Source organism: Rhinolophus sinicus, chromosome 17 (assembly GCF_057876585.1).
Source record: "Rhinolophus sinicus isolate RSI-liver-muscle chromosome 17, RSI-T2T, whole genome shotgun sequence".
NCBI classification, from domain to species: Eukaryota; Metazoa; Chordata; class Mammalia; order Chiroptera; family Rhinolophidae; genus Rhinolophus; species Rhinolophus sinicus.
In genome coordinates, this window is record NC_142517.1 from 83,440,388 (window position 1) to 83,584,566 (window position 144,179).

Consider the following 144,179-nt stretch of genomic DNA (forward strand, 5'->3'; position numbering starts at 1 on the left):
ATTTTATGAATTTGACTATTTTAAATACTCTATCTAAATCATGCAGTACTTGTCTTTCTGTGTCTGCCTTATTTTACTTAGCATAATGTCCTCAAAATCCACCCATGCGGTCACATATTGCAGAGCTGCTTTCTTTTTTAAGGCTGAATAGTATTCCATGTATAGTATTGCATGCATATACCACATTTTCTTTATCCATTTCATTTGTTGATGGACTTTTAGGTTGTTGCCACATTTAGCTATTGTCAAATCTTTTTAAAACAGATCACGTTCAGTGGTATATTGGAACTTGCTGAGACTGGTTCTGAAGAGCAGATTGTCAAAGATTCAGGAACTTTGTAACCTGCTTGTTAAATCATCTTAAAACCCCCATGATGGGAGTATTTACACTAAAGAAATTGGCAAATGCTGTCATGCAGGGCTTTTTCCCACCCCCTTAGAGATCCAGCTTACCAACACCATTGGTACATTACTATATCTATGAATTAGGTATAACTTAAATATTTTAATACAATCAATTATCTGACTAAAACTTGGTCATTAGTTCAGGTCAATTGCATTTTAAATTTTCCTAAATTTCCTCAGGCACAAATTTATATTACTTATGATGTGTTGAATCTTTGTGTGTCACAGGCCTCAATCATAACATGGCATGATGATTGATTATAATTTAATACTGACAGTGTAAACTTATCAAATTTTGAGGGTATATTATTACATTGCACTTACTACAAAAACAAGCTATAAAAAAGTGCAAGAGTCCATCTGTCTTTGTGTAAAGGTTATAAATTACCTCGTTTGAACTATTGCAATAATTTTCTATTTAGCCTCCCAATTTCTCCTCTTCTATTTAGCTTTTTATTATTGTTGTTGTTGTTGTTGTCAGGTCTCCCAAAGTAGGATTCTGACCATGTTACTTCCTTCCCTTCCTGTTGATCACAGAATAAATAACCAAGCCCACAGCATGGTATTCAAGATTCATGTGGTTTGCCCCAAACCTGTACATTTCCAATTTCAATTTTTCTTATTCTCTTTCAATAACTGACTTACTATTTATTTACTAATTAAGTAAAAAAGTAAACAAGTCTAAGTTTGAGGATTATATCAAACATAATATTTTTACAGATACTCAATATTCTCAACAATGCTTTGTTGTCCCATATTATCTTAGTCTCCTACAGAGATGGCTGAATCCCTAGAAGCCCTTTGATTCAGAACTGTGATACACATCCATAATTTCTTGAAAAGGCCCTTGTTATGACTGAACACTCTGACTTTTTAAAAAAAATCTTTTTGAGGTCATAACAAAAGGCTGTGGTCACACACTCAGCTTTTTCTCTTTGCGTTTGGTATCCATTTCTGATTTTTAGCATCTTTTGCCATTTGAGGGGCTAAGAATATTGCAAATCTTCCAGTTCTGATTCCGTTTTAAACAGATGTTTCCCTTACCTTATCTCTCCCTACATTTTACTGTAAGCTGCAAGTAACATACAGATAGAACCTTCAACACTGCTTGGAAATCTCTGTAGCGATAAATCTAAGTGGCTAGTTTTCAACTTTTCCCACACAAGTGCCGGGCACACTTTGCTAAGTTCTCTGCCATTACTCACGTCTCCATCCTTTCAGTTCACAATAACATATTTCTCATTTCCCTCTGAGCCCTCACCAGCAGTGTCCCTAAAGTCCACACTTCTAACAGTCTGCCCAAGGTTTTCTATAATGTGATTTTGGCTCTCACTGTCAAGCTCCTCAACTTTCTTCCAGCCTCCCCCCACTCTCCAATTCCAAATCTATTCCTAAATTTTTAGGTGTTTGGTAAGGCAGTATCCTCTCACCCTGATCCTATCACCTCAATACTAAAATGTGTATGTACTTTTTACTGCTCCATAATAAATTATCACTTTGTAGCTTAAGACAATGCACATTTATTATCTCAGTTTCTTTGGTTTAGAACTCCAAACATGGGTTAGCTGGGTGCACTGCCCAAGGCCTCCCCAGGCTGAAATTATCAATCAGCCATGTCCTTATCTGGAGACTGGATTATGAAAAGATCTGCAAGCCTGCTGAAGTTAGCAGATTCCATTTCCCTATGGTTTTATATGGCCGCTGTTTTTTTGTTTGTTTGTTTTTGTTTTTGATTTTTTAAATTTATTGGGGTGACAATTGTTAGTAAAATTACATAGATTTCAGGTGTACAATTCTGTGTTACATCATCTATAAGTCCCATTGTGTGTTCACCACTCAGAGTCAGTTCTCCTTCCATCACCATATATTTGATCCCCCTTACTCTCATTTCCCACCCCCCCACCCCCCTTACCCTCTGGTAACCACTAAACTATTGTCTGTGTCTATGAGTTTCTGTTTCTCATTTGTTTGTCTTGTTCTTTTGTTGTTTTTGGTTTATATACCACATATCAGTGAAATCACATGGTTCTCTGCTTTTTCTGTCTGACTTATTTTGCTCAGCATTGCTGTTTCTTGGTAGCTGTTTGTTAGGGACCACTCTGGCTTTTTGCACGTGGCCCTCTCCATAATGTGGAAGATTGCTCCTTCCAGGCTTATAGAGGACTATGTGCTGCTGCTTCAGAATACCTCTTTTTTTTTTCCAACTTTGATCTCTAGACTTACTTTTAAAAGACTTAACTAATTAGATTATTCTCACCCAGGGTAATGTCCCTTTTGATTTACTCAGTCAACTGATTTGAGACTTCAGTTACATCTGCAAAACCCTCTTGCCACATAATATAACATCACTTAAAATCACAGGACTGATATCCCATCGTATTTAGAGGTTCAGTCCCCACTCACAGGGACAGAATTATATAAGGCGTGCACACCAAGGGGTGGGAAACCCAAGGCCTGTCTTAGGGTTCTGCCTATCACACAGAATTATGCACCTTTCTCAGAAAAGCAAACAGAGACATGCATAGTAGCGTTAACTAAGGTCACCTCAGTATTAATTGCCTGAAGCTAGAATTCAAATCTAGAATGTCTGGCTCCAAATACCCTGATCTTAACAACCATATAGTATTGTCACTCAAATGGAAAACAAAAACAAACAAAATTACCCCCAAAAATATACTGTCTTCTCTGGCTTCCCTACATATCTGTATCGCCATGTTTTTTTTTCTTGCTCATATTACAATACTGAATGTTCTTTCTATCTATTCCAAATGTAAAAATGGCATTACCTCACCATCTTTCTATCCTGACTCAAATGCCTTTTTTTTTTTCCACTTACTGTGGTTCTTTCTTGCCCGTATGGGATAAAGTCTAACTTTTGTGCACTCTTCTCTATTCTAATATGTTTCAATTTCTATCTACTGTTGCAAGTGTTTGTGTTTGGATCCTATTTATTCTACTAGACAGAAAAAAAAAAAAAACTATATGTATATGTATATATATACATATATATATCTAGAAAGATATATACATACATATATATACATATATATATAGAAAAATATATGGGAAGTAGCATTTGTAACACTAGTGATTGTGCTAAACACAATGGGTATAGTAAGTAAATATTCAATGATTTGATAAATGAATAAATAGTTATAATTTGATGAGTAATGTCACATACATACCATTCTGTCAATATTCTCTGTTTCACTTTAACAATAAACTAAGCTAATTGTCTTTATTTGATATGGAATACTGATTTTATTCACTGTGTGACCACATACACACAAACATACCATGTATATTCTTCATCTTTGATTATATACGAGTATTTGTATTTAACTACTTGGGTGGCACTTTCATAATCTGTAGTATAAATAGGCTGAAATAAGTTGGATTGACAAACTATGTAAAGGCTATTGCTTCCACTTTTGGTCATTCTGGGTATAGATCATTATTAAAACACATGGCTTTCTTGGTCTAGTGGATATAGCTAACCATCGTTCAAAAGACTTTTGATCTTGATATTTGTGCATGTCCCAAAAAGGGTTGTTGAAAAAGACTGAAAACATTCATAAAATGAGAAATTATATTTTATATATAAGGAATTATAAATATATGTTGAGTTCTGATATGAATCTCTGTTTACCTCAGTAGAGACCTAGTGATAATCCTTATTCATTCTTGTCATGATAATCGGAACTCTGGCATTCATTTATTATTTGAGGCTCTTAACCTAAATACGTAGAACAGTATTAAGTTACAGAATATTTAGCAACTGATTTGTACAGAATTCATTTTCCTAATATACTATGTTATTTTTAAATTTTATTCCCTACATGATTAAAATGACTCTGTGATTTTATAGCTCTATTGCATTAACTGTAGACTTTCTTTCTATATGTTCTTTATTCCCTGTCCTCTTCTATACCTGTATTTTCCTGTATATTGTAGGGGCTGGGAGTGATTTTCAAAATATTCTTTGACTGGAAGAGTCATATTATATGTTGATTACAGGTGAAAATCGATCTTGTTATACCATGTCAATGGTCAGGTGACACCAAGCAGGTAACAAATTAATGGTGTTATTAATTAATTATATCACTAATAGTATGCAAACGATCTACATAAATTATAATGTCATATGTTGATTACAAATTTTTATAATAATTCTACCTGCAACAATTAAACATTTAATTATTATCTTAGCCGAGGCTACTATAACACAATACCATAGACAGGGTGGCTTAAACAGTAAACATTTATTTCTCACAGTTCTGGAGTCTGGGAAGTCCAGAATCAAGATGTCAGCTGATTTGCTGTCTAGTGAGAAGCCTCTTCCCAGCTTGTAGATGGCTGCCTTCTTGCTGTATCATCACATGGTGAACAGAGAGGAAGGATTCTAGTTTCTCTTCCTCTTCCTATAAGGGCACTAATCCTATTAAGGGGACACCACCCTCCTGACCTCATGTAAGCCTAATTACCACCCTAAGGTCCTACCTTCTTATACCACCACACATTGGGATTTAGGGCTTCAATATATGGGTTTGGAGGGACATAAATATTCAGTCCATTACAATTATCATAGTAACATACATATAGGAAAGTGAAAAGCAATCAACTCTGATGGCTGTCAGGTGTTCTGGCTCTAACACCTAGGCCATACTGTTCCACTGATGAGCAGAAAAACTTACAGAGCTTCAAATGAGAACACAAGATTGGTCTATAAGCATGTCTGTTCACAGACAAAAACAAAAACCGTTTGCAAACCACAGATATGACCAAAGAACTTCTTTTCCCATCTAATTTGATTATTGCTTCTTTACCAATTACAGTTTTCAGCTAGCTCCATTTCTCCCAGTCACTGAATGAAATTAAGATACTTGATTATAGAATTATTCTTACTTTGTGAAAGCATTCAGTTCAGAAAAAAAGCACTGCTTTCTTGAATCACTTTTCAAATCACCTACTACAGGCTTAATTCCTTTAAAAACAGCATAGAAGACCCTCTCACTGAGATTCTTCATTGTTTCAAAGTGTGAAATCCCTCTTGTTGCAGAAAGTACTAAACCTAACTGTGTTTTGCTAAATGTGTGGTCCCAGTGGTCTGTAGCTGAGGGGCACACCACTGATAAATAAATAATTTATTATACATTATACTATGTTATGTTACATTTAGTTTACTATAGAAACAATTAAGCCAATTTTTCATACTCTCCTGAAATTAATGTTATATGATGAGACAATTAACCACTTGGGAGAAGATCATGTAATGTAAAACTAGCTGCATAGAATAATCTTTTTTTTTCTTTTTTCAGTTTACCCTAAAAAATACAAAAATATACCAGTTGATTTTAAAACAATGAATGATCACTTTTATTATGACATAAGGCCATAAAAAATAATGGAGCAGATACATAATCCCCCTTTTAAGAAACTATAAAACAAAATGGAATAATTCAAAAATATATTGCATTAAAGGTTATTTGAAATTACTTGTCCTGCGAAAAATATTTCCTTTTAAAATTCTAGTAGCTAAGACATAAACTGACACAAGTAAATAGCTTATTTGTCTCAAGTGTCCAAATGAACTATATGGAAAATCAATTTTGGCTAAACAAAGAACAGATGGTAAATAATGTAATTACATTAAAATGACTATGCTAGTTGTCACCACATAAAAATAAGCACTGGGTTTCATTTTCTTTAGTCTAAACATTGCAGACTAGAAAAAAAGAATTATCACAAGGGAATGAGAGTAAGTCTTGTATAATTTCCTTTTATTATCCTTAGAGAAACCAGCATCATCATTATCATAAGCAGATGAGTGAAATAGAATGCTACAATAAGTCATAACAGAAGATCATTTAGAGAAAGCATTAACATTGTCATTTTCACGGAAATCCATGAATGTAAATAAAAACAAAGGAAGTCTAACAAATATTTTAAAAGATTAGCTTATTTACTTACCTGAACATAAAAATCTATTATTCAATGGCTTGATTGACTGTGTATGAGTGTGTGTGTTTTAAGGACCCAGCATCTGCAGAGTTTAAATTATATTTCCTCCTAGTCTTCTGAGCTGAACCAAGCTCACCAATGTCTCACAACTTCAAGCAGAAAAAAATAACTGTTTCTCAGTGGAGCAAAATGAATACAAGACAAAACACTGTCACAGTATTTATAATAATGTTCTTTTTTATATGCTCATGGTTGCTTAGAGGATTATTTGGGCTGAGAATTTAATGAAATTTTTAATTATTTGAGTAGTCAAAATTTTAATGCTTTTGTCATACTTTATATCAAATTGGTAATATACTACATTTTTGAACTTCTTGTTACCTTGCATTATACCTTTTTTCTTTTTCACTTTTCACTATTTCTGCTACCAAAAAAGGGAAAGAAAAGAAAAGGAAGAAAAAGAAGAGGAGGAAGAGAAAGAAGGAAGAGGAAGAAATGTAAAGAAACAAATATGAAGACTAGAGAATAATGAAGCAATTGTCTTTACAAAAATTTAAAAATAAACTAAATAGTAGGACTTACATGCAAAAAAACATTTATGTATTATAAAACTTTCTCAAGTATACAAAGCTACCACCAACAAGAGAAATAAAATAAAATCTTGGTTTGCAATAGAGAATATTTGCAGTTAAAGAACTCAAAATATCAATAGCAATAGTAAATTTATCATAACATTCCAAGGTTTTACATAGTAGGAACACCAAAAATGCATTATATATTTGATTATAATGGTGAAGAAAATGGAAAAGGAAAAGTTGGAGATCAAAATCTCAATAAGACACAACTTAAAAACAGAAGAAATTTATATCTGAAATTATTTCCCTTTTTTTAAATAAGAAACTGTTTGCTTATTTGTCTTTGTTTTCTCTTTTGTAGAATATCTTCTCAAATTACTCTTTCTAAATATGTGATTTTTTCTTTCGCTACTTTTTAAGAAGAAACTACTTCAAATACATTACCACATCAGCTTCTTTTCATATATACTTTTTTTTTTTTTTTTTTATCTCCCCAAATTAAGTTCTGGAAACTCTTTTATTTCCTTTCTTTGTTTCATACTACATATTTCCAGTTACTACTATAAAATTCTTTCCTGTTCGATTTATTCTAAATGTCTATTTCCCTGAATCTTTTTTTAATAGAAGAGCAAAAATAACTATCAATTTAACTAAACTTTGAAGGCAAAAATTCTGTTTATTAATGTTCACTCCAAACCAAACACTCTTTGAGTCTAAATATTCCAACTTTGAAATTAACCTATGGGCAGTTCTTTAAAGTTGAATATAGAAGTTATTTTCGAGTAACATCCTATAATCCATAACAAAATGACTTATTGAGTCACTGATATTGAGTAGAAATATCATTTTGCCTTGATATGTAAATCTCTTTAGGGAGAATATATTTATATTTGATGGGAGCATGTTCACCACCCAAAGTCAATTCTCTTTTTTTTATGATTTTTATTTTAAAAATATAGCTAACATTTGTTATTTAAAATGTTGTTCAACATTTATGTAACTAAAAAAGTGATCACCATAAGTCCAGCAACCATCTGACACCGTACTATGCTACCACAATATCACTGACTATATTTCCCATGACTTATTTTATACCTGGACATTTGAATCTCTTATTCCCCTTTCTCTTTCTCCTCTTTTTTAAATTTTGGAATTATAGTTAACATTCAATGTTATTTTATATTAATTTCAGGTGTTATTAATACCTGAATATATCTTATCCATTCTTCCACTAAGACACCCAGACTATCTCCACATCTTGCCCATTGTAAACAATGCTGCAATGAACATATGGATGCACACATTTCCTTGAAGTAGCATTTTGGGTTTCTTCGGATAAATAACCAGAAGTAGGATTACTGGGTCCTTCTTTGTCTCTTGTTATAGCCTTTATTTTAAAGTCTATTTTGTTTGGTATAAGTATTGTTACACCACCTTTTTGTTATTGTTTTCATTTTATGAAATATCTTTTCCAGCACTTTACTTCCCTCTGTGTGTGTCTTTCAATCTGAAATAAGTCTCTTATAGGCAGTATATGTAAGGGTCTTGATTTCTTATCTGTTTAGCTCTCCTATGTGTTTTGAAAAAGGAACCCTCATACACTGCTAGAGGGAATATAACCTGGTACACTCACTGTGGAGAACAGTGTGGAGGTTTCTAAAAAAATTAAAAATAGAACTACCATCCAACCCAGCAATCTGTCTTCTGAGTATCTATCTATCTATCTATCTATCTATCTATCTATCTATCTATCTATCTATCTATCTATCTGTCTATACATGTAAAGATAGATGTACCTCTATGTTCACTACAGCATTATTCACAGAGACCAAGACATGGAAAAAACAGAATTGTCCTTTGGTAGATGTTTGGATAAACAAGATATGGCACATATATATAATGGAATATTACTTAGCCATAAGAAAAGATGAAACACTGCCATTTGCGACAACTTGGATGAAGCTCGTGAGACAGAAAAAGTCAAGCACCATGATTTCACTCGTATGTGGGATATAAAACTGAAAGCACCAAACCAACAAGACAAATAAACAAAAATTCATAGACACTGACATTTTATTACCTAAAGCAAGGCATGGGTCTAACTACAATGGGCCAGGAAAATATAATGTTACCATTACCAAAAAGGCAATTTTGAAATAGGTTGTCTGTAGCACAGACTTATAGCTTTATATAGTACCTTTCATGATTAAAAATTCCTTGACATGAAGCAGTTTATGTCTAAAAATTTATGCAAATCTATATTATATGTTTAGGACATTTAATATGAAAATATCTGCTAAGAAAGCCCCCTTTTTATGTTTAAGGTGTAATACATGGTCATTTAACGAAAAACTTCAGAAATAAACTTTTTATTTCTAAAAACTGAAACATAAAAAAAATCACACAATGTCATATCTAAAAACATGATTGATGTTAACATTTTGGTACATATTCTAGAACTTTATTAACACATACTTTTTTTTATTAGTTTCAGGTATACAAAACAATGTAATAGACATTTCACCCCTCACAAAGTGGTAACCCCCGTCCCTAATCTGTTGCCCCTCTGACATCGTATGTATCTATTACAATTCCATTGACTCTATTCCCTACGCTATACTCCATATTCGCTCACTATATATATTAAATTACACTTGACAAACAATATTGCTCAGCTTCAGCTTCAGGTGTACAGTGCAGTGGAGCATCTACACCATCCCTGAAGTGGTCTCCCTAATAAGACACGTGCCTATCTGACACCTTAAAAAATCTTTACAACATTATTGATTGTATTCCTTAAACTGTCTTTCATATCCCTGTGGCAAAATATTGTAGTTACCAATTTATGCTGTCTAATCCCTTCCCCTTCTCCCAACACAAACATTTTAATATATATATTTTTTTCATTAATGGGTTCAGACTCTCCATACTATTTTTTTAGCTGTTTTATTCATAAGATATCTTTCCATGCTGCATGGAATTCTCTTAATAACTATACATTTGCTAAGCCTTGTCATGTAGGTGGTTTCTAATAACAATAAACTATACAATAATAAAAAAATCTGCCTTCCCATGTGATGGGATCAAGAGGTGAGGCCTTGGTAGGTGATTAAGTCACGAGAGTAGAGCCCTCATGAATGGGATTAGTGCCCTTAGAAAAGAGACCCTAGAGAGCTGCCTTGCTCCTTCCACCATGAAGACACAGTGTATCTGTGCACCAAGAAATGTGTTTTCACTAAACCCTGAATCTGCTGGCAGCTTGATTTTGGATTTTCCATACACTATGACTGTGAGAAATAAATTTATCTTGTTTATAAGCCATCTACTCTATGGTACCCTATTACAGCAACTGAAATAGAAAGACAAGTTCTATGTCTAGACTTTCTAATATGTTCCTTTGATCTATTTGTCTAGCTTTACAGTTTCACTTTTTTTTTAAAATTGAAGTTTATTGGGGTGACAATTGTTAGTAAAGTAGCATAGGTTTCAAGTGTACGATTCTGTAATACATTATCTATATCTCACATTATGTGTTTACTACCCAGAGCCAGTTCTCTTTCCATCACTGTATATTTGATTCCTTTTACCCTAATCTGTACCCTCCCTCGTTACCCTCTGGTAAGCACTAAACTACTTTCTGTGTCTATGAGGTTTTTTTGTTGTTTGCCTTGTTCCTTTGTTGTTTTCAGTTTTATATCCCACATATCAGTGAAATCATATGGTTCTCGACTTTTTCTATGTGACTTATTTCACTTAGCATAATAATCTCAAGATCCATCCATGTTTTTATTTGACCCAAAGAAGCGCTAATAGGTCTTGAATATTGCCTGTGTGTTTCAGAAGCCTGAAGTCACTCAGATGAAACCCAACATCAAGAATTAGAAGCAAATAACTTGTGTGGAAGGAATGTAAAAAAGAAAACATTGGGTAGTTTGGCTAAAGCATGATTAAAGGAGAGTGTATTAACTAGATTCTCTGGTTTTCAAAATTTTGAATTGCAGCAAATTATTTTTGATGGGCTATCCAATTTTTAGTAGCAAATACATGTGTGTATAGGGAATCTTATTAAAATTTGAGGCATATTTAAAAAATAACACTTTGTTGTTACTGTAACTTTATAAGTCTCAAAATCAGCTGAGTTCTCCAATTTAGCTCTTCTTTTTATTTTTGGTTTGTCTATTGTAATTCATTTGCCTTTTCATATAATTTTAGAAGCAGCTTGTTGAAAAGAAAATCCTTCTGAGATTTTGATTGGGATTGTGTTTAATCTTCAGGTTATGTGTTGCAAGAGTCAAGGAGAGCAGTAACTTGTCTGGCAGAGGTAAATAATTGGTCATCAGGACAAGTAGGGCTAATGTTACATAAGGGAACCAAGAAGCATTTGTTTGGCAATTATGTGGCCCATGGAATACCTCTTGGTATTTCACTGCCTAATTTTGATGGTTAATGAGCAAGTGCAGCAGCCAAAGCCTGAGAAAGTCAGGGTGACCGGAGGCTCAAATCTCTAAGGAATAAGGATCTGGGTCATCTCATCACATAACCCACCTAAACCATTCAAAGGTTAGTTGATGTTGAGGGGACTATAGAATGGGTAATAAAGGAGAAGGATGGTGAATATCACTGACATTGTACTGCCAGCTGCTGGGACTGTGGTTTGTTTCACTATCTTCCCCTTGTAAATTTCCCTAGGTCTTTAATCCTGAATCTTGGAGGACCTGCTGCTAAGGTCAACTTACTGTATAAGCAGAGCTATACAAAGGGTAGGCTGCGGTAGTTGCTATGGTTATGGTATACCATACAGGTTCCCATTCAGGATCACGAAGGAGCCCACTTGCTAGGAGTGTTGTCAGCTAAAGTTTCACAACTGTGTTACTCCCCAGGAGCTGCTCTCAGCCAAAGAGTACTGCCTACTCCAAAGTAACCCCCCATTTGAAAACTGATTTGTGTGGGAATGAAAAGGCCTGGCACCCTTGCTTCAACTTTGAACATATCTGAGTGATAGCTCCTGCTTCACAATTACCTGTCAGAAGTCTTGGTTTCAACTGCATCACACTTCAACCTGTCTCTCGATTGGCGTTCAATTCCCTTACACGCTTTGGCCCTGGGAGTGCTTTGAAAGAATCTCCCTCCACACATATTTTAACTTCAAGATACTATTTTCCAGGGAATTAGGCCTGATATAGTCTTAACAGTTATTTTGAGGATGAATCAAAGAAGCACTGGAAGTAACATAATTAGAACACTGCTGGCATATGGTAGCTAATTATGTGTGTGTGTGTGTGTGTGTGTGTGTGTGTGTGTACGTGTACGTGCAAGTGTGTGTAGATATACATACAATATATACACACACATAAACTTAATTTACTTTCATTAATTTTATTTATACTTTTACCCTAATATGTTGTTTAAGCTTGTCATCAATATCTGAAAAGCTACTATTTCTATAAAATCAGAAAATTGTTATTGCTCTCATTGAGGCTCAGATATCTTATTTTATAGATTGTATTGCTACCAAACATTATCAATAGCCAACATTCATCAGTTTCATCTACATTTGGGGAAATTTAAAAATGCAAATCCATATGTCTTCATAATGACCTTACAACGTAGGAACTATTACTGCCTACATTTTATAGATGATGAAACTGGCACACAAAAAGTTCTAAGTAACTCATCCAAGGACAAACATAGTGATGAGTCTGTCCTTGAACCAATACACTGGATCTGGAGTCAGCAAATTTCTTCTGTAAAGAGACACAGAGTAAATATTTTAGGTTTTGCAGACCACATACCATCTGTCACATAGTCTTAAAAAAAATTTTTTTACTACACTTTAAAAATGTCAAAACCTTTCTAAGTTCTCAGGTCACACAAAAACAGGGAGCAGGCTGAATTTGTATTGCAGGCCATACTTTGTAAACCCTATGCTAGGAAAAGAAGCTACTTTCCTTGCCCCGGGTTATTTATGATAGATCCCAGAAGAGAACACTCTAACCCCCACCCCCATTAAAAGTTCTTTGTACTGAATTATTTGTTGTCCCTGTAAACTTGAGAAAATAGTACTATTGAATTGTCTTCTATTATAATATATGTAAAATATTCAAGTAGGCAATACTACAATGTAACTTGAAGTTCTTAGGAGTTAAAGATCAAATGTTTGAAAATAATTTTCTCAAAATAAAGATGGAAATATGAGTCTTTGTATCAACCTACTATGGTTATATAGGTGCTCTCATTTAACTAAGGGATAACTTGATATTGAAAATAAAATATTTTATAATATGATCTTATGTCTACACAAAGACTTTAATCAGAAAAATCAGCAGTCCTTCAAATTAAATATTTCAAATACCATTTTCAATTAGCAATAATACTCTATAGGTGTCCAATTAAATATCAGTTAAATCTTTATTTGAAACACTAAGTGTGCAGGAATGTCCAGTAGGTAAGATCTCACACACAGTTTGAAGATTCTTGTTGGAGAAAAGGAGCTTTCTGATCAGGAAAGCAAATTTTGTTTTATGAATCTAATCAGTGGTAGGCATATAAGTTGTGTTTATTGCTAATAATACAGGGTAAACCAAAAATACAATTAAATTGATATCTATATTTATATTATGTATTTAGATACACACATATGCACATATAGTTATATATAAAATATGTACAATTATATATAGTTATAGAGAGAGTTATGTAGTTAGGTATTTATACATTTTCAATATATATTAATAGAAAGACAAACACAAAGATAAGAAAGTCTATAGTTAATTATTTGCCACAGTGTGAACTATTTCAAGTAAACAACAACAATTATTTTGCAGTAATGAATGCGGTAAAGTGGTGAGTTGGTTACACTAGCTTGTATTAAAAGAAATATCTTTATTAATATATCAGTGTTAAAAAAAAATACTGTTTTGGGAAGAAGTTTAGAAGCCATCTAGTCTAACACATATCTAAGTGAGTCCTTACAATCACCTTACAATCCTTCACAAATTCTGTCCTTTACAGCCCAAAGCAAAATAATTAACTGAAAAATATATTCTGTAATCCTTAAGGAGGTTATGAAATGCCAAAAGACAGTAGAATAAGCCTCCTGCCTTCGTGTCAGTATCTCCTCTAGCTTCAGAATTGCTAATATCTGGTAATGTTAAAAAAATAAAAAAAGAATAAAATGTATCTATTTACATCTTTATTAATCAGAATCTCAGGAGGTGATGTAAAATCCATGCAATATTAAAATTTTGATCAATATTGTGTCATGCCAAGATTCATATACAGGGAATAGTGAAATCCAGATTCTGGGAGTTCTTTGTGGCTTCATTAGACACACAAATCCCATCACACCTACTTGATGAATCATCATGCATAAATTTTGACAAGTCCTAAACCTCCCTAAATATTAATTTTTCATCTGTAAAAAGATGACATGTGATTAGAGGATTTTTATGAAACTTTCCAGCTCTAAATTCCCATGGACATAGATCTGACTTAAAATGCATGGGAAATTTTCTAATGAAGAAAACTCACATTGTTTAAATGGAGGTTATCTTATGATTCTGTATGAGCTCCTAAACAAAAGCTGAACAAAGGTAGCTGCACTTTCTGCATCACGCTGGTTAGCTCTACAGTCTTTTCGAAATAGGCAAATAGGTGTGACTTTGTTCCTGGCTATGACTCATCTAAAGGTTTACATATGACACTCTCATGTCTGAAGAGCTTATTAACAATTTAGGTAATGAAAGTTCCGTGTGGTAACATCTAGATATATCATTTTATTGTAATTATATTTCTATTAGCATAACTATGACATGACACTATCATACAAAATTATTATTCAAATCTAGAATTCTTTACTTCTGTAGCCCAGAAACAATTATAGTCCCTAATGCTTCATTGGTGGAGTTTTAAAAAACACTGGCTTCTTTATCCCTGATACTTTTTTTTTTAATGTGTGAGTCTAATTTTCTTTTTTTTTAATGGCAACATAGTGTGTTTAGGAATACGGTTTTGAAATTACAATTATATTCTCAAATAACACATTTAATCAACTCAATCACGTGATGATTAATGGGAAAAGCATAAAGTCAAGATTTATGTAAGAAAACCATGAAAGTCTTGATATTCCCATATTAAAGAGTTAAATGACAGCTACATGGTGAATTAGAATAACTTTTCATAGTATTCATTCTCTGAATATAGGCATTTGAAAGGAGCCTAATACATATAATTTTATCATAAAATAAAATATTACGTCTCAATTCACATTTTGCAAATATCTTAAAATATGGATTTTATTTCCCATTTCTAAATAAAGAATACTTCATTGATAAGAAAAAAAAATTATATTAAAATAAGTTCTTTTTCCAAAAGATTTAAAGTAATCAAAAGCATTCCAAAAATTTTACCTAGATTTTCATGTGACCATGTGATTTTACTTTAAATATTTTCAAGTTTTCAATCTTTTGCCTAGAGTATGCTGAACATTATACCTATAAGATCACAATTTTCTAGATTGAAATAATGTCATTCGTGATATTTAAAAGGGGATATATTTTATTCAGGAGGATATGACTTGCTTCTTCTTATCTTTTGGTGCCCATTATAATCAGACTCACTGGTGCCGCCATTTATAAAATATTTATAAATCTAAAAAGCAAATTCTGAATGACTACCACAAGAAATTGTCATTCAAAAAAAAAAAAAAAAAATCTTCAACTAGTTATTAACCCCATAAGTCGGGTTTGAAATAAGATAATGGTCAAGGAAAAAATATATTATTATTCTTCCAAGCTACTTTTCATTAATAATTTTTACCAGTGAAATATTTATTGAATGATAACAAATGATACACTACACTGAGGAACGTGTTTTCCTAAAACTTCTTAATAAAGACAGAAATTTATGGTTAAATATTTTAACAGAAAATTTTATATTTTAGGTGCTTCATGATTTTAGAGATTATATAGAAATTATGTAAAGAACATGAATAAATTGAGCTTTATTAAAATATATGTTAATCAATTAATGTTATATAATTATATATATATATATATATATATATATATATATATATATATATATATATATACATACACACACACACACATATATAGTATTGCTAACATAATACTGGCACAGATTCTAACACATTTAACCCAGTTACTTGTATCAAATAGCTTAAAATAAGACTTCATTTGATGTTTTAGAGTTAGTTATTTGTGAACTATTTTTTGTTGTTGTTCTTTCTATGTGGTAAAATAAAGCTAACAAACTTCATTGATTTATATGTTTAAAATAAATTAGTTTTACCAAAAATGATTCAAATATATGACACTTATGTAATATATTTCTCTCTGCAATACACTTTGATTAAACAGACTTTTATGGCCAATGTTTCTTTGGTTCTTCACGAGAATTTTAGAATCTTGTAAATGTTGTTGTGTTACTGTATTTAAACTGTTTATAAATTAAGCTACCCATCTGTTCTATTTCTCATGTTGTAAACAAAAAAACAAAAACAAAACAAAAACCACACACAGACATAAAATCATGATTGAACCACTAGATTAGATATTCACAAGTAATTGAGTATATCCTTTCTTGCTGGATGTTGCTCCTCATATTGTAACAGAATTTGTACATAAAGTCAATTTTAAAACTAGATATTTTAAGTCACTTTTTCAATCATTCTTAGCTAAATGGTATGAGAACACACACACACACAAAAAGGGACAAAGAAATAGCTGAATGGAGAAAAGGAAAAATTGAAAAGATCAATAAAAATATGCCCTTATTTTCTTTTTTTTTTCAGGAGTTTGCTGAAAAAAGAAAGAGGAAAAAAACTGGTGAACCATGGCATTCATTGCACCTATCAAAAGTTAAATGGGGGGGGGGGCGGCTGGTTAGCTCAGTTAGCTAGAGTGCAATGCTCTTAGCAACAAGGTTGCCAGTTAGATCTCCACATGGGCCACTGCGAGCCACCGCGAGCTGCACTCTCCACAACTAGATTGAAACAACTACTTGACTTGGAGCTGATGGGTTCTGGAAAAACACACTTACAATAAATAAAAGTTAAAAAAAAAACAACACTAAAATATAAAGCATTTTAAAAAATTAAATGGAATGTTTAATTTAACAAATATGTTTTCCCTGTAGTAAAATTAAAGGAAATGAATAGGCACTTGGGAGGAAAAAAAACAAAACACTATTTACCTTTATTTCTAGTGCTCACCAAAAGTCTGATGGCAGAATGAAAGAATAATGCATGAATTATAGGATGAACTAATATTAATTCCATTTAAGTAATTTTAAAAATGTAATTACTGAAATCTTTAATATAATCATAAAGTGTCCTAGGGAATTTCTTTCCTGCCTTCCTCTACATCCTGGTCTTTTATAATCTCCTACTTGGTTACTGTGTTCCAGTCACAACAGCCATCCTCAAATCTGCTATGCAGCCCTTAAGCAAATCTGGAGTTCACATACTATTTGCTCCTGCAGTTGCTCTCTGGGTCATATATACAAAAGAATTTTCACCTGGAATCAATGGTAGGCAGAATTCTAAAATGGTCCCAAGATTTCTCACCCCACCCAGTGTACAAGGCTGCATAATCCCCAGAACTATGAATTAAATGATATTATTACCTTGGTTACATTGTTATTTGGTGGAAAGGGAAAGTGTGCACTCTGAGCCAGAGTGGAGCTGACTTATAGAGAGTTCCTGACCCTGGTCCCTCATTGGCCCATCCTCATGTCTCCAAATCCTCATTGTTACATTGGTCCAAAAAGCACTGTCGTGATTGGTCAAAATGGAGTTGCTCTAATTGGTCAGTGAAGATGCTGATGGGGATATAGTTACACAGCTCTCATTGGACTAAGAAAGCCTCAGTCCTACTGGTTGAAATACAATTCCAGGAACTCCTTTATAGGGGCTCCTTCAGATGGCAGAAACATAGTGCAGGCAGGGCAGTTTAGTGTGTGCTTCTCCCTGCTCCCTGAAATGTGGTTTACATGAGAGGCTCTGCTGTTAAATTTGAGCCTAGTTAGCCATTAGGAAGGTATCTTCTTCCTCAGGGTCTAGACATTGCACATTTCTTCCTTCCTTCCTTCCTTCCTTCCTTCCTTCCTTCCTTCCTTCCTTCCTTCCTTCCTTCCTTCCTTCCTTCCTTTTTAAATTTTACTGGGAAATATTTGGGAACAGTGTGTTTCTCCAGGTCCCATCAGCTCCAAGTTGTCCTTCAATCTAGTTGTGGAGGGCGCAGCCCACCAGCCCATGTGGGAATCGAACCGGCAACCCTATTGCTCAGGGCTTATGCTCTAACCAACTGAGCCATCTGGCCGCCCTACGCATTTATTTTTAAAACACACTTCTAATAACTTTTGTTAAATGTGACTGTTTTATACCTCTACTCTAAATTCCATGAGGGAGTGGCTGTATTTCTTTTCCTTAGTACTAAACTTCCTCTGCTTATCAATCATGGTGCTTGAAAAATATATTTTGAAGAAATTAATGATTTAAGGAATGAAGTACTATAGGCTGGAATGAATCAAAGCAGTTTTTTAAAATGAGGCTGAAATCATTTTATTTGTTTAAGTTAAATGGAGCTAACAGTTTCAAGACCACCATTTGACCAAGAAGTACGTGCTTCCCTCTTCTCTGTTGTTCATATCTTAGTCTTCCCTACAGTCACAGGTTCAGTCAACAGATGTTTATTAAGTAGGTACTTTGTATAATGTACTGTTCTGGTCACCAGAGAGTCAGACGTAGTAAGGGATTCAATTCATAAGCCATTTTCTCTCTCTTGAAATTGCGGAGAGTTAGGTAATTCTCCTTTATTAATTATCAGGCTCCCTCAAATTTGATTTCCCTCTCCTGGACAAATATGTCTTCCCTGTAGTAAGAAATGCATAAACAGGTACATAATGTTAGTTTTTCTTTTACTATATACATTTTATTCACTCTTTTAAAATAAATGAGATGATTGTTATTAAAACAGCTAACTCTCCCACACTTGTGGGGCAGACCAGATGTGGATCATTAAACACCTCTCTAATTTATTTCTGTGGATAGCAAGTCACAATTATATAACAAGCACTCTCTATTGCTGGAGAGGTTAAAATACAGCTCAGAAGGCAGCTGGGTAAGAGCTTTTAGACTACAAATTGATGTGGCTTTTCCGCTGTTGTTCAAATTGTTTTGAAGTTTTAAATGAAATAGAAAAATAAGAACAGCCAACTCACCTTTAATAGCATAACAGGTAAAAGCCTACTATATCCGCCAGACACTATTGCCAAAAAAGCCTTGTGCCTTCCGTTTTTCTATAAATCATTCAAGTGATGCATCTTTGTTCAGTATACAGCACTGTAGCCCAATTATCTGATTTTAAAAATGGGCATTGGTCAATTATATGACGTTTTTGTTTAAATTGTGATTCTCATTCACACATGAAAAATAAATTAACCACCTGAAAATTTGATAGAAAATCTTTGTGCTATAAACTGAAAACCAGGTTTATGTAAAGTATATATTTTGTTTGGATTCTAGCTAACCATGACTTAAATAAGAAGCAAATCCAGACAAATTTCTTTACTTCCCAATTTGTTTTGAACCATTTGCTTATTTAATTTTCAGTCAGTTAATTATAAGGATCCATATTGTAACTGAAGACATGTAACTAATTTTCTAGATATAAAATAATTACATATTTTTGCATACAACCATGATGTTTGTTTTTTTGTATCATAATTTTGAGACTATCTTTTAACACGTTACAGTCCACAACCAGATAAACCTATAGTGACATAACAGAACAATATAACAATGCCAAAATATTTCAAAAGCAAAAAACAACATAAATTTTATATTTGTTATGACAACCACTTTCATAACATTAAAATGTTCAGCCACATGTAGAAAACCAAGCTTTTAAGACTCCCCTGACATCTTTCTTTCTACTGGAATTTATAAGAATGCATGTGAAATTTTTCAGATGAGCTAATTATAAAAGGCAAAAGAAGAATTTATAAATGCAGATGTGACTTGATCTTAAGTAACCAACTAAACCCATAGCAATTAAACTTAATATTTGAGTAGCTATTCCCTCAGTTACAACTAGGCAAAAGCTTCAAACTACCAGTGCATTTACTCATATTCTAAAAGCCAGTGTCTTTGACTTTATATTGATTGATTTCTTGCTATTTTTTGTGATTATTTATTTATTATTTTATTTTTCAGAGTATTTGAGCCATTGCCTCAATGTGGACATGTGTATATAATTATTACATCTGTACTACAATTAGGTTGAGCTATGCCTAAGACAAACTGCCTCAATCTCTCTGAATGTTCCAGATCTCTTAGACTCGATTAATATTAACAAACATATTTTTAAAGGTGACTTCACCCACATTCCCCTTATGCTTCTCTCCCTTTCTATCAACCCCCAAATTTGGTATCATAGGTATATAAGTACATATCCACATCCATAATAATTATATCATATCTCTTAGTATTTTTTTAGAAATGAATAATAATCACTGTTGATGAACTATATTCTAAGAATGGAAACACAAAGTGAAGTATAGTGAACAATATTTGTTAAAAATACCTAATAATTCTTCATTAAGTGTTAAATTAATTTTATTTAATGATTATGGTGGTGGCAGAAAGGACTTAAAATGAACATATATGAAAGCTCAAATTAATTTAATTTCTTTTGTTAATATTGGTTTGGGTGTTTTGAAGCTGAGTGTGTTTGTATGTTTCAATAGGAAATTGTTAGTTTTCATTATTATAAACTACAAGTCCTGAAAATTATAGAAACATATATTTTATTATAGAAATTATGCTTGGAATTTGAAGGTAATGAAAAAGTTGGTGGTAGTTATAGTATATGGCATTAATAAGTTTTAATTATTAATATACCAAGATAAAATAAATGACTTTAAAGGTATATGTATAACATATATGTATATATAATGGAAATGACTAGATCTGTGTTCATACTATTACATGTGCCATAATATTTACATAAAACTTTACGACACTTATTTCGATAACTAAAAAAAATGAAAGAAAACTTTCCTGTATATGGAGATATAAGCATTGAAAACTTCTGTTTCCTCAATTTCTAATTTCAAAGTTTTTATAATTTTTTTAGCAAATACCAGACATGCCAAAAAAATGTATACACATGACTTGTATTCATCTTCTGTTATCAGTATATATTGAGTATTACAATTTTAATACAGTTTTTCCCTTCTTAAAATGTGTATACATTTTTTTCACACCCTCTGTATATTCAAATAACATTATTCATGTTTGCATTGGGCACAGTCTATAAAAACAATTATTTGGACATACATAGTTCTGTATTCTTTATTAAGAAACTTGGTGTGATATGTTCACAGAGACTAGGTTTTGGCCAAGAATGGCAAGGGATAGGGTTTTAATTCTTACTAGAATTTTATAAAGTGAGAACAGAAAATTACTTACCCTATTTAATAAGGAAGTCCAGTTGTAAAGCTGGATCTGAAACTCAACATATATTAACAGGACAGTATATCTTTACACTTAGTTCTGCTTCCCTGACCATGTTTCCCACTTTTACCTAATTCTCAAGTAGGCTATTTCTATTCAGTAGTTAAAATTGGTGAAGGGAAGCACCAAACTTATATTCTATTGGGTAAGCAATTCTGTAGAATGAATATGCCTTTTTCCTACAAGCTCAATATAAACCCATGTATGATTTTATTGACTCAGAAGGTCACATAGAGATCTAATCGTTGTATTGAAGAGGATGTATGTATCTAACTTAACTTGAACCACATACATTAAGAGATTGAGAAGCTCTATAAACAGAAGGAGAAATTGATATCACATAGATAAAAGCAAAAGATATCCTTGATAGATTCAGACCTAGGATGCCACCTGGTTAAAGTCTTATCTTAAAATTACCACATAATAGAGTATTCTCACATACCCAAGAAATTGATTGGAAACCAAACAGAAATCACAATGGAGAAATCCAGGAAATGGAAGAAAATGGGTCAATGTAAATTGACTCTCCAAGTTGATGTATTCAGTCTTATCAAGAAAATGTGCAGCTGAGTGAACCTGACAAGACTGAAGCAATTTTTTTCTTTTTTTTTAAACTTCTAAAATGACATCCTTTATTTATCAGCTCTCTTAATCTTTAACTTCACATTTATCTTTATGTACATCAATGTTGATTGTAACTTACCTGTTTTGAAATTTATAGCATTTATAATAGATTGTGGGATTATTTATTTTATAATATAAATGATCGTTTATAATAGATTATTCACATAAATTCATTATTTTACTAATCCTTTTATCTATCTAGCCCTTACATATTTATTAGTTGATTGAGAGGTGTTGGAAACTATAGTGTTCTTAATATTCTTTGCAGTTTATTTTTCCATAAAACTTTTCTTCAAAAATAAAAAAAAAAACTGAAAACTTTGAATCAGGACACAGAATAACATTGTGAGATAATGGGAAATATATATTGGTCTCTGCCCTCAGTTCCTGGCACAAAACTCCTAAATCCCTGGTAATTTCCTAAGTGAAAAGAGCACAAGGAGCAGCATCTTTTGTTCTAATCCTTGTTCTTGGACCCCAGTTCCTAACACAGAGCTTCTAAAAGTCTTGTAATTTCCGGGCGATAGGAGACTCTTTTGTTCTAATAAATTGACTCTGGGTGGGTTCCTGGATGGCTCCCAGGTGAGAGCTGGTCACGAGAAAGACCAAGCCATAATTAGAAACTTGGAATTTTCAGCCCCATTTCTCCCCAGCCCCCACCCCACTCCCTCAATTCTCTTAAGAGAGAACGACTGAAAATGGAGTTAGTAATCTATCATCCTATGTGATGAAGCCTCTATGAAAATACCAAGAGTACAGGGTCAGGGATCTTCCTGGTTAATAAGCATGTGGAGAGAATGGAAACTCCCATACCCCTTCCCACACACCTTGCCCTATTCATTTATTTCATTTGGATGTTCAACTGGATCCCTTTTCATAGCGTTTTATAATAAACCGGTAAAAGTGAGTAAAATGTTTCTCTGAGCTCTGTGAGCTGCTCTAGCAAATTAATCAAACCTGAGGACAGGGTTGTTGGAACCTCTGATAATGCACCTTGTATATCCAGTTGGTCAGAAGCCCAGGTGACCACCTGGGCTTGCAACTGGCATCTGAAGTGGGCAGGGGTAGAGGGCAATCTTGTAGGACTGAGCCCTTAACCTATGAGATCTGACATTATCTCCCCGGAGATAGTGTTAGACTTGAGTTAAATTATAGGACACCCACCTGGTGTCCTAGAGAATTGGGTGGGGGAAAACCTCCACATATTTGGTGACCTGAAGTAAAGTGGTTTGTGTGGGTAGAAAAGAGGCTCATCGGGAAGAAACACACAGTAGGAAAGAAGTGAATCTTTCCCTACATAGAAAGGAAAAAAAAACAACCAAAAAACAAAAAAAAGCAAACCTGAGTTTTTCCTTTTTATCCTTTTTACTCAGTTTTTATACAAGTTTAGAATTTCTCTATCTTCTTGGAAAACAAAGGAGGTGTCTTTGGATGTTGCATATTATACTTGAACTGCAAATCAATAAACACAGTTTTTACCATTAGGTTTTATAGCTTGGAAAATTCATTCAATTTCTCAGCCTTCTCAATTAAACAAATGAGCTGGATATACAAGGTGCATTATCTCTTTATTCTTTAGTTCTGAAAAAGACTCATGTATTTATCTCAGCTCTTGTATTTTTACTGTTTTCTGCCTTGTTCTGTTTCTCAAAATTGCATGTTCCAAAGATAATTTCTCATGGGTTCAAGTTAGCCCTAATTTTAAAAAGAATCTTAACAAGATCAGTAGCCCTGGTTTTCCACTCAATTACTTAAAACAAAATTGTATTTCCTGAATGTGAATTCAGTGGCTCAGCTACTAATTCTGGGGTTTTCGTTGAACGATTTTTTTCCCCTAACACTTCCTTCCCAAGCAGCAGTCTGACTCAGTGCACTTAAACTTGGTCCTTAGACCATTTGACAGAGAAAAGAAAGATTGAAAGGTGAAATATTCATTATATTATTATAGTCTTCCAAAACCTATGATAACCACTCTAAATAAATTGTCTTATGTAACTTTTTCTATACCTTTTTTAAAGGTAGGCTGTAGGTAAGGAGTTCTGAATATCACAGAAATTTACCATGTCAGGATAAAAACTCAGACAAACCTAACTAAAATCTATGCTCTCTCCTCAAACCATATTAATTTCCAAAATCAAATCTTTTATAATATAGCCTTCTCCGTTATTGACACGATTTTTACATTTCCGCTACTTAGTGTCTGTTTCACTGCTGACCACTAGAGGTCTTCCCACTTTCTGGAAAACCAAAAGCCTGCCTGGAAATCCTGCCTATCTGGCACCGGATCTCATTTCTTTCTCTCTCGGTTCTCAACAGTGCAGAAAGCTGTGATGACCCTACTACTCCATCAGCATTTTTTCTAACTCAAGATAATTACTAATCGTATGGGTTCTCTGCATCTGTGTCCCTAAATCCTGAATATACTCTCTAAATCTAAGTCCTACCCAGCTAGCAGCAATGGTCATTGGATCCTGGGATCAGCAGCCATATCTAGGACTCTTCCATGAAGATTCCTCCAGTTCTCAAATAAAACCTTTGCAAACAAGTTTGCCTTTTCAGAGGCATTGTTTCTCTTTCCTTCCAATTTTCAAGGTGTGGGCAGTCTCCCCAAGCATAATCATATTTAACATGATGATATACAAACCTAGAAAATATTTGACTTAGAAATGTTTTTGTTTGTTTTGGATAATATTCTTTTATAGTTAACAACATCCTTTTGTTTTGTTTTGTTTGTTTGTTGAATGTTCTCTTGCTTTCTGGGATCATTTGTTTGCTCAACAGATGATGAGAGAGTTATTGCCACATTAAAAAAAAGTTTAAAAATGCATATTATATAAATATCATACTTAAAAACAAACCCTGGGTTTAGTGCTTTATTTACATTGATCCCTTTCATTTTCTTTGTATTGTTTTACGATTTGTGATGTAATTGTAGGTAAAATATATGAAAATTTATTTTCACTTATTCATATCACCTTTGTTTTATTTTAAAGACATACAAGGTCTGACAATTATGTTCATGACCTTGTTGAACCGATGTCGCTAACCTTTCTTGATATCAGAGGGATTGTTCGTCATGAATTTGTACCAACTGGACAGTTGACCAAGTTTACTATTTGGAAGTGCTGAAAAAGCTGTGTGAAAAAGTTAGACAACCTGTTCTTTTCGCCAACAATTCATGTCTCTTGCATCATGACAATGCACCAGCTCACACGGCACTGCTGTGAGGGTGTTTTTAGCCAGTAAATAAATAACTGTATTGGAACACACTCCCTATTCACCTGATCTGGCCCCCAATGACTTCTTTCTTTACCCAAAGATAAAAGAAATAGTGAAAGGAAGACATTTTGATGACATTCAGGACATCAAGAGTAATATAACAGCTCTGATGGCCATTCCAGAGAGTTCCAAAATTGCTTTGAAGAGTGGACTAGGTGCTGACATTGGTGCATAGCTTCCCAAGGGGAGTACTTCAAAGGTGACCATAGTGATATTCAGCAATGGGATATGTTGCACTTTTTCTAGGATGAATTCGCAAGCTTAATTGACTTTATAGATATTACTAGTTTGTACATTATTTTAATTTTGCAATGACATTCATATTATTGGAAAGATATAGACCCAGTGTTAAGAAATGTTCATCTCAGAATAGTGGAATATGTGATAACTAAGTTTTCTAAAGTATGCCTTTCTCTAACTTCCAATTTTCTACATTAGAAATAGATTTCCTTTATATTAGCAAATAATATATAATAATGTTTTAATGTGAAAAACAGGATGCACATATGAAAGTACTTTTTGATAGAATAACTTGTCATAATATGAGTGTTTAGAATTAAATAATCATTATGATGTATCAAACACTTTTACTGTGCATTATATATTTTAGTAAGAGATAAAAAGATGTAAAAATATTTGAGCTGCCTTCATAGAGATCAATATAAAACTATGTAGCTTTGCAAACACTATTTATCTTCATTAGGTGGTGATTCTTTATTCCATGCTCCTTTGAAGATTCTTTTGGAGTTTTCTTTTTTTTTTTTTTTTTTTTTCATTTTAAAATAAGTTGTTTTTATTTTTTCCAATAACTATAAAGGAACTCATGGGACACCACAGATAAATCCATGACAAACAACAACAAAAGTAACCAAAAGATGACTTTCACCACACTTTGCAACAAACACAAGACATTTATTTTATGCTACACTGGTGATCATACATTGAACAAAGCATGTAGGATCTTGCCAAGTAAACAGCATTGTAGAACAACAGGAATGTGAAAATACATGGAATGTTCACAGAACCTAAAGACTGCATGGCTCATAAGTTTAATATAATACAGGTTTGTTGCTGAAACATAAGCTTGTGGTTTTCATAAATAACAGTCACTAATCATATTAAGTGAAGAAAGAATTCTAGGTTTTCAATGAGGAGAGGGGTTCAGTTTGCATAAAGTGAATTTAGGTTGCTGCTGGGCTTTCAAGAGTAGAGATATCTAATGGTTGGTTAAAAATATTCTTCCACAATTTAGGAAGAAACTGAGAGTTATAGACTTAAATATCTACAAGAGTGTTTTTTCTTTTTTAATTCATAAGTCTGAATTTGCCTGATGAGACGCTTAGATGATAAGAAGGGAAAGAAAATGCCAGCATCCTGAGGTTTTAAATAGCAAACGGAAGAGGAATAGTAAATAAAATAGGCTGAAAAGTAGTCTTCAGTCAATGTAGAAGTTATTTTACCTGACAATGGTATCTGAAAATCAAAGAAGAAAATTTCCAGGACATAGGTCAACAGTGTTTCATAGGCAAAGTGGATATAAACCTCCATCATTTTACTTTATATTTTACATTAAGTACTATCTGAGTGGAAATAATCCAAAGCCATAATTTATATATATTTATATATTTTAAATAATCCAAAGCCATTTATAGATATAGATATAGATATAGATATAGATATAGATATAGATATAGATATAGATATAGATATAGATATAGATATGGTATATATTTTATATAAATTTTTCCCCAGAGTGTAAGAAGACTCTGGGGGTCTTCCTGACTATCCCTACGGAAAAGTATCATGGCCAGCACCTACGTATAAAATAACAAAACCCAGGAATACAACCACAACTTCATCTCTTATCACCAGAGAATCTCTATGGTGAAAACTGGGGTTCAAAATCTATCTTTCAGTGTCTTAGTTTTGGGGCTAATTGCACTAGAGCGGAGCTTTGGGACAGAAATTTTACTGGGACTCTGGGATGGTCAGCATTATCATACAGGGACGAAAAAGATGGATGCCAGATGACAAGTTTTCAAGACCAAATTAAATTATACATCTATAATAAAATGCAGTTATCTAAATATATCTGTTTGTTTTAATTAGCATGAATTTGAAAAGAAAATTACTGTATTTTTTAAAAAAAAACTAAATGACATATGCTTTGCTCAGACTTTCAGCCAAGTCATCGGCAGTCTGCAGACCTCTTTAAAGCTGCTAGTGATTAATTCTGATGAATATATGTATTTGGGAATGTAATAAGGAAGAAACTTTCATATAATAAATGTCTCTCTATTTTACATTGCTGTGCTGATATATTTAGAAAATTAACATTGCACAATTTTGTTGAATTTAACTAAAGCTTTGGCTCAACTACTGTAACTAAAATAGAAATATATTGGATCATACAAATGAGCATTTATGTCCTTGAATATCAAAAATAAGAAACCAAAGAGAACTATCAAAAGGAAAAGATCGATTTTAATGTTCTTTTTGAGCTCTGTGATAAAAATCAGAGCTTTCCCCCCTTCTTTTACTTCAGGTTATCTTATAAGAAAAGCAATTAATATGGGAAGATTAACAGAATATGGAGCTTTAAGGATGATAAAACAAAGTTGAAAGATAGAAAAAAGTATTTCAATAAATAGGTACATATGCATAATTTCAAAGACATATGTTTTCTTTTTAAATGTTATTTGCATTGATTATTTCATGTATTAATTATTTTATGTATTAATTTACTAGTCACTTATTAATTGTCCTCTACTGTTTAAATTGCTCTGAGCTGAGCAAAGACTCAAAATTCAAGGACCCTATGAGAGACTTATCATGTGTACATAATTGAAAAGTTTTCACCATGTCCATTAGTTTTATGTGACAATGATTGCTTGTCACAGAACCATAGCCCTTTCAGATGCTAAGAACTCCAGTCTCTGTGTTAGACAAACTTTTGTTAGATTGGGGAAGTGGAAAGAGTATGGTTGCCACACAATTCACAGGGCTTAACTGTTCTAGGGACAGAACATTGGTCGAAAGGACACTGTATGCCGTAAAAGCAGGTGTTGATAGATGTCCTGCACCACTCAGAAGTAAGAACAACACATGTGTCATCTCAACAGGCTATAGGCACGCTCACTCTAACAGGAACAGAGGATCTGCTGCCATCAGTTCAGGAACTCACTGCTTTGGGATCTAGCGCCCAGTAGCCTTGTCAGTGAGGTCTCCTTCCACTCCAAGGGCCACTCTAGATCTGTTCTTTCTCTAGGCCCTAGTCCACTCTCCTTTCCCCTGCACTTTCAAATAGCTCTCATCCCCCGGGGACTAGGTACATGGATTGCTTTTCCTTTACTTTCTCCTGAATGTGTTGTTATGGTATCTCCTAAGTCTTCTGTTTCCTTTGGAATTATTTTTTGCCTGGCAAATCAAAAATTCAACTTTTACAATTTCATTATATATTCAAAAACTTATCTCTAATATTAAAAAAGGTAACAAAACCCAGAATATTTATTGATTCTTTCTCTTTGGAGTCCAGATAAAAGAATTCTGTTTATCTGGGGAGACAATGTGGGTGTGTCTGAGCAACTACACCTGCAGGAATTCACTTGGCATATGTGTGAAGTGCCTTTGATTGTCAAAATGACTAGGTCTTCCATTGGCATTTAGTGAGTGAGTGTAAGGAAGTCTAAAAATCCTGAAGTGTGGGCCACAGAAACAAGAAAAATTGTCTAACCAGAATAGCACTCCTGGGGAAATGTTGAAAGGGAGGGGGTTGCCTATAGGAATTGTAGTAAAGGAAAACACAACAGTGAATATTTTTCAATATTTCCCTACCTATCATAGTAATTCTAGTATAATATAGAAAACTATAGAGATCATTGAGGTACGATAATTTGTAGAGATTAAAACAGGGCAAAATTCACCACTTCATCTAGTAGAGTACTGGAAGAGCTCATAGAAAGTATAAATTTAGAACTGATGTTGTAAAATAGAGGGAATCATTATTATTCTGCACTAGGTCAATGATGAGAAACACTGAACATGCTTTACAAACAGAGATCATTCACGGTGCTTATTGTAGGTGGTCTGCAATTTTTTTTTTTAATTACATGCACCAACTAATAAAATGTTATTATTAAGAACAAATTCTGGTGTATACATATAGAAATGAAATGTTTCTAAGTTTGTATTATAAGGTATTAAAAATATGTAGCATAATATTTTGGAGAGCTAGTCCTCTTTTTAATCACCCATTTAGTTTTCTTACCACAAAATGCAATGCTGTACTTTTCTGTTATTGCTAAAATTTTTCTTTTTATTTCTCCTCTTTAAGAGAAGATATCCAGCTCTTTGTTTTATTGAGATTAGCTTCCTGGTGTTGAACAGTTAATTATTTAGCTCACTGTTCCTCGTTTACTCCAAGGTGTTCTAAATTAACACCAAAAGAACTCCTTTTCATAAGTTAGATTTGGAATCAGCCAGAACAAAGTCTCACCAATTAAAGAACCATTTAGAACCATTAAAACATTAGTGAGGTGCAAATGTACTATTAAGGAGGACTATTAGTAACTGAGTTATCAACCAAACAATAAATCCTTTAGAATGTGGAATGTGAGAATAATTTTTGTTTGTTTTTAGAAAAACAAAATCCATCTGATTATGATTTCTTTACACACTGAAGGGTATTGTTCCTAATTGTATTTTATTTTAGCACATTGGAGCAAACACAATGTATACCATGGTGACTATGGTCAATAATATTGTATTGCAAATTTGATAGTTGCTGGGAGTATGACAGAAGAAGTTTATATCTAGCATACGTAAGATCTATACTATTGTTCCTACCTATATCAATATCAGAAGTAAGGAAAACTGAAAAGAAGCATGAAATTACAATCTTGATGGAAAAAATGACATGGAGACAGAGAGATGGATATCTACTGAGAATCAGGGTTCTTGTTCTGACTCATACAGTGGCTCTTCACTCTTGAACTCATGTTTCTCTTTTCTAAGAATACACTGAACTAGAGAATGTCTTAAGATCTATAAAACTTAAAGTTTATATGGTTTCATATTTTTAATTAACTATAACTAAAAATAACTTGATTCTTGCCTCACAGTAAGCTGGATTTTCTGGAAAATGATGGCAAATATTCATGAAATAATCCATGATTTAAATTTATTTTCTCCTTTCTGTCACTTTATTGTCTCATAATTTGAAAATCACATGTATTGTATTGTATTATAATTATTTTTACTTGTTCATTCACTCTCAACAGACTGTAAGTTCCTTGAGTCAGAGGTAAGCAGCTTCTAATGTTTTCTGTCTAGCACAGTAGCATATAGTAACTGTTTAATCAAAACAAACTGGACTAATATTCATAGAAACTGTAATAATTAAGTCATGGGCAAAAATAAAAATTATTGTCAGGTAGAGAAGTTGAATACTCCTTGATGTTGACCAAAATTTGCCTAGGGCCATGGTAACTCCTACATCAGATATCACTTGGAAGCTCTGTTTTTTATTCATATTTATGGGTGTGCTTTATTTTGTTTTATTTTTTAAAGAATAATTCAGCACTTATTTGTCAGTATTTCCAGAGCAGTAATAAAAAACTGAGATCAAGATAAGTAGTGGTTAAGCTAAAGAGAACACTACTACATCATCCACAGAGAGATTAGGATTTCAGCTTGATTATACCCATTGACCCATTGCACGATAGGAAAAGGACAGTGAGTATCTGGCAATGGTTTAGTTTGAAAACCATTTTCATAATACATAGACATTTCTTTACAGAATTTGTTTTGTCCTTATATTGCTCGTAAATCATAATTATGTATTTTGATACATAACTGCTTTTGAGCAGTTTGTTGCAGTATCAACATATTATGAAACTTGCTTTAAAGTTTTGATAATTGTAATACTGATTTCCAGCTCATTTGTTATCATAACAATGCCCATTACCAGTTTCCCAGAAATGGAAGTAGAGTTGGCAAAACGTTTTCTGTAATTACATTCTTCTATTAAATGCACAAAACAGTCTTATTTTTTTTGCATAAAGATTCAATTTTATTAATATAGTAAAATTACATTACAAAAATTTGTTTCATTTTATCTAGCTCTCTTTTTTATTAAAGTATAATTGACATATAACATATTAGTTTCAGGTGTACAACATAATAATTCAATATTTGTATACATTGCAAAATGATCACCACTATAAGGCTTGTTACCAGTTATCACCAAATTTACAAAAATATTCTTTTTTGTGATGAGAACCTTCAAAAGCCACTCTCCCAGCAACTCTCAAACATGGAATACAATGTTATTGACCATAATCACCATGCTATACATTATATCCCCATAATTATTTCCTTTATACCTGGAAATTTGCACCTTTTGATCCACGTGACCCATTTTGCCCATCCCCCAACCCTCTTCCGTTCTGACAACCAGCAATTTGTTTTCTGCATTCATTAGTTATTTTGTTTCTTTTGTTTCTCAGATTTTACATATAAATGAACTCATGATATTTGTCTCTGACATTTCACTTAGCACAATACCCTGAAATTTCATCCATGTTATTATGAATGGCAAAATTTCATTCTCTTTTATGATTCAGTAATATTTCACTATGTATATGTACCGCACCTTCTTTCTCCATTCATCTATTGATGGACACTTAGATTATTTTGATATTTTGGCTATTGTAAATAATGATGCAATGAACATGGGGGTGCATATATCTTTTTGTATTAGTGTTTTTGTTTTCTTCAGATAAAAACCCAAAAGTAGAATTGTTGAGTCATATGGTAATTGTGTTTAAAACTTTTGAGGAACCTCCATACTGTTTTCCATATTTACAATCCAGTTTTCAATCCTACCAACAATGCACTAGAGTTCCCTTTTCTCTACATTCTCACCAACACTTGACATTTTTTGTTCTTTTGATAATAACTATTCTGGCAAGTGTAAGGTGATATCGCATTGTGGTTTTTATTTGTATTTTCCTTAGTAATGCTGAGCATCTTTTCATGTTCCTGTAGGCCATCTGTATGTCTTCTTTGCAAGAATGCTTATTCAGATCCTCTGCTCTTTCTTTAGTCAAATTATTTGATTTTGGTTATTGACTTGTATGAGGTCTTTATATTTTGAATATTAATCTTTTATCAAATATATAATTTGCAAATATTATCTCCTATTCAAAAGATTGCCTTTTCATTTCATTGGGGGTTTCCTTCACTATACAGTAGACTTTTAGTTTGATGTAGTCCCATATGTTTATTTTTGCTTATGTTGTCCTCGCCTGTAGAATTAGGTCCAAAGATTTATTACCAAGAATGATGTCAAGTTGCTTATCAGCTGTATTTGGTTTCTAGGAGTTTTATGGTTTCAGGGCTTACAGTCAAGTTTTTTTAATTTTATTTTACTTAGACATTTATCATTTATATCCCTCACACTGTGTGAACTCCCCTCCCCCCATCCACTATCCCTCTGACATAGCAAAGAGCCATTACATTTCCACTGTCTCTATACCTAATGCTGTACTCTGCTTCTTGTAAGTATATACATATATATATATATATATATATATATATATATATATATATATACACACACATATAAAATTATAGTTGGCATTCATTATTGTACAGTGCAGTGATCAGACATCTACATCATCCCTGAGGTGGTCTCCCAATTGGAAAAAGTGTCCATCGGATACCCTACAAAATCTTGACAACATTATTGATTACATTCCCCAAATTAATTTTCAAAACCCCATGGCCATCTTCTGGTTACCGACTGTTTTGTAATCCCCTCACCTTCCCCCTTATCTGCACACCTCCGCCCATCTAGCAACCCTCAGTTTTTCCTCTGTGTCTCCAAAACTGTTTCTGATTAGTTCATTCACCTATTCTTTTCTTTAGATTCCACATATAAGTGAGATCATATGGTATTTGTCTTTCTCTGTCTGACTTATTTCACTTAACATAATGTTCTCTAGGTCCATCCATGTTGTTGCAAATGGTAAGATTTCGTTCTTCTTTATGGCTGCGTAATACTCCATTGTATAAATGTACCACAGTTTCTTAATCCAGTCATCTACCGATGGGCATTTCAGTTGTTTCCATGTCTTGGCTATTGTGTATAGTGCTGCAATAAACATAGGAGTGCATAAAGTTTTTTGAATTAGAGTTTTGGATTTCTCCGGATAGATACCTAGGAGTGGAATTGCTGGATCATAAGGTAGTTCCATTTTCAGATTTTTGAGATACCTCCATACTGTTTTCCACAGTGGCTGCACCAATCTGCAATCCCATCAACAGTGCACAAGGGTTCCCTTTTCTCCACATCCGCTCCAGCACTTGTTGTTTGTTGATTTATTGATGATAGCCATTTTGACTGGCGTGAGGTGGTATCTCATTGTGGTTTTTATTTGCATTTCTCTGATGGACAGTGAGGTTCAGCATTTCTTCATATGTCTGTTTGCCATCTGTATGTCCTTTTTAGAAAAATGTCTCTTCATGTCCTCTGCCCATTTTTTAATTGGGTTGTTTGTTTTTTTGGAGTTGAATTGAGTGAGTTTTTTTATAAATTTGTGATATTAACACCTTATCAGATATATCATTGGCAAATGTCTTTTCCCATTTAGTAGGATCCCTTTTTATTTTTTTTGATGGTTTTATTGATGGTTTTCTTTGCTGTGAAAAAAGTTTTTAGTTTGATGTAATCCTATATGTTTATTTTTTTTCTTACATCCCTCACGCGAGGGGATATATCAGTAAAAATCTTACTCCAGGTAATGTCTGTGAAGTTTCTTCCTATATTTTCTTCTAGGAATTTTATGGTTTCAGATCTTACATTTAAGTCTTTAAGCCATTTTGAATTTATTTTTGTATATGGTGTAAGGAGGTGATCCAGCTTCATTGTTTTGCATGTGTCTGTCCAGGTTTCCCAGCACCACTTATTGAATAGTCTGTCTTTACCCTACCGTACATTCTTGCTTCCATTGTCACAGATTAAATGGCCATATAGGCATGGATTTATTTCTGGATTCTCTATTCTGTTCCATTAATCTATGTGTCTGTTTTTATGCTAGTACCATGCTGTTTTGATTACTGTAGCCTTATAGTATAATTTGATGTCAGGTATTGTTATACCTCCCACTTTGTCTTATTTCTCAAGATTACTGAGGCTATCTGGGGTCTTTTATGGTCCCATGTAAATTTTAGGATTATATGTTCTATTTCTGTGGAAAACGGCGTTGATAGTTTGATAGGAATTGCATTGAATGTGTATATTGCCTTAGGCAGTATGGACATTTTAACTATATTAATTCTTACTATCCATGGAAGTAGTATGTGTTTCCATCTATTTGTATCTTCTTTCATTTCTTTCTTCAGTGTCTTATAATTTTATGAGTAAAGATCTTTTACTTCTTTGGTTAAATTTATTCCTAGGTATTTTATAGTCTTTGAAGCAATTGTAAATGGAATTGTTTGGTTTTTTTTTTTTCAATTTCTCCTTCTGATGTTTTATTATTGGTATATACAAATGCAACTGATTTTTTAATATTAATTTTGTATCCTGCTACTTTACTAAATTCATCTATCAGCTCTAATAGTTTCTTGGTGGACTCTTTAAGGTTCTCTATATATAGTATCATGTCATCTGCATATAATGACAGTTTTACTTCCTCCTTACCGATTTGGATGCCTTTTATTTATTTTTCTTGTCTGATTGCTGTGGCAAGAACTTCCAGCACTATGTTGAAATAGAAGTGGAGAAAGTGGGCAACCTTGCCTTGTTCCTGATCTTAAGGGGAATGGTTTTAGCTTTTCCCCATTGAGTATGATGTCAGCTGTGGGTTTATCATATATGGCCTTTATTCTGTTGAGATATGATTCCTCTATTCCCACTTTCTTAAGGGTTTTTATCATAAATCACTGCTGGATTTTATCAAATGCTTTTTTTGCATCTATTGATATGATCATGTGATTTTTATTTTTCATTTTGTTAATGTGTTGTATCACATTAATTGATTTGTGGATGTTGAACCACCCTTGCATACCAGGGATGAATCCCACTTGATCATGGTGTATGATCTTTTTAATATATTGCTGAATTCTGTTTGCTAATATTTGGTTGAGGATTTTTGCATCTATATTCATTAGAGATACCGGCCTGTAGTTTTCTTTTTTTGTGGTGTCTTTGTCTGATTTTGGGATCAGGGTGATAGTGGCTTCGTAAAAAGTGTTTGGGAGCCTTCCCTCCTTCTGGATTTTTTGGAAGAGCTTGAGGAGAATAGGTGATATTTCTTTTTTGAACGTTTTGTAAAATTCACCTGTAAAGCCATCTGGTCCAGGGCTTTTGTTCGTTGGGAGATTGTTGATTACTGATTCAATTTCCCTGGTGGTAATCAGTGTATTCAGGTTTTTGTTTCTTCATGAGTTAGCCTTGGAAGGTTGTACATCTCTAGAAAATTGTGCATTTCTTCCAGATTGTCAAATTTGTTGGCATATAGTTGCTCATAGTAATTTCTTAAAATTTTTTGTTTTGCTGCGGGATCTGTTGTCACTTCTCCACTTTCATTTCTGATTTTATTAATTTGGGTCCTCTCTCTTTTTTTCAATGTGTCTGGCTAAAGGTTTGTCAATTTTCTTTATCTTCTCAAAGAACCAACTCTTGGATTCACTGATGTTTTGTATTGTTTTTCTGGTTTCTATTTCATTTATTTCTGCTCTGATCTTTATTATCTCCTTCCTTGTACCCCCTTTGGGCTTATTTTGCTGTTCTTTTTCCAGATCCCATAAGTGTGAAGACAAACTGCTCATTAGTGATGTTTCTTGTTTCTTTCGGTAGGCCTACAATGCTATGAATTTCCCTCTTAGGACTGCTTTCGCGGCATCCCATAGATTTTGGGTCGTTGTGTTTTCATTTTCATTTGTCTTGAGATATGTTTTGATTTCTTCCTTGATCTCCTGGTTGACCCATTCATTATTTAGTAAAATGTTATTCAACCTCCATGAACTGGTGTGTCTTCCAGTTTTTTTCCTGTGATTCATTTCTAATTTCATAGCACTGTGGTCAGAGAAGACAGTTGGTATGATTTCAATTTTCTTAAATTTATCAAGACTTGTTTTGTGGCCTAACATGTGGTCTGTCTTGGAAAATGTTCCATGTGTGCTTGAGAAGAACGTGTATTCTGCAGCTTTGGGGTGAAATGCTCTGAAAATATTGATTAAATCCAAGTGGTCCAATGTGTCATTTAAGGCTGTTGTTTCCATATTGATTTTCTGTCTGGAAGACCTGTCCCTTGTTGTCAGAGGTGTGTTGAAGTCCCCTACTATGATAGTGTTACTGTTAATCTCTGTCTTTATGTCAGTCAATATCTGTTTTATATATTTAGGTGCTCCTATGTTGGGTGCATAGATGTTTACTAGGGTTATGTCCTCTTGTTGGATCAATCCCTTTATTATTATATAGTGCCCATCTATGTCTTTTAATATGTTCTTCATTTTAAAGTCTATTTTGTCAGATATAACTATTGCAACTCCAGTTTTTTTTTCTCATTTCCATTTGCATGAAATATCTTACTCCAACCCTTCACTTTCAGCCTGTGTGTGTCTTTTGATCTGAGGTGAGTCACTCGTATATAGCATATACAAGGGTTTTGATTTCTTATCAACTCAGCCACCCTATGTCTCTTGATTGGAGCATTTAATCCATTTACATTTAAAGTGATTATTGATAGGTACATAGTTATTGCCATTTTTTAAATTTGTAGTAAGATTGTTTTCATCTTTCTTCTGTTTACAGAAGTCTTTTTAATATTTCTTTCAATGCTGGCTTGGTAGTAATAAATTCCTTTAGCTTATTCTTTTCTGGGAAGCTCTTTTTCTCCCCATCAACTTTACATGATAGCCTTGCAGGATAAAGCAATCTAGGTTGTAGGCCTTTGTTTTCCATCACTTTGAGTAGCTCCTGCCACTCCCTCCTGGTCTACAGTGTTTCTGTAGAAAAGTCATTTGATAGTCTTATGGGAGTTCCCTTGTATGTAACCCTCTGTCTTTCTCTTGCTGCTTTTAGGATTCTCTCTTTGTCTTTAACCTTTGCCATTTTAACTAGAACGTGTCTTGGTGTGGACCTGTTTGAGTTTATCCTTGTTGGAACTCTGTGCACTTCCTGGGCTTGTATGTTAGTTTCCTTCATCAGGTTAGGGAAGTTTTTGGACATTATTACTTCAAATATGTTCTCAATCCCTTGCTTCCTCTCTTCACCTTCTGGTATTCCTATGATGCACATGTTGTTGCGCTTGATGTTATCCCAGGGGTCTCTTAAACCATCTTCATTGGTTTTTATTCTTTTTTCTTTCTGTTGTTCTGTTTGGGTGATCTCTGCTAACGTGTCTTCTAAGTCTCTGATTCGATCCTCTGCTTCATCTTACCTGCTGTTAAGTCCTTCAAGTGAGTTCTTTATTTCAGTAATTGTGTTCTTTAGTTCTAGCTGGTTGTTCATTATGATTCCTACATCCTTCTTAATGTTGTCTCTAAGCACCTTAAACATTCTTATTATCAGTGTTCTGAACTCTGTCTCTGATATGTTGGTTACCTCTGTTTCATTTGGTTCCATTTCTGGAGGTTTCTTCTGTTCTTTTATTTGGGACATGTTTCTTTGTTTCCCCATTCTGGCTGACTCTCTGTATTTGCTTCGATGTATTAGGTAGATCTCCTCAAGTTCTTAGTTCTTGCTGGGTTATCTTATGTAGTATGTGTCCTTTATATTTGACTTGCACTACTTCGTTCTTCCCCTCTGCATGTGCTCCAAAGGTGACTCTTGTGTTGTGCGTATTGTCCTGTTAAAGAAGATCTTTAATTGTTTTTCGCTTGTGAGTAGGTGGGGTTAACTCCTAGGCTGACTAGTTGTGAGACTTGGCTCTGCCCACCGCAGGGTGTTCTGCTGCGTGAGGATTGACCACTTAAATGTGGTTTGACCTCTATGGGCTCTTGTGCCTGTAGAGAATTCCCTCTGGGGATGTCACTAGTAGGTCAAACTCTGTAATACTCTGGTTTGGTCTGGAGTTGGCCTCTGTGTATGTTGAATCTTGTGCCTCTTAAGCTGAGCCTTGGTAGGGCAATTTCAGAACAAAACAAATCACCAATCACAACAACAACAACAAAGAAAAAATCAAATACCTTCACATGTAAAAACAACCGACAACCCCCACTCAACACAGGCAATGATATCAAAGATATAAAGACAAAACAAAACAAAACAAAACATAAAGCAACGCCAGTCTTGGCTTAAGCCTACCAAGTAATCTCCAGGTTGTCCTCTGCTGTACCAAAGAGTCCTCTGTGTATTGTGCAGGCAGAGCCAGTCACCTGGTGCCCAGAGTGACATTGGGACTACAGATTTAAATGTGTCGGGATTAGGGGTTTGGATGGTAGTTTCTAGAAAGCCAGTGCAGTTTCTGCTCTTTCCTGCACATATGCGCACTGAGAGTAGCAACACCAGTCCTGTGTACAGTTCTCCTGAGTCTTATGGCACTTCTTCCGTGTGTGTGTGTGTGTGTGTGTGTGTGTGTATGTGTGTGTGTGTGTGTGTGTGTGTGTGTGTGTGTGTGTGGCAGGCAGGAGTTTTCTGAGCTGCTGAAAGCCCAGAGCTGGGTCTGCCACTTACTGTTGATCCCTGGGGGTGCCTCCGCAGTTGTAATTTCCCTGCCCTAGGCAGGCCAGAAAGGGTCAGGGTTGGGGATGGAGGGGTCTTCTCTCTCCTAGCCCAGTCCTGTCACACTCTTCCCACAGGCCAGAAAAGGTGGTGGCTGGGGGTGGAGGAGTCTCCTCTCCCAGCCCAGCAAAAATCCCACTCTTCCCCGCCTCTTCCCTGGGTCAGAGCTGCATGCCAGTCTTCCCAGAGCCTGAGCACTAAGGCTCCTCTGTAATCTGACACTACTCCTCAGTTCAGGGGCCAGTTTAAGTCTCTGGAAGGAGTCGGATAGGATTGGAAGAGTGTGGGAAGGGGCCCAGGTATGGAGTTTGTGTCCTTTGTCCGGCCTAAGGCCCTAATGGGGTCTCATTGAGGTTATTGCCTCAAATGTTGGATATGCTGTCCCCTAAGCGGGAGAGATCAGCTGTGGGACGCAGGGAAAGAGCCCACCTCCTGTTTTTTTTGTTGTTCTCTGTTTCTTCCTGAGCTCCCCTGCATCTTTGCAGCTGTGGATGCCGGCTGCATTTCCACAGCTGCAGATGTGGGCCATGTCTCCACTCCGCTCCCTTCCCTTTTCCCTTTCTAGCCCAATTTGCCCACCTTCAAGTAATCTTTGAATGAGTCTCTTAGCTGTTCTGCGTAATGAGCAGAGAGGACTTTGATCAGTTATAGATGTCCCGTTTGTGATAAGATCCGGAGGAGAACTCAAAAAGTGCACCCCGCTGCCGCCATTTCTATGACATCACTCAGCTACATACAAGTTTTTAATCCATTCTGAATTAATTTTTTTGTGTATGGTGTAAGATAGTGATGCAGTTTCATTTTTTGCATGTGGCTGTCCAGTTTTTCCAATACCATTCATTGAAGACATTGTTCTTTCCCCATTGTATATTTTTGCCTCCTATTTATAAATTAATTGACCATATATGCATGTTTTATTTCTGGTCTCTATTCTGTTCCATTGATGCAAGTGTCTGTTTTTATGCCAGTACCATCTGGTTTTGATTACTACAGCTTGGTGATATAGTTTAAGATTGGGGAGCATGCTTCCTCCAGCTTTGTTCTTTCTCAAATTTTCTTTTGCTATTCCAGATGTTTCATGGCTTTGTACAAATTTTAAGATTGTTCTATTTCTGTGAAAAATGCCGTTGCAATTTTCATAGAGATTTGCATTGAATTTGCTTTGGGTAGTATGAACATTTTAACAATATTAATTCTTCCAATCCATTAGCATGAATATCTTTTCATTTATTTATTCAATTTCTCTTTTGGAGTTTCAAAATGAGCCACCTCAAGAGGTACCTCAGTGGTATGCAGATTACTTTGAGCTAAAAGCAATTTAGCTTCAACTCAAGAGAAAGTTCTACCCCTTTTTTTTAACTACCTAGAAGAACTTGAATCAGTGGATTTTCCTGTTATTTGACATTATCACACCTATTTATAGAGCAAGGCAAACTTCTATGTAGTAAATGTCTGTTCTTCTAATGACCCTTTGAAGTCCCCATGGTACATTACCTGATCCCTAGCTCAGGATATCTTATATGCCTCCACCCCCTTTTTATCTCTGAACCGATCCTGCACATGGGGGTCTCTGACTCTCTCTGGGATATGAGGTTCCCATACATACAAATGTATTCATTTTGGTTATTTTCTCTTGCTAATCTGTCTCATGTCTATTTGATTATTAGGCTAGCCAGAAGAAACTTGAGGGTACAGGAAAGTTGTTCCTCCCCTTACAGTTTCATCCGTGTTGTTTAATTTGGAATATATTCATTGTTTCCTCATTTTTCTTGATTCTCTGTTTGTTTGTATGTTTTGGGCAAAACAGCTCTTACTCCCAGTCTTGAAGGAGTGCCTTTTGTAGGAGACGAAACTTTTCATTTAACCTTGCTTTAGAACCTTTGTTTTCTCTCTAACCTTTGTGATTATCTAAATCCCCTGATTTATTCTTGATAGGTCCCAGATTTTGAGGGTATGCCAAGACCTTTGTGTGTTCCAGAGGGACGGATCTCAGTAGGCACCTAATTTCAGGCTGATTAGAAGCTAAACCCACAGGAAGCCACTTTTAAGGTATGCAAATACCGTGTTTCCCCGAAAATAGTACCTAACCAGAAAATAAGCCCTAGCATGATTTTTTTAGGATGATATCCCCTGAACATAAACCCTAATGCATCTCTTGGAACAAAAATTAATATAAGACCCGGTCTTATTTTCAGGGAAACACGTATACGGTTTTGTAGGCCTGCAATTGTAAATCTTGCTGGCCTCAAACCCAGGTAACCCGGATGTGTCCTCTTGGAAACACTTGCACAAATTGGGGCTCTAGAGAAGACTGTACTACTTCTTTACTGGGCTGCATTGGAGAACTGTGGAGAGACCAGGGAACAGCACAAAGATTGTGTCTCCCAGCTTACATTCACTGAGAGCAATTCTGTGGACTCAAAATGTGAGGTAGACCTGAAACCTCTCCTAGGGCTGAAGCTCCAGTTCTAGGAAATAGGCTTTCTTCACAAGAAGACTGGGGCTGTGTTTCAGTGTACAGTCTGTGCAGTGCCCTGGGGGTGGTATCCTGCCAAGAACTCTCTCTCAGATTGTTTCAGACTTGTGGGGTCAAGAAATGCAATTCCCCCACCCCCACCCCTGGCCACTAGATCCAGGCATTAAAAGATTGTCCCATGCATTGGCTGCTCCCACCTACTGGTGTTAGTGGGGCCATGGGACCAGCACAGGGCCAGGGCACTGCCACCATGGCTTTGGCAGGGCTGTGAGAGTGGCCTGGGAGCAGAGTCTTAACATTTTTAACAATTGTCATTTTATTATAATTTTATCAAAGTTGTTACATAGTGGTGTTGATATCTGAAGGATCTTGATGAATGACCTTCATATTGAAAAGAAATATTTGCTAGCTACAGTGAATATTCACATATCTTTTTAACTTTTAACTTTCACCCATTAAAACACCTCTTCCTTTGAGACTCAGGTTGCAGATCCTCTCATGTGTAGCAAGATGGAGTGGAGAACAATGGGTGTGAGTGAAATTATAGTGTGCCAACCTCTGGCAGATATTTTAAGAGACATTGTACAGCCCCTATGGAAAACAGCACAGAGGTTCCTCAAAAAATTAAAAATGGATACATATGACTAACAACTCCACTTCTGGGTATTTTATTTAAAATAAAAATGCAAACTCTAATTAGAAAAGATATATGTATCCTATGTTCATTGTTGCATTATTTACAGTAGGGAAGATACGGAAGCAACCTAGATGTACATTTATAGATGAATGGATAAAGAAGTTGTGAGAGATATAGATGTAGGTGTAGATGTAAATATAGATATAGATAGATATAGATGATATAGATAAATAATGGAATATTACTTGGCCATAAAAAAGAATGAAATCTTGCCATTTGCAACAACATGGATGGATCTAGAGTGTATTATGCTAAATGAAATGTCAGGCAGAGAAAGACAAATATTGAATGGTTTCACTTATAGGTGAAATCTGAAAACAAAACAAAACAAAACAAAAAGAAACTCATAGAAACAGAGATCAAAGAGATCTCTGTATCTTAGGCAGAGGGTGTGGGAATGGGTGAAAGGGGGAATATAATCAATAATACTGTGATAAGTTTGCACGATGACAGGTGATTACTAGAATTAGTAGGGTGATCACATTGTAAAGTAAAAATGTGGAATCACTATATTGTACACCTGAAACTAATATAACCAGTATAAGATTGCATTCCAACTACATTTAAAATATTTTTTTTTTTAGAAAGAGAGTGTGTATTCTTTGAAAATTCTGCTGTTTTTCTTCTGCCACAAAATTGGTGTATCTCAAGAAGGAGCTTCCTCTGACCCTGGACCCCAGAATAAGAAGACTTGTGGAACAAAGTAGCCATCCTGAAGCAACTGACATGCAATATAAGAAAGCAATGTTTGTTGCTGTTAGCCACTGAGATTTGAGGATTGTTCATTACTGTAAAGATGATTCTCAGAGCCTTGATTCCTTATAGTTTAACAAGAAATTCCATGTTAAATTATATCAATATCTCCCTCAATTTCCACTAGGAAGAACAATAAATAAATCAATGTTTTTCAAGATTTTTCTATTTCTAATCACAGAAAACAAAAGAATGAAAGTTTAAATCCCTGATAGTTAATAAGTAGATAATAGGATACACATAATGTCCAAGGCAAATACAAGATTTGTCTTTCCTTGTGTATCTGACATATTTTCCTTTTTTTTTCCCAAATGTTGTCTAATTTTATTTTATTTTTTCTCCTATTTTTTAGTGACTTTTACTGAAATAGGTTAATTTCCAAAAATATGGAATTTTTCTAAACATCTTACAGATTTTATTTTCTAATTTAATTACTGATGGTAAGAGAGTATTTAAAACTTTTCAAATTTGTTTTCTGGCTTGAGGTAAAGTCTAATTTGGTGAATGAACAATGTGTGCATTTGAAAAATGTGAATTCTACAACTGTTGTGTGTAGTGTCCTATGTAAATTAATTCAAGTGGTTGTAATTCAAGTGGTCCTATGTAAATGTAAATTAATTCCAGTGGTTGAGAGTGTTATTCATCTTTTATATCTTTACTCCCCCTCCTTTTTTTTCTTACTAAGAGATGAATGTCAAAATTTCTATGATTTTGAATTCTCCCATTTATTTCTAAATACTTTTAATTTGTGGTTCATGTATTTGGAAGCTTTATTGTTAGGTGTGTACACATTTAACATTGCTAGCCTTCCTAATGAATTGACCCATTTCTGGTTATAACATATTCCATTTATCTCTGGTAATAGTCTCTGTCTTGAAGTTTATTTATATGATGTTACCATAGCCATGCAAGCCTTCTTAGGGTTATTGTTTGCATAGTATATCTTTTCCATTGTGATATTTTCAACCTATGTTTTTATATGTAAAGTACATCTCAGGTATTTAAAGTGTATACCTTTAACATTGATGACTTATTTGCCTATGGTTTTTTCTTGATGAACACTGTATTTTGCAGTCACCAAACTGATGTAGTTTGAGCACAAGGGTTAATAATTTATAGTACAATACTAGAAAAGTACTAGCTGTAGGACAAAAAAAAATAAGCACGCACAGTGCAGCTGGATGGCTCAGGTGGTTAGAGCATGAGCTCTGAACAATAAGGTTGCCAGTTCAATTCCCACATGGGATGGTGGGTTGCACCTCCTGCAACAAAGATTGAAAACGGCGACTGGACTTGGAGCCCTCCACAACTAGATTGAAGGACAACAACTGGGATTTGGTGGGCCCTGGAAAAACACACTGTCCCCCCCCAAAAAAAAATAAATAAATAAATAGATAGATAAATAAATAAATAATGATGATAATAATACTAATATTAATCAGGCAGTATTAATGTTTCATCTCTCTTTCTCTGTCTCTTCTTCCCTATCTCTCTCTCTCTCTCCTCTCTCCCTCTCTATTTGTCTGTCTGTCTGTCTGTCAATATGACTCTGATTCTTGAACCTACCTGAACCTCAGGCGTTAGAAAAGAGTCATATTTATAAATATTTTGGCATGCACCCAACTGTTACCAGTTGGTAAAGTGATGATTCAGTTGTAGACATTTCAACAATAAATTTTTATAATTTTCTTATTTTTCTTTTCTTTCATGATAAATCTTGTATATCTGAAAATGACAAAAAATATGTACATGAATATATGCATATATAAAGATAAATGTATACATATATTAAATAGAGGTATATAGATATTTCACTAAATGCATTTTACTAAAATTAAGTTCTTTCTCAATTAATTAATATTGCAATAGCCTGAATTTTATTTTCCTGAAATTAAGGCTTTTTTTTCTGACATTGAGTTGAGATCAAAGGCATATTTTAAGTAATACTCATCTTTCAAAATAATATGCTATTTCCACTTACTATTTCTCTCAGTAAATGCTGCTAGGTGAATATGTTTGAATGAAATCATTCTGTTGTGAGGTTTTATGTTAAATTATGGCATTGATTTTAGAAAACTGACATGCCTATGGGATTTCTCATTTGCTGCTTTATAGTGTTATTTATTGTTGACACAGCCACAATTGAATTAACATTTAGCTCATGTACTTAATTGTTAAAAATTTATATTTAATTGTTTTCTTCTTTAGATGTTCTAAATAAAATTTCCACCAGGTAGTTCCTGTATAGTTCAAGTTAAAAATTGTTTTTCAAAATATTTTCTATGAAATAGTATTAGCAATGACAGGAAATATGTTTTCTATTGTGATGGTACTTTTGTGTGATTTGGATTTTAAAAATCTGAATATAAGCCAAAAAGTGCAAAATTTTATAAGCAACTAATTATATTTTCTGCATTTCTGAAGGTATAGTCCAATAGTTGTTTGCTATTATTTTGTTTTCTTAGATTAACACTGCTATGGTTACACTTATACAAGTTAATGAAAGAGTTTTATAAACAATTGATTTGGAATATTTTTATATGTGCAACCAATGCTGCAGTTATGTAATTATTAACTTTCTTTCTTAACACATTACAAAATGATTTCTCAGTCAACACTTCATTTTTTAGAAACAATTGTATAAGCCCAATTATTTTTTATTCTTAGATTCAACAGACATAAAATTATTCTGTCAAAATGCTATAAAACTTTTAATTTCTTTATCTATCTTCTTCAGACATGTAATTAATTTTTGAATAGCTCTCGTCTGTGGGTCTTTGAGTAGCCCTGGAGTATAAAGACCTGTTAAGTCTGTCTGCCAAACTTCTGACCTAATCTCACTTAAATCATTCCTGAATATGGGTTTTCAAATATGTTTAAACAAAATGTTATTTAAACTTCAAGTTATAATGTCACTTTTCTTATGGATTTAAAATTTTGATTCAGCACTTTCAAAATCACTAGTATCTAGAGTTGAGTTATTGATTTTTTTCATCATGATGATCCTTAATACCAAGAATAAAGACATTCTCCTACATTTGACTTCACTAATATTATCTGTTGATTTGCCATCATAATATTGAGTCATTTATAAAAACATCCATTTGCAGAATTACTAACTACTGACTTACATCTCACTAAAAAAATGCTGAATTCAAATTCTGCATTTGCCAGGTGATCTGGCTTAGTTTATTAAAGGGCTAGAAGTGCCCTTCAGATCCCAGATAATGAAATTTGGCTTCCCTTGAATTAAACAATAACCAAACCACATCAAAGGGGCCAAATCAAAATAGTTGGATCTAGAAGTACAAAACTGCTATGAAAAAAGTGAATAAAAACAAAGAATGCTCATCTGAGTTTGCATTATGGGATAGAAAGCGGTGTTTGGAAAAAGTTGTTGAGTTACTGGAGTGTGTAAAGGTTTATGTAGAAATGGGGGTGGGGACAATGCATGGCAGGGAGAAATTTTTTACAGTGTACCTGAAAACTTCTTTATGAATAGGGAAGAAGATGTTAAGAACTTTACTATATAAGAACTATACTTACATAGTAAAAGTCCTAAACTTTACTTAGAAATAGACAAAGTCATAATTTCACCTTGTACATTGATAAGAGATGATAAACCCATATTCTGCCAAAGGATCAGTTTGTAGACTTGCTAAATTCAGTCAATCAAGCTTCAGAGAAGATTCCTCAAAAGTTTTCCAGAATTTCTTTTTGAAACAAAATTGTGCATTTTTGAGGAGATCATTTTCACGATGTGATGTGTTTACTTCTGAATTTAATTCTCCAATATGAATTTAAATAACAAATAAGTATATCAGTCTGGAACTAGAAGATGGAGGCCCCAGTGGAGGATATTATTTTAAAGATTATGTATTGCCATTTAAACAAACCATCTTGTAAATAACATTCAACATTTGACTTTGGGTCAGCATGTCAGAAAAGAGAACTGAAAAAAAATCTTTAAGTAGTTTAGCTTCAAAATGAGTTATTACAGCTCCTGGTAGAACCAAAATGTCTAAAAGTATTTAATTATGTTTTTAAAAATCCTAACTGGATGCCAGTTCCAAAATCAAACTTATTTGCAAAGTCATGATAAATCTTGGACTTATTTGTAAATCTAGTTTAGAAAAACAATTTAATACAAACAGAAAAAAACAACTACAATTACATATGTTAAACTTTATTTCTTTGCTTTTGTTATGTTTTTACCAACTTAAACTTAAATAAACTTTTAATTTAGTACCTTCCTTAGAGTGAAGTAAGTTTTAAAATAAACTACCTTTTGGTTACAGTGCAAGGAGGTTGCCAGTTTGATCCCTGCGTGGGCTGCTGTGAGCTGCGCCCTCCTTAAGAGAGAGAGAGAAAAGAGAGAGAGAGAGAGAGAGAGAGAGAGAGCTCTAAATTCATCAGAATATATAAACATTATTTCAATGTAACTGTGTCAACTGTATTACAATATGATATGAGATATGTTCACGACAACAAAGCTATTATTAACAATGGCTATTTTATTTTCAGTAAAAGTGCCTGTAAGGACATTGATCAAAATTATGATTATCGGCACTTCACATTAAGAGAATGAACACTGTGACATAAAATAAAAAAAGAAATACCCCCAAATTAAAGTAAATTATTTTTATCTTACAAACTAATAAAAGAAAATGACTTTTAAATCACCCTAAACTCTTAAATTACTTTTCAGTGTCTACTTCACAAATTACATTATAAGTTCATTATCACTAAAACATATGCTCTGCTAATTGCAATATTAACATCTAGGAAATAGCCTTTTAAAATTTATGATAAAAACTACATGATGAGTTACTGTGACTATTTTACTAACAGATAATATAAATCTAATGGATTTAGAGAAGTGCAATTTCTATGTAAAAGTTTAGATGATACTTATATAGTAAAACTCTTAAACTAAATACTTAGTGTTAAAACTTTCTCCACATGTTCAATGTATTTTAGTTTTATAAAAATATTGTTTATAAAAAGTTTATAAAATATTGTTTATAAAAATAATGTAGTATTATTTTTATAAACAATATTTAATATTAAATTAAAATCCATTATTTGTGAGTCCCCAGGAAAAAAGCAAGTATTTAATTTTTCCCATTTATAGTCTAAACATAAATAGTAAATGCCTTTATCAAATATTTATCATAGTACTATAATACGTATATTTTAGACAGGCAATTGGTAATATCAACGAAATAACTAAGTTTCTTTTCAGTATACTTATAGTCTGGAGGCATATGTAAGAAGCAGAATATCTCACATACCTGTAGCCATCTTGATATAATATTAAGGGAAATTTTGGAAGATTCTTCAAAATGCTTTGTTGATTATTTTGTTATTGTGTGTAAAAATTCACTATAAATGTATGTGTTGTTATTCAGTATAACTTTTTGTTTTCCCCTAAAGGCGTTTATCTGTTGCTTAATAACATCCTGAATACTTGAAGGGGAGGTATTACCCAAATTTTAATCTTTGACCTTAAAAAACAAAGAAATCAAAAGTAAGAATGTTTTTAAATTGAAGAATGTCATGGACTAAATTGATAAACAAGTGAATGTGAGAAGACTTTTTTTTTCATGATTAAAACCAACAAAGAATTAATTTCTAGAATAGATGAAGAACTTTTGAAAATCCACAAGAAAAAGAAGCCACTCCGAATAAAAAATTGTACATGATATGTGTAGGGAATTTTTAAAAGCAAAAGGTAAAAATGCTGACAAGATAACCCAAATCATTGCTATAGTGAGATGCATAGTGACTTTCCAAAAGATATTTTCATGTCCTAACGATTAGAACCTGTGAATTCCACCTTATTAGGAAAAAGGGTCTTTGCAGATGTGATTAAATTAAGGATCTCTAGGTTAGATCATCTGGGATTATCTGGATGGCCCCTATACCCAATGACAAGCATCCTTATAAGATAAAAGAAGACATACCCAGAGGAGAAAGTTGTATGAAGAAGGCAGCGACTGGGACTCTGTAGCCAAAAACTAAGAAATTTTGAGCTACCAGAAACTGGATGATGCAAGGAAGGATACTTCAATAGAGAATTCAGAGTGATGTGGCCCTGCCAGCACCTTGATTTTGTACTTTTAGCTTCCCTAACTGTGAAAGAATTAATTTCTGTTTTTAAAGCCACTCAGTTTGTGGTTATTTGTTACAGAAATCCTAGGAAATTAAAGCAGTTGGTAGCAAGAGAAATAAAAATTTTAAATGAGTAATTACTTTACACAGAGTAGACTAGAAAAAAAAGAGAATCTTAGTTCCAAGTGTTGACAGTAATGTGAGGATATAGGAATCACTTGCATATCTGGTAGAAATGTAAACTAGCACAGCCATTTAGAGAGCAATCTACTATGTAGTTGACTTGACACTGCTATTCAACTTCTGACCGAATATCCCAGGGCATTGCTACGTATGTCTCAAAATAGATCTGTATAAAAATGATATTTAACCCATGGTTCATAGTCATGGAGAGGGTACAGAGTTGGAGGCAACTGGAATGCCCATTACTGAGAAAGTGGAAAGAATGTGGTGTAATGTGTTGGATGCAAATAATGAAAATACAACTCTCTCTTTCTTTTTTTTTTTCTCTCTCTCTCTCTCTCTCTCTCTCTCTCTCTCTCTCTCTGTAATATATGTATATACGTACATACGAGCACATATACAGTAAAATGTGTTTATGAGGTCTGACAATTACATTCATGAACTTGCCACTGTGCACTTACATTGCAGCACTGTACAAAAAGCTCTGTAACGTTTCATATCCTTGGTATATCAATATCTCACAGCTGTGTTCATGTCGATATGTGGTGGTGTCTTGCTGGGTGATGTTCATTATTGTTGTTGCGTGGTTTTTTGGGCATTGCAAGAATATCTGAACTTGAATTACAGCAATGAACAAGCATTCCATTTCTTGTTAAACTTGACAAGAGTGGAAGTGAAATCAAGGTCATGTTAGTCCAAGTTTATGAGGATAATGCCATGAAGAAAACAGCAGTGTACAAATGGATTAAATATTTTTTCTGAGGGGAGAGAACACATCACTGATGAAGAGAGGTCTGGACGGCCAGTAACGAGCAGAACTGATGAAAACATTGCAAAAATTAATTAAATTGTGCATCAAAATCGTTGGTTGAGGTGTGAGAAGCATAGCAGAACAAGTAAACATCGATAGAGAAACAATTAGGAAAATCTTAACTGAAAATCTTGGCATGAGAAAGGTGTGTGCAAAAATGGTCCCGAAGGACCTCACCGATGAACAAAAACAAAGGAAAGTCAGTTTGCCAAGACGTTTTGGAGAAGCAAGACGATGTTTTGGGCCAAGTTATCACTGGTGATGAAACATGGGTGTACCAATATGACCCTAAAGCAAAGAGTCAAAGGGCACAGTGGAAGTCAGCCAATCCTCCATGATCAAAAAAATTCTGTCAGTCTAAATCAAGAGTCAAAACGATGTTGCTAACCTTTCTTGATATCAGAGGGATTATTCATTATGATTGGAAGTGCTGAAAAGACTGTATGAAAAAGTTACACGACTTGCAATTTTGCCAACAATTCACGGCTCTTGCATCAAGACAAAGCACCAGCTCATATGGCACTGTCTGTGAGGGAGTTTTTAGCCAGTTAATAAATAACTGTATTGGAACACCCTCCCTACTCACCTGATTTGGCCCCCAATCACTACTTTCTTTACCTGAAGATAAAAGAAATATTGAAAGGAAGACATTTTGATGACATTCAGGACATCAAGGGTTATAGGATGATAGATCTGATGGCCATTCCAGAAAAAGAGTTCCAAAATTGCTTCAAAGGGTAGATTAAGTGCTGGAATCAATGCATACCTTCCCAATGGGAGTACTTCGAAGGTGACCATAGTGATATTCAGCAATGAGGTATGTAGCACTTTTTCTAGGATGAATTTGCAAAGTGAATTGTCAGACATACACATATACATTTTTACAAACACACACATATGTATACATGTATATATATACTTATTTAGGCAACATAATGTGGAAGAATATATTCACATAAAATATAACAAACAAGTTAAAATTGTTTACTATATGTTAGACAGATATGAATGGATTGTGAGGAAACAGGAAATTAATAAATCAATATTTATAACTGAAAGAAGTCCTGAATACACCAATGAATAACAAACAATGAACAATTTAGGATTATGAACAACTCCACCCTCTGCACCTCAGGTCTTCTCCAAAATATTGTAAGTAAATATACATAATTTATTAATCCCTCCATTTGCAAAGCATTAATGCATGCAGGTTATAGATAAAAATACCAAATAAGTATCCTCTTGGCTTAAAAATTTACAATCCAGTAGAGGAATCAGACATGTATTGTAATGTATGAGGGAGTGAATTGTGATAGATGTGCAGGCAAGGTGCTCTGCAAGAAATAGAGATTTTAATACTCAACTTGTGGTTTAGAAAGTTTATGGAGGAGATGTAATTTAAACTTTGCCTTTAAGACAGAAACAATCTTGACAGCTACAGGAGGATGAGATTGAGCTAAATGCCAGATATAGTGAAGAATATGGTGGGTAAAGGAGAGAGAGTACAGGAGTGGCTACCAGATGGATTGAAGAAGAAATTAGAGCATAATTGAACAATGAGTAGGATGTGAACAACAGGGATAGTTAGGGTCCACATTCTATTTGAGAGGCTAGTGTATATTGGTCAGGAGCATCTCCTATGGTCACTTTTCTGAACTTCAGCCAGACAGATTTGATTGAGGTATTTATCCAAAGAGGTCAGAGAGAAAAAGACTAGAACAAAAGACAAAAACAGTAGTGGAGTACTAAGAATTAAATTCAAAATGACAAGCGATGCGAAAGGGAGAATTGAAGCAAAAACTGAGGATCAGGTATGTTCTAAGCATAAATTAGATGTGTCCTAAGCAGAAATTTATTTAGGATTGAGGTCAAATCGCAGAAATACATTGAAAAGCCTACTTTCTAGCTATATAATGTTGGGATGTGCCCTAGTACCTGTAGGAGCCTACAATATCTGAGTACTGGGTTTAAGAATAACGAAGGAAGCAAAAGTAGAGAACGGTACTGTGATGATGAGAAGGGAGTGTCTGTAATGACAAAAATATGTTGATGGTCGTTGTTCCAGAGCCTACTGCTGTTTAAATACCACTAATCAAGTTGTAACCATAAAAAAACACAGATTGCCAGTCTTTGGAGATAAGCCTAGAGTTGTGACTTCCCCACTGGGCAAAATACCAACTGGTAATGATTTATTAAATGGATTTTCTGTAAATCAGTAATTTTATATATCTCAGAAAATTCTAGTGAAACTTCAATGTTTTATATCACTAATAGCAACAGGTAGAAACTAAAATAATTTAGACAAGAGAGAATATTCATTCTAATGAAATTCAACTTAGAAAACTAATAAAACCCCAGATGGGTTCAATATGTTTAAATTGCTTTTTATTAATCTCACTGAAGAAGGAGAATTTAATTTGAAAAGATTAGCTGCATGGATTAAAATATAAGGTTCCTTGTATTTAACAAAAGAACAAAATCTATGAAACAAGATTTATATTATATGTTTTAGTCTCAAAGAAGTTTGATTTATTGAGTAACAAGTAAAAGTATCTGTAAAAGTAACAAATAAGGGAGGGATAAATGGTCCATACCAAAGCATATGCAGTTTCTTTTCATTTACAGGCTATATTTACAATAGTATCAGTAAAGTTTATTTGTGAATAGCTTCATAAAATATCTATCTCTCTGTTCATCTATCTGCCTACCTATGTTCTGTCTATGTACCTATCTTCACACTAATAATTTCTGCAAATTTAAAGAAGGTGAAAACACAAAAGGAATCTTTCATTTGCCGAAAAATGCTTAATCTGAATCTTAGTAAATGTATTATTTATTTAAATAAAATTAGTTTACCGGTGACATTATAATTTATCATAATTGTTTTCTATTTTACCCTTCCTATCTTTGCAATTTATTTTGCATTTTATAAATTCTCAATGAATCAAATTGTGAATTGTTTATTCCCTTTCAACATGGTAAGTCTGTATTTGCCAAAGAGAAGCAATCTTCCTATGCAATCTATATAATCATAACTCCTAAATATAAAATTAATATATAGGATGTTAAATATATAAATATTAGCCAAATTCAATCTGAATATATAATTATTTTCCAGGTTCTATCTCAGTAACTGAGCAAAAATATTAATCAAGGTTGTCTAGAATGTTTGAGTTAAACACTTGTAAATACCTGTGCGTAAATAAATATTTAAAGAATTAAAATAAATGAAAAGATAAATCCTTACAGCTATATAAATTTATAGATATATGGATAGATACCTGTGCTTGAGCACACATAAAGACACACACATGTATCCAGAGACACTAAAATGCATTAGTTAATTGTGTGTTTAAATATATGTAAGTAACACATATAAAACATATAGTTCCATGTTTTAAGTATGTGAATACATGTATATATCTATAGCTATCTATATCTATGTTCTATATCTAAATCTACATATACATATCTAGATATATAGGTATTTATATCTCTAATGAGATAGAGTGTCTATACTTATCTAGCCAGATATTTTCCATTGTAATCATATTTATAATGCTAATAGTAACTTCTAGAAGTATCTAAATTTTCAATATTCCCTAATCCGTTTTTAGACTAAATAATTAAATTGTCATTTGGCAATTAATACAAGTCTCATGTTCAAATATTATATAATTCATATTATGAGAAATATATTTTCATGACATTTATTTATAATAATAGATAATAGTGACCTATCAGGTTGGGAAGTAATGTAGTACAAATGAGATTCATATGTTTTTCCATATTTTATTCTATATTGATTGTACATTTGTATGCATACTGCATTACAAATTTATGTCTGGACAAAAACATTTGTCTGACTAGCTGTCATGCAGCCACTATAGAATAGACACCTAAGTAGAGATTCTTCCTTGTTTGGAAAACCACAGATGCATCTTTTCTGGTCTTTTCTCCTATTTTTAAAATATACTTACTTAGAGAGTACAATACATGAACTAGAATTTTAAAAATTCTGTCCCTATTTTTATACCATATTTGGAAGCATTTGTATTATTTGGATTGAGCATTCTTCCTAGAAATGTGTGTTGATGCATGTGCAATGTGTCCGTGTTTCTTATGTATTTGGATGTGAGTCTGTGTTGTGTCTCAGAGAAGTATCTGTTGGTGTTTATATTGCTTATTTATTGAACTGTTTTTTTAATGTTTTTACTCTTATCCCAGTTCAAATCATCAGCTTTCTTCAGTTTTTTCTTTTACTTCATCTTTTCTTTTGACTCATTACTCATCATGTGTTTCCACATGGAATTTCAGCACCTGAGTCTATATGATCTTACTGCTTTTACTGCTTATAGATAAATTAATTGTTTCCCTAGTATTCCAATTCCAGTTTCTCAGGAGAAGAATCTGACAAGTGGCTTTCAAATTTGGTCTAATAAGCTGAAGCCTTTTGGGGTAGTGGAAGGCAGAGCCTCGCATTAGCAGAAGAGATATAGTTTAGGCAATTCTGAGTAACAGGTGTAGGGTGAACAGGTAAGAAAACATCCAGGACTGAATGACTGTCATCTTTGTCAATCTAGACATCATAAGTCTTTATTATAATTATATTCTTGTGATTTGACATTACTTATTTTGGCATGCATTGAATTATATTGGAATATGTGACTTTATTAACCATAATTTTTCTTCCTCAAGTAACTGTCTATATTAATCTCTAAAATAATGTTTAAAATGTAGATATGTAAATTATGTTTATTTTAGGAAAAAAAGGATTTAATTTGAAAAAAGTTAGATGAGATTATTAAAGCTGTGGGAAAAATACATTCAAGAGTTGAACAGCATTTCACTGACAATTTATTATTGCCTTTTTCAGAGAGGGGTTATGCATTTTAACACAAAGTCCAGTTAACACACACACACACACACACACACATACACACACACACACATTTTAACATATTCCTTCATACTCATTATCCATTGGGTCTATCTGCCCATTCTCAAATTTTATCTCATAGCTTTTGTGTAAAAGTTTCCCCCACTACCACCAACACCATAACCGTTAGTCCCAGTCTCTTGCTCTCTACTTAGAGGCCCCTTAAAAATGTAGTATTGTAATTAGGCACCTATACTTCAAATCTTAACAAGATTGGTATCCTTTTAGTCCATTTTGTGCTGAATATATGGCATTTCTATTTTTTATCCAATGTCAACAAAATTAATTTAAGTTTATTTATTTAACATATACATGTATGTGTGTGTATATATATACACACAATAAATATATGTATTGTGTGCATATTTATATATATAATTGTATACACATTTTAAGAAAGGAAAAAAAACTATTAAAATTGTAATAACATATACGAATAACAAAAGATGAATACAAGTCATGTTTGACTTCTGCAATTACAAGAGGTGCTCAAAGTGGTTACAGTCAGCGGCCAGACACTTCTGGTTACGGCGACCACTGGTAGACTTTTGTGGTGAGAGTGTAAACTGTTCCAACATCGTAGCAGAGGAAGCAGGACTTGTTGCTGTGCGAGGCCCCTGATCGTGCCTTGTGCACATAACACACAGCACCATGCATCTCAAACTTATCACGAATGCGAGCAATTTTTTAGGCATGTTGGAGGTTCTGTTGAATACTCACGCCTCCATTGTCATACTTCCACGAAGTTCTCAAATTTCAAATACCACTTCAAAATAGTCTTGCTATCCTCGAATGACAGCTGAGCTTCTGCCATTTTCTTTGTCCTGCCTGTTGCATGGTACGCTAGCATTCATATTTGATTAAGCCATCTTTTGAGCAAATGTCATACTACACATTGCTACCGTAATCCAATTCAACTTTGAAAGCTATACATAGATAACGTCTCTTAAAATGTGTATGCACTTTTTGGCACCCCCCATTATATAGTATATACATGAAAAGGTGGGACAATGAAGTTCTCAAACTTTCCACCTTGCACTTACACAGTGGAAAGTTCAAGAACTTAATTGTCTGACCTTCGTATATCACAAGATTTGTATTGATTTTCTATTGCTGCTGTAACAAATTACCACAAATTTAGCAGCTAATAAAACACAAATGTATTATTTTACAGTACGGTGGGGCAGAAGTTCAAATAGAGCTCATCAGGCTAAAAGTAAGATGTATATTGGCAGGGCTGTAAAACTTTCTGGAGACTATAGGAGAGGCTCTGTTTCCTTGATCATTAGGGTTGTTGGAAGAATTCGATTCCCTCTGATTCAAGACTGAGATCCCAGTTTCACTGCTTACTGTTAGTGAAGAGTCATTCCCAACTTCTAGAAGCCGCTAGCATTCCTTGGTTTATGGCACCCTGACTCCGTTTTTTCAAACCTGGCAATGGCATGTCAGTATCATCCCACTCTTTAAATTGTTTCTCCTCTTTCACCAGTCTCATCTCTCTGACCCAGGCTTTTGCCTTCCTCCTCTAATTTTAAGGACTCACATGATTAGATCAGGTGCGCCCACATAATCCAGAATAATTTCCCCATCTTGAGTTTTTTTCTGCCGTGTAAGATAACATATTCACCAGTTTCAGGATTAGTGTATGGACATCTTTGAGGGTGGCCTTATTCTGCCTACCACAGAGTTCTATTAAAAATTTAAATAATAAATACTAATATCCTGTGAATATTTTAACTCGTGTTACCACATAACTGGTAGAAATTAATTTATGGAAACGGGCAAATTATTTAAACTTGAAATACCTCTAGTGAAATTTTAATTGTTTTCTTCCCCAAATGGATGACCCAACAGTTTACTCCATATGATTAATGTTGAATTTAATATTAGATCCAAAGAGAAAAGGGGGCATCAATAAAAAGCTGTACTATAGTTTGTTATACGTCTTGAAAACAAATTAAGGATTTTACATATTTTAAAAGCTTCCTAAATTACAAAAAGACATATCTGATTGGCCAAATTCATACTTATATATACAACTTAATAAAAATCTGTAAAAATTAAAGTAATTAAATAAGATATGTCAGTGTGTTTTCACATCGTGGTATCAAATTAAAAATTTCACTTGAACTTTATTTGCAAAATGTTTTCAAACACCAGTAGTAACTTTTAAAAGTGTTAATCTTACAAATTATGAATTGCACTTTAATTTTCATAATACTATTTTGATTTTAAATGAATTTTCAAACTTTATGTCAAACAAGCACATCTTAATCTTAAAGTGTTAGATGTGTTCAGTATTTTCTTGACAAATATTTTTCAAGTGGTTCCATCAGAAGGAATAGTATCTAACTTTTTCTTAAGGATAAGAGTTATATTCTATCCCTATTTACAATACTGGTCAATTAGAATTGAAATAACAATTGGTATTGAAAATTTCACTTATATAATTCTATTTCACATATTAAAACTCATGAATTTTAATTACATATTGAGTTAAAGCATTATTTTTTCCCCTTATATCATATATATTTACTTTCTGATGAATATCATAACTGAAGCTATTTTGTGTTATATGGTATTGGTTTGTAAATTGAGTTACAATAGCAGAAGAAATAATTAAAACAAGTACAAAATTAAATGAGAGTTATTAATATGCTAACGTATGACCTTATGTTATTCCTTCCTAAAAACTGTACGTCCCACAAATATGCAAAATGTTTCCATAAACAAAGACAGTGGTTTTTATGTTAGTGATCATCACGTTAAATTCATAAATAGCTTTAATCACCACAATTTTTTGACCAGGTGTTATCTTAGTTAATCACAACTAATTCTTGAAAATCCAAATAAAGATTAACATTTGGTAATCATATTATTTGCCTATCTAGCAATCTTCAATTTTTTAATCTGTTGCATAATTTGGTTAGAATCTTCTTAAAACAATCTCACATTTGTCACATTTTTATTGTTTCTTACCTTTATGATATTGTAAACTACAGTACTCAGAATATTAAAACAGACGTATACTATTTTAACAGGCCTCAATTATAGATGATTGAAAGAAAAAAAGTTACAATTCTATTGAGAACTGTTGAAAACTTGAGTTACATTGTGGTTTATTTCTTAGATTCAGATTCTCTTGAGAGACATGTTGAATCCAATGATCTTTTAAAATGATTATAGTCTAACTTTTATTCTGCAGACAGCTAAATAATTACACTTAATGACTAAATAGCAAACTGTTTTATGATCAGTATTTCAATTTCAAAGTTAGTGCCCTTCATCCCAGTAACTAAGCCCAATGTTAAACAAAACTCTGCCTCAGTGAGATGGAGAAAGACTTCAGCTAAAATATTTTTGTTTCATGTGTAGCAACTCTCTTCAGTGAACCTCAACTCCATTTTTGAAAGTTCTGTGCAATAAAAAGAAGTGTATTTTATAAAAATATTTAAAGAGCACCTTTCTGAAAATGATATATCTGAGGACATCTGAAATTGCCCTCAACTTCAGTTAGTGACCTTATGGAAAGGAATGATATTAAAATGTGGTACAGCACACAATTACTAATCATTTCAAAGTGTGGTGACCTCATTTAGAATTCTGCATTTTAATATTATACATATGGCATCTCTTACTGATTACTATCAATTCACACTAATTACATATTAAAATGTGCATTCTTTTAAAAAGTTTCTTCCATTTTAAAGCACATTAGAATCACCTAGGGTACTTTTTAAAATAGTAATGATCAGGATCTACTCCAGATTATTAAAATTAAAATCTCCAAGGAAGTTGAACTAGATCTCATTAATTTTATTCATCCTTTAGTAATCTTATTGATTTTGAGAGTGCTTCTTTCAGTAAAATATTTTTCCACAATATTACACTCATTAGAATGAATAAGGTGTATTTTATTTAAATTGTATTGTTTCTATAATGAACACTTTCATGATACATGCAATGTGATATTGTTAATAAGAATGTCCCTATATTTATAAAAGGGTTTGACATGAAAAACACAATTTCTCATTCAAGCTGTAAATTTCTAGATGAACAGAGTACCTTCATACAGCTATGACAACTGGAACTATTGTTTTAGAACAATAGTAAAAGGCTCATGAAATTATTACTTACTGACCACCTCTAAAAGTAATGAATTAAACAGGTTTACCCATAAGCAAGTTTTTTTGTTGTTGTTGTTGTTTATAAAATAGAGCCCTTTTGAATATTTTACAATATTTGAACTGAGGAATTTATTACCATCTGAATTTATGTAATCTTCAGCATTTGTCTTGGTCTTTTCAAGACCTTCCTTGGGAAAATTATTTATAAATGATAATAGCATTTGATGAAAAAATATGCATATTCTTCCTCATACTTTAAACAAAAATATATTCAAGTAGATGAAATTTTCAATTTACGAAACAAAACTGAATTTGTAGAAGGAAACACATCTATCTCTGATGTGAGGAAGAACTTCCTCAGCATGATTATAAAATCAATATAATTTATGATTTTGCAGAAATGCCCACCCAACCATAGCCTCTTGCTTCATTGCTTATTTCAGTGCGGCAAAGACAATACAGCAAAGTAATTCAGAGTGAGGTATGTATTTAGACTGTTCATACAGATCCTGTTTCTGCCATTTACCAGCTTGAGACCCTGGGTGTATGTATCAGTTTATCATCTCTAATGTAAGGGTAATAAAAGTATTTACCTCTTAAAGTAGCTCTGAGAGAAGAGAACAAGATACTCCATGCCTGGCACACCTCAAGTGCCCTGCAAATGTTACTATTGTTATCTAACCATACTAGGATTCACTGAATTTATCCATAAAGATAAACCTCTGAATTCTATTCGCAGAAATTGCATTCCAACTATTAAGGATGCCATCTTTTGACAAAATCCAAGATTTTGGTCATATCCAGCTTTCCTATGTAAAACTTTTCATATTCAGTTTGGTGCTTTGAAACTTAATATCAAAGTATCTCATCTGTGGCCTTTCAAACTACCAGTGAACACCAATTCATAGAGAATAAGATCATCCCAATGTTTTGCAGTAAATTAATATGTTGTAGACTGCAACACATTGTCCCTTTTCACTGTATTTAGAAAATTAAACATTGAGATACAACAGAGTGTGAATCATGTGGCATTTATTTACACATGGTAGATTACAGTCATGAGTCTGAAAGCCAAATGCTATCAAATGAGTGAAGTGTGAATCAGGTCTAGCATGCCTGGGCTGCATGTCTAATTGCATTATGAAATCAGACTCATAAAATCAAAAAACATATGTAGAAATGCTTAAAAATAATAAGGTGAATTAATGTCAGCAAAACCCGTAACTGAGGATTGTGTGACTTGAACAGTATTAATTAATGCGAAAGTTCAGAATTCTTGTTGAAAACACAAACAGTTGGCTTTTTGTTCATTTGTTTTTTTATGACTTGTTTGGCTTTTAGGTGAGGTTTGTTTACATAGATATTAACATAACATGTCAAATAGTCAAATGAATTTTAACAAATAGAGAGTCCACAGCACTGCTATATTTTGATTTTAGGTAGCTTGGTTTGTTTAATTTTCTATAAGCTCATTTTGAAATTCTGATACAATGTCAGTGCCTACCCTGAGTTAACATTATTCCATTGTACACCGGTCCTAGATATCTAGCCAATGTTAACATCATATATACTACTGTACATTAATATTACATGTATTATTAGTACATGTGTACTAATGCTACATGTATAATTAATAAGTTTTTCTTTCCCTTTATTCTCTTCTAGAACGTAGGGATACTTTCAGCTAGTCCAGTTCCTCATTTAGTCTGAAGCTCATAATTAATATTATCATAAATAAAAACACATACAAAGGCATTTAAACAAGACTTCTTATTATTCTATTAGCATTTAAAAATTATTTGAATAAATGTAAATTATATTCTTCAGGTGGATTAGCCCCATCCTTGAATGATTTCAAAAGCAAAAATCATACACACAGACACACACATACAAATTTTTTATCTTTCTTCATAATATATATATGAATCAGACCACCATGGCTCAATAGTTCCACAAACATCCTTTATTCAGCTTCCCTTTGGATTAACATATTATAAACATAGAATTTTCATCAAATTTAAGCATTTGTTCTTAGTACAATATTGTTAACTAAAGTTCAGAAGTTATTTGGATTTAAACAATTGTTCCACGTAATATCCTTTCTTCTGTTCCTGGACCCAATGCAGGATTCCACATTGCACTTAATTATGTCTTCTTAAGTCTCCTCCTATCTGTGACAGTTCTTCAGTCTTTCCTTGTCTCATATTACTTTGATACTTTGAAGATTATTGGCCAGTTATTTTGTAGAATATCTTTCAATTTGGGTATTTTGCTGTTTTTTCATGCCTAGATTGACATTATTCATTATTGGGATGCATATAGCACATGTAATAGTTCCTCCTGATGCATCATATAAGTGGGTACATAATGTGGACACATACTGCTTAAAATATTAACCTTAATCACTTGGATACAGTGATCTGCTAGGATTCTCCATTATACACTTACTGTTTTCCCTTTGTAATTATTAAAGATTTGGGGGAGAGATTTCTTGAGTTTATGCATGCATTTTATTTCTGCTTAAACTTCCATCCAGTAATTTTAATATCATCCTACATTTATTAATTGCAATGCTTTTTTAAGGAATGCTTAAAAATGTTCTCCCACATTTATTGATTCTGCTATCCATTTATGTCAGTATGGACTCAGATATTTATCATTCATTGAATATCATACTATTGCTATTTGATTGTTCAAGTTGTCCCAATTTGAGTCATTAGAGACTTTCAGATAGGCTCTTCTGTCTTTTCAATAGGCTAACAAGCTCCTATTCTTTTGTTTTGTTTTGGTTTGTTTTGTTTTGGTTTGGTTTGGTTTGGTTTCAAGTACCTCCTGATTTTTTGGCACCACCAAATACTGCAAACTCATGTATTTTCCCTGACCCACAACTTGGAATCACCCAGTTCTCCAAGGAATCCTGATTCTTTTTATTGGAGAATGGTGTTTGGAAGCCAGGATCTAGATGCCAAATGTGCTCATTACTACTGGGGTGTCACTGTTTGTAGGTCATGTCAATGGATGAAGCTAGAAAAAATATATATCATACTAATTCATGACTACATGTTTGTACATTTTTTCTGAATTTATTTTGATATGTGTGGTTTTTTTAATGAGTCAATATTGATATCACCAACTCATCTAACCCCCACAGGGGTCATTCTAACTTTCTCCTCTTATTTGTAATTTCTTTATCCTGTTCTCATTGTCTGTAATATATTTACATATTTGTTCCAATATATTATATCAATTAAGTAGTTTCAGAATTCCTAAGCCAAACATCTATGAAAAGCAAACTTACCAACTAGAGTACAATGTTTGTGCACAGTTATTTTTATCTTTAGCCTCACAGTACCCAGTAAAAATATTTTTTTCAAAAGTATTAAGATCAGTACTTTTCTTCCCTATTCCCTTCACTGTAGTCATGTTATTCATTTATAATACAACTAGATCCATTTGTCACAGTCTGCTCTCTACCTTCCCCCAACACATATACTTCACTAAAAAAAAAAAAAAAAAAAATAGATACAAAAAATTTACTTTCTGTTTTGTACAATTCTAGAGGTTTTGGTAAATGTGTAGTCATGTGTCCAACACCAGAGTTCTATGCAGAATAATTATTTTACCCATGTTACCCCTTTCGAGTCAAACCCTCTCCCAAACTCCAAGAAAACAATGATCTGTTTTCCTGACTATAGTTTTGCCTTTTCCAAAGAGTCATATAAATGAAATCATGTAATAGGTGGCCTTTGGATTTGACTTCTTTTATTTAACAAAATTTATCCATGTTGTTACATAAACTAAGAGTTTATTCCACAGTTCATCTATTCACCTATTGAAGAATATCTAAGGCATTTCCCAGTTTTGGTGATCAAGAGTAAAGTGCTATTAAATATTTTCATAAAGTTTTTATATGAATATACATATTCTTTTCTCTAGAGTAGATATCTAGCAGGATCACTGGGTCACAGGTAGGTACATATTTAACTTTATAAGAAACTACTAAATTGTTTTCCAAAGTGACTGCACCATTTTACACTGTCAGCAGCATTATATGAGAGTCTCATTTGCTCTGCATCCTCCCCTGTACGTGTTATTGCTAGTTCTGTCTGATTTTAGACATTCTAACAAGTGTATGTTGGTATCCCATGTGACTTAGAATTTCACTTTTGTAATAATTAATTATATTGAATATACTTTTATAAGCTTATTTGCCATCTGTATATCTTTTTTAGTAAAAGTGTTTAGTGTCTGTCTAGATCTTATGCCCTCTTTCTATTTTTTAATTTTTTGTTTGTATATTGTTGGATTTTGAGAATTCTTATATTTTCTGGACATGAGTCCTTTGTCACAAAAATGTTAAGCAAATATTTTGTCCCAGTCAGTGATGTACATTTTTATTCTCTTAACACTGTCATACACACAAAGGTTTTTTCTGTTTGTTCGTGTTTTTTTTTGTTTTTGTTTTTTTCTTTTTTATTTATTTTTTTAAATTTTCGTGAAGTCCAATATGTACATTTTTTTTAATGGATCAATGCATTTGGTCTCTTATCTCCACTTTTTGTATTAGAATTTTAAACATATATGTCATATATGAGACTGGTTTTAATGTTCACTTTGTATCATCTGAGTGTATTTTTTTCTTATTTTTTTATATAACTTGTAACATTTGTTGTTTTTTTGGAAGTTGAAAGCCAGACGTCTTGTATAAAACTATAATACTGAGGTCAATAGTTTTGTTCCCTGGAAATGTACATGGCTTTTCTTCTTCAGGCCTTCAGAGTGGGATTTTGAATTGATCCACCTAGAAGTTGAGGTGGATTTCATTTCGTTATTGATATAGTAAACTTCACTGTTCCTCAGGCTTCTGTGGATAAGGAAAGGGAGCTATGACAAATGTAACTGAAAATAACCTCATAGGGAGATCTGATCATAAATTCCTAAGCAGGCAGGTCATAGTGGATAGTGATGCCCCAGGTATACTGCTTTACCTTCAGTAAAATATTTGGTTTTTCCTTAAGCAAGTCCTGTTCACAGTTCTTGTACATCTAAGATAACACATCTTTGAAATGCCAGAGTAATCCTCTTTTTCAGACCTCTGAGGGGTGTAATCACCCCTCAAGGGAGCACATAGTCTTGTTAACTATCCTGTAATCCAATTCCCACATTGTTTTCTCCAACCTTCTTTAATTCTCATTACTTTTCCTCCTTAATTCCAAATACATAAAGGAAACTGAACTGTCATTCTCTGCTGGCAGTTTAGAACTTTCCTCCCAACAATTGTCAGTCAGTTTAATTCAAACAAACTCTATAGAAGTTCTTTACAGGTTTGGACATTTCTTACATTGACACTTTAAAATCCTCTAGAGGGTGGCCGGTTAGCTGGTGAGATCCCCACATGGGCCACTGTGAGCTACGCCCTCCTTGAAAAAAAAAAAAAAAATTAACTCTTATAGAAATAACTTGTATTTAGGGCAGGAGTTGTTTTAGCAGAGCAATGTCTGCTCCTTCTGAGTTTTAAGGCTTTCCTTCCCTCCATGATGCCTCAGAGATGTTTTCTCTGCATGCCCTCTTCCCTCCTGGTTTCTCTTGTCAACCTAAGAATGCCCAAACCTGTACAGAATTTTTATGAGAGTTTATTTGAGCCAAACTGAGGACATGCTGGGAAGCAGGATATAAAATGCTCCATAGAATAGCAGGTTTGCAGTTTCTTTTTATACAATTGCAATTAAAGAAAGGACCTCAAGGGAGATTACATGAAGGTGGGAGGGAGCAAGGTGGGGAAATCTCTGTGATTGTATTACAGGATAGTTAATACAATTATGTGCTCCCTTGAGGGTAGTTACACTCCCCAGGGGTCTGAGAAAAAGGATTACTCTGGCGTTTTAAAGGTGAGTTAACCTAGAAACACAAGAACTATGGACAGGGCTTGCTTAAGGCAAAGATAAATGTGTTATAGGACTGGGGCATGACTGTCCACCATAACCTGCCCAGTTAGGAACTTAAGATTAGATCACTGTGGGGACACAGCCAGGAGTGCAATTTCCATGCTCTCAGCCTCACTTGGAAAAGTGCTGGCTCAGGAAGTAAATGGCCATCAACTGTGATTGGATGGCCATCAACTGTGGCTAGTTGGCCATCAGCTGTAACCAGTGAGCCATTGGCCACTAATATAACTGATGTGGCTACGCTAGCAGTAAATGGGGGCTAGCAAGAAGATGGGGGCTAACAAGGGCGGATTGTGGATTGCGGATTGAAGAGAGGTGGATGCCACCAGCGAAAATATAGTGGTATGACTCCCCTATCTATGGCTCCATGGGTGTTCCTTTTTGACCTCACCATGTCCTGCGTTCTTATGTGGGGAGCGGGACCAGAGACCCCACCTGACACCCTGCATGACTATCACCCTAATCAGAAAGAGGTTGCTTTCTGTCACTGACCTCACAGGATTTATTACAGGACCTTTTTTTGTTCACACTCTCCCCCTAATGTTCTACTATTAGTTGTTATTCAAAGCTTGTTAGCTTAGTATGGAAATGGTGACAATGGATGCACAGTCCATTGTGTTGAATATACCTCAATCTTAGGGATCCACCCTGTTCTCTTTTTCAAGGGATATTGAAGCAGGGCCCAGTTTGGATCCCTATAGTAGAAACCTAACAGTGTCCCCAGCCTCATTTTTCCTCCACCGACCTATAGTTTAACAATAGATCATGTCCCTTCGGCTTGAGCTGAGAATGTCTCCTGTCCCAGTTCCCTGTTTTAGAAAATTACCCTGAAATTTAAGATTAATACCCTTAGGCTTATTGATCACAATCTCTATGGTCTAGCATTCTTTCAAGGCTAATCCCATCTTGTTCCTTGTTGCTGACTCCACCAGAGAACCAGGTTGCCAGATGGAAGGTTCCATGCAGACTCCTGGGAACTTTCATGTAGCTGTGGAGGAACATCCAGATTTTCCCTTAACTACCCTAAGCTGGTCTGAGAATGTGAAAGCAGTTTTTAAAGCTGTTAACCTGCTGCCTTCTCAGACCACTGGTACTCTAACAGTAAATGCTTACCCTATAGCCCAACTCCTGTGTCCGTTTATTGGCTGAAAGGCTCAGCCAACAAGAGCCCTGGACTCAGTTGCCCTCCAGTTTCATAATGACCTTCTCTATTCACCTGCACTGGTGGTTGGGCTCAGCATGTAATCCTGACCACCCCCCAGCCCACCCCAATAGCCTTTAGTGTCTACATGTTGTTCGCATTTCCCCAGCTATGATGACTTTTCATCAATATCTTAAAGGTAGGAATGCTTATTGCCTCCCATTGCTCATCCTTCAAATGCTTTTTTTCCAAAGTAGAGAGAAAAGGAAACAGATTTGGATTAAGCGTTTTGTTGCTCCCACAAGCACAGTTGTTGTTCCTTGAATCCAGATGGACAACATAGACACATTTTAGTGCTTTTTCCATTCTTTTCTGTGAGCACCCAGTGAGGTTCATAAAGAGCCTGGTCTATAACACACGTGGGCTTCATCAAATGTCAGCTCTTCTGCTGAACTCTTCTTACGCACATCAGGTATGTTTACCTGATGAGTACATGCTACCTTTTCCTTTCTCTGTGCAGGTAAAGTCTCTTTTATCCTTGGGCCACTTGGTGATTCTACAATATTAGATCTCCAATAGATTTGAATAAAATTGTAAATTTCAGGTTGGTCCACATCTGTTGGGAAAGGCAGCCAATCCAATCTGTTGAGCCCCCTGCTGGTTGCACAAGAATGGGTTTGGTCTTGATCATTTCCAATTGTGTAATAAAGAGACTTCACAGCTAGTTTTCCCCTTGCTTGGGATACCTTGCCCTGTTTCAAACAGAATTTGTTCTCCTGTGTTTTGTTTAAGTGCACGTCAATGGTCCTTAGGCACTCCCCCAGCTTTCAGTATTTCAGACCCAGGCGGGAGAGATCAAGGTCCTTCCACTGCAGCAGGAAGTGAGGTGCTTGCCTGCAGAAGGGATCCTTGGCCTTGGAGGATTGTTATCATAAAGAGATTGTCCACCCTGTGCTATCAGAGCCAAATACTAAACAGAGTATTGCAGTGGAGAAAGACGGACTATTAGACCAATCACATTTTTGTGTGTGTGTTTGGAAAATTAAAAATGATAAAATGACTACAAATCCAAATACATGCAACGTAGGCTAAATGGAATTTATGGAAAATGTATAATGCCATGAAGGAAAAAAAAAAGGAAAATGATGAATTCTTGATTTTATAAATCTAAAAGAATATTATGTTAGAAATTATAAAGGTATTGGTGGAAAGAAATCAGTAAATTGTTCATAATAAAATAGAGAATTAAGCAAACAACAACAAAAAAATGTTCTTTGCCATGATGATTAAAAGAGATAAAACTGTGGCAAGGCACAAAATATCCTAAATAAACAGTGGTGAAAGTTAAGATGAGAATATAATTTTTTTTGTTTCCTTGAGATGGGAGTAAGCTGATATAACATTGCTATTATCTTAGTTCTTTGAAGAGCTTCTGGTAGTGTCAACAGTCCAACAGGCTTTCTATGTTTCAGAGTATTATAGCAAGCCATCTTCGGATCAGAAAAGTTGACTACTGAACGATGATTATACTTTGTCCTTCAGAAACAGATTCATTATAATTTCATGAAATGTATTTATAAATCAGAATGCAAATATAGCTAAAACATAATGTAGAGAAAAAGATCATGTTACATAGATAATAATTGAATGTATAATAACTTATCAGACATCTAGTAATATTATATCTTAATAACAGTTTGAAGACTATTTTAGTTTCAAAACTTCTAAAAAATATATAAAATAGAATTTATTAGAAATGTTCATTATAAAATTGTATTTTCATAACTGTTAATGAATGTCTGCAAGGATTGTGGCAGAAGAAATTTTGGAAGAAACATATTAATTTTATAAAATAAACCTTAACATCAGAAAATTTAGGTTTACAGAGGTAACATAAAAGTGAAAACAGTATATTGGCAACAATATATCTGCATTATATATAACTGTTAATAAACTCTGCAGGCATACAATTACATAAATATTCCAAGAGATGATGGGCAAATACAACGTTTGTTACATGAACTGCATAAGGACAGACATTATTTTATTCACCACTGTATGCTCACATCTATGAAAGAACATGACAATAGACAAGCACTCATCATATAACTTCTGAGTAGGTGACTGGTGGATCATTGAGTGGATAGACACTGAGACTCAGTCCCCTCGCAATCTGATAAAATTGGATGATGGAAAGTCAAGTTTCTGAATCTTTCAAGGTAAGGCCAATACCATGGTGAGTTATTCCATTTATGAAACTGTCTGTTGCTTGGCAAATTACTTGAACATGTTTTTTTCAAATTCAACAATATCAAAAAGAAATGTGTGTATAAAAAAATAAGTAACAGAAGTTTTAAAAACAAAATAGACTTGACATAGAGATAAACCCTGATATTTTGTGTTCTATCTTACTTGCTTGCTTGTATTATTTTGTTTTAACAGGAGAAAATCCAAATTTTAATACATGCAGAAAGGGAATTCATGTAAGCATGAAAATTCGAAAGACCGTGAGGCAACATTTGGATATATATGACATTTTTGAAAAAGGAGAAAGGAGGGGAAATGGGGTCTTAGATTTCAGAAGTGAAAATGGGTGATTTAGAGGTATGAGGAACAGCTGGAACATACATGTCGGCAAATTCTTGCTGGGCAACTGAGACAATAGGATTCAGGGGGTAACTAGGCTAACAAGCCCCAGTCTGAAGCCCTCCTATTTACCACACTTAATTCAAATTAGGCTAAGGCATACATCCTAAGATCTCATTTCTGAAGCAGGTTTTTCTGTGCTCTATTTTATTTTATTCAAACATATTTGATTGCAAGTTACCGAATGTATTCCAGACCTGGAAATGAGACACAACTCCAATTTAGAGAAATCCCCAGATTTTGTGGTTGTATTCAGGAGAAGTACATAATTTACTATAGTTTATTCAGTTCAGTAATAAGTCAAAACTCAAGTTTTGTCATTACTATATTCAAAATCAGTTTTTATATTCAGACTTCCATAGCCAAATAAAGGTAAAACTGAAAATTAGAAATTAACACTTGTTGCAATCTCTTAAACTTGAATAGTTTATAAGTAATACTAAATGTCTTTAACTGACTTATTTACTAAACATAATAGGTTATTATGACCTAAAGGAAATGATTTGAAAATCCCTTTATATTTGTTTGCATTTTGAGCAAGTTTAACAAATTTTGTTCTACATGGCAATGAAACTGAATTGCAAGTAGGTTTTTAAAAAGGGACTTTATTTAACTTCTCTCTTTTCTCTCTTATTTTTCTCTTTCTATCAAAAAACATTTATTCATCGTCTGTTTTACACATCCATCCATACAATCACACAAGCCTACATCAAAAATGCCAAACAATCATTTAAATTTACAAATCAAACATTTCTATTAAGAAATTCTGATGAACTCAGAATTTTATAGTCTCATTTATGCTTATTTATATGTAGCTCTCAATGTGAGAAAGAGAATTTCATACAAAGCATTTGGATTAACAACTTCACTTAATAAAACACAACATTTGCAAAAAAAAGGCTATCAATGTAATTCATTCACTTATTAATGCCCATATTCTTTTAAAAAGAAATTAAACCACTAGGAACTCTATTAGTATTTAATAAGGTTTATATCTTCAAAAGATTTTTACTATATTTGGTAAAGACAATAGCTATAAAGTAGATACAAGTTTATAGTAATACACCTAAATAAGCATAGTAAAGTATCATAATAACATTTTTCAAAACATGGAGTTTATTGAATCTATTTACTTAAAAAAGTAAAATATGAGAGATTCATTCAAACTTTCAATTTTATTATTACAGGCCCATAGCATAGTAACCAGAGTATCAAGATCTATGGTTTTACATTCAGAGAATTCATTTACTGTCAACCATTTATTGTCAACATGCCTTAAGTTAGGATAAGTTAAGGTTAAATTCCAGATTGATCTCTAAAACCTAACTGCAGCTCTGTTACAAAATTTTTTAAGTGGAAAATGAGACAATTTTACTACTTTATAAGTAAAACGAAAGAAAATCTAATTAAAAGAAAATGAGGAATGGAAAGTAATTACACTATTACATATCATACATTATTATAAAACTATATAAAGTAACTGTATTTATTATTTTATCTAAACAATATCAATTGTAAAATATCTGTAATTTAGACATTTAAAGTAATATACAATCATTTTTGGAAAAACCTAACGCATTTAATGGGCCTATTTATGAGTATAAAATATTTATTTTTATTATATTATTATAATTATATTTTATAATAATAATTATTATATCATTATAATATAATATTTATTATATAATAATAATGATTATTATTATAATATAATTATAATTTTATCATAATAAATATATTATTATAATATGATATAATAATATAATTATAATAATATAATAATATAATAATATAATAATATAATAATTATATTATTTTTCAGAAAGAGAAAGCTACTAAGCTGGTTTCAAATAATTTGTTTATATTCCTATGACTACGTGTTCAATAAACAGTCTTTAGTAATCTTCATCAATTAACAGTAATGGCTGGCAGTCACAAAATTTATGCAGATACTAATTAGCTATACATCTGAAAATGTTTAAAATTTAGATTTGTTGTAGCTTTCAAAAAACTTCTTGAAAACAAATTGAATTTCAAAATTAATGTGACATGAGAATATTTTATCTTTTTGGAAAATAAATATATTTTTTCTCTCATAATTTTAACAAAAAAAGCTTTTCATAGAAATACTTGTTTATTTAGGAAATACTGGAAGACTGCTTGCGTTTGTAGATATTCATCTCACATCTTTTATCATTATAAAAGTAAAAACGTGAAAAATAAGAAATGTGTTACGAACACAAATACATATGGAAATTATTTTTGGTGATCTTGTGGTTTTAAACTATTTTCTTTTCTCTGATTATTATACAAAAGCATATATATTCACATACGAGTATAAGCAGTTTTATGCACATCACAAAACAGACTAGAATCTTAGAATTGACAAAGGTAAATAGTTATTATTTGACAGTATTTTCTATTTCCAAGAACCAGTATTCTTTCTGTACTTTGTTTATGGGAAATCTCCTGGGATTAAATATTTAAAGTCTACTGTGTGTTTGTTAAATGTTCTGTTCTACAAGATCATTTGTCTAAAAAGATAGGAAACGGCAGAGAATTGAGAAATTGATTTTGCCAAGTTTTAACTTAATGAAAAACAACCTGGTTTCAATCGCACTGGAAGGTGAGAGTTAGAGTTGCGTCTTAAAATCTAGATATATTGGCAGTCAAGAACTTTCTGTCTCTATAGATAAGATGTAACTGAAGAAGTTGTATCTAATAAAACAAAACAAAATATATTGATAGACATCATTATATGAAATGTGTGTTTTGAAATTTGCCAATAAGGATTCACATAAAACGCCTCGGGCTATGTTTATTCTCTAAGTTATCAAAAGAAAAGACAACAGATTTATTTGCATCTTTCTTTGATAAGCAGGAAGAGATTTTTGGATATTTAGATTTTTTTTTTCCTTTCTACATATTGTTGCTCTCTTTCTCTTTCTTCTTCTCAGTATAAGTAAAATTTGGCTTATCAAAACCTAGTCAATAAATATCTAAATGACTAACAGACTCCAGAATTTTTGTGTCTCCTCAGTGAACGAAAGAAAGCACTTTCTCACTATTGAGTCCAAGCCCTTTTCTTCTTTTTTTGATTCTGCCTAAACTTAATATACCTTTAATTACTCCATTTACATACAAATAGACTTTTAATCACTAAATAAGTAGATAGTAGTAGATAGTTGTATAGCTAAAGAAAACCATGCTTCTTAGGGTTTATTACATGCAAATACTGAGACAAATTCTTTGTTATTTTGAAAACTCAATGCCCTTGCCTTTGGGCTTCTGCAGACTCTTGATGAAAGACTATCACCCTAGTGAGCAAAGGACTACATGCTAAAATTCTTAACCTGAGATTATACTAGAGGAGCAGAAGCAAAACTTAACCTCTCTTCAACCCAGAATAATTACATTCTTTTCCTAGTTCGAGTCAGTTATATTTTTGAAAGGCTATGTCATTTTGTAAGAGATTGGAAGGGAGTTAGTGTATTTTTAAAATTGCATTATCTAGTGTTTTGGAAATCAAGGAATTCCTTGATAATTATAGATATAGAAATATCATTAACAAGGAGAAAATACCAGTACAGTAATATACATATTGAGGTTTGTTTTGTTTTAAACTTTTGAGATTCACTGAAAGGTAAGAAAAATAACCCCTGTCGGGAAGGGACTGTGTTTAATTTCCTTAGCTATCAAATCATTGTTAGCAGTCGAAACAGTATAACAATGATACTCGTAAAGCAATGATTTAATAAACATGGATAAGATACATATGGAGTATAATATGAACTCTAATATAGACAAGTAATTCGCTTTACAAAAGTTAATTAAATAATGCATTTATTTACATTTTTATTAAGTACCGTTCTCTGTTAGCTAGTTAAATGGAACCTGACAATTTGGAAACAAAATTAAGAAAAGAATATAAACTAAAAAATAATATTATAAATGATATCAAAGCTTCTAAGAAACTGTCCACAGGACATTCAACTTCTCACTTATCCTAATGAATCTGTTACTATTTCTTAAAGTACAGATGGATAGGCTGTATGTAGTTTGATGTTTTCCTTGATATCTTAACATCAAAGTCAATTAAGAAGTTTTGTTAATGTGACTTTGAGATACAAAATCCAATATATTCAAACAATTATTTGAGAACTAATTGTGCCTTTTTTTCTTTCCCTAGTAAGTGTGCAAAGGCACAAAGTTACTGAGACCAGAATATAACCAATAGATTTTTTTCAAATCGAAGTAGTATTTCCAGGATTTTTGAAATAATAAAATTGAAATTTACTATATAAACTACATTTGACATATCACTAAACTTTCAACTAAGAGAAAACAAACACAAAAACAAAACCCACACAAACATACACATGTCATGAAATGCAGACTAACACTTGTTTAATATTGCAAAACAAGGTCATTTTTATGCAGAACTCAGAGTAAACTTTATTAGCCTGTACTTTGTACTTTATAGAAATATGTCATTGAATTGAAAGTTTGTTGTTCTATGCTGGTATTTATTTGCCTGTTTTAAGCCTAGCCACTTTCTGTAAAACATACAAATGACTACATTTCTACAAATGACACACCAAATTGCATACTAGGTAAGTAGAAATGAGAAATAAATGATACAGAATAACAACTGAACTTCAAACATTATAAGCCGTTTGGGGGTTGATTTTAGGAGACTGGGTATATGTATAAATTATTAATAAGAATGGGAGTTTAGATTAGGTTTGTGATGAAATTCTAAGAAAATCGTATTTTTTACTACAGTCTCAGATGTCAGAAACCACATAAGAGGATTTTGAGACTTATTTAAACTTAAAACAATTAGTTCCTATTTAAAACTGCTTTTCTGTACAATTAAGAACTTTTTACATGAGCATGTCATCAATATAAAATACAGAAACTAATTGGTTACTAACTGTATTATAAAGTTTTGATGGAGGAATATTTTCCTCTGTGTCCCCAAATGATGTAGATAATGTTGTAGCTGCCAGCAGTTTCTGGGTGTGGGCCGGTATTGTGTCTCGTGAGACCAAAGAATGGAAACACAGACCCAGGAAAGGCAAAGAGTCTTAAAAAGAGGATAGTTTATTAGAGGCAGGAGAAGAGGTTGCAGCTCCCGAGCCAGGAGGGGGTCCCGAATGGGGGTGCCCCCATGACTGAGGCAAAAGCTCTTACTTTTATACCTTCCCTTGCCTGCTTGGGGAAGGGGAGCTGTTTAAAGAAAGGAACTTGTTTGAAGAAGGGAACTGGCGCCTTCTAATGAAATTTGTCTACCAGGTTTGGTCTGCTTGCCCATCCTAAAGGAATTAGCAAAGTAACCCACTCTTATCTATCAGATCTGTTCCGTTTGTCAGGCCAAAATGAATTTTATGATTAATCTCAAGGCCTTGTTACATTATGTCCTGGAGCGAGGGAGTGATTTTAAAACCTGAAGTTTTAGGATTTGGCTGTCTTTGTTTATTCCACCAGGGACCTCCCTGTCTACCTAGGGACATGCTAACTATCCTGTATCAATTTCAACAATCATTCTTAACTGACAACATAAGCAACTATGTTCCTCTTAATAGCCTTTTTGTTGCTGATTTGCTTTATAAATGACTAAATTGAATTTATAAGAAATTAGATAGTAATTATAAATATTAATAAAATATACCACAGTATTTGTTTAATTCATTAATATCAAAATCTAAATATTTGATACTTAAAATATACTTTGAGAATTCGGATTCTGCTATATACAAATGAGGAAAAACACTTCTTAAAATATTAAAGCTTTAAATTTTTTGGACAAAAGCTATGTATTCATGTGTCTTAGATAAAATAAAAATGTACTTATTTGTTGGAGCATAGTTTATTCAAAGTAGAATCAATAAAAATGCAATGTGGCCAGTATATGTAAATGTAATGTGTGGTATACATTATATTAATTAATATTAACAAATACAATGTATAATAGTATAGTAGAAACATTTTAGAATTTAAATGGAAATAAGTTTTATATAGTATCTGTATATATATCTGTATTCGTTTAAATACCATGAATTAATAAAAATTCTCATTTTTTTTTGACAGGAATAACCAACTCTGTATGGATAGAACAAAAGTTTTTCCCATTGTTCATATTATAAAACTACTATAGGATGACTGTGGTACTTTTTGAGAATGCACCTTTAATTCTATTACCCAGCCTTTGTCTTTGTATGCAAGTGTGAATATAATAGACTTAATTCAGTCTTAAATGTTCCTTTTGATTAACAGTAAATAGTAAGCATATATCTTTTGTTATTGAATGTGCTTCTAAAACCGTATAGTTTGACTGAATTTCATTTTATTGTGATAATATAATTTTAAAAATAACCGAGAAATTTAGGTTTTCATTTTTCATGATTATTAAAAACATACAGAAATATTTGAGCACCATTGGGGCTAAAAAATTGAATACTTTCCCTCTCATTTTCTAAGTTCTTCTAGCTGGGTTAATAACAAAATTAAGAGACAGACTAATGGAGAAAATCAAATGTTTAATACATACACATGGGGAATACACATAAAGCACAAACACAGTGAAGCAACATTGTATATATAGGACATTTTGGACAAAGGAGAAAGAAATGGGGAAGGGATATTAGATTTCAGAAGTGACAATGGGCGATTTACAGGTAGTTGAAGAGACCGGAACACACAGGGCAGGAAGGTTCTCACTGAGTAACTCAGACAATGGGACACAGGGGTTACCTAGGTAACAGGTGCCTGCCTGAAGTCTTCTTATTTACCATAATTCAAATTAGGGTAAGGCAGGTTTCTCTGTCTGAATCTCTTGGGCTGAAAAAGGGGGAGGGTCAAAGGTTCTCCCTGACCCTTATTTCTTAATAAACGCCTTAAAATCAATAGCCCCAAAAGCAGCTTCAGAGTGGCAAAATTTTGGTTCCCTTCAGCCTTGCCTTTGAAACTTTTAAGTTTCACATTCCAGAAGCTAAATTGGTAGACGGCTCCCTATTTCATTGATCCAATTCTTCAGTCTTGAGCATATTAAACTCCTCAGTCTCATTTCAGGAGGCGGTGGGTGATGCAGATGGGCTCCCAAAGTGAGGCCTACATTGTGTCCACAATCTATAAAAACAAAGGGAAACAAAGGTTAATGATCAGAGCAAATTGTAAACCAGTTTAAGTCGTAAGGCTGTTACTTGAATAGATTTCTAGATGAAAGGCTTAAAGCTCCTTTTCCTTGAATGAAGGCAGGCGGTGACAATCTGACAGATCGTCCTGGTCTGCAGTTTGAATGTCTCTGATGATGTCATCAGGTTTTTAGGTAAACTTTGCATGGCTTGCACAACATCATTTACTGAGATTGTTTCGGCATGAGCTGTTGTGATTGCTCTGAAGTTTATATCATGTCATCTAGCTGCAGTTTAAAATAGCAAAGCTCAGAAAAAGAGAGCAGTTTTGTCACCAGGAATGTCGATTTTTCTCATTTGATGTCGTCTTGAAAGAAAGGATTAAGTCAAGAGACAGGAGTCACACAAGCAGCAGAGAACAAAGTATATGTCCAGGATGGAGCGAGCTGACACGAGGCTGGGTAGTAACGCAACGTCTCTGGGACCCCGGCCTTATATCCTATAGATAGGGCTATCCTCCTCCTCCCTTTTTCCTGTTTTCCTCCTCATTTTGCAGGTATCCTGCATCTTAGTGTGTTTGCCCTAGCCGGAATCTCTGTTCTGGCTATTCCTTTCAGTGGGTCTGTAACAGGATGCTGATGACACCACTAGGTTACCTGTGGGGGCTCTGCGTTCCTCCTCCTTCTGCTCTTGTCCACCTTCCTACCTCCTCTATCAGTTTTAGTTCTCAATAATTTCAAGTCCAAGGATGGGAGAAAAATAAAACATTAGTTCAGAGGGTTGTAGCTAAATATTTAAGAAAATTAGAAAATTCAGGATCCAGTCCAGTTTAAAGGTGAACAATAAAAACTTAAAGATGACTTAACAAGAACCTTATACTCCATAACTGTGTATTACAGTTTCTATTGAAGCATAAGTTCTCTCTAGATTTACCCTAGTTTCTATTAGAGAACCAAATTAAGACTAATTTATTGCAAGTCCTTTCAACAAGTTTGGCCTGATATTTGCATAAGTACAATAAGAATAGTGTGGGGACAGAGTCCCAGAGAGCAGTTTCCAGGCTCTGGACCTCACATGAAAAGGTGTTGGCTTGGGTAGTGGATGGCCATCAGCTGTTACTAGCTGGCCATTAGCCACTAATATAACTGCCATGGCTACGCTAGGGGGTTGGTTGGTTGGCAGAGAAGCGGACAGCGGATTGTGCATCTTGTGGCTCCTGCTTCCTGCATCTCCAACCCAGCTGCCAGCAAGAATATAGTGATATGACTCCCCGATCTATGGCTCTGTTTTTGTTCCTTTTTGGCCTCACCATATCCTGTGTTCTTGTGCGGGAAGCAGGACCAGAGACCCTGCATGACAAATAGCATTTGATCATATAGGCTCTTTTAAATCCTCTTTGCCAGAATTTCATAAGGAATCCCCAGATTGAACTTGCATCTGCCTCTCAGGGCTAAAAAGCCAAGCCATGTCCCTGCCACCAGACTTTGCCTGCAGTATCTATACAATTGGGTGAATTCCTCATGTTCTGAGGTCCCCCGAAGTGCTGGAGGTTCTTTGTATCTCCCAGGAAAGCATCCTTCATTCCTTACCTAAAATGACTGCTGTGAACCATGTAATCAAGTTACCAGGTTGTTTTTCCAAGGTTCTTTTATTGGCTCTCACAGTCAATCTTACTTCCTTAAAGCCATCTGGTGACATCCAGAGTCTGTGCATATCTCTTTCAAACGTGACATTCCAGTTAGTCTTGTTTAATAACCCAGTTTCCAATTGTGTCTTGTTGTAAAAAAGAACAGATTCTTATTGAATTTATGCAAACAACCATATTGCCATGAAAATAATAATACTCACTCATTTATAGTCTCCAAATTCTGGAGGGATCAGGTGGGGAGAAAAATATAAATGCTTCAACACTGCTTACAACGGTATGATTTACCAAATTGCTCTAAGTAAAACAAGTTTCCTTATATCTGGAAAACAAAATATTTTTAATAAAACAAAATATCTTAAACAGAAAGTTATAAAAATTATAATCAGTCTCAATTCATTCAGTCTCAAAAATTGTAAACAAGAAATCAGTTCTTGTTTATCTTGATTATTTGCCAGTAATTTTATGAATCCAGTTATTTCCCAGTGTTCTATAAATTTTCATTCAGTTCAAATTACAATCTGAAAATTTATCCTCAGAAACCTCTAATTTAAAATGTTAGTCCTGTCTATGGATCTTTCTGAAGATAAAGCATATTTGCAAGTGTCAGAATTAAACAGTGACTATAAATGAAAAAAATACTTAAAATGGCATAGTTATAGCTCTGATTATAATGCAATTGACAAAGAACTTTGCTCCTCTGTAACATAACATTTTAAGATAACAATTCAAATTACAAATGAAAATACTTCAGAACTTTGGAGACTCTTGGAGATTTTTATATAATATCTAGAATATCTATTTTATATTAATACATGCATACAAATACAACATAATTATTATTTATTTGACAAAGCTTCCCATGTAATTTTAGTATATCAAATAGGTGTAGTTAGTATAAAATTTATCTTATAAGGAGAGAGAGAACCACTCTTTGAGGTATTCCAGAGCATTCCTCTGGAACAATCAAAAGCCATTTCCAAGCTAAGAAAAAATTTTTTCTAAAATTTAAACCCTGGGAAGATTATAAAATACATTTGATCAAAAAAAGATTATATATCATTATGAAACAATAATAAATTATCTATTTATTCAAAGTGACAAAAATATTAGTCATAAATACAGATTAGCAAAACTTTAGTTCTTAGGATTGAGATGATTGTTTTCTTAAGTAATCAAGGACCTGATTAAGACAATATAAAACACAGAACTATTTTAACAAAACATAGAATCTTTGTTTTCTAATAAGAAAACTTTCATACCTTATCTGGAGCGGAACACTAAATACAGGAAAAAAATTTTCTTTTAAACAGACTGAAAAAGAATCAAACTCTGGTTTTTCATCAGCTTACTTTTGATATTTAAATTCATTTACTTAATTTAATTTATTCTGATCTTATTTAGCTTAATGATATATAAAATTTCCTCAGATTTCTCTTCGCAAATCTTCTACAACTTTCCTAGTACCTCTTTGTCTGTGTCTTACTCAGAAATAACCAACTTTAGGGTAAACCATTTTCTTTTAGTTTTCTTTAAAATTGTCTCCATACGTTATACCTTCTCTTACCAAAAATATAGTTTCTTTCCATCTTAATTCGAATTTTTAAAATTAGAATTCTTAACCCTTAGAAACCTCATTTTCTAGTGACAACTAAAAGTAAGCAATTAGTATGTTTTAGATTGGGAAATTTATGAATACATTTCATAACTTCTAGAAACATAGGTCCTTTCATTGGCAAATATATTAACAACTTTCTAGAAGCATATTTTTAACAAATTACAAGACATACTCATTAACAGATCCAAAGTTACCTTTTCTTTTTTCTTTCTTTCATTGTTTTGTTTTGTTTTGTTTTGTTTTGTTTTGTTTTGTTTTGTTTTAGGAGAAAAGCATACTTTATTCTAGATGCTGGCAGCTAGGGAAGGTGACAGACTAATATCTAGAAAAAAACACCTTTCCCGAACTGAAGATTATAAAGAGGTTTTACAGGCAGGCAGGTATGTGAGATGGGGAGTAGGGGGTTGCGGGGGCGGAGGGAGAGAGAACAAAGAAAGGTGGGACTTGGTCCTGTAAGTTTCAGGGCTGACAGTTGAGAAATTGCCTCCTAGGGCCTGGTCTGAGAAATCACCCTCTGTAGGATGGTCTGCTTCACAAAGTTATCTTGAACTCAGTAGGCCTGGCTGGAGTGTATCATGCATCATCAATAAAAACCACAGAGGAATTACATCCATGGATCCTAGGGTCAAGGTACCCTTATTTAACACTGGCAGTCCTGGAACACACTCTAGCTTCATCCCAGCATCTGTGGTTCCATCCTTTTTTTTTTCTTTTCCTCTGGCTGCTTAGGACCGTCCCCATTTCACGTTGAGTCTTTGGCCATTGACGATTAACTTATTAAAGGATTTCTCTGCAGCCACTTCTGCGGCTTGCCTTGTGGCAAACTGGATGAAAGCACACTGCTGTCTCTGTACAACGGTGATTGTCCGAGATTCTCCAAACTGGTAGAAATTACTTCTTAGATCTGTCTCATTAATGGTATCACCCAGACCACCAACATATAGTGTGGTGATAGTCTTGTCTTCTGTTGGGTCCAGACGAGGCATTTTTGAAGCCCACTTTAGAAGCTTATCTGCCATAGGGTCAGTGATTTCATGATACCGGTCTTTAATATTCTGATCAACAAGGGGATCATCTGGATCTGTTGTCTTCTCATGTCTGTATGGACACTCCTCTCTCTTACATCCCCCTTTCACCCAGAAAGAGCAAATGTGATGTCAATTCCCTTTGTAGTAGGGTGTGATCTGGGCCAGTTTGAGCAGCATATTACTGGTGGATGTGGCTTTCCCCAGCATGTCAACTGGCTGTATTCTGTCAGAGTTACAAATCTCTCTCTCTCCATGTTCTGTGTGTAGTAGTCTTTTTGACATCTGACTTTGGCATGTCATCCTTAAAAGACAATCCTGCATCACAAACCTGGATGGGGAGGCCATACTCTAGATTCAAGAGGCAGGTCTGACAGACATTCTTCAATTTACTGCAGGTTTGGCACTCTTTGGTCTTCTTAAAATGCATGCTGGGGCTCCAGCAAAACACTTGGATATTTGGGTTTTCTCCAAGACATGTCTGGCACAGAATGGGGAAGTCCACATCTTCCCAGTTCTGTCTGTTGTAGGTGCTGGAACCCAGCAAAGTCGCCACGTTGCAAGCGTCTGGAGGCCGAGGTAGCTTCCGAGTTGAGAGAGTGTCAACTGCCACAAGTCTCCTGCAGTTTCTTTTTTTCCTTCTTTTAAGATTTTATTGGGAAAGGGGAACAGGGCTTTATTGGGGAACAGTGTGTACTTCCAGGATTTTTTCCAAGTCAAGTTGTTGTTCTTTCAATTGTAGTTGTGAAGGGAGCAGTTCAGCTCCAGGTCCAATTGCTGTTGTTAGTTGCAGGACCGTGTCGCCCATCATCCCCTGCGGGAGTTGAGGAGTTGAACCCAGCAACCTTGTGTTTGAGAGCCCACTGGCCCATGTGGGAATTGAACTGGCAGCCTTTGGCGTTAGGAGCACAGGAGCTCTAACCACCTGAGCCATCAGGCTGGCCCTCCTGCAGGTTCTTTTCTCTTTCTTTCTTTCTTTTTTTCACACCCAAATATATTTTTTAATGAGCACATATTAGTCTAATAATGAGAAAAATACAAATAAATACAAATCATGATTAGTAGGATACTTCATAATTATTTTAAAATTTCTTAATGAATGATGAGTATAGCTCTAATTTATCAGTCCTTATTTGTACACACTTTACAAATAAACAGCATAATTAGAGTTTTCACTTGGTCATAACTTCATTTCCAAACTCTGCTGCTCACCTTCAGGCATAATGTGACACCCAAGGATAAGAACCAACTCACTCCGTCAAGGTGTGTGAGAAAATTACCCAGTGTCTCCTGGCTGCCATGACTGACTACGAGGTGCCTGAGCAGACAGAGCAACTACAGGAGGAGAAGGCAGGCCCAGATTCTCGAAGGATTCACCTACTCTGAAGATTCAATGACTTCAGTGTTTCTCCCCCAATCAGAGGTTAGAAAGTAGCCAAAATGCTCACCCAGGGAGAAATAAGGATATCCTCTGGCACAGAGAACAGAAGTAAAAGGAATCAGCTGGAACATCTGGGGACTTTAGAAGGAAGATGTCCATAAGGGTAGGAGACATTTGTAATGGGTCTTAGTCAAGGTCAGAGAGGGGTGACAGCTCACAGGCCTCTTTGCTACCATTCCTCATATTCCATCCATGTGGTGGAGCTCTCCCTCACTCTACCTCTATCATTTCTTTAGGGACTGGAAGCTGGTCCCAACACCCCTAGCCAGAAAACAAGTTGAGGATCCTGGGGCCAGTGATTACCAATAGCAACCAGATTATTACAACGGTGAGGAAAACAGTGGCTTTAAAAAATGGGGAGAGAAGGACTAAATTTTTTCCAAAATGCAAAATTTTTCTTCTACCTTTCTCGATCATTTGCATAATTTTTGTCAAGTCCAAATGTAATTTAAAGGTAGGCAATTTCTCTCTACTAATGCCTTCACCTTTTGGTGACTGTCCAGGCCTGTGCCATGAAAGCACTAGTCTCCCTTGCAGGGATTGGTGGAGCTTTTCAGTTCATTATTTTCCCAATTTCATCCAAATCGTCTGTGTCCAATCTTTCTATTATTAAAATGCACCTGGATTCTGTTCAGATGTTGATGCTGTGCTTGCTGTCGACCATGTTCACTGCCAGTCCCCTCTTGCCGAAGCGGCTGGTGCGCCCGATCCAGTGCAGGTAGGTCTCATTGTCTGGGTTCCATCCTTGTGCACGTGAAGGTCAAAGGTGATGACAACAGATACCTGTTCGCACACACGTTGGAGGTCACCAGAACCTTCTCTTTGCCCTGTCGGAAGCGCTCCAACACTGCTGCCCTCTGCTCCTCCATCATTTCACCACTCAGCAGGCCCACCTGGTGGCCTTCTTTTGAGAGGTCTGCTGACAACAAACTAGCTGTTTTGCAGGTATGGCAGAAGATCACGCCTTAAGCAATGGCGATGGCCCCTGTAGAGGTTACACAAAGCCTGGAACTTCTTGTCTTTGTTATTACACAGGACATAATGCTGCTTGATGGTGTCCAGTGTCTACTCCTCGTGCTTCAGTTTGATAATATTTGGGTCTGGGACCACTTTCTTGGCAAATTTCCATATAGTCTTCAAAGGTGGCAAAGAAAAGCAGCATCTGGCAGTTCCTGAGCAGCATTCTTTGGATGTGGATGCTCTGATCTTGGTGGCCCTGAGTAGCTATCATCACATCAGCCTCATCCAGAACAAACACCTTTGTTTTTTTGGGGTCAATGAACTTGAGCTTGGTGTACCAGTCTAAGACAGTCCAAGGGGTGCCAATGACAATGTGCTCACTGATCTTCTGGCTTCTTTCCAATTGATTGCCTTGAACAGCATAAGCAAGGTCTAGTTCTGGGTGAAATCTGCCCATCTGCTCAATCACTTTTCCTGTTTGAAGTGACAACTCACATGTTGGGGAGAGGCACAAACACTAGGGGTATCTCTCTGCTGGTTCCACTCAGCTGAGCATGACCAGGACAAAGGCAGCTGTTTTACCAGTACCAGACTGAGACTAGGCAATCAGGTTCTGAGGGGGCTCAGCAAGCATCATGGGTTCTCTTGTATCTTGGATGGTCAGTTGAAGCCCATGGCATAGATTCCCTGAAGAAGCTGTGGTTTCAGCCGAACCTCCTCAAAGGACTTCACTGAGTGGAGAGTGGACTTTAGATCCCGCTTCAGGACTCCCACTCGATTTGTGTTATCCACAGGTTGCTTCTGATCAGCTTGTTGAATAAGGACTGGGCAGCTCTGTCTTCTTTTTCTTTTTCATCTGTCTTCTCTTCAGTGGCATTGGTTTTGATAACACCATTAATATCTGGTTTGACTTTCTCTTCCTTGATCTGCAAATTGCTGATAGACTTGACAGCTGCTTTCTGTTCATCCACTGCCAGGGTCCACATGTTGGTGGCCATAGTCCCAGGGGAGGGAGGCCGACTTGCAAAAAAAGCACCACACTGAACACCAACCCTTGCCCTTGGTCCCCCACAGGCATGAGAACCACCCTCCCAGGGCCACATTTATCTTCGCATCTCTCTGAATAAGAAGCCCCCAAAAAGTAAACTTAGATAAAATAATTATTGTTTTGCCATCTCATGTTATTTAGAAATGCAATATCTAGATAGCCAATCATTTTATCATTAGCATTTTTTAGTAAAACTGTAAAAATTCAAGTTATCAACAAATGTTAGGAACTATGGTTAAGCATATGTATATATCATATAAGTATTACTGAAAATTTTTATCTAAAACCTTATTTTAGCTACATCTATTCATTCTTAACTCTATGAGATTTCAAAGTTAGTTATTACCCAAGCTATTTTCTTGGCAAATTTTGTAACAGATAAAATGAACTTATTTTTGGTAGACCCAGGTTAAGCAAAAATATCATAGTTAATAACTTTAAAAAACATGTCTATTTAATCAAACCAAACTTAAATTAGTTTAATATCAAATGTTTTCCCAGATCATGTGATCCTGGAAAGCATATGAATTAGTTTCCATTACATTTCTTAATTTATATAAGTGCTTAATTCCCTAATATACCATATATAGAGAGACAGAAAAACACAGATATCACTGATCAAAACACAAGCAGAATTAGCAATAATTGTAGAGAAGATAAAATTTTTTTCATTTACCCTACACAATTTCTTTTTTTTTTCAATATGTTAAGATCGAAATATTGTTATTATTATTATTTTTAAATTTTATTGGAGAATATTGAGGGAACAGTGTGTTTCTCCAGGGCCCATCACCTCCAAGTCATTGTTCTTCAATCTAATTGTGGAGGGCACAGCTCAGCTCAACATCCAGTTGCCTTTTTCAATCTTTAGTTGCAGAGGGTACAGCCCACCATCCTATGCGGGAATTGAACTGGCAAACTTGTTGAGCGCTCACGCTCTAACCAACTGAGCCATCATCTACCTCTCTGGAAACTCAGTGGCAGCTCATTGTCTTCAATCTAGTTGTGGAGGGTGCAGCTCACTGGCGGATGTGGGAATCAAAACGGCAACCCTGTTCTTCAGAGCTCGCGCTCTAACCAACTGAGCCATCTGGCCGCCCACCCTAGACAATTTTTAAGGATGCTGGGGAAAAAAGGGGGTCAGACATAGGAAACTATAGCCACTTATTTTTAAAAGTACTCCCAGTTTTTTTTCTTCTTCTTCAGTTACCTCAGCCTCAGGCAGTAGTGGGCTGTGTTTACATTTCTGATTACCCAGCAGGAAGACCAGCTTGAGACTTTTAAAATAATCCTCAGACTCTGATATTAGTTTCCTAATTTGGCTAAATTTCTGATAAAAAAAAGTTATTAAAGCCTTTAAAACCTGTTCAAATACATCAATTTTCATAATTTTATTGCAAGAACCTTTTAAAAATCCCCACCTTGTTGGGAAATCTCTACCTTTCCCTTCTGCCTTTTTTCTTCATTCTCTTATTTACCTGTTTGTATGAACATCTGTAAGACCCAAAAAGCTAAATAGCAAATTCAAAAGTTTTAAGTTATTTTTCTTTGTATCCTTTTTTTTTTTTCCTTCGTAAATGCAGGGCAATTGTAATTCTAATATACTGGGTTTATTTGTTTTTTTATTTTTATTTTTATTTTATTTTACAATATCTCTAAATATCTGGAGGTAAATAGAAAGGGGTCTGAGTGGACTTAGATTTTTGTTCCAATTTTGGTCCTTCCATCTTATTAAGAATGTCTTAATGGCTAGTTATCATACTAATATGAGAGCTCTCTAAAAATTTGCCAATTTAAAAGTTTTTCAAATTCAAGGATCCATAATCTGGCCAGTGACAGTAGGATTTTAATAGTGAGTCAAACCAATAAGCCTTTTATGGCCTAACTAGGGAAGCAAAATGCTTCCTTAAAGAGCACAAAGATGCAGCCCTCACAGATCTAAGGGTTCATTCCAGAGACAGCCTAAGAAAGATGGGGACCCCTGTCTTTCAATAGCTGTTCCAAAACACAGGGAGTCACGTGCCTTACCCCCTTGAACAGAATAAGGTATAAGAATCCCTAAACTTGGATGCACAGCCTACTTGGCTGCCCCCAGATACATGCAGCTGGCAGAGATAATAGACCATCGCTGGAAGGAACGGAATCAACAGAAAACAAGAGACTCAAAATAAAGCTTTGGGTGGTGAACACACAATGTAATATATAGATGATGTATTATAGAATTGTGCACCTGAAACCTATGTAACTTTACTAACAATTGTCACCCCAATAAACCTTAATTAAAAAACAAAAAAAACAAAAAGTCTTTACCAGAGTCATGTTTGCCCAAGAAATTAGTGCCACAAATACTATTTTCTCCTGCCAATCGAAATTTAGAAGAGAGAAAAAGTTCCAGCAAACCATTGCAGACAGGAGATCAGAGAGGCTGAAGGGCAAAATTCTTACCACTTCTGCTGGCTGACAGTCAGACGTTCATTGTCTCCCAGTTGCAGCAGTCCAAGGAGCTGGCATTGTGTACCAGCCAGTGAATTCTGTCTAGTCCCTCCACATTGTGGGGTTAAAAATATTATTACTTTTCCTACAATCTTCTAAATTCTTCTAACTGCAATAATCAAATTAACGGGAGACAGATTAACAGGAGAAAACGAAATGTTTAACACATGCACATGGGGAATTCACATAAGCATGAAACTTCCAAAAACAGTGAGGCAACACTGGATATATAAGACACGTTGGACCACGGAGAAAGAAGAGGGGTGAAGGGGTAATAGATTTCAGAAGTGAGAATGGGCGATTTATAGGTAGTTGAGGAACAGGAGAACAGACAGGATAGCAAATACTTGCTGGGCAATTGAGAAACAACAGGACCCACAGGTTATAACAGGTGCCCCCTGATGTCCTCTTATTTCTCGTGCTTAATTCAAATTAGGCTACAGCAACATTTTAAGATTCCCTTCCTGAAGGAGGTTTCTGTCTGAATCTCTTGGGCAGGAAAGGGGGGAAGTGCTAAAAGTTCTTTTTGAGGACTGTTTCTTAATAAACAGCTTAAAGTCAATATCGCAAAAGGCAGCTTGAGGGTGGCAGCTTTGTGGTTCCCTTTAGTAGCATGATTTTCTATAGGATAAAGATAGCAATTTATGTTAATTTACATGTTTAAAACTCTGCTTGAGTCAGTCAGAATGGCTACAGGATATTTCCTGAAAAAATAAGCAGTAAATGTTTCATTACTATAAGAACTGGACGAACTACCCAAAACAGAGACCCCAAGTTCTTAAAAGGACTTGGGTGGTTGTAACTGAGGGTAAACTTCAGAAGAATTCAGGTTAGTGAGGCCAAATATTATAGCACCAGATGAAAGTAGTGAATACTACTTATTGTCATTTAGAGTTTGTTGAATATTGTGAGATTTCCAAAGTGCAAAAAAGACAAGTGTTTAAATTCCTTCGATACTATGTAATTTGCAAAATAGCACTAATTGTGAAATCAAATTATACTCTACAACTAGTTTTAGATGACCCCTCTGATTCAGTATTGTAAAGGAGATGTCACTCCCAAAACATTCTTCAAAGTGCATGTAAGTGCTAAACAGAATTATTGACATCAAATTGATCAATACTTGCCACAGGGAGAGTTTCTCTCTCTCTCTCTCTCTCTCTCTCTCTCTCTCTCTCTCTCTCTCTCTCTCTCTCTCTCTCTCTCATTTTGTGTGTTTTCTGAGTGGTATTGATTTTTTCCCCCTATGTTTATGAGTTATCACCACCCCCAACCCCTTATTTTATGAACTGCTTGTTATTATTATTTTGCCATTTTTCTATTAACATGATTTATAAGAACTATTTCTGTAGTGAAAATAAAGAAACAAATAGACAAACAAAAGACCTAACTATGTCTGGTCAAATGTGTTGCACATACTGTTTCTTTTTTGTCTTTTGACTTTAGTTATGATATTTTATTCCTACAGAAATGTTTATGCAGGCAAATTACAAAATCTTTACCTTTGTGTTTCCAGATTTTATGATCATGCTTAGAAAATCTTTCCCTACTCTAAGATAATAAACTACACCCTATGTTTCCTCTAGTCGTTACATGGCTTCAGTTTTGTGACATTTAAATGTTAATCTGTGGTCAGTCAAAAGAGATGTAGTCAAATTTAGGAAAGGTCCCATTGCCTATGACCATACTAAACACACCCACCCATGCCACGACAGATGCTGAATGGCCTGCTTAAGACCAAAATTGCAGCCTAATTCTCGGAATTCCCAGTCCCATTCTAGGGAAACTAACCCAGACCCTAACCATGAGGGCCCATACAAGCTCTGCCCATAAACCTCTGGAAGCCACATCCATTTTCTTTCAGAATGTGCTCCCTTGGTGCACCAAGCTTTCACTTTAATAAACCTTTCTCTCTGAAAAGTGTTTTGCCCACTCTCTTGATTTCTATCCTGAGAGGGGCAAAGACTCCTGTGCCAGTAACAGATCCATCTGAAATGGAAAACCAGCGAAGATGGAGAAGAAGGCTTGTGGGGACAGAGTCCCAGGGAGCAGTTTCCAGGCTCGGCCTCACGTGGAAAGGTGCTGGCTCAGGTAGTAGATGGCCATCAGCTGTAACTAGTTGGCCGTCAGCTGTAACCGGTTAGCCATTAGCCACTAATATAACTGCTGTGGCTACATTAACAAGAGTGGGGTTGTTTGGCAGAGAAGCAGACGGTGGATTGCGCATCGTATGGTGCCTGCTTCCTGTATCCCTAACCCAGCCGCCAGCGAGAATATACTAGTATGACACCCCCTATCTGTGGCTCCATTGTCGTTCCTTTTTGGCCTCACCATATCCTGTGTTCCTGTTCAGGGAGAGGGAGTTGAGACCCTGCAGGACCCACGGCTCAGCAAGCAGGGTACAGCACCGGCCAGAATGTCCAGAGGGGTAATGGAGCAGTTTATACATGTGAAAGCTCAGCTTGGGGAGGCCCATGAGGCGCGGCGCTGGGAATGGGAGACGCGGTCTCTCTGGGAGACTCGAGCCTTCGGATGGTACACCACGCTCTTGGCCATAGAAGGCATCACCTTCCTTTTGGTGGTCTGCTGCTGCCGTGGGCTCCTAAAGTTGTGGACATCTTGCACCGAGGCTACCACCCACTTGGACACCTGGCGCAGTGAGCAGGATTCTGGCCAGGTAGGAATGCTGTCTGACTCTGGACAGGAGGACATGTGGCCCCCATACAGTGTGTGGTACCCGGTAGCCACTGTTGTCAGGAGTTGGACACCTGAGGACAGGTGGGAGGACATGGATGGCTCTCTAGGCAGTGTGGAGAGGGCCCTGCAGGTTCTAGTTGAGCAGTTGCTGGAGAAAGCAAAGGTTGTTGCAGCCGTGTGGGCTGGGAAGTGCTTGCTGAGGCAGTCCAGGTACCGGACTTGTAGTCCCAGGAGGAAACACTTGTTGAGTCCTCGGTGGAGGATGCGGGTGAAGTCACAGTCATCTGTCAACCCCGGGTTGGGGAGGATTTGGAGCCCTCACCCTGCAGAGAGGGCACACATTGTGAGGCCAATGCACAGCCCGGGCAAATGACTGTGGATTATGGGGAATTGCTTTCCATCCCTGATTTGATGGACTGCTTGACTGTTTGCTTGGGAATGTACCACCATGCAGTGGAACTGGCTGATGTTTGCTTCCTGTGTCTCGACCGGCTGCCATTGAGAATATGTAAGCACTTTGACTGTGAGCCACTATTGTTCCAGCATGCTACCCTGAGAACCCTGGCTGTGCCCAGGAAGTCTGGTTGTGCCCAGAAAGACTGGTAGTACCCTGAGAACACTGGCTGTGCTCAGGAAGTCTAGCTGTGCCCAGAAAGACTGGTGGTTATAGCTGATGGCAAACTAGTTACAGCTGATGGCCATTTACTACCCAAGCCAGCACTTTTCCACGTGAGGCCGAGAGCCTGGAAACTGCTCTCTGGGACTCTGTCCCCACACTCCACCCTTCCAGTGTCTTGCCTCACAATCTATGCAACAAGCATCTTCCGTGAGGGGCCCTGTGTCAGGAACCCAGCTCACGAGAAAAGTTTCAGTCCAGTTCAAGTAACGTCACAGGAGGTGTTTCTCAATGTCCACCTACTTTCTGGCCACAGCCAGGGTTTTCAGTAAGAAGTTAGACATTAGCCACTAATATAACTGCCATGGCTACGCTAGCAAGAGAGGGGTTGGTTGGTTAGTGGGTTGGTTGGCAGAGAAGCAGACAGCAGATTGCGGATCATGTGACTCCTGCTTCCTGTATCTCCAACCCAGCCACAAGCGAGAATATAGTGATATGAACCCCCTATCCATGGCTCCATTGGTGTTCCTTTTTGGCCTCGCCATATTCTATGTTCTTGTGTGGGGAGCAGGACTAGAGACCCCGCATTACAAGGCTATACTGATTTTATTATTTGGAGTGAGCAATTTGAATTTTTGTACCATACTTCTGGTACCTTTCATTGGTTTGCTCAGTAAATTCTTTTGCTCACTTACAAATATTTGTTACCTGAATTTTATGACCTAAGATAAAACTCGGCAGTAGATGTAAAAATTGTTTGCCTTATTCTTCTCTTCCTAAAGTATCAATGTTAGAGAATTTTAGTAAAATACACACCAACCCAGGTATTAGGAAATCCAAGTTCTAGTTACAAACCTGATATTTGCTAATTTTTGGATCTTTGGCCAGTTCCTTATTCTGACCAACTTAAAGCCTGTGCTATTGGAAATAAGCTTCTCCCAAACCCAGATAAGATGATGCTCTAAAGCCATACTGGTTTGTTGTACCTTAAAAAGTACCAATAAGTAGGAAACTGGCTTCAAGCTTATGTCTATTGTTTGAGTGAAACTTCTCAGGGAAATTGACCTTGTGTTACAACGGTACACCTGGTAACAGCAACTCACTTGTTTCAAACTCTGGACAATATCAGCCACTCAGTTTTTGCACTATAGGTTTTTGGTCTGTTCTCATGAAGGACTTGCTTCAGTCTCTGACTTCTGGCATTCACATTGCTTTAAGATGCCAACTTCACTTTACTAATCTCTCCATTGCATGCTGAACTTGCCCAGAATTCTGGAAGTTCCTCAGCAACTGAAGCATATCTCGGGCCTTCATACATTAGCATTTGCTTTGAACATAGACAGCTGCATTCCATTTCTTTCAGCTGACCAAGTAGCCTTTGTTTGGGAAAATTAGGCTTTATGCTTCTCATCTCTTCCAGCTTTCCTTGGATTTATGCATTTAGTCAAATGTAAAAGTAGAGAATAGATTAGATAATTTTCAAGCTTCCCTTAATTCCACAGTGTATAATTTTACAAATCTATATTTGAATCAGTGTCTCTCTCTCCTTTTTTTTTTTTTAAAGATTCATAGACCTATTCCCTAATGCAATTATGATTTAATTTTACCTTTAAGTAACAGAGCCCATCCTGGGCATTTCTCTCTTATAGAACAAAAAGGATGATTTTTTTTTTTTTTTTTTTAATTACGGGACTTGCATTCTTCTAAATTTCATCATCCTTACTAGTAATTTTACCCACTCAATGTTAACTAAGCCTACAGGAGTTCATTGAGTGAAAAAGCTTATTGCTAGTGTCTTTGGATAGAAAACATAATTGAGAGACACTATAAAATTTTAAGGAGGTTATATTTTAATAATAAAAATAAATGATTGTTATTTTTTTATTTTTGTATATTGTCGTGCAGGGCAGCCTGTGGGGCCTCTAGTCCTGTTCCCCACATAAGAACGCAGGATATGGCTAGGCCAAAAAGGAACACCCATGGGGCCATAGGTAGGGGAGTCATACCACTATAGTCTCACTGGAGGCTGGATCCACACGACCTGCAACCTGCATCTCTGCCTGCCAACCAACCAACTGACCAACCAACACAGCCGCGGCAGTTATATCAGTGGCTAATTGGCTAACTGGTTACAGCTGATGGCCAACTAGCCACAGCTGATGGCAATCTACTGCTTGAGCCAGCACCTTTCCATGTGAGTCCGAGAGCCTGGAAACTGCTCTCTGGGACTGTGTCCCCACATATATTGTTCTCAATTTATTTTCCTTCTATTTTAATCTAAGTCATTCCACATATTTTTTCATCATACCATTTTCTTTATCATTTTGCTAAAGATCCACTTCACTCTCTTTTTATGACAAACCAGTTATATATAAACTTTCCATACTTCAAAAAGAAAAAAAAAATATATATATATATATTAATTTGAAATGAATCTAATTATTCCAGTGTGTTGTTCTTTTACATCAAATTCTTGTGAGGCTACTAATATTTGTTTTGTGGCTCATGTTAGCCAGAACACAGCATCAGTTCATGGCAGAATAGGACCCTAGTAAATAAGAAGATGAAGAAATAGAAGAAGAAGGAGGAGGAGGAGGAAGTGGAAGAGGAGGAGGAAAGGATATAAAGAAAAACACTGAGAGATATTGTCAAATTATTGAGTAGAAGAGAAGAAATGTCATTTTATCTCTTTAAAATTTTTATTTTGTTTCTTAACTAAAATCATCATAGAGCATATCTCTTATACATAATAACCTTGACTATATGTCACAAGGTTTTCCTTCCTCTTTATAATAGCAAAAGAACTACAAAGCTCCTTAAATTTGATAAGAAATTCAATTATATTTTGTCATCAATAATTTATGGTTCCAAATTATACTAAATTGGAGATTGCTAATGTGAAGTGCAAATGAAATCAGGCCAATTCTAACCAAATCAGGCATAAAATTATATTCTAAACTTTGATTCCACTTCCTATTACCCTTTTCTCTTTATCATGCATGCCTGAGCTAATTTGTGTACACAGATGCTGAGTTTTATTGCTTTGGTAATTTAGAAACCTGACTGTTGAAAAGAAGATATTAGTATATATAGGCATAAACTAATGAAAGTTAAAACACACACACACACACACACACACACACACACACACACTCAAAGATGGTGTTGGAAATCTACTGGTTAAGAAACAGCTAAAAAGACAAGGTGAAAGAGACAAGTATCCCTTTCAACTTCTCTGTATTTCTCTCATAGGATTAAAAATCTGACTAGCCTGCTAGACTTTGTGCTAAATATTTGTGTAAAAGGAAGAATTAAGGAGACACAATGGAGAAAGTAGACTTCAGGACAAAGAAAGATAGTAAAATAAATTCAGCACAGCCATTTTTATAGAAAATAGGGATATGGGACTTAATATCAGAGAAATGTGATACCATCTTTTAAAAATATACATACTGGTTCTTGACTTTTTCTGACTTATTTCACTTAGTATGATAATCTCAAGATTCATCTATGTTGTCACAAACAGCAGTATTTCATCTTTTCTTATTGCTTTGTAATATTCTATTCCATTGTACATATGTACCACATCTTTATCATATGTGGGGTATAAAACTGAACGCAAAAAAAATGAACAAGACAAATAAACAAAAACTCACAGACACAACAGTTCAGCAGTTACCAGAGGGAAAAGGCGGATGGGGAGGTAGAAAAGGGTAAAGGGGGTCAAATATATGGTAACAGAAAAGAAAATGACTTTGGACAGTGAACACACAATACAATATACAGATGATACATTATAGAATTGTATACTTGAAACCTATATAATTTTATTAACCAATGTCCTCAAATAAATTCAATTGAAAAAACCCTAAGTGGCTAGAAAAAGGACATAAATTTTAACTCTTTTGTTGTAAAAAATAAACAATTTCTGCATTCTAAAAAACAAATATGTACATACTGGCTAGAAATTGTCAATAGCAAAGTTAATGGTGAATGAATAAATTCAAATCTCTCACCAATTCCTGAAAAAAAAAAATGCAACAACAATAACAAACAAAACTATATAGAATTCATGCTTTTAGTATAACTAGAAGATGAGAAAATTTCAATCATCAGTAAATAGAACAATAAATATCAACTCAACAGTTATTTTTCATCTTTCTGCCCAAACTTTCAATTCTTAGAGAGCAAAAGCAGTATTGGAAAACTTTAGATGGATGAGAGAATAGAGGAGTAAGAGCAGGATTAAAATGGACCTGAACTTACTAAGAGAAAGAGAAAGCCTCGTGTACATGTAAATATAGTGAAAAACATTTCTGGTAGCTCAGAAGAACCAACAGAGAAGAAACTAAAAAATGTGTGTGTTGCTTGAGAAGGCAGTCATTTAAAGGCAAGCTTCAGGGGAATGAAGGATAAAAGTAAGGGAGAATATTTATTTGATAAAAAATTGGTATCATGAAATAACATGGAGTAACATGAAAAATATCTAAAACTTAAAAGGCTTACCACCCTACCACTCCATTGTCCTTGCCTCTAAATTCATCCATAAAGAAGCCATGATTTTTGAATTAAAAATAATTTATTGATTTCTTAAACTAACCCAATTATTTCCAATGAAAATGCCGTTTGTAGAAAATAGTGTACAGAGAATACAAAGGAAATTATTAGGAAATGTATTAGAATCATTACTCGTATAATCATCACTTTGAAAAAGTCATTACAAAGCAAAATTAAAAAAAAAACTATCTGCAAAATTAAGGCAATTGTTTATTTTTAATGTATTAAGAAATAAATGCAAGATTTTTCTGGAAAAAAAAAAAAAAAGAAGCCATGTTTGGTTAAAATAGAATGCATTCATAAACATGCTGCTTTCTAAGCCACCCTAAAACATAAGCCACGGAAATGTGAAGGACCTAATAAATAATTTTCATTTATGTAAACTTCTAGAAAATGTAGGTGGTTACTAGGAAAGAAAACAATTCAATTTACAGATTAAACCTACACACCAATAGCACAATTAATGGTGGGTAAATATAACTGAATCTCTCACACTTTCCTCCAAAAAGATAGTGACAAGATTTAAAAACACAACTATATACATTTCATACTTTTAGCATAACTCCATATACATTTAATAGATACAGAGGGTGCCACAAAATGTATACACATTTTAAGAAAGAAAAAAAAAACTATTAAAGTTATACTGATGATAACCGCTTTGAATATCTCTTGTAATTGCAGAAGTGAAACATGACTTGTATTCATCTTTTGTTATTGGTATATATTGAGTATTACAATTTTAATACATTTTTTTTCCTTTCTTAAAATCTGTACACATTTTTTGGCACCTTCTGTACTTCACAAAGTATTGGGGAATATTTTTTAAAAAATTAGAAATATAAACTGGGGAAAAACCAGGAGAAAAATGAGAACAGGCTCAAATCAGAAAATAAATAGAGGACAAAGACAAAAATCTGAAATTGTGAATAAACTGTAAGTTTTTCAATAACAAGTAGATCTGAGTTAAAATATAATGAGCAATAAACAAAAACAACAAAACAACCAAGAGAATGATGTAAAGACTAAATAAAAAATGGTCAGAGATTATGCTTAAAATGAAAGATAGAAAAAAAAATCTAGTAAGGGTAACAGTGTACTTTTCAAGATGTAACAATTTAGTTTATTATTATTATTTTTTTATTCTTCTTTCCCTCCTACCTGATTCAACAACTGTTTCCTTGAGGCTACCTGCATACCTTGTTAATCTGATTAATTGCCAGAATTCTAACTTGAAAGAAACTGAATCAGCCCTCAAACATGTGGATGCTGGCATCCAGGCTGTGGTTCTGGACTGCAATTTTCCATCGGATGACATATAAATCACCCATATGATGGGGTTCAAGATAACTATCACAGAACAAACTGGACTCAAGGATCTGGTTCACCTGGGGAAGGCGTCAGCTCAAAGAGTCGCATGACTAACTCTCTCTTTCCTTTGTTCTTCCTCTTCTTTTGTACCTATAAAACTCCTTGACCATTCTAGGAATGGGGAAGTTGGCCTTTGACACCATAGTCCGCCATCTTCCTGGAATGCTGGCATTTTGAATGAAATGCCACAATATTTTCTTTCCACAGCCTTTGTCTCTCAATCATTGGCTCATAAGCAGCAAGCAGGCAAACCTAAGTTCGTTAACAACATATGTTGAACTGGATTCTCTGAAGAAGCCAATGAAAATATTGGAATAGAACCAATATTCAAAACTATAATCCAATTTTTTTCTGGAAACAAAGAGATATGTAAATCTAAATGTTGAATGGGCCAAGGAAGTAACAAGGAAAATTGACCTGCCAAAATCAGTTTTTAGATCTTTCATAGAAATTCTGTTCTACTCAACTTTACAGTTAAAACGTATATCTTCAGGGCCTCCTGGCCAGAATAACAAATAACTAAAAAGGACGAAACAATAAGATTGACATAAGATTTCATCAGTGATGAAGAATTTTCTAAAGCTTTTTTATAGAAAAATTGTATCAGTGATTTGAATTTAGCTTAACTGCCTTGCAAGTGTCAAGGCAATAAAATAACGTTTTCTTCTCAGGGGGCTAAAAGGAAATGAATATTTTTCTACCTTCTAAATTCTTCTAGCTGGGTTAATAATCAAATTGACAGGCAGATTAACAATGTTTATTACATATGCATGGGAAGTTCACATAAGCATAAAAATTCCAAAGACAGAGAGGCAACACTGGGTATATAAGACATTTTTGGACAAAGGAGAAAGAAGGAGAGAAGGAAGGAAAGATTTCAGAAGTGAAAATAGGTGATTTACAGATAATTGAGGAAGAAGGAAACATACATGGCAGAAACATTCTTGCTGGGAAACTCAGAAACAATGGGACGCAAGAGATACTCAGTTATCAAGTGGGGCCTGCCTGATGTTCTCTTTTTTACCATATTTAATTCAAATTAGGCTAAGGCAGCAGCATTCTAAGGTTTCCTTCCTAAAGCAGGTTTTTCCTGTCTGAATCTCTTGGGCAGGAAAGGGGGGAAGGGCCGCAGTTTCTTTCTGAGTCTTTTTTCTGAATAAACAGCTTAAAATCAATATTGCAGAACAGCAGCTTTGGGGTGCCAAAATTTTGGTTCCCTTCACTTCACTCAAATGATCAAGGAATTCTTTGCCTGTGAGTCATTTTCAAGCAATCTACTAAATGAAGAGTTCCATCCAACCCAGAAATAACTAGTAAAACTTCAGGAAAAAGATTAATTGTGAGCATTCATTTTAATTAAAGACTAAAACAAGGGTGGGAAAAAGAGTAAAAAAAAATAATGTATTTTACACTGTATGGTATACAATATGTCATATTTTTGTGCTATATGTTATGACAAAGCAGAAGTAATATTAAAAATAAAAATTAATTTAAAATTAATCAGTATTTTAAATATTAAGTATTTTTAAATATTAAAGATTAAAAATAAGAGAAGGAAAGAAAAATGTTGAATAAGCTTATGAATTGCCATACAGATAAAATGTTGAAGTTAAATTATATTATTTTAAATTGACAAATTATATTGTAAAATTAAATTAGGAAACAAAAAGAGTGCATTTAAAAAGGAATGCACATAAAGTAATTAGAACAAAACGTTAAACCATCTTAAGAAAGTTTCATAGATAAATGCAGAAAATATATCATAATTTACTTAGTAATTTTTCATAAAATGACAAAGTTGACACCAAAAAAATATTTTTCATATCAATAAATCAAAATGGATATAACTTGACTATGAAAGAGAGAAAAAACATAAATTTAGCTAGCAACTCAAAATCCAACTGTATGGTACATAATTATAAAGATATAAATCTAAAGGCTAAATAGAAAAAAATGGATAAATGTATTTTGAGATTTGGAAATGAAAGGAATTTCAGTATTGTTATAACAGTAATAAAAAATAAGAATTTAAACAAAACCCATTAAAAGTAATGAAAAATTTATAGCTGAAAGACACAATTTACCAAAGGAATACAATATTTATAGCAATCACCTTTGTAAAGTAAAAAATAAAGATGCTACCAGTGCCATGGGTTCTTGTGACGCCAGGATGGAAATCAAGAGAGATCACTATAAGAAAGCTGAGGCAAGAGGCAGAGGTTTATTAAGCTTGTGCAGAAAGGAACCAACACTGAGAAAGGAAGGTTCTGGTGGCTCCTTGAGAGAAGTTGGGCAGGGTTTTAAAGGGAGCTAGCAGTTTGTGAATATGTAGCAAAACTACCTAAACATTTACATTTTGACTATCATTCCAATTCTAGGAATTTATTCTGAAAACATGTCTCCAAAAATATAAAATTAGATGTTTCCAAGATTATTCATCACAGCATTATTTTTAATTGCAAAATAATACAAAGCAACCTAAGTACCCATGTATAGGATATTGGTGAAATAAACTATGGTAATATATCCACATATTGTAGACATATTCATCTACAAAAAGATCTATTTGAAGTAGTAGGGGGTATTTTCTAAACTATAGTGTTAGATAAAAAGAAGCAAAGTGCACAAGAGGATCTATAGAGTATTAGCTTTTCGTTAGAAGGAAAATTGAAAAATACACAAATTTTCTCATTTGTGTAAAACAAACATAGGACAAATAAACCAGACAGTAATAAGGTTAGTTTATAACAAGGATATGTTGGAATGAATAGAAAGGGTGGGTAGTTGAGGTAGAATAAAATATAGGGAAAAATGACACATTTATGAGTACAACATTTTGTTTAGTTTTGACTTTTAGAACATAGTTTTTCACATTTTCAAAAAATAAAATCAAGAAGGATAAGAAAAAATGTTGTTATTAATAAAAAAGCAAATCGCCGAGCTAATTTCAAATGACAACATAGCCACACTGAAGGAAAAAATAAACTAATCCAAGTAACTCTTGAGCACGATATTTTGACTACATATCCTCAGGCTAAAGACAAAAGAGCTGTAAATAACTGTTGAACTCTCGATATTATTTGTGTTTCCGACATTACTATCAGTTAATAAATCTGAAGATACTTGATATATTTTCAAAGAAGGAGAATAATAAACACATAGTGGATATTGTGTTACTGACAAAAATGCTTCACAGAATTCTTGGAACGTAAGGTTGGTGATTTTAATTTAGCTTTTGAGGATTCTATTGGCCTTTGGATATAAATTTCTTCTCAGTCAGTGAATATTGTTGTTATTTTTGTCCACATATAGCACTGCCCTAATAAAATACCAATAGAGAGCAGATCAACCTTTGGGAATAGAAGTATATATGATCTTGGAAGCAAATGATCAAGTTATAATTAATCATCCATTGATAACACTAATTATATGCTGATATCTGTTTTGAGTTTTGTAAATTTGTAAATTGCATCTCATAGCATTCTTACATTTACTTTTCAAGACACATATGGTAGCTTAATCTATGCAAAACAAATATATTCAGTGAAATTAATTTTAGTAACATGTATCAGGGTTTTTCAAAGTTCAGTGCAATAAATTGGCAAATTTATTTTGATAGTTGAAGTTTTTGTGCTAGTTTGTTAAAAAAATAATGCATCATAAAAAGTAACTGAATAAATTAAGCTTAATGAAACTGAAACATTATATTAATTATGTTCATTTAAATAAATGACTTTATAATGGTACTTTCATGACAATATTTATGAAATTTAAATAATCACCAAAATGCTATGATTATTGATGAACTTTGAGTCCACTTTATGCAGTGTGTGTTTTCAAAAGCATGAGAAAGCAAGTCTTGGAGCACTTTGCTGGACAAAAAAGGACTTAGTGAATACTAAAAAAAAAAAAAAAAAAAAAAAAAAAAATAGGAGCAGTATATTGCCAGGGGTTGATGAAGTATGGATAGAATACTTGAATACTACATATACCATCACATAAAGTTTTAAAGCCATACATTGACACATGCCATAAAATTTTTTTGCAGAATATTTGTAGATATTACTGATACTCTAAATTTTCTGATTAAAAATGTCTTTTTTTTTTTTTTAAGTGTATTTATTTGGTAAACTCTTTCCTCAAATAAATGGCAAATAGCCCAGTCACACCTAGAATTAATTTGTTGCAGGCTCATGAATTTTCTAGGAATCTCTCCATAGATATTATGAATAGTTTACATATCAATGCAGTCATAGCTCTTTATTTATAATATATACTCCTGTCTGGATCACGATGTATTTGCTATTTTTTAAAATTTATTTTTACTGTGGGATATTTAAATAAATCATAGGATTCTTCTGCACCTGGCATTTTACTGTGGCCCTGTCAGCAACATTCCTACCCTTCACTACAGTGGACATCTGCCATTTTTGCTTGCCTAGGGACTTCTTTAAAAATATCACTCTGCTTTATCAGAGAGATTGCTTTTCCTACCCAACACCAAATTTTGTAATCTCTGTTGGGACTAGTCACGTGTCTTTTTGTTTTGTTTTGTTTTTCCAGGGATAGATACAAGACAGTATATTCTTTCTTCATTTATACCCATTTGCATCATAAAGTAAGTTTACTCCAAGTATAAAATAAATTCACTCGTTCTCCAGGATTCTGGTAGTTTTCATTTCCCGAAGTAACTTATAAGGTAAGGGGGATCAAATATATGGCGATAGAGAACTGACTCTGGGTAGTGAACACACAAAGTGGTATATATATATATAGATGATGTATTACAGAATTGTACATCTGAAATCTATGTAACTACTAACAACTGTCACCTCTATAAACTGAAAGAAAAAAAGAGAGAGAAACAAGAAAGAAAGAAAGAAGGGAAGAGAGAGAGAGAGAGAGAGAGAGGGAGGGAGGGAGGGAGGGAGGGAGGGAGGGAGGGAGGGAGGGAGGAAAGAAAGAAAGAAAGAAAGAAAGAAAGAAAGAAAGAAAGAAAGAAAGAAAGAAAGAAAGAAAGAAAGAAAGAAAGAAAGAAAGAGAAAGAAAGAAAGGTACAGCCTGTGCCACTAGAGCTGGCCTGCCTTCTTCAATATCCATTCTAGATATCCATCACCTTTGAATAGCATCTCTCCTGTGTTGTCACACAGCCGCCTACCCATCTGTCCCCTCCTACCTGCCCCTAAAGAAAGGAGTCTATGAGACTAATCATTTCAGGGACTTTGCTTCACCTTTATGCTTACACCTTATGTCTCCCTGTTTGGCCCCAGAGGATGGCTGGTTAGCCAATGATGAGTAGATTCCCCATGCGGGGGACAACTCAAGCTAGGCACAGTTGAGAGGGGACCAGCAGGAGAACCCACAGGATTGATAGAGGTGGGATAAACCCCCACCTTCCCATGGTTAATGAGAGCTTATGCCTTTGAGGCTGCATTCCTTCCCACAACCTGTTTGGGAAGAGATTCAATGGTATAATAACATCAGTTCTCCATCTATCCATTTCAGTAAGTTTAAGCACAAAGGTTCAGCTGCTTGCAGGAGGTACACCCTGAAATTGAGGGTTCAGCTGCTTGCAGGCAGGGGTAATTAGTTCAAATCAGTTTCTTAGTATAATGTGTGAAATTCACAAACCTTGGAGAAAACAATGTTGCTTTCTGGTGTATGCATCAATAAAAGCCACCGGATGGCCCCATTCAGGGCTCTCAGTGCTTTGAGGCTGTGAGACCCTTGGCCCCTGTTTCGTAACTTTCTTGATTTCTGTTTCTTACTTTCTTAACCCTTCACTGCCCCTTCTCGTTCACTCACTGCCTGTGTTGCGCTGGACGCGACACTCTCGAGTCAAGGGAGGTGGTGGGATCCCAGACCTTCATCTCTGAGTGGTCTACTTCTCTGGTGGTCCTTGGTAACTGTGCTTTTCATAGGCTCAAGCTGCTGCCTATGAAAAGCAGCAGCTTGAGCCTTCCTTAAACTTTTTAAATTTAAGGACGACAACACCAAGAGCAACCTTAGTAGATGATCTGGAGCTGAATGAGTTATTTCCTGCCCAATTTAATAAGAGCAACTTTAACTCTTTCTGAAGAAAAGAGTCGTTTGTCTCTGCCAGCATAAATTTGCTTTCTTTTCCTGCTGGTCTCTTGGCACACAGAATCCAAGGCAAAAGGCAGTAGCCATGGCTTAAAGTTTAAGGGAACACTTCCTATTTCCCCTGGTGAAAGTGTTACCATGTTTCCCCAAAAATATGTCCTAGCCAGACCATCAGCTCTTATGCGTCTTTTGGAGCAAAAATTAATATAAGACCCAATCTTACTATATTATATTAATATATATTAATATATATTATATTATATTATATTATATTATATTATATTATATTATATTATATTATATTATATTATATTTTATATTATATTATATTAGACCCGGTCTTATAGTAAAATAAGACAGAGTCTTACATTAATTTTTGCTCCAAAAGACTCATTAGAGCTGATGGTCTGGCTAGGTCTTATTTTCGGGGAAAGAGGGTATGTTTCTGTCAATAGGACTTCTAGAACCACGTAGCCTAACTTTGTGGAAACAGGAAGCACAAATTCCCTAAACTGGTCATTAGAAGTAATAATAAGTAGGGCCATTTGTTGTCACGCACCAGTCTAGCCGACTGTCCCCTCGTGCCTTTCCCTAAGGAAAGAGGAGTCTGTGAGACTGTGCCTTCTTGGGACCTTGCTTCATCTTTATGCCTATGCTTTATGTCTCTCTGTTTGGCCCCCAAAAGATGGTTTGTCAGCCAAGGACGGGTAAAATTTCTCACAGGAAAGACAACCTAAGACAGGAAGAATGTGTGGGGACCACCAGGAGAACTTATGGGGTCGATAAAGGTGGGCACAGCCCCCACTTTTCCCTGCCTGAAGAGAGCTTCTGCCTATGTGGCTATTTTCCTTCTTACAACCTGCTTGGGAAGTGATTACATCAGTTCTCCCTCCTTATTCAACCATTAGTTTCAGCATAAAGAATTTGTTCCTGGGGAGGCACATATCATAATTGTTAAGACATCATGGGACTTTCTATTCTGGCTATTTGTAGACAATGGTGACTAGTTTGAATCAGTTTTCTGATATGATGTGTGAGACTCACAGACTGTGGAAAAACAATGCTACTTCCTTGTGTGTTTATCTATAAAAGCCACAAGGTGGCCCGATTTGGGGCTCCAGTCCTTAAAAGATTGTGAGACCCTTGGCCCTCAGTGATTTAACTGCATTAAGTCTCTGTTTCTTTCTTTCTTAAACTTAACCTAACGCCACCCCTTCTCATTCCCTCACTGCCCATGTTGCGCTGGACACGACAGCCATTCCTTCTTCAAGCTTTTGATTCTCAGATCCATATGTTGTGTCTCTATGGAGCAAAGGTGATCATTGAAACTTATTGGTATTTTTAATATTAATAAATTTTAGGTTTGAAATAGCAAGAACAACATTCATTATAACACTTATAATGGGCCAAGTACTATTCTAATTGCTTCACCTATAAAATCTTTAATACTCAAAGCTACTTTCTGTATATCCATACCTCATCTGTTAGCTAAATAGCTTGTCTAAATTTTAACAACTGGTAGATAGTTGAAGGTGATATTTGAACAGTCTAGCTCCTGAGATTATGAACTAAATCAATATATCAACTCTTATAAAAAAGTGCTTTCTCACACTATTAACCAAGAATGGTAGCTATATTGTGGTTATATTGGCATTATATAAACCTCAAATATAATCATAATAGAATTGGTAATATTTTAAATAAGCATGTATTTTGGAATATCAATTAATAGTATTCCCATTTTTATGAGGGTTTACAATGCTAGATCTACATTATAAATACACAGAAAAAGCATACTGTTAATTTACTATTATTTTGTTGGGATATAGAAGTGATTTTATGTGTCCTCCACAGGTTTTGAATATTCATTGAATATCTAGGACAAAAAGAAAGCTAAATAAGGCACTATTCAGAGATTATTTCACCAACTTTAATGCACAAAAGACATCCAATATAGAAAATATTAGTGGAATTAATGTAAAAGAAAACCCTAATCCCCATTTCATATAAATTTAATTTATGAAGTTTCCAGTTCTCAAATCTCAATCTTCTTACAATCAACTATAAAGATACCCTGGACCTCACCCCCTGAGGATCTGAATCAATTATTCTGGAGTGAAGGCAGGACAATCAATATTTTTAAATGGTTCCCAGATGATTCTAATGTGTAGCTAGAGTTGAGAATCCCTGGTATATGACAAAATCCAGACATTCAAAATTTTAATATATCTCATGTGATTAGATAATAAAATTTTCAGTGTAATAATGAATAAAATATTGAGTTAAATTGAGTATAAAAGTTGCATTGTTACTAATTTGAATATTTTTATAAAGGAGCAAAAGCTGTGTGATTCTGCACTAGTTGAGGCTTTAAATTTCTCAATGCTACCTGGACAGCACTCCTTTCAGGTGAAAATTGCAAACCCAAAATACTGCTGAAAGAAATATGATTAACATGAATCAATCATAGGATGCAAAATACATCTGTGAGGTTAAAAATAGTTAAGCGATATAAAGAAAATTATTAGAAATTATTCCCAAAACGAATGCAATAATTAGAGATACTGATTAAGTAAAAATACCTGAATTTGTTGAGAATTATGATACAATAATTATGAGAGGCATTCTCCTAAGAGTATATATAATATTTATGTTAACAATTATTAGTTGCCTATTCCATTTTGAAAAATTAACATGAGGCTTCAATTTTTGGTAAACTTACAATTGCCCATGTTTACTAACTTTTTTATTTAGCTCAATCAAATACCCTTCATTTTTTGGGTTGACTAGAATCTCCGGAAATCAAGGTCCATATTCAGTTGGATTTGAGTTAGGTAAAGTTGGAGACACCCAACGAGGTGAAGTGCAAGAATCATTTATGTTGGCTGTTTAAAACTTGGAAAACGGTGGTGCAGTCTGAACATAAAGGACTTCATAATAGAAAGAGCAATAACTAGGCTGGATTTGGAGAGTTCGATTCTATTAGATTAATGCTAGGTGTGTTTATCCCAAACTTTAAATTAGAAAGTTATTTTTTGTTGAGTTTTTAAAATTTCTTCACTAAAGACACTTCTATCTAAGGAAGGCCAAACTTTTGATGTTTTCTTCTTCACACCATATTTCTCAGCCATAGAAAACCTTTCCTCGGGGAGAGGAGAGGATGGTAGAACAGCGTAAAGGGTGTCAAATATATGGTGACAGAAGGAAAATTGACTCTGGGTGGTGAGCACACAATGTGATATATAGACGATGTATTACAGAATTGTATACTTGAAAACTGTATAATTTTACTAACCATTGTCACCCCAATAAATTTAATTAAAATAAAATAAAATCACAATAAGAAAATCTTTCCTAAAACTGCATAACCTAAATGTAAAGTCTCACAATAATAGTTTTAAAAGATCAAAATTGAATAAGGCTAAGTAATATTTAATCTTCTTGAACTTGTTTCCTAATTTTCAAAGCAAAATATTTACCTCATATAATTATTATGAGATTTTAATTAGGCAATATATTTTAAGTGCCTAATATAGTATCTGAAACACATTTATGTATTATATATTTATAGATGATAGCTGTTCTTAATTTTGTTAATGATTATTGATAATGATTAAACATCAGAGAAATATTTGGTTGATGAAAAGGATTTAGCATTAATATGTAAAAAATTTTCAGGGTGGCGAATGGCTCATTCGGTTACAGCATGATCTCTCAACAATGAGGTTGCTGGTTCAATTCCCTCATGGGATACTGGGCTGTGCCCCCTGCATCTATAAATTGAAAATGACAACTGGACTTGGAGCTGACCTGTGCCCTCCACAACTAGACTGAAAGACAGCAACTTGGAGCTCATGGGCCCTGGAGAAACACACTGTTCCCCAATGTTCACCAATAAAATAAAAGAAAATAATAATACAATGAAAAAAAAAACACACTTTTTTTTCTACCTATAAAATGGAGGCTTTGCCAGCTATCCAAGTTACAGGTAATTCAGAACATTAAACATTTTAGATGCCTTTAAAATTAACTCTATATTTGTAATTCAGATATTCCTATAAATTGTTGTTCAGCTTGGCTCAACTCTGGCTCATAGATCTAAAATAAAACAACTTTACAAAAAGTAACTTTAAAAGAGTTGGCTCCTTAATATTCCTTAAGAGTTAGGCTAGTTTTAAAGTATTAAAATTAGTTTTCACTTCTTAAAAAATAATTATTTCTAGAAATTACTGTAGATTCAGATTATAACAGTGCACTGTAATTATGGTTCAGATGGTACTGCTATTCTTAGCTCGTATTTTCAGTTGTACATAACTTCATGACAAGTACCTTTTTGGGCTAGAATTTCTCACATTTTTCAAGCAAAAAAGTGTAATTTTTTTTTTTTCCTGTAGATTTGAATAAGCAAGAATTCACCAACTGCTAGGATAAAAAGGGTGTTTTAGAAATGCTGTGAAAAGTTTACTTTTACTAATACTTTTTTTAACTTGTAACAGTCCTTTTTAACTTATATTGGTTTTTTACTTTTATGCATACTTTAAACTTTTCCAAATGCTCCATAAAAGTAATGTACTGAATTAAAAAAACAAACATAGGAGGGGATTCAGTGATTTTTAAATAAATTTAATGAGGCTTTTATATGATGTGAATATCTTTAAAGACTACATAAAGCAAATTGTTTATAGAATTCTTTTTTTTTTTTTCAAACATCTGAAATTATATTCTTGATCAATCTATTTCATGGTTATAGATACATGTGGACTACTACTATTCTTTGGAGAATCAATTCATGACAAAACTCCATTGATCATTCAGGTTGATAGTAGGAACAGCAAAAGACCAGAACTATGGCATATGAATAAAAGCATAAGTTTTGGTTTACGAACTTTAAGCACAGACTTGAGAGATAGAAAGATGTGCCTCAGTATCTCCATAGCCCTCCTATGGGCACTGAGACTCAGACATGTTTGGCAGCTACTCAGCCTCCAGTATTCCTGACTGTCAAGCACCCAGTTCTGTTTATGGGATGGTGGGAATAAACACGCTGAAGAGTGAAGCTGAGTCTGCTCATGTGCTTTCTTCATCAGCATTGCTATGACATCTGTGAAGGAGCCTTCTGGGTTCTCTCATGCAAAAACTGCCCTATATTTAGCAGCTGCTATTTGAAAATTCTGCTTGTATTTACTGTTCTACACATTTGTCTGCAGTGAACATTTGTTCAAAAATTCAGACCACCTTTGATTTCTTACAAGAAGTATCAATGCAAATGCTGCTTCCTCTATTTTATGTAGCCATGTAGCCAGACTGGAAATGGCGATGACTCCATCCTGACCATCTTATTGACTTCTGACCACCTTGTCAAATCTCCACTACCTAGTACTGGTCGACCTCACAAGATAATGACAGTAATGATGATAATAATAGCACCCAATTATTAAGTACTTACTCTTTCCTTACAGTGTTTAACATGTCTCTATTTAGCATCTATAGTCAGACAATCCTAGGTTCACAGCCTGTAGTAGGCAGAATGACCCATACCTTTACTCCAAATATGTACACGTTCTAATCCTCAGAACCTGTGACTATGATACATTACACGACACAAAAAATTTGAGTTGGCAAATAGATGTACCATTGCTAGTCAACAGACTTTGAGATGTGGAGATTATCTTGAGTTATCTGGGTTGGGCCTATGTATTCCCAAAGTGGTAGGAAAGTCAATGTCAGAGTGATGCTGCATGAGAAAGACTGAATAGGCCATTGCTGGCTTTGAAGATAGAAGGGCAACAAAGTAGATTTTAGAAGCTAGAAAAAGTGAGGACGTAGATTCTCTCACCTCTATAAACTGCAGAAGAAACATAGTTCTGCTGACACCTTGATTTAAGCCCAGTGAGACCCATTTGGACTGGTGACTTAAGAACTGTAAGAAAAAATATTTTTTTGTTGTTATTTTTAATCACAAAGTTTATGAAAATTTGTTACAGCAGCAATAGGAAACTGATGCAACTCATCTCCACTGTGTCTATTAATGTTCATAATGGGAACAAGAACAGATACTGTAGGAGAACATAACATTTTGTTAAAATGATAATTTGGTATATTATTAATCCCATGATAGGGATTGTGTGTACACTGAAAAGGTATCGATGGCTATTTCTTAGGAAAGGAAGGTAAGGTGCAAATTGAGTCTGAACTGAAGGAATCAAAAATTAAATTAAATATTTGAAATTGTGAATTGGTGAAAGTAGAAGAAAAAATTCATTCCTACATTGAGCATTTTCTACTGGTACCATACATATTATTTATCCACCTGCTCCCCAAAGAACAAGAGTTGTCCAAAACACTGCATGTTCCGAGATGACACCTTTTTTGAGGTTAGGGAAACATGTGTATGAGACATGTTAACTGTTGAATTGATTGCCTAGTGTTTTAGCAACATGGCTTTATTGCTAGAGTGTGTCTGGGTATCACAACTCTGATCATCAGATAAAAACTTTAACGTTATTAATGCCACTCCAAACTTTACCTTTAACATGTTATTTTTATTTTGTGGTAACAAATTTGATAGTGCAGGTAGATCCCATGTGTTATGGGCTGAATTGTGTCAACCCCCGAATTCATATATTGAAGTCCTAACCCTCAGTAGCTCAGAATATGACTGTACTTGGACATTGGGTCTTTAAAGAGGCAAATAAATTAAAATGAGCTCATTGGGCAAACCCTAATCCAGGGTAACTGGTGTTCTTTTAAGGGAAGAAAATGGATACAGAAACATACACAGAGAAGACCATGTGAAGACAAAGAGAAAAGATACCATCCATGAGCCAAGGAGAGTGGCCTGAAACAGATGCTTCCCTTATGACCTTCAGAAGAAACAAATCTTGCCAACATCTTGATCTCAAACTTTTAATCTCCACAACTATGAGAAAATAAATTTCTGTTGTGTAAGCCACACAATTTGTAGCACTTTGTACAGCAACAGCAAACTAAAATACCAGATCAAATCGATCACATTCAGGTATCAGTGGCTATTTTATTTTCTTCATAGCATTTTTTTAATGTTTATTGTTGAAAGAGTCATCAAAAAAGATTGTGTCATTAATGGACTTTATTATAACTGGCATTTACCCAACTAAGCAAAATGTAAGATCTAGAGTATACAAACAAGTTATAACAGTGCCAGATCAATAATAAGAATTTATAAAAAACAAAAACTGGGGATCAGCATCTATGTGTTTCTGTGAAATCACCTAGAAATGAGAATGTTGTAATCCTAGGGAGAAATTATTTCTTTCAGAACTTTCTGAACAACCTATTTGGAACAAGAGAGCAGTGACTTGGAAATCAGAAAGCAAGGCAAGTGTAAACTGCCAGCCTGAAATAAGAAGCTGTAAGTCTGGGACTGACGGAAAAGTGAGAATCAGCCTACGGGGGTGAGGATGGGGGGGAATAGTGCCAGAAGCTCCACATGGGCGAAATTTCTGTTAAAAACTTAATTACTTAATTTTTATAAATAATTTTATTCTAAGAGTTCTAATGAGCAGCCATTGCACAACTTTGAAAGAAAAAGAGGTGCTTTATTTACTGCATTTAGTAGCACACCTGATTCTTCACATCATGGACAAGCAGAACCAAATATTGATTGTCTTTAGTTTATGTTTCCTCCTGAATATTGTTTTCATAGTGCGTTTTCCCCTATTAACACTGTATCACCTTTATTTTATGTGATACTAAAAGTTTTTGTTCACTGGAATGAATACTCAGTTTTAGGGTGATCCTTGATCCCCTGCTTACCATTATGAATTTTGTATGTGATTTAAGGTCAAAGATTCTCATACTGGGAGAAAATTTAAGTGCTATCTGTTCCTTCAAAAAATAGTATATATTAATAATTAGTATTGTTATGAAATTAACACATCGTAGTTTATAAACATCAAACTGTAGCAAAGGATCTAGAAATAAAAAACAAAATACTTTCAATTTCCTAACTTTAATTCTATTCTGCCATGTTAACTAGTTTAAAAAATTTCTAGCCATATACAATAGTTTATATTTTTATAAAGTCTTTTGCATTTTTAGGCAAATTATAATATATGCCTGTCCTACCATTTGCAGTTTTCATTTATGTAGATGTCACGTGCATCTTTTCATGTTAGCACCTATAGTCCTACCTTACCTTTTAAAATGACTGTTGCATTTTATTTTATTGATCTAGCAGAATCTTTTTTTAAATAGACATCTGTTGGTAGGCTATTTTTAGGTGTTTTCTATTACTAAACATTATCTAGTGCATATCTTTTTACATACATCTTTATTTACTTTTTCAAGTCTATTTGTAGAATGAATTTGGGGAAAAAAATCTTAGTGTGTATTGCTTTAAAATTATATCCATATCTGTATCTATCATCTGTATCTATAAATGGTCTGGATATATTTGATATCAAATTTATATATATATATATTTGTTTATATATGTATATCAAAATATATGTGTATATGTATTATATATTATATATGTATACATATATAATACATATACATATATATATACATATATACATATATGCATTATTTAAGTATAGTTGGTGTACAATAGACTATATTCCTTTTGAACACCTCCACAGCTTCCAGCTCTCCAGGCTACCACTCTCTCTCACCTAGATTATTGCTACAGCCTCCTAAATGGTCCTTGGCTTCCACTCTTGCTCCCTACAATGTAACCTCAATCTGATAACCAAGATATTATGATTCTGCTCAAAATCTTCCAAAGCTCTATCATTTTACTCAGAAGAATTCATCCCATATTAATCTCCACTTAATAACTCTACTTTCTCCATAGAAGCTTTCTTGCTCCTTTTCAAGATGCCTGGCCTCAGGGCCTTTGTGCGTATTCCCTGCTTCTTCTGCAATGAGTCTGTTTCCCTGCAAATTATGGAAGGTCACTGCCTCACCCTCTGTAAGTAAATCTGTTTTTAAATACCAACTTCTAGTCCTACCATGACCATCCACAATGAAAATGTCTAACATTTCAGTCTACACCCCTGAACTACATTCTACTTTCCCTTCTTTCTTTCTTTCTTTCCTTCTTTCTCCCTCCCTCCCTCCCTCCCTCCCTCCCTCCCTCCCTCCCTCCCTCCCTCCCTCCCTCCCTCTCTCTCTCTCTCTCTCTCTCTCTCTCTCTCTCTCTCTCTCGTACAATATTAAGAATTTCCTAACCTGCTTCAGCCTTTGGTTAGTGCAGTTAGTTTATCCATGTACCTCAAAAGAATATGTCCAACTTTTTTTTTTTTTTTACTATTTATTTATTTTGACATTCAATATTGTTTTATATTAACTTCAGGTATGCAGCACAATGGTTAGACATTTGTATAATTTAAAAAGTGACCCCCCTAACTAGAGTAGCACTTACCTGGAACCATGCACATTCATTACCACATTATTGACCATATTCTTTATGCTTTGCTTGGCATCCCCATCACTATTTTGCAACCACCAATCTGTACTTTTTAATCCTGTTACCTTTTTCACTCTGCTCCCAAAACGCTCTCCTATCTATCACCCCAATAAAGATAGTAGCCATCTGGCATCAAACATAGTTATTATAATATGATTGACTATACTCCTTATGCTATACCTTACATCCCCCTAACTACTGTGTAACAACAAATTTTTACTTCTCAATCCCTTCCCCTCTTTCATTCATCCCCAAGCTCCTCCCATCTGGCAACCATCAAAACGTTCTCTGCATCTGTGAGTTTGTTTCTGGTTTCTTTGTTTATTACGTTATTTAGATTCCATATACAAGTGAAATCACATTGCATCTATCTTTCTCTGTCTGACATACTCAACTCAGCACAATACCCTCCAGGTACATCCATGCCTCTGCATATGGCAAGAACCTATTCCCATCCATGGCTAAGCAATATATATAAATATAAATATGATAAATATAAATATTATAAATATAAATGTAAAATACACACAACACACACACACACACACACACACACACACACACACACACACACACACTATCCATTCTTCCATTGGTGGGCACCTAGGCTGCTTCCACATCTTGGCCACTATAAACAATACTGCAATGAACATATGGATGCATTCAGGCCCTCAAAGTAGAATCTTGGGTTTCTTGAGATAAATACCCAGAAGTGGGATTACTAGGTCCTTCTTTGTCTCTCATTATAGACTTTGTTTTAAAGTCTATTTGTCTGGTGTAAGTATTGCTGCCACAGCTTTTTTTTTTTTTTTTTTTTACGTTTCATTTTCCTGAAATGTCTTTTTCCCATCCCCTTACAGTCAGTCTTTGTGTGCCTTTTGATCTTATGTGAGTCTCTTGTACGCAGCATACATAAGGGTCTTGTTTTCTTATCCATTCAGCCACCCTATCTTTTGATTGGTGAATTTAATCCACTTACATTTAAAGTAATTGTTGAGAGTTATGAAAGGTGTGATCAAAAAATGCAGTGAATGTTTAAATAAAAAAATATATTACAGTAAAAGACATATTGCCATTAACCCCCCTCAAAATACTCCACAGGGGTAGTATTTTGAGTGGGATTAATGGCAATGTGTTTTATACTGTAATATATTTTTTTTATGCATTTACCATATGTTTTGATCACACCTCATAGTTATTGCCATTTTATTATTCATATTATTGATTTTTTTTCCTTTTCTTAAATCCCTCTAAGATTCCTTGTAATACTGGTTTGATGGTGATGAGTTCCTTTAGCTTTTTCTTATCTGAGAAGTCTTTATCTCTCCTTTCATTCTAAATGATAGCTTTACTGGGTAATCTTGTTTGTAGATCCTAGCTTTTCATCACTTTGAATATTTTCTGTGAATCCCTTCTGGCCTATAAAGTTTCTGTTGAGAAATCAGCTGACAGTCTTATGGGGATTCCCTTGTAGGTAACTAATTGCTTTTGTTGCTTTTAAGATTCTCTCTTTGTCTTTAACCTTTGGCATTTTAATTATGATGTGTTTTGGTGTGGGCCTCTTTGGGATTATCTTGTTTGGGACTCTGCATTTCCTGGGCTTGCTGTCTATTTCCTTTGCCAGGTTAGGGAAGTTTTACATAATTATTTCTTCAAATAGATTTTCAATTCCTTGTTCTCTCTCTTCTCCTTCTGGAATCCCTATGATGTGAATGTTGGTACACTTGATGTTGTCCTAGAGGCCCCTTAAACTATCCTAATTTTGTTGAATTATTTTTCCTTTTTGCTGTTCTGATTGGGTGTTTTCTGCTACTTTATCTTCTAAATCACTGATTTGATCATCTGCTTCATCTAATATGCTATTGATTCCCTGTAACATATTTTTTTATTTATGTTATTGTTTTATTTATAATATTTCTGACTGGTCCTTTTTAATGTTTTCTATCTCTGTTTTTATGTTTTCCAACTCTTTGTTGATGTTCTCCCTGAGATCACTGAGAATCCTCATAACCAGTGTTTTGAACTCTACACCTGGTAGATTGCTTGTGTCCATTTTGCTTAGTTCTTTTTCTGGAGCTTTGTTCTGTACTTTTACTTGGGACATGTTTCTTTCTCTCCCCATTTTGGCTGCCCCCTGTGTTTGTTTCTATGTATTAGATGGTATGGCTATGCTCTCCAGTCTTAGGAAAGTGGCCTTATATAGTAGCTATCCTGTGGGACCAGTGATGCAGTCTCCCTGGTCACCAGAACTGGTCACCAGAGCTCCAGGTGTGTCCCTTCTGTGTGTTGTGTGTGCCTTCCTGTTATAGTTAAGCTTTGGTTGCTCTTTGCATATCAATAGGAGGGATTGATCCTCAGGCTGATTTATTGTGAGGACTGGCCATGATGACTACAGTGGAGTAGCTGTGGTACAAGAGCTGACCCTATAGAGCAGGGTTTGCTTTAGCAGGACCCTGATCCCTGTCCAGTCTGTCCTTGGAGGTGGCTGGGTGATCCTCCTGTTTGGTCCAAATTTGGCCACCAGGTATGTTGGCCCTGGGGTCTTTTGGGAGGAGATCCATTGCAGGCCAAGTTTAGTAGCAGCGTGTGCCCTGCCTGGGATCATCTGGTATGAGCCACAAAACCATCCACAGATGGTCACCACCTGCACTGGGCTTGGAAATGCCTTGAGAGGCCAATCTGCAAATCGAGGACAGCTTCTCTAGTGATGGGCTTAAAGCTTCTAAACCAGGGATACAGGACATTCCTAAGCCACATGCTACTTGTTTGGGCTTTGTGAACCTTTGAGAGATTTTATGAAAGTCCACAGCAGGAGCTAAGACAGGTTATTTATGTGAACAAGCCACTGGAATCAGCTTGGGTATGTCTGAAACTTGGGTGGGGTTATGTCTCAGGGAATTACTCGGGTGGGGCAATGATAAGTGAGTTTGATGGAGACTCTGATGTAGCATCTGTCTGTGTCTGAATGTAAAGAGGGCTCAACAAAAAACAAAGGCTTCTGCCAGCTCCTCTATCTGGGGGAAAGCTCCCCCTTTAGCCTTCGTCCTACAGCCAGCCAACTCAATTCCTCCCTGTATGTTCCTGTTGCCTTTCTAGCTGCCGCCCCAGCACTAGAGCTCAGAGCAAGTGAGTCCGTCAGCAAGTCCATGGGAAGGCCCTTTAAGAGGAGAACCCAGACCTCTGGCTCACTCAGCCACAATCTCCACTGTTTTTCACAGCTAGAAGTTATGGGAACTTCTCTTCCTGGCACTGGAACCTTGGGCTGGGGAGCCTGGTGTGGGGCTAGGACCCCTTGCTCTTCCAGGGGGGAACCTCTGCTACTGAGATATCCCTCCTGATTTTTAATGGTCACATGTGGGGTGGGACCAGCCCGTTCTATGTCTCTGCCCCTCCTATCAGTCTCTAGGTGGCTTTTTTTGTATGTCTGTAGTTGTAGGGCTTTGATTCAGCTAGACTTCAGGAAATTCACAATGATGGTTGTTCTGTAGTGTATTTGTAATTGATGTGATTGATGTGGTCCTGACTAGAGGTGAGCACAGCATTTACCTACTCTATCATCTTCAGGATATGTCCCAATTTTTTATTTTTTAAAAACTTACACAATGCTTATCACCCTCTAACGACATACTTTATAATTTACTTATTTCTTATATTTTTGGTTCTCTCCTCCCACTAGATTGTTACAAGAATTTCCACCTGTTGTGGTTACTGATGTATCTCAAACATCAAAAGCAGCCTAGTATTTTAAGATCTCAATAAATACACAATGAGTAATTAATGGGTCAAGTCTTGTGTTAATTTGAAATATTTTTTTGTACATGTTCCCTTAAGGGGTATAAAAGTACATTTCTCTAAACACAGTCATAAGACTTATAAAAATATTTTAAAATTGTATATTATTAAATATTTTAATCTCTCCAGCTAGAAAAAAATATTGAGAAAGACAGACTACATTTAATATGGAAGTCAGTTATGATGTCCTGCCATGCCCACATTAAAACGAACTTACTACTAGAAAAAAATGCCTTCCTATAAAGTGTGAGAAAATCAACACATTGGAAGCTGATTGTATTAGTTTGTTAGGGCTGCCATAACAAAAAGCTACAGACTGGATGTCTTAGACAATATAAGTTTATTTTCTCATAATTGTGCAGAGCAGTAGTCCAAAATCAAAGTGTTGGCCGGGTTCGTTTCTTTTGAGGCCTCTCTATTTGAGTTGTAGATGACAGTCTTTTCTCTGTGTCTTCACATCACCTTTTTTTCTGTGTATGTCTGTTTTAAAATTTCCTCTTTTTTATAAAAACACAGTCTTATTAGATTAGGGCTCACCTATTGACTTCATTTTAACTTAATTACATCCTTAAAGACCGTATCTCCACATATATAACTACATTCTGAGGTACTAGGTGTTAAGACTTCAACATGTGAATTTTGGGGGGAACAGTTCAATCCATAACAATGATACGTGGAATTATTTTTCTTTGTTCTTAAGGGTGGTGATGTGGGTTCTTCTTTACAGGAGTGATGTAACTTTTGCACTAAGTAGAATTCTAAGATGAACAATGACTGACACCCTTGTAGTGTGGGGGAATTTGTGACTTGCTTCTTGACAGTAATATGGCAAAAGTGATGGGAGAGTCATCCCTTAATCAGATTACATTGTATGGCAAAGGGAATGGGAGAGTCACTTACACAATTATGCTGTATTGTGTAAGACTAGGAGTCTTTTGCACACTTAAGCAGAAGAGTTTCCTGATAAAACCTTGAAGAAGAAAACTGCCATGAATTCTTAGCCACAAGGAAAACTTCTTCCCACAACCTGAGCGAGCTCGGAAGCCAATCCTTTCCTAGTTGAATCTCAATATGAGAACAATATCTAGCTGATACCTTGATTTTTGCCTTTTGAGACTAGGGCAGATAACCCAGCAAGCTGTGTCTGAACTTCTGACTTATAGAAACTGTGAAATAATAAATGAGTATTGTTTTAAGCCATTAGTTTTATGGTGATTTTCTGTGCAGGATAGAAAATGCACAGTTTGTGAGAAGTAAAGATAGAAATAAATGAAGACTTGATAGGCTCTGGAGATATAAATTACTTCTGGCTCCCTCTCAGTGGATCACCAAGTCCTTCATTATTCTGCTTTATTATCTTTCAAATTAGTCTGATCTAGCCCTTCCTCAGAGCATATATGAGATATAATTTTTGTTTTTTTCTGAGTAGTTTTCTAATTGGTTTCACATCTCAGGTTCACTATTTTATGATTCCTTTTGTCAGCCTTTCTCACGCAAACCTCCCACTGTTCATTATTTAGCATGGTTAACATTTAAGGGCTATGATTACTCCAAGTTAGAATTTATGTATTCTTTTTCCTTCTCCAAAATTCCACCTTAATCCCATTTAAAAATCTTACTTTCTCATTACTCATAAAGAGATAGAAAAAAGTAAAATGAAAATGACAGAAAAATTCTAAGTTGGAGGACTTTAAGGTATTATAACTGGAGTAAAGTTAGGGCCTGAACATTACAAGCAAACTTGCCTAGAGAGTGGGATGTGAGAGTGAAAAGGGCGGGAAAGGGAGAATAGAAGAAAGAAATAGAGACTCCAGAATAACATGTGCATAGTCTACAATTTTTAATCTATTTCACAATTTTTAATAAGGAGAATCAATTAGTGTCAGTTTTATAAGTTCTATTAATTCAATGATTTGTGATCTTTTTCCTGACTCTCTGTGGGTTCTATATCACTAAAATCATGTCTAATTCTTAAAGCTGTTGTGTTATTGTATGAACCCCAGTTTAAAAGCTGTATAAGAGTCTCAATAGAATTATTTGCAAACGCTTACTTATTTGTTGTGTGGAAGGTGATATTTCACAGTTTTCATTATGTCCATTAAATACAGGCTGTGTTGCTAAGTTAGATGAACTGTGGATGCTCTTTTTTATTTATTTATTTATTTTTTATTATGTCTTCGCACAGTTCTTGACTTAAATGTAATACGATGTAGGGAGTATTGATTGATGTATTATTCATAATAAAATTAACCCAATTTTTGTGAATTTCTGTTATGTTAGTGTATGTGCTTCTTCTGTAGATGCATCCAAGATGACCAGGTATTGCAGGCCATTAAACTCATCATCATTTTAATATTCTTCTGGATTTCAGATGCTACAGAGTCTATGAAATAGTGTTTTTATTCTGTCTATATCAAAACACCCATCTTTTGTTGTTGTTATTGTTGTTTTAAAGATTTTATTGGGGAAGGGGAACAGGACTTTATCGGGGAACAATGTGTACTTCTAGGACTTTTTCCAAGTCAAGTTGTTGTTCTTTCAATCTTAGTTGTGGAGAGTTGTGGAGCTCTCTTCCAGGTCCAGATGCAGTCAAACTGGCAACCTTGTGGTTGAGAGGACGCGCTCCAACCAACAACTGAGCCATCCAGGAGCTCAGCAGCAGCTCAGCTCAAGGTGCCATGTTCAATTTAGTTGCAGGGGGCGGAGCCCACCATCCCTTGCAGGAGTCGAGGAATTGAACTGGCAACCTTGTGGTTGAGAGCCCACTGGCCCATGTGGGAATCGAACTGATAGCCTTCAATATTAGGAGCATGGAGCTCCAACCGCCTGAGCCACTGGGCTGGCTCCAAAACACCCATCTTGTTTATTGACTGATAATATGAATGTTTGTACTTACATCTTCAGTGAACAATGTCTAAAGATTTGATGTACATTGCTAAATGATTTTTTTATCAATTACCCACTTTTAATTTTCCATAGCATTTGTTAATTTATTCAGTATTATCAGATATTTGGGTAAACATTTTTAACTTCAATTGTATATATTTAATTTTTTTGATGAATATATAAACAAATATTACATATTTATGACATTTAAATCTTTGGGCAACGATGGTGATTCAACTTATTTTAATTATAATGATATAAGATTGTAAAAATATATGCAGCCACATAAACAACATATGTTAGCTTTATACCATATAGAGGGAATGTCAATATGATGGCTTTGACTTTGGAAATATTACAATTAGAAAATAAACTTGGTACCCCTAGACAAAAGTGTCCTTGTTTCCAAACATTTTAATGTTATTTCCTGTGTTTTTTTTTAATTCTTAATAGAAAACAATACATTTCTTAAAAGAAAAATAATCTACTCTGAGCCATAAAGGATCATAAGAATAATGTAAACAATACTTAGACTCTAAGTAGATATAAAAATATTTATGTTCATTATAAATGACCAAATTAATATTCAAATATCACATATTCACTTAGAAAATGTATTTTGTGCTGATCAGATTAAGCTCTTAGTTTTATTTGTGCAATTTATTTTGTATTTGATCAATCATTTAGTATTTTGGTGAAAATTTTCCACTATGAAAGATCGTAACTTCTATTGCATGATACTAACAAAACTTTATTAAAATGCCACTAGGTAAATGGAGATATATCTTTAGATTATAATTATACTTTCAAAACGAATTATTCATTATCAATTACTCTATAATATAACTTTCTATGAATATGGCCTGGAAGTGTATAAGGTAATAAAGTTCAAAAGTGCATCATGATTCACCAAAGGGGGGGGATACATATAAATAAATTTAGTGATATTAAAACACCGGATTCTGGTATTAATGCCTATATGCTTTGGGATTCCAGACCATTTCTTTAGGTATTTATGAGAACACTTTATGTACATATTGTCAGGTTATCTGCCTGTAGGTAATAACAATGCTTGCTGTCTAGTTTTATTTCTAGTTATAGATAAAAGTGACTCAGTATTAGACCAAAGCTAACCTAATTGAATTAAATAAACTTCAAACCAAAAATACAGTATAGATATAACAGCATGTCATGGTGAAGAAAAAAAGATGATGATAAAATTTCAAAATAAAATGATTTATAAAGTTATCCTACATTTGATTTTTAGTTTTTTGGAAAAATGTTCAATCATTTATGCTTATAAATGGATTTTGTGAATATCATAACTTTTAAAATTGCTATTGAACTTACTTCCTGGAGATTCCCAAGACTTGTTACCATTTTGAGGAGTATATCTGCAATTCTCCTCTATAGTTACCATTCATATTGGAATTCTAAATTCAAACGCAAAAGCTTTTCATTCTCTGAGTATTTTATAAATTTTTACACACAACATCTTCCTAGAGAGCTTTAGATTTATTACTTTTTAGGGTAAAAGAACAATGTAAAGCCATATTTCTAGGGTCTGTTTGTCTTATGATCATGACATTATTAAGATGTTCATCCCCAGAACTTAGGTAGTTTGTAAACAATTGTAAAATCTGTTTCTGCCTTAGGCAAAGTCGTATTCATCTGTATGCCTCTGATTTCTTTGAAATTTAATCATCATTTATTTACTTCCACATCTAACAGACATTTTGAAGCAGAAGGAAATAACCTCAGCAATTTGTCATTAAACTTGATTCTCTTAGTTCATTGCCCAGGCCCAAATTCATCTTGAGCTAAAGTCAAGGATCTGTGCTATAACCTGTAGTTAAAGAGTTACGGTAATGGAGTTGTGGGTGAAAAAACAATATGTAAATACTTTGAGGAGAGTCCTTATCATCCTATTTGCATCTTCTGCTGATCTGAGCCAGGTCAAAGAAACTTGTATGGTTCAGACCTGAAGACTGTAGCCACTGTTAGAAGGTCCATTGCACAAGATGATTATACAAACACGGAAAAATCTGGCAGCCTAGTGTTTAAAAATTAAAACATGAGTTCCTTAAATTAAATATTTGCAATTAATTTTGTATATTTTCTATAAAACATAGTTTATAAACACAATGCAATGTTGCACTGAAAACAGACTATTTCATTCACGTTACTAAATCCTGGTACCGTTAAAGTTGAATTGATCTTCATATTTACTCACATGAAAAAAAAAACATATTTTTTAAGATTTGATCTACCCTAAGGTCTTCTGGAATAGGCTGAGGGTTGTCTTGCTTATGGTATCCTAAATTCCTGAATTTTAAATAATATAATATGTCCTCATATCTCCAGTAGTTCATTAATTTATCAATGTTTTCTTCAATCAATGTTTATTAAACACTGTCGACAAAACAGCGGTTTTGTTCTCAGGGTAATATTAGTTGAAGTAATAAGAGTAAACGTCTAGTATCTAATTTACACTTAGGTATTATTTTTATATTTATAACTTTAAAAAAGTGTTTCCACATGACAATTTGAAGAATTGAGCATTTGAAAGCAATTTTTAAGTTAATCAAAGATGTTGCATATGTTTTGTTTTGTTCATTTTTTAGTTCAATTTAGTTTTATTTATTTATTTTTAATGAGTTATAGCTACAGCAAGGGCAATGTAAGTTTTTCCACTCTAGTAAACTCTTTTTAAAACAGTAAATGTTAATTAAATGTTGTCGCTCATTAAAATTTATAGGTCATGAAAGAGATAGTGCTAAATATCTTATTTCTATAATGTTACAAGTTTATTAGGAATTTTGCCACTACTGATTTGATTCATATGTAAATTGCCTCAAAGTGAAATTAACCTGTCACTTCTAATATTATTAATTATGCAATTATGTTATAGGCAAATAACAAAAAACAAAAGAAAAATAGACATATATAATGCCAGAAATCACTTATAATATTATTTACTATGCAACTAATTATGGTTATAATCTCCATTTATTTTACTGTAATATTATACTATCCAATATATAATTAATTTTATGAATCATTGATTACATAAAGGAGAGATGCATGAAATAGCTAAATTAAGGAAACCACAGGTCATGACAATGTTAATTTTGCAATATGGTAATAACTTCCAACGTGAAGAATGTGGTCTCCACCTTCCTATGCAGCTCATTTATAGTTTCGTTTATGATTCACCATCTAATTTAGGATTTCTCTAAGACAAAAATTTTTATTTGTTTTAAAAAAATGACTTAGAGATTGTGAATAATACACTTTCAGGCATACTTCTCTTTTACAGTACTCATTGTCATGATTTCAAAAAATTGTGATTAGAAATATTTTTGATGACCTCTATCAGTCATATCCTGAACTAGTTATATATGGAATATATAACATATATTTACTATTTTATTGAAAATCATAAAACATCAGTGTGTTAGTCTAAAAAACAGTTTTCATAATACTTGGGGATATTTCAACAGACCTGGTTTTAACACAAGAATCTTTCAATTACTAGCTGAATGTTACTTAATCTGAGCCTCAATTTTCACAAATGGAATAATAACTTTAAAAAACTGTGAAAATTAAAGTATGAAAAGCATAAGGATTTATTTACAGTTACAGAATAATAACTAGTAGCTATCCAATATAGTCAGATAAGTGTGTAAGTATTAAAATTTAGCTGGGAGCATATTGGAACATACTACTTGGAATCCAACTCTTTATATATAGCAATTATACTCCATTTGCTTTTGTAATAAAATGTAAGCATATAACATGTAGATAAAATATAAATATAATAAAAGAAGTAAATTTAATTAACTCTGAAGTTGTATGTACATTGTCTGAATTAGTTTGCACTAATAGATTCTGAATATCTGTGAGGTGTAAATATATTCCTTAAAATTAAATAGATCTGTTTAATTTCTGGATATATTTCTCATGTGTATATACTGCCTAATTTTTTTAATATACTTTTCTTAAATTAGGATTCCATTACCCATATACTCATATGGAAATGAATAATGTTCTTAACTTCAAAAACTCATCTTTAAAGGTAGTATGTGAAATTATACTTCAAATAATTTGTAGAATCCTATATTTGTTGCTTGAAAGGATAATGAAACAAATATAATATTAAACTTTCAAAGTGATACAATGAATAGTTTTGCCACAACCAACGTTTACTTAAACTTTAATTTCCCGGCATTAATTGTAGGTATATTACACAATTTGTAGATATATTTGGACACATAGTTATTATGTGGATTAATTTTCCTGGTCTACCTCCATGGTCTGTGTAACCAACAGAGAATTTGGACTGTAAATAAATGAATATCATTTCCCTAGTTAGGTCAATAAAGGAAGTACAACATATTGCAGGATAATGTTGCTTATTCCCAGCAGAATGCAACGACTTTGTTTTCCAGGATACACTTACATAATTTTCCTTTTTTGGTTACTTACCCTGACAGAAGGTATCCTGCACCAACTGCAGCTCAGCACATCTTCCTGGAAAAATGTTTGGCCTCCTCAGCATTAAAAGTATGCTGTTTTTTCAAGATCAGCTTTTCAGTTCATTCACTAATTAATTTAAAGACTATAAGCAAGAGGAAATGCATTATTTCTACTTCTAATTTTCAGATCTTTATATTAGGTTTGTACAAAACTAGTTGCATGTTTTGCAATTATTTTAACCTTTTAAACTGCAGTTACTTTTGCACCACCCTAATAATTGGATACTTCATGCTTAAAAACTTTATATAAATACAAGTTTAAATATAACAGTCTAAAGAGATTTTAGAGTAACTAAATAACACATGAATAAAAAAAATACTTGGAGATCCTTTTGTTTTGATGCGACTCTTCAAGTCAATGACTTGATGAGTGCTGGCTGCAAGAAAATTATTATATACTTTAAATCAATAAATAATTTAGCCAAACCAGCAGTTTATATTTCCTTATCTAACTAATCACCTTGATTTAGAGTTGAAAATATAATATTCCATATTTCCAAAAATTTAAACAGCAAACACTATTTAGTTGAATAAATACATAGTGTTAATTGTGAACACTGTGTACATCATCTTTTTATGTTAATGAAGCAGTGAGATAGATTAAATATTTTACCACATTAAAACTTTTAAATAATCACATAGGCAATAATAAGAATACACATTTTTCTTATGTAAATTTATCTTGAAATTTGTCATGCAATTAAATTTTAATGTATATTATTGTAATAATAATAATAATGTGTTTTTATTTACTCTAAAGTCATCTAATAAAAAAGCAATAAGAAAGTATTATTTAGAGCTCTGTTCTATAAATTTAAAAGCAATAATAATCTTAGTACACAAATAGAAGTATAAATATTCCTAATTTTTGCTGAAAATAGTAGACATTAATTACATTATAAAAGAGGCAGCATTTAATAATAGGTGGAGTCTGGGAATGGCAGTTTTAAAGATTAATACTTTGACTCTATCATTATGTTATTCAAGTTTAACTATAAAATAGTGGCACTCAACAAAATAATATTAAAAGTGTTTTCTGGCTCTTGATTTCTGATTTTGAGGTTTACTCATTCAAAAAGAGCAACAGAATACTTGTTATAAACATAGTAAAATATGCAGAACAGAGATTATCTTAAATAAACGGCAGTTTAATCTAGATGCCATATCTTTCAATCATGGGTACCGATAATGGCTTGGCCATTTATTATTAAGAGACAATAAATACGTTTTAAGATAAAATTAGCTTCCTGCTGTGTTTACCTGCCCATTGTTTCTTTTTAAATGTTTTTATGTAGTATAGATATTAATGTACACATAAATAATTGAATGTTTGTCAAATTTTTCTATGTCAGTATCTGTAGCGTAGAAGCATTTAATGTCAATTGTATATCAATTATGAACAAAGGCATCAGATTGGCTACTAAACATTTATAATGTTATTATTTTGCATTGATAGCTATATATTGTGATTAGTTAAAAATTTACTGTCAGAAGTTAATTATGCTTATATGTGAAATATAAAACCTAAAACCTTATTTGAATAATATGGTAGCTTGTAAATGGTTGTAGTTACGTTGGACTATAAATGTCTGTGATAGATGATTCCTTGACATATAATTATATCTATGTGTATCAGAAATCCTAACTTGATTCTAAACTTTTAGACAAATCTGTGCATAATGAGGGGCCTAGTAGGGTAAGTGTCATGTGAAAATCAAACAAGGACAAGAACAACAACACAAAAACAGAAACCTTGACATAAAGAGAACTGATACAAAAGATTAGAAGTGTTTGAAATTGAAACTGCTCATATGGAGTCTAGAAAGAGATCTATCAATAACATCATCTTCCAGCCAAATTTCATCAAATTCATATCAGAGACTGATAAAAGTGGTGATAGTATTTTTTAAGCAAATAATCTTGTGGGAAAAGTGAACGTACATTCACTAGCATTGATTCTACAGGTCTTGGCAGCTTCAGTGTCTAATTGTGGTCGAACTGTAATCATTTTAAAGGTAAAGGGGGGATTGGGGCAACCCTAGAAACACTATTCTGCGAATGTAGTGGAACTATTTTTAAGCCTAAGCTAATGTGAATTTTCAGGGAAACAACTGATTATGGTAGCAGACCAGACTAAGACCAAGTAGGAATTATTTATAAAGTCAACTTAAAAAATGGTTTAATCAAATAATTAAGAAATTCAGGAAAGTGTGTGTGTGTGTGTGTGTGTGTGTGTGTGTGTGTGTGTGTTTGAAAACATAAGTATACTTATTGTAGTCCTTCTAATAGGAGATTTTCACATTTAGGTTTTACAAAGCCCTTTGGGGTGTTTAAATCTATATTTCATTGAACAAGAATGTGTATGAAATTTTATTATGTTTAATGTTAATGTTCAATCACATTTTCAAACACAGTTAATTTGCTTGATTAGAGCACTGGAATAAAAATTCACCTTTATTGTCCATTCATACCACGAAGGCAAGTTTTCTTTGCAGAACAAAAACCATTCTCATGGAATAAGCACACATGGCTGAGTAGCCAGGAATGGCTGAGGCTTTATGTTTTCTCCACATTAGCTCAATAAATCAAAAACAGAAAAAATAAGTGCCTGTATATATCTTCAGATGATACAGTACTATTTAATCCTGAGAGATAAGATACATATCAATGTAACATACCTTTACATTTTCTGATGTTTGAAAGTATTAGAAGATTAAATCAAGGAATTCCTTCTCTCCTTTTTCTTTGAGTTTGGTTTATTTTATTTTATTTTTTAATTTTCAGATAGAAGAAAATACCCTTAGGTTTTCCTATAGAGAAGATTAAATGTAAGATTGAATTATGCACATTCTGATATGTTTGCTTATCTTTATAGCTAAATTGAATAGTTCTTGGTTCATTTCATCCCTCAATGATACCTTGTGAGGAATTTTAGCATAGATTAGAATTAGAATATAGAATCTTCAAGGGAAAACAGACCTCTCAGACATCTATTAGTTTACTACTCTTATCTCATATTTTGCCTTGCTTTTGGAGCCTGTATATATCTGTTCCTCTGTGTCCTGGTATTTTTTTAGAAATGTTTTTCAATAAAACATAAAAACTGCATTATAGGCAAGACTACCAAATTCATATATCCAGTAACGGTGATAATCTCACTAATGTAGGTGAGAGAAACCTTCAGGAACTGGGTATATTATTGTTTGTTTTAAGAAACTATGCATTGTCTTCTTTTCCTGTATTTTTAATCCAGGCAATTAAAAATCTTCATTTTCATCACTGTTTTTATATTCCACAAAGTTTAAAGCAGAAATATTTTGAAACAGCAAAAGCATTACATTATTTCCCAAAATAGTAATTTAAGTCAGATAATCAGTATAAGAACATATATAAAGAAATTTGCAAACATTTGTGGTACACTAAAATGACTAGAATTTAGTCAGGTAACGTTAAAAAGATTAGAGATGAGCTTTTACGTGAAACTTTTGAGAACATTTGTTTTTTTAAACGTTCTGTGAGAAATTTAATTCTTGACATTTCTGGGAGGACCTTACTAAAGCCAAATCTACAACACTATTTTATCAAACAAACTATAGCTATAAATCAATATTTTAATGGGTCAGTCAATTAATATAAATTTAGAGACATCAGGAATTTTAGATTATGTTGGGAATGCCAACACTCCCTTGATTTGGGGAAAGGATGGGGCATGAGGGCAACCACTAGTGTCCTGAAATTTGACTGAAGTATTTTCATAGTATATAAAATTATGTATTGCAAGAGACTTGAAATACAATTATATCTAGCTAGCTAAAATAATTTGTGCCCAGTTAGTTAATAAATATTTTTAAAGAGACATTTGTTTATAAAAGAATGTATGTTTTATTAATATATACAGAAATTCTTTGTAATTGTGTAATCACTTCAGTGTTTTATATATATAACTAAATAACAGTAAGTATATAACTATATATATATAACTATATCCTTATATATTCTATAAGAACCATTTCCTTATCTTTAAAAGCTAAGAGGAGGAATAGTTCATAAAACAAAATGTATCCTTAGGTTCAAAATATAAGCTTTTCCAGTATGTGTGTGTGTATTTGTGTATATATTGTTTGCAAATAGGAAGGGTCACTACCACATATAATTTATTTCCTTGAGCTGAGATGTATATATATTTTAAATGTTAGTTCTTTTTAAATAGCAAAATCTCATATGACATTAAGCATTCAAATTTCAAGTATTTTGAAGAGAATACTTTCATGTATAAGGATTCAAATGTTTAACTTCATGTTCATGTTATCATTTCTTTTTGCTTTCATGTTTGTGATATCTTGCACCAAGCTTAAACAAATTAGGTGAAGTATTAATGGCATACAAAATTAAATGACAGATTTCTTATAATAGTACATAAAATAATTCCATCAACTTAATGACTATATGTCAGCTTTAAAACATATAAGAACTAATAACTTGCTTATAGCCTACATTTCCTATGCCATTAAGTGGATCTATTGCCGTTTTTTTTTAATCTGGGTGAAGGAAAAGATGTTAACAAATATGTTATAAGAGTTATGATGTTGAGATAGCCAGGGTTCTGAAATGTGAAATGAGATTAGTTTTAATAATATCTTGGGCGTATTGGAATCACTTTGTGTACTTTTGCCAATCTTTTGAAGAGAAATGCTACTTAGAAAACACAGAGCTTATTCTGCTGGAGATTTAGTGTTCAAGCTCCCACTAGCAAAAGCCAGCAAAGAGGCCTCATATCTTTTTAAGTAGGTAATTGTGCAGCCTACAATATGCGCATAATCTGTTTAGATTCCATATTTGAATAACCTTGCAGATGACTCAAGCTAATAGAACTCTCAGTAGTTGATATATAAAACCAGAATGAAAACTGATTTTTAAAATCAAACTATAAAAGCTAAGGAAGCCTGATTTTCACATCATCTGACCAAATTTTTGTTGTTTGTTTTTTCTATGTGAGGAAGCTACATGGAATGTGAAGGTTGCTTGGTGAAAAACAAAGCATAGAGACTGATGTATGGTTTATATCCCTGAGTCTCAAATCAGAACCTGGAGACTTGCTAGGAAATCACATTCTAAGATTCCACCAATCCAGATGGGAGAGAATTAATTAGAAATTGAATCAGAACTGAACCATAAACTCTGGTTGGGTCCCAGGAACTTGTGTTTTAACAACTACTCCAGATTATTCTAATACATGCTAAAATTCAGCACCACAGATTTAGAGAGTAAACACCACTAGATCAATATTGGTCTAAGAATCCATCATCACAGTTGTGATATAAATAATAAAGGAATTGCTTATGACTTATCCCTGTCCTGGTGTGCTTTTGATTAGCACTGTAGCTGTTTGAATACTAAGCAAAAGTAGTGTTTATATTTTGTCATCAATGTAGCAACATATTCACTCTATTTGCACTCTATTTGATATCCTAAGATCTATTTTACACATTTAGGTGATTAAATATCTCGGTTATACCTATTATGTCTTGATTTATAGGTGACTCTTAGGTAAATTTATTTTCCCTATATCTAATGGCTTATGTTCTGACATCATCAGTAATCTCTTTGTTCTCTTTTGCTCTCATTTTCTACAATTTTGGGCTTTTGAGAGTCTGAAGATAAATGGTTAAAGAACTATTTTGCAAAAGATATTAATAAAAATATATTTTGTGATTTTTTAATCAAAAGAACCTTAACTATGCCAAAGCATAGAAAGGTACTCTGTAATTATTAATCTAATATAGAAAATTAAAAAAATATATATAAATTCTGAGTAATTGCAACCAGCAGCCTTGGCCATGAATATTATACATCCTTAGTATATCTCCTGGTAAAAAGTACTTTTAATGCTAACTAGTATGTATGAGTTTGCCAAGTAGGCGGAATGGATAAAGGTTAGCCCCCGAAGAACAACATATATAAATATAAAAGAAAAGAGCCACTTTAAAAGAAGTGGCTAACACTCCATTCTCATGAGATTATAGCTTTTTAGCTCTTCTTGTATAGATATTTCTGTTGAGCTTCACTTTCCAGGGTAAACCACACACCTCACCCTTCTTCTTCCACAAATAACTTGATGCATTAATATTTTATAAGAGATTATTTCATATTTATTTAAGTGATGAAAATATATTCTATATATTATAATTTTAATCTTTGTCTATAGGGTAATAAATGATGTTTTGTCCAAAATGTTTGAAAGTATTTTACAGTGTTCCTAATGTCTCATCTAGAGCCTATTCTTATTATGGAGAAGAAAGTTTTCATTATTCATAGGAGCTCAACATTCATCAACTGCATTTTACTACTGTATCAAGTTGTTGATATATAAGTAAAAAAAAAAAGAGAGAGATTGTTTGACAGTCTTATTTTATAACCTTTACATCACCTATTTTCATAGTTCTTGTATTGACATTTGTATTACGGTAACATTTTTTTTTAAAACAATTACTAAAAATCTATAATTAGAAAATACAGTATTATCAGATAGGTTTTGTGTAATTACAAAGACCAATTGCATTTTAATGTTCATCCAAATTTTTTTGTTTTTGTTTTTTAGAAACCATTTTTTTTGGTGAAATTAAATTGGACCTGTTCATCAGCTAAGATAACAGCTGTTGTAAAACACACAGTTCCCTGCATATGCAATAGTTGAGACTGCAGATTCATGCCTCTGACTCTTAAAAAAAAAGTCAGTGCAGTATTTTAAAAGGATGTCCAGAAAAATAAAGGGTTTTTCTTGGGGGATCATAGAGGGTTTTCCCTTTGAAGAAAAGTAGATTGCACTTTGAGACTATCCTTTGAGATGTTTGTTTGAAATGTTAATTAGAGTAGCTGGTTTAGCAAGGATTAGGACAAGAGCTAAACATCACTGACAGCAAGATACCTTCTCCTGGGAATGTTTCTGTCTCAGAGACTGCTGTGGTGTCTAAAGTGGATGAAGTTACTGTATGCTATCCAGGAAAAATGTGGCAAAGACCTCACCATTTGTGAATGTATCTTAATATTCACTATTGAACCACAACATTTTATTTTTTAAATTATTCATCTTCGAAAAGTTCAAAAATTCAGTGAGAGTACATTACACTAATGTCTTGATTCATGATGTGCTTATATATCTTACATTTCTTCGTGTGAACAGTTTCATTATTTTAGATTATTTTTTTTCTAAAATGTATCTTCAGAGACAATACTTTCTTTGTTGCCAAAATACAAATGTACAAATTCTAATAGCAATTTCAAATATTTAATTATTCATTAATTCATTTAGAATTATCGAGCCTTCCATGTAGGTCATGCATTAAAAAGTATAGACATAGAACCTGACCTTATGAGGTTTATGCTTCAGTGCAGGCACAGATTTAGTCAAAATGTGGTGTGATACATGCTTGAGAGGAAGTAAGGAGAGGGGTGCTCTATGTGGCCATAGAGGAATTTCTAACATTGCTTGGGAGGCATCAGAAAAATTTTTCTGAAAGGGGTGACATTGTGAGTGAAATAAAGAATCTGAGTAAGAATTAGTTAGGCATAGAGAGAAGATGTTGTGTCATGGAAAGTCATCTTGAAAAGGATCAGCTCTGTATTAGAAAAAGAGTCTTAGAAAGCCTATAAAAGGAGCAGGGAAAGGAGGCAAAAACCGACCACTAACATTTGCCATGTTCATGGAATAAGGCTTGGGCTGAGTGAATGAATGAATTACATGCAAACTAATGTTTTGCAACTGGCCTAACTGGCTTGTTTATTGACCAAGGGGAATACTACAGGTCTCCCACTGAAAACTCCTTGGAACTCTTCCAAAGCCAATATTCTTGGCAAGCATTGTGGGGGTTCAAATCAGAGACTCAGCCCCGCTGTGAACAAAAACAGCTATGATGAGTTTGGGTTATTTACATGTCTCACCTGAGACTCTTGATGCTTGCCTATATTTTCTTTCTTTTTCTGCTCCCTACTGATTGACTTTAAATAAGAGCCTCATGGTAGCAAGGCTGGTAAATCCTTTCAAATATCTAAACAGGGCAAAACAATATGTCTGCTTTTTATTATCTTTACTGTTAGGTATGGAAAATGAAGCAGTTGCTAGATTAATAATTATATGGCAGATACAATGAGCTATGATGACATTTTCCAGGATTGATAACAAATCTAGGAATGCAGTTATAATCAGCCAATGGTCAGCATCAGAACCTGACTGAGTTTATAATCATCTGTAATCTCTCTCCACAATCTGGCTTTTGCACTAGCCAATCAGAGATACATATATGTGGTAGGATTTACCCCCATATAACCTCTGAGTGTTTGATGGCACTACTAATCTCTGGAATATTCCAAATAACGTATCATTTACTTTTGTTTACTATCCTTGTAGGATGAGAGAACAGTTTGTAAGTGCTTCCACTTGGGTATTTTTATAATATTATCTCTTAATCCATGGATCAGGCACTAAACATAGGTCCTCTACCAGTTACTAATTATATTTATTCCCTGCACATATTCTAGAGCTGGGGAAGTAAATATCAAGGTTCTACAGCCCCGCTGCACCCACTGTAAGATGATTAATAGCAAAATCTCCATTAGTCTTCACTCTAGTTAGGGCACAGTTAAGTGTTTTTGGGTCTCAAGGGTTTATGGTTATTTCAAGACAATATCCAGTGCATCACATTATATTTGTAACCTAGCCATGCCCTGATACAGCATAACTCTGGACAATGAAAATAGGAAACTCTGAGAGGATAGATAAAAGAGTCAAGTTATTCCATTGACCCATTACAGGGCACTTCAACAGAGTAAACCTTGAGGGAGGCTCTGGCGCCATGTGCTTTGCCGAACTGCTTGATAGTAAGGTGTAGATATCATTAATTTTTAAACCACAAATAGTTTAGTTTATATGTCCTAAGAACAAGATCAGCCTCTTTGGCAACCAATGTAAAAATTTCCAATTCAGTATATTTACAATTAATGCAATTACTATTATTTAATATACAGTCCATAGTTAAATTTTACCAAGTTAAATTGTGCCAATAGAGCCAATTAAAGCTTATTCTTAAAGGAAAAAAAAAAAAAAAAAAAAGGCTTGGATGCAATGCAGAATCACATATTGAATTTATGTGTCACTTGTTTTTAGTTTCCTATCTTTTCCAACATTGAGATCTTTAAAGAGTACAGACCAATCGAAAAGTTTTATAATATGGGACATTGTAAAATGTTCCATGATTTGTGTGTGCCTGATTGTTTTCTCATGAACAAACATGCTGTGATAAGTAACAGAGTGACTGAATATATCATTCCCATTTTCTATGTGTATTTAGTCTTCAGATTGTTCCCTACACTAAGGGTGAGAAATATAGAAAGAAGAGGTAGCCACTGAGTCCAGGTATCCATTAACCTACCTAACAGACAGTTCAAACCAGTCTCTGAAGACCGAACCAAACTATTAAATTGACTCTCAGTTAGGGGCACCTATGTCAATAGATCTGACACAATCATACCTTCTATTCAGCTTCCTTTGTCTGACACCCTTAAAATCTATGTCTACATAGATATGCTACCCAGAATAGGTGGGTAACACGTTTGGTCTAAGTTGTCTTTTTTGGAAATTGTCTTTGTGATTCTCTGTCTGGGATTTCTTGAGCATTAATTCTCCTTAGAGGCTGGGAGTCAATGAGAGGCAGTGGAGGTCAGTCCTGAGGAGAATCATCATTGATTTATAAGGAAGCTCCTTGAGACCCTGTCATTAAAGCCTTTACTCAGGAAAATCAGGTTTCTTGAGAAAGTTGAAGTTTATACTCTTACTTCTCATTCCAAGAAAATAATATCATCATTTTCTTCCTTGCCTTCTCCAGTTCCACAATTGCATTTCCCTTTTATTTGTCCTCTAACCTCATAGATATCTGGACCTTAAAGTATTCTATTATATCAGTATAGACTCAATGGATCTGAAACTATCACTCAAAGACAATCTAGTCACTAACAGTTATAAATTATATCTGAAATGCTGAATTTATTTTATTTGGGAAGAATTCATAATTACCCATCTCATTATCAATAATTCAACTATTTGAAGAAGTTGAAAACAAGTCATATTCAAGAGGAATATTTTGTTTGTTGTTGTTTTTTTTCAGGATACCTAATCAATGCACATTATTCCTTAGAATTCCAAACTGAAAAATGTTTCAACTGGTATAATTTGCCCAATCTATGTTATTTTCTATTATAAAATCTATTAGTATTCTTTAAAGACAATTCCCATGCTTTTTATACCATAATAGTGTGGAAGAGCAAAGTATTTAAAGAATTATCACCATATTCACATAGTCCCCGAAGATCAATTACAACAAAATTTGTTTTCTTGACACAGTGTTTCCATTAGCAGAGAGAAGCCACAATTCTCGGTATTAAATTTGATAACTTCTATAAAGTCAGCCTATTTATGAGGGTGTCTATCTTATTTATTTTTTAGTGTAAACAGTTAACTCTTTAAACATATAATAGGATAGTTATTTCATGTTTAATTGAGGACTGGAAATACTAGTACAGCTTGGTAACCCAAAACAAACAAAAAAACAACACTGAGATTTATATACTTTGAATTAGTTGGATTTTCAAAATCCTTTGAATCTTACAAGATAAGAGTTTCATGTATTATAGCAGAAAGGATTTTCTATAGGTGAATAATTTTTATATAACATTGGAACACACTTTTTTACTCTGATAAAAATAAACCATAATTATCAATACAATTTTCTAGTATCTTGAGTAATTACTAAGTAATTAAAAGTATGTGATTCTTTTTTCCTATGGAAAATTACATTAAATTTAGAATTTATGCATTTATCTTCATTGTTACAATATATAACAGTCATAGCATACAATTAAGTATATCTAATAGAAACTTTATAACATGTTCATATACAAAATGGGTAATTAATTATCATTTTCCTTGAAAATGCAATGGTATGATACCTGTATACTTATTGGGATAATACAGACTTATGAATCCATTAAATTCTTTATTACATTAACACTAAAACTTTGAAAAGTAAAAAAAAACAACAACAACCATTAGAACACAAAAAGAAGCTAAAACAAAAACTAAAAGTTTGCTACCTGCTTTTGTGAACTAATAAGTTGTTTGAAACACATAACTATATATTTCCTTATAATTTTGATTCCAAAATGAAAGACAGGCATAACTTCTCACCAAATATTTTATACCAATGCATTTATACAACCATTGCATTAATTTATGAATATTTTTAATGAGTCTATTTTATGTCAACACTTCAAAATTGTTGAAATGTACCTAAGTGAATCTTAAAATCTGCTCTGTACCTAAGTGAACTAGTAAAATATGTTGATGATTGAAATAGAATAACTATTGATTGAAATAGAATATTCTAAAGTTTAGGTTGAATTTTATCTCATGTAAGTGTTAATTCAAACACTACAGAGGATATGAAATGTTACCCTACATGTACAGTTATATATTTAAATAAATATACATACAGATAAAATTACAGATATAGGTATGCAAGGTATGACAGTTAATTTGTGACCTGTCACTAACCTTTTTTCATATCAGAAGAATTATTCATTATGAATTTGTACCAACTGGACAAACAGTTAACCAACTTTACTATATGGAAGTGCTAAAAAGGCTGAGTGAAAAAGTTAGAAGACCTGAACTTTTTGCCAACAATTCATAGCTCTTGCATCACAACAATGCATCAGATCACAGGGCACTGTCTGTGAGGGAGTTTTTCGCCAGTAAACAAATAACTGTGGTGAAATACCCTCCCTACTCACCTGATCTGACTTCCAATAACTTCTTTCTTTACTCAAAGATTAAGAAAATATTGAAAGGTAGACATTTTGATGACGTTCAGGACATCCAGGGTAATACGATGACAGCTCTGATGGACATTCCAGAAAAAGAATTCCAAAATTGCTTTTAAGGATGGACTAGGCGCTGGCGTTGGTGCATAACTTCCCAAGAGGAGTACTTCAAAGATGACTGTAGTGATATTCAGCAATGAGGTATGTAGCACTTTTTCTAGCATGAGTTTGTGAACTTAATTGCCTGACCTTGTGAGACACTAGCAGAAACATCGGGTCTCTGGGTCAGTGATCAGACTTTATTTACCTCCAGCAGTTACAGTGGGCAGAACATTGCAGCCTAGCTCTCTCTATGCCTAGTTCCCTGCCCACAATGTGAACAGAGACACATGAAGAAAGATACACATATCACCGAACTATTTTGCAGGCTAGGGATTCAGAAATATGAATTTCTGTGCTTATATAGAAAGAGGACAGCTATCCCTCACTCCCTACTAAGAGGGAAATAATTCTAATCTCAACATAAACAAAATTTCTTCTCTAAAAATGTGGGGTAGGATCCTGGGTTTTATCTTTTGAATTTTTGTATTTTTTTAAGATTTTATTGGGGAAGGGGAACAGGACTTTATTGGGGAACAGTGTGTACTTCCAGGACTTTTTTCCAAGTCAAGTTGTTGTTCTTTCAATTTTAATTGTGGAGGGCGCCGTTCAGCTTCAAGTTGTTGTCCTTTCAGTATTAGTTGTGGAGGGCGCAGCTCAGCTCCAGGTCCAGTAGCCGTTGCTAGTTGCAGGGGGCACAGCCCACCATCCCTTGCGGGAGTTGAACTGGCAGCCTTGTGGTTGAGAGGACGCGCTCCAACCAACTGAGCCGTATGGGAGCTAAGCAGCAGCTCAGCTCAAGGTGCCATGTTCAATCTTAGTCGCAGGGGGCAGAGCCCACCATCCTTTGTGGGACTCGAGGAGTTGAACCGGCAACCTTGTGGTTGAGAGCCCACTGGCCCATGTGGGAATCCAACCGGCAGACTTTGGAATTAGGAGCACAGAGCTCCAACCGCCTGAGCCACTGGGTCAGCCCCTATCCTTTGAAATTTAAATAAATCTCTCCTGGGGAAGACAAAGGAAGCCTCTGGAGTTAGAGCCCAGAGTTTTTATCCCTTGTGAAGTGTAATCACATAGGAAGCCAACGCTCTGTGTTCCTCTGGTAGACTAGGTAGGAGCTGTTCACTCACCTTTTCCCTTAACTCAGGTCACTACACTGAAACGTAACCATTTAGATTTTGGGGGTTGTGTGGACAGAGTCCCAGAGAGCAGTTTCCAGGCTCTCGGCCTTACATGTAAAGGTGCTGCCTTGGTTAGTAGATGGCCATCAGCTGTGACCAGTTAGCCATTTGCCGCTAATATAACTGACGTGGCTACGCTAGGGGGTTGGTTGGTTGTCAGAGAAGCGATGGCGGATTGCGGATCCTGTTGATCCTACTCCCTGTATCTCCAACACAGCCGCCAGAGAGACTATATTGGTATGAACCCCCCATTCATGGTCTGTTGGTGTTCCTTTTTGGCCTCACCATATCCTGTGTTCTTGTGTGGGGAGCGGGAGCCAAGTCCCCTCATGACAGGGGTATAAGAGAAGGTTTATTATCCTTTGGAGGGGATAAGAAGGTGACAAATGGCTGCAGATCTAATACTCATGGCATGCAAAAAGCAAATGTTTCTGGGGGAAGTAAAACCAAACATTAAGCGCTTTTTATGTTTTGTGTAATAGCCCTATTTGTATTGATCTGTGAATTCATGAGCATGTAAAGAGCATAAAATGTTGAAGTCAAATATAATCTCTTGTGACTTTCTAAGGATTAACTTGATAGAATATTTGCATTGAGTAAGGCTACAGTGAGTTATTTATAACACAGCTCTATTCAGTCCAGACTGATTCTATTAATAATGATGAATAGATGTCATGCTAATTCCTGAATAGCTATAATCTACCGCAGTTGTTTACTTCTCCCATTATTTAAAATTTTGTTTTTAAGAAAAATAATGCTCATGGTAAATTAATTACGTAATTCAGGTTGATTGCTGGGAATGAGATATTACCACTTAAAAGGAGGAAGGAAGGAAGGAGGGAGGGAGGGAAGGAAGGAAGGAAGGAAGGAAGGAAGGAAGGAAGGAAGGAAGGAAGGAAGGAAAGAAGAAAGGAAGCTGAGGGTACAGAGCCAGGAATGCTGTTTCCAGGCTCTCGGCCTCAGGTGGAAAGGTGTTGGCTCAGGTAGTAAATGGCCATCAACTGTGACTGGATGGCCATCAGCTGTAACCAGTGAGACATTGGCCACTAATATAACTGCCATGGCTACGCTAGCAGAAAATGGGGGCTAGCAAGAAGATGGTGGCTGGCAAGCACCGATTGCAATTAGACTGGTGGAGTGTGGATTACGAATTGCGGAGAGGTGGATTGCAGCTAGCAAGTGAGGTTGGTTGGCACAGACAAGTGGATGGCAGGTTGCAGATTGTGTGGATCCTGCCGCCTGTGTCTCCAACCCAGGCGCCAGTTGAGACTATAGTGGTATGACTCCCCTATCTATGGCTCCATGAGTGTTCCTTTTTGGCCTCACCATGTCCTGCGTTCTTATGTGGGGAGCGGGACTAGAAACTCCTCATGAGTCCCTGCATGACAGCAGCACTCCCTGACATCTGACAGTGTGTGGGGACAGAGCCAGGAGAGCAGTTTCCATGCTCTTGGCCTCACGTAGAAAGGTGCTGACTCGGGTGGTAGATGGCCATCAGCTGTTACTGGTTACCCATTAGCCACTGATATAACTGCTGTGGCTGAGCTAATAAGCATGGATTTACATTAGCAAGTGGGTTTGGTGGGGTGGTTGGCAGAAAAGCAGAAGGCAGATTGTCGTATGACTCCTGCTTCCTGTATCTCCAACCCAGCTGCCAGCGAGAAATAGTGGCATGACCCCCCTATCTATGGCTTCGTTGGTTTTCCTTTTTGGCCTCACCATATGCTGCGTTCTTGTGCAGGGAGTGGGAGCTGAGACCCTGCATGACACAGTAACAGCTTAGAGTAAGAGCTAGGTTCTAGTATTCTCAAATAAACATAAACAATCTTCACAGAATATCAATAATAATCATGTATGGCTGCAAATATCAAGAATAATCAGATAAGGCTATTCCATAATACAACAAAGACCAGGTCAGGACATCCAGTAATTACTAAATAAATACATATTTCTCTCTCCTGTTTGAGATGAATAACTACTGTTCCTTTACCAATGAAAATTCTTGCTCTATTTTGTGTTTTACACCATTTATGTAAAATGTACTAAGATATTAAATTATAAAGTTTTTGAGCTTTCTGAAGGATACATTTATGAACAAACCTAATTTTCTCAAACTCTCCCTCAAAATGACTCCAAACAAGTTCAAACGCTATTGCAAGACTCTCCTACCTCCCTGAGATGCCCCAACATTACTTTCACAAGTTTATGTCAATAAATATACTATTTTCTTTGTTTATAATAAGATTACTTAAACATTTTTCAGAGACATGCTTTTGAAGTGAAACATGTATGTCATATCATCCACAAATCTTAAGTGTATACTTTGTTCTAATTTTACTAAGTGGATATATCTGTATAACCAAGCACTACTCTGATCAAATTATGGAATTACTAACACCCTGGAAGCCTCCTTTATGACATTTGTTAGTCTTTATCTCTTCCACAACCCCCAGCAAAAGTAGCCACTACTCTGATGCTTATTAAGTTTTGTGGATATAAACATATACTTGTTAACTGTTGAACTACACAAATATATAATAAGCAACTAGAGAAGAACTATCTGATTGAACAGAATGGAACTACTCAAATATAGGTGTCCTTATGCTCCTCAGAAAAGAGCCAAACACTGTAATCTCTTGTCAATGTTTAGTTCTTCCAACAGAGAAGGATAAATCTTAGATGTAACTCTATCCATGAAGTTTCCTTTCATTGTTGGTAAAAGTAGTTATCTATCTCCCTGTCTTAGTCGTATTGAGAATGCAGTGTTCTGATCTGTGCTGTCTATTCAGATGGCTTCGTTGTCCTTGACAGTTATTATTGTTCAATTAGAACAGGTGTTTTTTTGTTTTTTTGTTTTTTTTTTGTAATTCTAAAAAAGTCTTTTTAATTTACACGTTGGCTTAAGGGGATTACATCTAGTGAAAGTTTTATAATTATTTTATGTATGTACCTTATTTTTTCAACTTAGTTAGTGAACTTCAAAATTTGTCCTTTGTACCTTAGCTGATGCCTATGTTTTCAACTGTATTACTAACTCTCAAACGTCAATGAGGCAATAATGAAATTTTTTGTCTTTGATAGCTTTTTCCAAAGATAAAACAATGTTTTTATTTGACTTCTGTAGCTTTTAAATAACAAGAAGATTTCAAGAAGTCTATGGTATTCATAGTTTGTGCATTTCTTCTCAAATCTCTCCATTCACGCCCAGCAGATCATTCCATTTCTGTAACTTTATTGAGTTTTTGAGGACTGGAAGAAACTATGAAAGAAGAATTTAAAATAAAAAGACCAGTGGATCAAACCTAAAGCAACAAAAGAACAAGACAAACAAATGAGAAACAGAAACTCATAGACACAGACAATGGTTTGGTGGTTGCCAGAGGGTAAGGGGGGTGGGGGGTGGGGGGTGGGAGACGAGGGTAAGGGGGATCGAATATATGGTGATGGAAGGAGAACTGACTCTGGGTGATGAACACACAATGGGATTTATAGATGATGTAATACAGAATTGTACACCTGAAATCTATGTAATTTTACTAACAATTGTCACCTCAATAAATTTAATTAAAAAAAAAAAAAGACCAGTGGAAACTTTAGTAAACTGTAATAAAAAAATAAAGACATTCCATTTTTAGTATATAATATGAAGACAAAATATATTAAATGTGGATGGGGTCCTTTTTCTATTTCTATCAATTCTGAAAAACCATGTTTTTTTTTATTATAATGAAAAATGACAGTTTGTGTTTTTTCAGAAAGATGAAAGACATTTTTTGAAAATTTAATTTTACAAAGCTCAAAATACATCTTATATTAACAATATAACAATAAACACTATGTATGTGATACTATAAATGAAAACACAAAGTTTTCTGTTGATATTATATAATTATTGCAAATAACATAATACAACTCCAGATAATTTAAACAATTAAATGCAGGTAAATTCCATGTTTGCTCTATTAAAATACTAATTTATGCAATTATAAAATTTCACCTACCATTGCCTTTGTTAAACACATGAAACTCATGATAAAACATAAATTGTCATATAATCATACTGACAAATAGCCCCCAAAATAAAAGTGCTTGCTGTTTAACTTTATCCACCCTAAAGACCAATTGATCTGGAATATGTTAAATTAACAAGCGGATTCCGTTTGAAACATTTAAAAGTTCCTAATAAAAAATCATTACGTCTAATCCTAGAAATAGAGTATCATATAGACAAAATTTTTATTTCATCTTTGAATTCAATTTATATGTAATACTTTTATTTTGTTTTTTAAATCATATAACTCTTTTCTATGTTAGTTCAGGTTTAGTAATATAAAAACTGGTTAACAAAGGAAAGAATGAAAATGCTTGTTCATTTTTGAGTTGTCTCTGGTTTTTTGTTTGGGATTATTACTTTGATAAGTTTACTTTTTTATGACATGACTGCTATGATCTAAACTGTTTGTTGGGGGTTGTTGATCCTGTGGTAAAAATTGTTTCTTGCATCTATGAAGTTTATATTCAAGAAATAATAACATAAGTACGGTGGTAATAAGTTCAATGAGAGAAAATTACAAGCTACTATTAGAAATTATGATATTGAAATTTATCCTATTTGTTTTCTATATGTTACTTTATTACATGTTAAAAAAATGAAGCGGTGATTCTAAACCTGTATGAAAGACTTATGAAATAAAAAATAAAATGAAGAAGGAGGAGAGACAGTGAAATACAAAATGAGAACATTAGACTAAAAAGACATATTTTCTATATTCTAGTTTTAGGATTAACACGTGCCAGACAGGAGAGCATTCCTATGAAATTCATAAGAGACTTGTGGACAATCAAATAAAATGTCTTTATAACTACTCTGCATACCATAAGGCGTTGAATGAATATAAGAAATTAAAAGTTTAATGATTTTCAAAATGTAATGTTCACATTGTAACTATCATGAGCTCCATTCACTTGAAAAAAAGATTCTCCCTGTTCCCATATAATGTGCATTTTCACATACAGTGTTTTAGGTTTTGCAATTGCAAACTAAAATATCACCCATATCACTATCAGTTGTACACTTTTATTCTGATACACAAAAGTTATGTTCAGTATTCATTTTAACTCAGATATTCCCTAAAACTGATAATGTAACAAAGCCCAGTGATATTATTACTGCTGACACTGAATTGTCAGATAAATGGCATGCCAGTTTTCATTTATATTTCTGAATACCTGGAAAAGAGTGACAGCTGCTCAGAGCTTATAATTTGGTGTCACATTATCTCAATGAATAGAGCAATTTCTATAGGAAAATGCATGTGAAAATAAACCTTGAAGATCCTGATAATGTTTTACTGATTTAAAATGAGACTAGTAACTATTACAGGGATACATTTCATAATTCTGACACTGTATTTGAAGGAACAGGGAATAGGCAACTGAAACAATTCCGAGAGATTGTTAGCACTCCATTTTTCTTGTGTTAAACTATTAGACATGTAAATATATTTGAGCCACATTCCAGTCTAATGATATTCTGGCATCTACACAGTGTTACTGTGTTTGGTATTTCCATAATTAAATTCCTTTAAATATTGGGCAATCATTGACTTTTAAAAGACTTAATACTATTTCATTTTTTCACACTTTTTTTGTATTGTTGACATAGGCATGCTCCAGAAAGCTGTTTATTTCCTCTAGAGATTTTATTCAAGTGTTTTCTTTTTTTTTTAAATTTAGAAAATTTTTAATTACAGCTGACGTTCATTATTGTATCAGTTTCAGTGTACAGCATAGTGGTTAGAGATTTATATAACTTATGAAGTGATTCCCCCAATAAGTATTGACCTACCCGACATCATATATAATTATTACAATATTATTGACACTGTTCCCTAAACTGTAATTTTACATCTCTGTGACTGTTTTGTAATTGACAATCCCTTCACCTTTTTAAAGCTGATATTATGCAGTGATGGTACTATGGGTTTTATAAAAATAGCTGGACAAAAGCAGATTACTATTTGAGAAAAAATTGTAGCTGATTATGCTGGGTAGGTGAGTGATTGTGTAAAGAAGTTTCTTTAAGTGATGAATACGTTTCAGAGAGATTGAAGGGAAGGGGTCTGAAGCAGACATTTGCTCATATGAAGGAAAGAATGACATTGAAAAGCCTCTTCTAACTCTTTTGCACTGCTAAATGCTTTAGGAACTAATGTAGTTGGCCTTTTCATGATCACAAACTTTAACTTGTTGAATAAGGAAATGTAGACCTTGAGCTGGGTACAGGGTAGCAAGTCAATGGTGCCCATAAAATGAATAAAATTCTGTTTTTCAGGGGAGAAACATTAGCAAGGTTACCGGCATGCATTCCTGTGGAAAAAGAAGAGGGACGAGTACAGGTCTGGAAAGACCTACGTAACAAAAAGGTAATCATTTTGTCTGAAGGGCAAGTTAATTTGTAAAGTGTTGTGTGTGTGTGTGTGTGTGTGTGTTGTGGGGGGTTCAGGAGTAGCAAAGAACTTGTAAGAAAAGATACATGATATGCTAATGGCTTACTATTCTGTGTTACTATACGTTTCCTCCATTAATATAAACCTCAGTTAAAGTTTTGCTTCAAAAAAAAACACAAAACAAAACACTTCCTGACATTGGTAGTGTTTTATGAAAATCCAAGGAATTGTTCACTCCTTGCTCCACATTTGTTAGCTAACTTAGAAATGTAAAACGTTTGTACCGGTACCAAAAGTCAAGACAGGTGAGATGAAAAAACTCAGGGAATTATAACATCAAAACAAGAGCAACTAGAATTATAATTAAGCCTCTGAGATTCCTATAGGCTGGAGTCAAGGCTGGATTTCCATTCTTTTGTGGATTGGACAGATAAATTGCATTAAGTCTTTATAAGAAGGAGTTCTTCAAAATGTTTGGAGGTATCTAGAGACATCTCAGCAACTTAGTTCATACAGGCAAGAGAGTGTCAACAATAATCCATGGCAGAGATGATTCAAACATTGCCACAGGATCAGTTGCTACCCTTCTTTTTTCTGAATATATTCAATATTCTTTTCTAAAAAAAAGTCTCAGAATAAATGTAAGTACAGTATAACGTGACTTAAAACTTTAGTGAGGATGTATTCTGAAGCAAGATTTTAAAAACCAAAATAATGTAAAGACACAGGTAAATTTTCTGTGTAAATAACTCCTTAACCACAACTTTGCTATAAGTTATTGTGTAACATACCACTTTTACATTAAAATACCTCTTATCCTTGGCTGTGACTCGGAAAGCATTTCTGGATAACGTCGTATGTGTCCTAGTAAGTCAAGGATGCTGAAAACCAAAGATGGGCAACAATTAATGATTTATTAATCACAACTGCTTATGTGGCCTGTTATTTTCTGTTCTCTTTGGGCTGTCCTCACCATAAACAGACAAAAGATAAAATCCTTTTGCAACTGGAGTCCTAGTAAAATGAACAAAAACCTCCAAAATCTTGGGCAGGGTTTCATGTGAAATTTTTTTCCTCTTCTGTAATTGTCATTTCCCTCTATAATTCTATTCAGTAATGTGGAGGCATCCTATCTTTTTGCTATCGAGATAGCGATGAGCGCCACAAATAAAAAGTCTGCCTCAGGAGCTTCTATTCTAGCGGGGTGAACAAACAGTAAACATAATAAATAGGGAAATCTAAGCTGCACAGTGCTATGGGAAGTATGAGCAGGTTAAAAGGATTGTTGCTGTTTTCAGTGAGTGGGCAGTGTCTCGCTGATAAGGTTAACACCTAAAACACAAATCTGATTCTGTCAATCTTTTGCTTCAAGTTTAAGTTTAGCAACTCCCGATATTTGTGTATTCATATTCTATTATGTAATAATGTGCACATGTGCTTCTCTATTATTTTCTGGATGACGAAAGGATTTAGACTAGAAACTATGTCCTATATATCTGTTACGGTTCCTCAGTGCACACAACATTTGAGCTGGTTCAAGGAAAAAGTGATACATATAATAAAGGACATGGGGAGTTCACAGTCATCTGGAAGAACAGGAAACTTTCTCTAGGCTGATCTTCTGGGAATGATTTCATACACACCATAAGAGAACTGGGCCACCATGTTCTGATGACTGTGCCACAAAGGGAAGCAACGAAAATAGCAAAGTGCCTCCTATGCTCTCCAGGACCATGAGACTTTACCACGGTTATGCAATTGCCAAAGTAAGAAAATGACTTGAGTCAGTAAGCTATTGAATAATTGATGGTTTTGGAATTGTGGCAGTTTGGGTATGAAAGTGAACCAACTGGGCAATAGACAACATGTGTCCTATTTCTCTTCTTACACAGTACAGATCAAAATCCAAGTATCAGATAAGAGGACTTGCTAAGATTTGCTAAGGTACACCTGAATCCCAAAAGTCCTGAAACTATGAAATTCAGCTTCCTTGAAATAGGAGAAGTTTTACTGAAAGAGTTTGGGAATGCTTGCTAGTTGAAGAATCCAATTGATAGTATCTGCTGCTATTTCTAAAAAGTGAAAAAGCAGTGATAGTAGATACAAAGTAGACCTCAATCTATGAGAAGAATGAAAAGTATGTTTTAACTTTTAATGTAAATTTTGGTATAAAGCCTGATAACATTATCATAATAATTTTAAAACATTTTTAAAGCAAGCACTCAGGTTAGATGTGACTATATGAATTATTATTGTGGCAATGCTTTTGAA

General features: G+C 34.3%; 2 pseudogenes; both read right to left on the reverse strand.

The window, feature by feature from the left end:
• Positions 1–79,885: 79,885 nt before the first annotated feature.
• On the reverse strand, positions 79,886–81,672 carry LOC109460020 (pre-mRNA-splicing factor RBM22 pseudogene; annotated as a pseudogene).
• A 693-nt stretch (positions 81,673–82,365) lies between these two features.
• On the reverse strand, positions 82,366–83,770 carry LOC109460019 (ATP-dependent RNA helicase DDX19A-like; annotated as a pseudogene).
• Between the last annotated feature and the right edge of the window lie 60,409 nt (positions 83,771–144,179).